This window comes from Nycticebus coucang, chromosome 16 (genome assembly GCF_027406575.1).
Source record: "Nycticebus coucang isolate mNycCou1 chromosome 16, mNycCou1.pri, whole genome shotgun sequence".
Lineage (NCBI taxonomy): Eukaryota > Metazoa > Chordata > Mammalia > Primates > Lorisidae > Nycticebus > Nycticebus coucang.
Window position 1 is genome coordinate 13,558,954 of NC_069795.1, and position 144,179 is coordinate 13,703,132.

At 40.3% G+C, this 144,179-nt stretch overlaps 2 protein-coding genes, 1 non-coding gene and 1 pseudogene across 7 annotated transcripts; 2 read left to right on the forward strand and 2 right to left on the reverse strand.

Annotated features, from left to right (window-relative positions):
• Positions 1-38,764: 38,764 nt before the first annotated feature.
• Positions 38,765-104,391, forward strand: SCAF4 (SR-related CTD associated factor 4). 4 transcript variants are annotated; one of them, XM_053564411.1, is made up of 20 exons: positions 38,765-39,197; positions 60,930-61,013; positions 61,948-61,992; positions 64,296-64,457; positions 66,068-66,203; positions 66,519-66,658; positions 67,263-67,439; positions 72,152-72,345; positions 72,674-72,782; positions 76,249-76,413; positions 76,923-77,011; positions 77,907-78,097; positions 79,037-79,137; positions 79,486-79,599; positions 80,464-80,620; positions 83,401-83,558; positions 85,849-86,014; positions 86,104-86,190; positions 86,348-86,539; positions 103,078-104,391. In XM_053564411.1, exons 1-20 carry the CDS (start codon positions 39,168-39,170, stop codon positions 104,028-104,030), a joined length of 3,450 nt encoding a protein of 1,149 aa, XP_053420386.1. In that variant the 5' UTR covers positions 38,765-39,167; the 3' UTR covers positions 104,031-104,391. The 4 variants fall into 4 exon arrangements, with proteins under 4 accessions (XP_053420386.1, XP_053420390.1, XP_053420387.1 ...); XM_053564415.1 differs by having other exon boundaries at positions 38,777-39,197; positions 86,414-86,539; XM_053564412.1 differs by having other exon boundaries at positions 38,777-39,197; positions 67,269-67,439.
• Positions 75,934-76,040, reverse strand: LOC128568191 (U6 spliceosomal RNA). The gene has a single exon (XR_008375016.1). It is a non-coding gene; the product is annotated as a U6 spliceosomal RNA (small nuclear RNA).
• LOC128567279 (cyclin-C-like) lies at positions 95,505-97,593 on the forward strand (annotated as a pseudogene). Its single transcript, XR_008374841.1, has one exon. The product of XR_008374841.1 is annotated as a cyclin-C-like (transcript).
• A 2,242-nt stretch (positions 104,392-106,633) lies between the features above and the next one.
• Positions 106,634-114,520, reverse strand: SOD1 (superoxide dismutase 1). Its single transcript, XM_053564416.1, has 5 exons — positions 114,360-114,520; positions 110,351-110,444; positions 108,832-108,901; positions 107,897-108,014; positions 106,634-106,833 (listed from the first exon to the last, which is right to left on the reverse strand). Exons 1-5 carry the CDS (start codon positions 114,429-114,431, stop codon positions 106,726-106,728), a joined length of 462 nt encoding a protein of 153 aa, XP_053420391.1. The 5' UTR covers positions 114,432-114,520; the 3' UTR covers positions 106,634-106,725.
• Between the last annotated feature and the right edge of the window lie 29,659 nt (positions 114,521-144,179).

Genomic DNA, 144,179 nt, shown 5'->3' on the forward strand with positions numbered 1-144,179 from the left:
ATAGAAAACCAAGAGATGAACCCAGCTACTTACCGTTATTTGATCTTTGACAAGCCAATTAAAAATATTCAGTGGGGAAAAGATTCCCTATTTAACAAATGGTGCTGGGTGAACTGGCTGGTGACCTGTAGAAGACTGAAAGTGGACCCACACCTTTCACCATTAACTAAGATAGACTCTCACTGGATTAAAGATTTAAACTTAAGACATGAAAATATAAAAATACTAGAAGAGAGTGCAGGGAAAACTCTTAAGGAAATCAGCCTGGGCAAATATTTTATGAGGAGGACCCCTGGGCAATTGAAGCAGCATCAAAAATACACTACTGGGACCAGATCAAACTAAAAAGCTTCTGCACAGCCAAGAACACAGTAAGTAAACCAAGCAGACAGCCTTCAGAATGGGAGAAGATATTTGCAGGTTATGTCTCCGACAAAGGTTTAATAACCAGAATCCACAGAGAACTCAAACGTATTAGCAAGAAAATAACAAGTGATCCCATCTCAGGCTGGGCAAGGGACTTGAAGAGAAACTTCTCTGAAGAAGACAGGTGCATGGCCTACAGACATGAAAAAATGCTCATCATCCTTAATCATCAGAGAAATGCAAATCAAAACTATTTTGAGATATCATCTAACTCCAGTAAGATTAGCCCATATCACAAAGTCCCAAGACCAGAGATGTTGGCATGGATGTGGAGAAAAGGGCACACTTCTATACTGCTGGTGGGAATGCAAACTAATACATTCCTTTTGAAAAGATGTTTGGAGAACACTGAGAGATCTAAAAATAGAGCTGCCATTCGATCCTACAATTCCTCTACTAGGTATATACCCAGAAGACCAAAAATTACATTATAACAAAGATATTTGTACCAGAATGTTTATTGCAGCCCAATTCATAATTGCTAAGTCAGGGAAGAAACCCAAGCGCCTATCGATCCACGAATGGATTAATAAATTGTGGTACATGCCATGGAATATTATGCAGCCTTAAAGAAAGATGGAGACTTTACCTCTTTCATGCTTACATGGATGGAGCTGGATATATTCTTCTTAGTAAAGTATCTCAAGAATGGAACAAAAATATCCAATGTACTCAACCCTACTATGAAACTAATTTATAGCTTTCATATGAAAGTTATAACCCAACTATAACCTAAGAAAATGGGGAAAGGGGAAAGGAGGGGAGGAGGGAGAATGGGCAGAGGGAGGGTAATTGGTGGGACCACACCTACGGTGCATCTTACAAGGGTACATGTGAAACTTACTAAATGTAGAATATAAATGTCTTAACACAATAAAAAAAAAGAAAGGAAGGAAGGAAGAGAGAAAGAAAGAAAAGAGAGAGAGACAGGCTGTAGAAAGAAGAGCTCTCTGAATCCAGAGGCTAAAGTTAAAGGCCATCTTCTACTAAGGTGATGCATGTTGGCTTTAAGGGATACAGGTTATTACAGGGTTTAGGAATGGGGAGGGAGGATATCTCTTTCTGATGCAGGTGGGTGTTCTGAATCTCTCTCCTTCAAGTGGGTAGAAAACAACATTTCCTACAAAGTTGGATGTGTCTAGAAAACCCAAAACACAAGACTTTGAATGGCCAAGTCCTTGCACTAAAACACTTCATACTCTTTCTTAGCTCAAGTCACTCTCTCCTTCTTTCATGTTTTAAGAACTTACTAAGTGCCCAGGACTGTAATCACACCTGCTGACGAAGATAGGCAGAGAAGGAGCCCAAAGGCTAGTCTCCACCCGCAGAAATTTAACTCCATCGAGGAATAAAAGGCTGCCCTACCAGAGAAATACTTAAACCAAATCAGACAGTATACCCGTATCAATTATTGAGCCAAGTTGCTTAATATAAACTCGAAGGACTCCAGGATTTCAGAGAAAATGGGAATGAATGAGGACTGGAAAAGAGGAGGGATGCCTAGATAAAAAGGGAGTAGGGAGGATATGGTTGGCCGAGCTTCCCAAAATGAGTTCTTGGAGCACTGGTTCAACAGGATAGTCAATACTGCTGGCAGGGGGCGGTCAGCAGTTCTATGTTCAGATAAGTCTGTCAATTTCTAGGCTAGGCAGACTTAATCACGTTTCTTTATTCTAGGACATCTTGGACTGTCTAATAGCTGATAACCATTGTAATTCTCTGAGGGCAGATTTTACCATTGAGTGTTTGCTCCATCAATTTGTCTATGGCTCTCCCTTTTATAAAACAGAGGCTGTCATGGTCCTGGGATTCTGCAGCATATACTTGGGAAAGGTCATCCCAAGCAAAGAGAACAGGCTGGAAAGGCGGGAATGCTCCTGGAATGGTGAGGAGGTGGATACAACCAGAAAGGTTGCTTTTATCAAACCAAATAGGTTCAAGTACTACCTCTGCTGTCTCCGAGGCCTGTGAACTGGGGCTGCTTATTCACCTCTCCGAGCCTCAGTTTCCTCCGTGATAATAATGGTAGGTGTCTTAGAGAATTGTTGTTGGGGTTAAATGTGGTCATGCAATATAGAGCACCTCAGACAGATCATGGCACAAGGTAATCCTCGTGTAGGTTGAGGTGACAAGGCTTGGGGGCCAGACTGTGAAGGGCTTTTCAGCCAGACAAAGAAGTATAGGCACTAAGGAAAGAGGTAGAGTCTCACAAAGATGATGTGTGTTTTTTTCATTGCTAAATATTTATTCATACAAAATAAAGAATATGTATGGGTGTTAGGGGGTGTATGTAGTCAGATGCAAGATTTAAAGAAGAAGAATAAAACAAACCCTCGTGGACCAACTACCCAGCTTAAGCAACCTAAGGTCACGGATGCAGCTCCCTCCCTCTCTTCATCCCAAGGCAACTGACCTGGTCCTACCTGGGTGCTTATCAATCCCTCATCTATTTTGTTAGTTTAACTGTATTTGTATGTTTCTCCTATAGATCTGGTTAGTTTGCCTGTTTCTGGACATTATGTAAATTGGACTGTACTGTACTTGTCCTTCTGTAACTTTCTTTTCTCATCCAACTTTGTGTCCGGGAGATCGGCCCATGGTGAAGTGGTGACTCTGGTTCATTCATCTTCTTGGCTTTTTAGTGTCACTGTCTGAACATATCCCACACTTTTCCATCCATTTTCTGGTCAGTGAACCTTTGGATGGATTTCATATTTCTGCTCTAATAAAAATGTCACCAAGGCATTTTTACATGTGTTGCCTATTGTGTGAGTGCAAGGACTTCAGAAATGATTTGTTTCAGGAAAAAAATGTTTTCTGAAATGATCAAATGGAATCCCTGTACCCTCAATTATACATACACCTTCCCTTTATTCATATTTCTTACCCCAGAAACTTTCAAGCAAAGGACTGACCAGACAAAAGCTGGGTTTATGGAAGAACCGTCTGGCAGTGGCAGAAATGGATGGGGAGAGAAGCCCTTTGTGAAGCAGGGTGGACAAGAGACCAGAACACGTGAACAGGTGCACCCTCCAGAGGCCTGGGACTCTAGCAAGGCACAAGGTCCAAGGCACAGAGAACCTCTACAGTTTCTCTTTTGTGTATGAGTTGGGATCCACCAACAGAGTTCACAGTCCTTGAAATGCACCTAACAGTATTCCTGGCTTGTGCAAAAGCAAACAGCAATAGACTTGGTAATTCTAATATATTTCCCTGTGTCTGTTAAAAGAATCTGACCTCAGGAAGGGACTGTGCATTTTCAAATCTAATCCTCCCTATCTGCAAATTAGGCATCATTATCTGTCCCCCTAGAATTGTTATGTGGCATAGCAGATAATTAATTGTAATGGGCCCTCGACCCATTACCTATAAAACCAGATGTAAATGTCAAGTGCTGCTTATAAGTAAGAACAGATTATGAGGGCTGGGCATGGTGGCTCACACCTGTAATCCTAGCACTCTGGGAGGCCAAGGCTGGTGGATCACCTGAGCTCAGGAGTTTGAGCCCAACTTGAGTGAGAGCAAGACCCCATCTCTAAAAAACAGTCAAGTGTTGTGGCAAGCGCCTGTTATCCCAGCTACTTGGGAGGCTGAGACAAGGGATCACTTCAGTCCAAGAGTTTGAAGTTCTGTGAGCTATGATGCCACTGCCCTCTACTGAGGGTGACAAAGTGAGACTCCGTCTCAATTAATAAAAAACAAAAAACAAAAACAGGTTATGCATATTCTAGGGTGAAAGTGGGATTTGAACGTGACTAGTCCAAAATGGTGCTTCCTGGTGATAGCTTTAACCTCACTAGATTTTAGATAGGTTAGTTTTGTATTAAAAGAATGTTTCCCAAATCCTTAGTTTTCTTTGCCTCCTCTACCACCTAAGAGGAAGCTCCAGGAAAGGAAGACAGAAAGTGCAAGTGGGCTTTCTGAGAGGCCACCTCTCCCTGGGCAGGCCTGTTTGGCCCCCAGCGCAAAGGGACATGGCCTCATATTCATCAGCCATCATATCCTGGGTCTCCCAGGGGTGTTCAAGAAATGGATAGACCAAATCTCAGCTATTTTATAATAATTTGGGGGTGTTTAGACCGTCTTGTTTGAAGGCAACAACCTATTGGCAGCTGCTGCACCAGGCTTTCACCTTTCTAAGTTCTACTAGTAATAAGTGAAGACCATGCTCCAGCCTGGTCAGGTCTGGGCCTGTGTACTTTCTGCTGGACCTAGGTACCTCTCTGGCCATGCACCAGGCCCCAACCCAGTCCTGGGGCAGTTGGCTTGTTGAAAAGCCCATCCGTTGTTAACACTCAGCCTTTTCCAGCCATTTGCCCCCGTTTTTCTCATGTGTTGACTTAACACTTCCTGCCCCCAAAGCCTGTCAGGTCTAAGACACACTTCTACTACCGTTCTGTCACTATCTGTCAAGTGGCCCCAGGAGACACAGCAAAACTCTCAAAAGGTACATTTGCATCTCACCCGCATCAGTAGAGAGAGCCAAAAGGGAGAACAGGTGTAATTAAAAAAAATAATTGGAGGTAGGAAGCTGTAAAGCCAAAAGAGAAGGGAAATTTATCCAAACACAACTAAATACAGATCCTACTGCAGGCCGTGTTGCTGAGGTGCAGACTTCATAGCAGGTGTTTGGTTTGCTTAACACAACACGCAAGACTCTGAGCAATCATTCTTTCCTTAGGGAAACGGTGTTCCTCATCGCTTCACAGATGTGGGGGCCTGAGAAGTAAGGGGTGAAGTAGCTCACCCAAGGTCCCACAGCCTCTAAGTGCCAGGGCTGGGACTCCAGCCTATGGCTCATGACAATCCACCAAGACCTCCTTTGAAAACGTCATGTCTCTCAGCAAAGGTGTTATAAAGCTGGACAATAATCAAATAAGTTTAAGCAACACTTGCACCTAATGCAAATTAAAAAACTGATTTGAGGAACAGAAACTTGGCTAAGTTTTGCCCACCTACAAATAACACCGAGGAGAAAGCTGAATACTTAAAATAGAAGACACTTGGTCTCTTGTGGGTGACTGAAAGCATTATTTCTACCCTGAAAAACAGAGAGGTTGACAGTCAAAAGTCTTTTAGTCCAGTTTAGAAATTCTGAAGTCTAATATAAGCTTCTCCAAGACACCCTAAAATGGCTGATATTTGCAGAATTTAATTGCTTACAAAACACTGCCATCACAGACATCCTCTCCCTCAGCCTTCACAATAATTCTGGGAGTAACTAAGACTCAATCAGTGTCATTCTTATCCCCATTTCACAAACAAGGAGATGAGGGCTCAGAGGAATTAAATGACATCCTAAAAATCATGCAGCTGACCTTTGAGAACCCCAGACTTCCGAATTCTTTTATAAGGTACAGTAGAAGGAGACTCAAGCTTAAAGTCAGGAAGACTTGGATTTGAATTCTGACCTTGCCAGCTGTTTCTCTCTGTCATTGGACAGCTCATTTACTGCACAAATCCTCCGTCTGCTCATCTGTAAAATACAGAGAATAACACCTCCTCGGTAGTTGTTGGGAGGATTCAATGAAGGACGATGAAAAGCACCCAGCTCAGTGCCTGATACAAATCAGGTGCTCACACAAGTGGTCTTTATTATTACTGAGATACACAGCTTCTTTTTGTTATTTTCATTTTTCCTTTTTCTAGCTCCTCATTGCGTAACCCATGACTTTAACGACACAGAGAGAAGGCTTCCTTTCCTCTGGTCTCACTCTCTGATTCCATGCCCTGGTTTCCTACACAGAAAGATCTTGGCCTAGTCAAAGCAGAGATTCACTTACCAAAAGAATCACTTAATGGGGTCACTAGAAAGTAAACATCAAGGAGAAAGTAAAGGTGAAGTACTTCACTCATTCGTACAATAAATATTAACGAAGGGTCTGCTAAAGCCAAACTTTAGGGAGGCCATGAGATACTTGGTAGGCACAGTCCTGGACCTGAGCAAGCTTATAGTGGTGGAGGAATCAAACATCGAGCAAGTTATTGGCACCACCAACGTGGCTCAGACACATCTGGTTCCCTGGCTCTTTGATCAGAATCAATGATTAAATAGAAGCAACTTACTTTTCCCTCTGCTTCCTCCATTTCTCTGCAAAGTCATCTGCAGTTAAGTCATCTGTGCATCCAATCTGAGCAGAGAAAATACTTGAGTCCTTGGTGATTCCCATCACTGCTAACTCAGACCCCATTACTGAGAATTTACCACGTTACCTGCTGTGAGGAGGGTTGGAAAAATGGTTCCTTAATGGGGCACTTTCTGCATTAGGGAGAGTTACACAAACTTTTATTGCTCAAATGGTCACCTCTGCCACAGTCTGAAAGAAGCCCATACATATCGGTGATCCTAACACCAGCAAAGATAGCACAGGAGAGGTGAAAATAAAGAGATGGAAAAGAGATCGAAAAAGGCTTGCTAGGTATGTACACATACTAATAGTTACTTGGTGCAAAGTAAAATTCAAATGAAAATATATTCTTTAAAAGGAGTATATCATAATTATAAAATTACAATTCACCAAATATAAGACATAAGCCTTTATGTACCTAACACCCTGGCCTTGAAACATGTAAGGCAAACCCTGATAGAAGTGCAAGGAGACTCTGGCAAGTTCTCATAATGGGCGGCCTTAGACACATCTCTCAGAAACTGGCTGATCAAATACTACAAAAATGTATAAGATTCAAGAAGTCCTGGCTGATAAAATTAAAGTTTGTAATCTTCTAAATATATAAAAAGAAACAAGTTTTTGCCTAACAGAGATTACATTTTTTCCCAAACTCTCAAGAGACATTCTCCAAATGTATTAAGTCATAAGAAAAAACACAAAAAATCCCGAAAGTACAACTCTGGCAGTGCACATTTATGAACATAATAAAACAAAATCAGAAAATAATTTTAAAAAAGGATAACCAACAAAAATCTATACTCTTAGATATTTTAAAGCACTTCCACTAAAACAAATCTTAGGTTTGACAGGAAATAAAACCAGAAATGATAAGCTTTTTAGAACTGAATCACAGTAAGAGCCGTACATACGTATCAAAGCCCATGAGACCGGCTAAGGCAGCACACAGAGGGGAAATACACATCCTCACATGCATATGGTAGAAAATGAGACAGGTTGAAAACAAATGGATCAACCAAGCTTTCAGCTTGAGAAGCTGGCTAAGGGGGTGGCAGGGAGACAAAATAACTCTGAAGGAAGTTGAAGGAACGAAGGAAGGAAAATAAAAGTAGAAATTAATAATGAATTAAACTAGTTCTCTCCCTTCCTTCCTTCCTTCCTTTCTTGACAGAGTCTCATTCTGTTTCCCTAGAGTGCTGTGGCATCATCATCATAGCTCACAGCAATCTCAAACCCCTGGGTTCAGGTGATCCTCCTGGCTCAGCCTCCACAGTAGCTGGGACTACAGGTACCCACTAAAACTCCTAGCTAATTTTTTTCTATTTTTATCACAGATGGCAGGTTTTGATCTTGGTCAGGCTGGCCTCAAACTCCTGAGCTCAAGCAATCCTCCTGCCTCAGCCTCCCAGAGTGCTGGGATTACAGACGTGAGGCTCAGCACTCTGCCAAATAAACTGGTTATTTGAAAGATCCGATAGAAAGATAACCCTTTGGCATACCTTTCAAAAAAGACAAAATTGCAAGCCAAAAACTAAGAATGTTCATCTCTCTGAGAAGCATTTTGAAAATCACTAGATAAAGGGATTAATTGCCTAGAAAACTATTAATTATACAGATTCATTTGCAGAAAAGTAGGAAAGTTGTATAGAATCATAACCACAATAGAAATGGAAGAGATACTCAAAGATCTAGCCCTAAAATACACATGCAATCCAGACGGCTTCTCAGGTGGATTGTGCCAGAGCTTTAGAAAAGAGATTGGTCTAAGGCTAGGCGCAGTGGCTCATGCCTGTAATACTAGCACTCTGGAGGCCCAGGTGGGTGGATTGCCTGAGCTCAGGAGTTCGAGACCTTGTCTCTAAAAATAGCCGGGTGTTATGGCAGGTGCCTATAGTTCCAGCTGCTCTGGAGGCTGAGGCAAGGGGATCACTTGAGCCCAAGAGTTTGAGGTTGCCGTGAGCTGTGACGCCATAGCACTCTACCGAGGGCAACAAAGTAAGACTCTGTCTCCAAAAACAAAAAAAAAAATGAGAGAGAGAGAGATAGGTCTAGATAAACTGCCTCAGAGCATAAGAAAAAATGAGAAGTCTACCTAATTTTTTCATTTTCTAGGTTCAGTATAACATTGATACTTTATGTATATTTATATCTGTTTATCTGTATACACACACATAATGCAATGTACTGAGGGTACCAAAAAATGTATATACATATTATAATTGTTATAATATATATCAATAACAAAAGATGAATACAAGTCACATTTGATTTCTGCTGTCACAAGAGGTGTTCAAAGTGGTTACCATCAGCATACAGACATTTCTGATTGTGGAGAATTCCTGCTTGAGCAACGTTGACCGAAGTGTCTGCTAGTATCACTGTACATGCTATTTCAATTTCTTCCCAAAGTCCACCAGTGTAGGCGGTTTTCTATACTACACCACATCCTTTAAGGTCCCAACAGGTAAATGTCAGGGGTGTGAAGTCGGAAAAACATGGGGGAACTCATCAGCACCTCTTCGTCCTATCCACTGTCCTGGGAGATTCTCATCGAGGTAAACTCTCTGGCCTCAGTGCACGTAATCATCTTGGGATGAAAACTTTCCATGTTGCTGTTTTAAGAATGCATCGTATGCCTGTTCTGCTAACCCTTGTCTCCCCAGCACACTATTCGGTAGATGTCTGTGGTGAGTGTGTGAACTAATCCAGAACCACAGCAGAAGAAGCAAGACTTGTTGAACAAGGCCTCCAGGATCTTCCTGTGTGCCCGTCCTACATGGTACCGCGCCTCTCAGGCTGCCCCCGAGTGCGTGCAACTGTTAGGCGTGTTGGAGGGTCTGTTGCACACTCATGCCTCCATCATCATTGTACCTCCACAATGTTCTTGAGTGTCAAATACCACCTCAAAATGGTCTTGCACTCCTCAAACAACAACTGTGTTCCCACCATTTTCTTTGACTGTCCTGCCTGTCACATGGTGACACTAGCATTCAATTGATTATAGCCATCTTCTGAGCCAATATCATACTACACATTGCTACCATAGTTCCATTTAACTTCAAAAAGTCATACTTAGGTAATATTGCTTAACATATGTATACATTTTTGCACCCCAGTATATGTAGCACAGATAAATATAGCCGTTTAAAACAAAAATGTAAAACGTCATAGCTAGGCATATATTAAAGTAATGATAGAAAAGGGTCATGCTAGCAATGTACAGATGTTTCTTTTTTCTTTCTTTCTTTTTGAGAAAGAGTTTCACTATGTTGCCCTCGGTAGAGTGCTGTGACGTCATAGCTCACAGCAACCTTAAACTCTTGCTTAAACGATTCTTTTGCCTCAGCCTCCCAAGTAGCTGGGACTACAGGCGCCAGCCACAACACCTGGCTAGTTTGTTGTTGTTGTCACTGTTGTTTTAGCAGGCTCAGGCTGGGTTCAAACCCACCAGCCCTGCTGCATGTGGCTGGTGCCCTAACCACTGAGCACAGGCACCAAGCCCAGATGTTTCAATATTAAGAATCTATTTTAAAAACAAAAACAAAAAAACCCATGTGATTGTATTAACAGTTGTTCTAGAGGCATTTGGTAAAATACAACATCCATTCATGATAGCAAGCCAGGAAAAGAAATGTCTTAAACCTGACATGCACATTAGTAATCTAAGAAAACATCATTTTATAGATCAAATTTTACAAATCCCTCCCATAAAAATTAGGAACAAGGCAAGATTCCTACTTGACATTACACTGCAGTGACTAGGTAATACATTAGACCAGGAAAAGCTAATACTACTCATTGGAATGTGTTTGAGTTAAGGAAAACAATCCTTTATATCTGTCTGCCCTTGATGGTTTACAAAAGATTTCCATAGGGCTTGGCACCTGTGGCTCAAGTGGCTAAGGCACCAGCCACATACACCTGAGCTGGTGGGTTCGAATTCAGCCCAGGCCCACCAAACAACAATGACGGCTGCAACCAAAAAATAGCCGGGCGTTGTGGCAGGCGCCTGTAGTCCCAGCTACTTGCAAGGCAGAGTCAGGAGAATTGCTTGAGCCCAGGAGCTGGAGGTTGCTGTGAGCTGTGATGCCACAGCACTCTACCCAGGGCGACAGCTTGAGGCTCTGTCTCAAAAAAAAAAAAAAAAAAAAGATTTCCATAAACTGTATCTCCCGTGACCCTTACAATGACCAGGAGAGATGAGGATAATAACTATTATCATCCCAGCTTTAAGGGTGAGGAGCCATTTACTGAGTCATAGATTTTTCAGATTTCCCTAAAAACATGGACCTGATAAGCAGTGATAGAGAAATAAACTCGAGATTACTTCCTTGATGTCAGGTATCATCACTTAACACACAATTAATCTCATTGCTACCAGCGACATTTTCCCTCTGAACAAATCAAGTCAGAGCTCCAGGAACCAACAGGGGCAAGGATGGGGGGGAAATACGGACCAGTGAACAAGGGCGTAAACAAAGAAAGAAGAGAGAAGGCTGCTGAATGTCAATGTGCTTAGTGGTCTGGGTATATATTCCTAGATGCTGCTTGATAGATAAGGCTAGCCAATGTTTAAGTCAGGCCTAATGGATGCCGGGTACCCTTCCCAGCACCTATGTGTCTGTTTAATCTTCCCAGGAGCTCTTATGAAGTTGACACTGTTATTATTATGCCCATTTTACATGAGGAAGCTGAGACGTAGTCATGTCCAGTAACTCACCCCAGCGTATAGAGTTAGTAAATGGCAGTGCCTGAATTCAAATCATCGCCTAGTTCCCGACTCTTTGTTCATAACCAGTACATTAGGGTGTGTTTAAGTTAGTACCTTGGTTCTGGGGGTGAGAGCAAAGACCAAGGTGCCGTGGATGCATGTTCAAAAGTTTTTAAAAAATCACTAAGGAAGCAAGCATTGAATTGCTCACTCTATTTTTTTTTACATTTCATGAGGCCAGGAAAAGGGAAAAGCTTTAAAACATACACATACGCAAAATCTGCTTAGAAACATCCGTTTTTATTAAGCATCTGTTGTGCTGCTTCCTAAAATTAGACTTAACCCAGAAAGAAAGGAAGCTTCGCTCTCCGTGGCTTATTTCCTTCAGTCTGTAGGCCTGTACACTAAGGTCTTACTCAATAGAACCAGAAAGGAAAATTAGAGAAAATTCTGATTCCCCAGTGAAAAACCTACAGAGGAAACATATGGAAGGGTTATTTAAAAGATTTACCTACCTAATTATAATTCATTGCTCCAAATTTCTTTATTTGAAGCTATATTTATTTCTTACATCAAAGGGCCCAGCTCCCTTCCACACTAACCTGCTTCTAGACTGCATTGCCCAGAGAAAGCCTGTCCTGTAATTCCCGACGCACATACAGTTTTGAGTGTAGAGTTAGACAATCTCGGCTATATCTTCAACTGGACCTGTCAGAGATTACTCAAGCAGAGAATGACTTTACTTGGCACAACCTATTCCTGCCTCCTGGAATATCTTTCTCAAGCTGGTGACAACTCTCACCCTTTCTCTAAGACCTAGCTTACCTCTTCCAGGAAGCCCTCACATGTACTCCAGTAAAGCCCATAGAAGTGACCCAGAACAGAGCCCCCTTAGCACTGCCCATATTATAATGTTTTCTTTTTTTTTAAAATTTGTCAGACTCTCGCATGAAATCAAATTTTGTGAGGGTAGGAACCTTATCCCATTCTGATCTGTATCTCCACTGCCTTTAGATTAAGAAATGTATTAATATTTTGAGCTTAACAATTTATTGTGAAAATTGAAGACCAATGCTTTTGAGGCTATTCAAAATATAGTGCTTATAAAAATAGGGTTTCAAATTTTTGATTTCCATCAATATGAACCTTTAAATAAAGGTACTTTAGAAACAATTTATAATATTTCTAAGAGGGACATTATAAATAATTTTTATAAGGAATTAATAAAACAATGGTCTTTATCATTAGCAAAATTTTGGATATTTTCTTAAAAGTTTGGCTTTAAAAGCTTATAAATTATCTCAATGAAACAGGAAGCAGACAGAGGTTGGGATAACTAACTAAGGTAATACTATCTCTTCAACAAAGTGATTACTAGGGTGGCGCCTGTGGCTCGGTGGGTAGGGCGCAGGCCCCATATACCGAGGGTGGCGGGTTTGAACCCAGCCTTGACCAAACTGCAACAAAAAAATAGCTTGGCATTCTGGTGGGCGACTGTAGTCCCAGCTACTTGGGAGGCTGAGGCAAGAGAATCGCCTAAGCCCAGGAAGGAGTTGGAGGTTGCTGTGAGCTGTGATGCCACCGCACTCTACCGAGGGCGATATAGTGAGACTTTGTCTCTAAATAAGAAAAAAAAAGTGATTACTAGAGAAAAAATATCCAAGGAAATCAGTTTGAAAGAAAAATCATTGAATTTATACTTTGCATAGTGCGAGGAGAAAAAAAGGAAGTCTGAATGATTCTGATAAATGGATAGAGAGAAAATCAGATATTAAATCTTACCCAGGCTGGGATGGCAATAATGTCACTTTACAAAAGAAGTCAATGAAAATGCCATAGATAATAAGCATAAAATCTATCAATGTGAATAGTAACAATCATTAAAGATTTATGAAGCGATGTCATTGCATTATAAAATGATAGGAATTATGTCTAGGGAAATCAGAGTCTTAGAATGGCAAGAATTACAGGAGAAGATTAGGACAATTTCAAGAAGCTTTAAAGACAAATTGCCTAAAGTGATCTATGTGGACAGGGACCTTTGAGAAAAGCAATTCCACTATAAGAACTAGATGTGAGATAACTCAGAAGCAGCCACTGTCTAATAGATCACTTTAACACATAAAACATCAGCACAGTAAAAATACACAAAGACGCATGCCAGGCACTTGAATTGGTCCTGTTTAAACAGCAGTTTTCCCAGAGAAGAAATCATAGTGGATTTGACCTGATCTATCTCAATTCTCCTTGAATTCCTCATGAGCACAGATTTAGGACATGAATATCCAAGATTAAGGGGGTGATATGCATTCATGAAAGAGTGGAAAGCTGCTTGGTAGAAGCCAGGATCAAACTTGGAACATCTCTCCTCCAGGAAATATCTGTGAGTTGGGGGGTGGGACAGCACAAGACCTAGGCCCCCAAGTCAGCTGTGATCTGATCTCAGGGAGAGATGAATCATTCTCTTCATCTCCAGGGAGAGCCTCTGATTTTAAGTCTTTTTTGAGGAGGTCAGATACAAAAGATGCAAATCCACAAGCTTCTTGGCAGACTTTGGGTAAGAACAAACTACAACTGACCTATGTAGTAATAATAACTGATGAATAAAAATAATAATAATATTTGCCCCGATCAGTAATATATATGTGCTGAGTGAACAATTTTTAAGAATTGTTTATACTTATCCTTTATTATCCAGTAGGAACAAGAAAGGAAATAGTTTTCTTATTTGAATTTTAAAATATGTACAATTTCCTTTCTCTCGAAGACTTTAAAACTCTAAGTATGTCTTTAAGAAAAATACTTGTCTTACACAGGGATCAGCAAACTATTTGTGGGGGGTTAGATAATAAATGTTTTAGTCTTCGTAGGCCATCTGTCTTCGCCGTAACTATACAACTCTGCCATCTTAGCATATGAAAATAGGTAAATGTTGGGGGTGGCTGTGTTCCAATAAAACTTTATTTATAAAAGTATGCAATGGGTTGGATTTGGCGATAACTTTGCCAACCCCCACGCTAAAAGCCTGTTTGAAAAGTAACAAATAATATGCTCTGAGATACAACATTCTCTCATGCATATTAGGCAAAGACCAACCAGATCAAGATGATGCAAGTATATGAGAAGAAATACTTAAAAGTGAGAATTAAGTATGGTGATGGTGATGGTAGCAAGGGGAAAAAAAGAACATACTATATTTATTATTTAAAAACACAGAGTGCTTACTTGGTCCCAGGTTCTAGTCCAAGCACTTTATAAATATTAGCTCATTTAATTCTTAAAACAACTCTGTGCTGTTATTATCTCTATTATACAGATAAAGAAACTAAGGCATGAAGAAGTTAAGTCCCTTGTCCAAGCTAACAAAGCTGTTAGTCGAAGGAAAATAAAATGTCAAATTAGACTCTCCTAGAAATATCACACTCTGGGAGGCCAAGACAGGGAATTGCTTGAGGCCAGAAATTCAAGACCTGCCTGGGCAACAGAGTGAGATCCTGTCTCTACCAAATAATTTTTAAAAAATTAGCCAGATGTGGTGGCATGCACCTATAGTCCCAGTTACTCAGGAGACTAAGGCAAGAGGATTGTTCAAGCCTTCAAGTTTGAGGCTGAGGCTTCAGTGAGCTATGATAGTGACACTGCACTCCAGCCTGGGTGACAGAGAAACCCTGTCTCTAAAAAATAAAAAAATTAGGAGACCACTAACTAGTCTTACAAATTGGTACACAAAATCTTAATCATAACACTGCCCTCCCTCCCAATTGCAGAGTTGGTACATAACTCAAATGTGATTATGCATTTGAAAGTGCTTTTTTTACTTCTGTTCACTCACATAAAATGTTAGTTATCATTAATACTCAGTTATGGGGGGCGCCTGTGGCTCAGTAGGTAGGGCGCCGGCCCCATATACCAAGGGTGGCGGGTTCAAACGCGGCCCCGGCTGAACTGCAACCAAAAAATAGCCGGGCGTTGTGGCGGGCGCCTGTAGTCCCAGCTACTCGGGAGGCTGAGGCAAGAGAATTGCTTAAGCCTGGGAGTTGGAGGTTGTTGTGAGCTGTGTGATGCCATGGCACTCTACCGAGGGCTATAAAGTGAGACTCTGTCTCTACAAAAAAAAAAAAAAATACTCAGTTATATGCCAAATATATATAGAATACCAATTATGATGCAGTAAGATATGAAGATACATACCAATTGATTTGTTATTTTTTAATATGAAAATCAGCAAGCAAAACAGGGAACAAAGTATGTACACTAGAACTAAAATTCATAAATGATCAGTGTGACCATCTCATCCCTCCAGAATTCAGATAAATATAAAACTTGCCACCTCACTGGCCTGGGCTTTATGATGATTTTTCACATGTATGAATTAATTTGATGCTATCAAAAATTGTTGTGCAGACCAGCAGCCCAAGATTCAGAAAAGCAAATTCACCTGCCTATAGTCATATTATAAACCAGTTCTCTTAACTCCTTACAAAGGCTCATAACCGTGAAGCCGCCCAATGGGAGAAGAAGGGAAAGAAGAGTCCCTTGTATAAGTATTTATAAGTATACGAGTATTGTTACTTGTATAAGTATTTTCTAAATGGTTTATGGTGCTTCATTTATTTGCATTCTGTGGGATGAATGGTCAGTATACTTGACATTTGGGGTAGATAAAGCTAATCTCTTTCATTATAAAAACCAGACATTTTCATCATTCATTCAATCAATATTTACATCCTTTCGTATCAATGTTTACATTTGTTATATTGCAATCTTAGTCCAGATTCAAGTCACTCCCATCTCTCAGGGCAGCAATGACAAGTCACTCCCATCTCTCAGGGCAGCAATGACTATTATAAAAGAATACCACTTCTGGAGATGCCATTAGGACCCATAAAAACAAAAGATTCTTTAGCAGCCTCCAACTCCTGGGCTTAGGCGATTCTCTTGCCTCAGACTCCCGAGTAGCAGGACTACAAGCGCCTGCCACAACACCCAGCTATTTTTTTTAGTTGCAATTTGGTCAGGGCTGGGTTCGAACCCACCACCCTTGGAATATGGGGCCGGCGCCCTACCCACTGAGCCACAGGTCCCGCCCAACACAGAAGGTTCTATACTGAATCAATTAGGATACTTCTAATTACAAATACCAGAAAATCCATTCAAGTTGGCTTAACCAATAAAGAAATGTATAGGCTCTCACAACTGAAAGTCCAGAAATTAAATCAGGCTTCAGGGCTGGTTCAAACCAGCAGATTCAGCTCAGTTTCTCTAAATCTCTTGGCTCTGCCCCCACCCCCGTCCTGTGGCAGCTTCAACTTCATGCTGGTATCAAGATGGTGGCAAGTACCACATACAGAAGATACTATTGTCTTTCTCTAGTACTCTGAAACATGAGAAACTTGTTCCCAGAATCCTCCAGAACATGTCATCTCACATTTTATTGGACCAAAGTGTATCAGAAGTCTATTCCCGAACCAATCCCTGAGGGGAGAGCAATGCCATGTGCATAAGTGGCTTTGGTCTGATATTCTGAACAAATCACTAGCAAGGTGGATTGCATTATTAAATTCAGCTTGAATAAGGCATAGGCTATCTTTGAGATTGGATTGATCTTCTAAACCTACAGTCGTCAAACAACAGAAAGTGATATGGATCAGGGGAAAGCATTTGTCATTGTGTTCAGATGAGTAATCTCTGAAGCTCCTTCTTATGTTTGGAATAAAAATCTGGACTTTATTTCCCCAGATTATAAATCCTGGCAAAAGGATTTATAATAATGTATAAATAGAGTCATTTTCTCATGACTGAAACTGAAAATGCCAGATTTATCACTCCTTGGGCTCTTCTGCAGCTAGAGTGTGGGCAAGTGACCAAGACGTAGCTAAGTGGAAAACACTCTCCCTCAACCTCCTGCCCCCCCAAGATAGAGGATCAGGAGTGAGTGATCTAAGAAAGCAGAGCAAGAATAGAATCAGGATGGCCTTCCCACAGGGGTCTTTTCCCAGAGCTAATTGACCATAGACTTTCTAAGACAAAGCATGGAGGAGCACACTCAGGCCTGAAAAACAGAGGCATGGACTGAGCCACTGGAATAGAAATGCCCAATCTGAAAACATGAATTAATCACAGACTCAGACTCTCTTGAAGAGAAGCCAGGTGTTCTTGAAGACCACCACAATAGGGTCACAAATATATGTTGTAAATCCTCATCCTGATCTTCCCCCCAAATCACTACTACCATTAATCAAGGTGAAGGTGTATGAGGGAAAATGAAATACCTAGATCTTGTAAGGATTATTGAAAACTGGGCTTGTTATTAGTGCTAATTACTGTGGACCTAGAATGCTAGTCAGAGAGAGGATTTATGGCAAGGAAGTTTTAAGTTTGTCAATAGCCTCAAAAATTCCCCAAATTTGTATTTATTTCCTCAGCTCTGAAGGGTGTAAGTGGAACACATACACAGGACAAACAGGAAATCCCCATCCTGGCCCCACGGCGTTGGGGCCTTCACAAGAGAAATGGCCAACTGTAAACTCCGGGAATTCTTTGAATAGAAAATGGCACATCACAAGTGATACCATGTTCCTAGTAGACCTTCAGAGATTACTAGACCTGAAAGACCCAGAAGTGGTGATTAGCATATTCCCATTTAACTCTCTAGCTTGCAAAGCGAAGAGTGTTGGGCAACGATGGTTTATTATCATAAACCTAATCCAATCAATTACATCTGCCGTTCCAGGTGTCTTCACTGGACAAGACCAAATATACAGAGACTTCGGCCCTTGATCTGCATGTATGGCTTTGGCAAAAGAACATCGGAAGCAGGTTGTTCACTCGTTTTGTTTATTCATTTTACTTGACAAGGACAACAGTACACCTTTCTCTCACCTCAGTCCTAGGTTACCTCTCTGATGTTATGCTATAGTTTGATCTGTAGGAGCCTTGGGCATCTCACAGGACACCAACCTGATGGACACCGGGGGCTAAAGTAGCAGACAGCCACAGTGCCTTTACACCCAGGGTGGAAGATAGATCTCACAACACTACAGCAGATTTGGGGCAGAGGTGGGGAAAAGTGTTTAATGCTCTCTCTCTACAGGGCTCTCTCTCTAAAATGAAGAGCAAGTTGCCTGTACCTTGCATTCCTTATCTCTAGGAATTGGGTGCAATGTTTGTGTGGCTTTAAGGATTTTAGACCTTTACAATATTAATACATTTAGGTGTTCCATCTGACTCAGTGGATGACTCAATTGACTCTTGGCTTTGACAACGAGACGGTCCAGAGCTGGTCCATACTGAAGTGCAAGCTACTCTGCCACTCAGTGTTGTGATGCAGCTGATCCAGTGAAACCCAAAGGCTCTCTGGCCAAACAGGACACAATAAGGAGTCTGTGGCAGGACCTTATGGGAGAACTAAGGTACATAACCCAAGGGCTCTAGGGGAAATCAAGACCTCTCAGCAAAGAACAAACCTTTACAGAATCAGCTCTTGGGTTGCTATGCTTCAAGCCAGCATGACATATGCGTTGTGACTGAGGACTTAGGCTGGTGCCAGGGGCTGCCTGGGTTTGAATCTCGTCTCCACCACCTAATCTCTGTGAGGCCCTATTTTTCTTTCCTCTGTTCCTCTTTTGAGGAGATTGTTGAGATTTGTTGGGAGGTTTGTTGAGTGCACTGGTGCATGGAAAGTGCTGGGCATGGTGTCTGGCACATGTGAGTGCTTAATAAATATGGGCTGAATATCTCTTATCTGTAATGTTCAGAACTAGAAATGTTTCAGATTTTTTTTTTTCTTACTTTGGGATATTTGCACACTATAATGATGGGACCCAAATTTAGATACAAAATTCATTTATTTCACATGCACCTTACACAATAGCTTGAAGGAAATTTTATATAAAGAATTTTGTGCATGAAACAAAGTTTTGACTGTGTTTTGACTGATATCCACCACATGACATCAGATGTGGAATTTTTTTTTTTTTTTTTTGAGACAGAGTCTCACTATGTTGCCCTCGGTAGAGTGCTGTGGCATCACGGCTCACAGCAACCTCAAACTCTTGGGCTTAAGTGATTCTCTTGCGTCAGCCTCCCAAGTAGCTCCCACTACAGGTACCCACCACAATGCTCGGCTATTCTTTGTTGCAGTTGTCACTGTTGTTTAGCTGGCCCGGGCTGGGCTTGAACTCGCCAGCCTAGGTGCACATGGCTGGCGCCGTAACCACTATGCTACAGGTGCTGAGCCAAGATGTGGAATTTTTTTGATGTGGTGTCATTGGTACTCAAAAAGTTTTGGATTTTGGAGCATTTTGGAATTTTGCTTTTGGGTTAGGGATGCCCCACCTGTTAGTTATTAGATCCAGTGTGTTAGAACAAGCATGAATCATGCCAAAAGCAAAACCTTAGTTCTGTGTGTTTCCACTCAGCCCTTTCACCCTTCTAAGCTCTCTTTAGTGGAGACAGACTTCTCATGAGCCAGCCTGAAATTTTAGCAGGTCCCAAACCTCTTCTGCTCATTCCTAAGGGCAGATTTGCCATATTACATCAATTCAACATGTTAGGATGTTGGAATGCTGAACTTGACATTTGACAACAGTAAATCTTCTTCCTTCCCCAGCTTTTAGTGGGGAAGAACGCCATGGGCCTCTAGTCCTCTTCTCTCCCTGCTCACATGTCTCCTGGTTGGTGGTGCAGTCCCACCAGGTGAAGCAGAGGGAGCAGGGAATAGAGAGAGGCTGGAGTCTACCCCAGCTCTAACTTGGCAGGTGGCTTCATGTTCTCATGCATACTTTGTTGAGTTCTTCAGACCTTCTTTTCTGCATTCTTTCCTGCTACATTTCCTTTGACTACAAAGGATGCATCTCTTCTGTGTGGTCTCTCGTGAGTTCTTCTTTAATCCCTGAGTATGCATTGATCTGCTCCAGCCTCTGTCTGCAGGTGTCCTATTCGGTAAGACCCTAGATCAGTGGTTCTCAACCTGTGGTTTGCGACCTCTTTGTAACATGAAAATACATCCTGCATATCAGATATTTACTTTACGATTCATAACAGTAGCAAAATTATAGTTACTGTGGCCCCAGATGAACCACATTACTGCTTTCTCTCTTCCACTCAGTCCTGAGTGGTCCTTGGGGAACACTCATCATCACTTCCATCACCCAGAGTCACAGCACTGGTTCTGCTACCAAAGCAGGTATTCACCCTTCTCTTACCCTCTGCATTTCCTGGGAAGGAGTCAGACAGCAGACAGTGGCTGCCTTAATCATCCTAGATATAGTTTAGGCACCAGGCCTCTATATTTCCTACCCACCTAGGAACACATTTCAAAACTCTCCCAGTGCCCACTCTAGTCTTTTTCATGAGGTATAAGGTTAGAATAGAGGTCCACAGACTTTTTCTGAAAAGAGCCAGGTAGTAAATACTTTAGGCTTTGAGGGCTCTAGGTCTCTGTGAGTATTCAGTTTTGCCTTCTACAGCTTGAAAGTAGCCAGAGACAACCCATAAACAAATTAGCATGATAGTGTTCCAATAAAAAATTATGGGCCCAGCACAGTGGCTCATGCCCATAATCCTAGCACTGTCAGGGGCTGATGTGGGTAAATTGCTTGAGGTCAGAAGACCAGCCTTAGTAAGAGTGAGACCCTGTCTTTACTAAAAAGAAAACAGAAAAGCCAGCTGGGTGTGGCGGCGCACGCACCTGCAGTCTCAGCTATTTGGGAGGCTGAAGCAAGAGGATCATTTGAGCCCAAGAGTTCAAGAATTTGAGGTTACTGTGAGCTATGAGGATGCTATGGCTCTCTACCCAGACCAAGGGAGTGAGACTCTGCCTCAAAAAAACAAAAAAACTTTTATTTATGAAAACAGGCTGGGACCAGATTGCTTTGCTGGCTCCTCACTTTCCTGCCCAAATAGTAGAAAATCAGAGGCACGTGGCAGGCAGCTGCTTTCTCCAACCTCTCTCCCTGCCAATCTCCTTACACCAAACCCTCTTTGTCCTCCGACCACTTTTATTATCTCAGCATGGGGAAGGGTGGGAAAGGGTTGTGAAATACTTTCTCAGACATTTCCCTTGGAAATGTATATGGCTGGACACAGTGGCTCATACCTGTAATCCCAACACTTTGGGAGGCTGAGGTGGGAGCATCACTTGCGGCCAGTTCAAGAACAGCCTCAGCAGTATAGCAACACCTTCTCTCTACAAAAATTTTTAAAATTAGCCAAGATGGTGGTGCATGCCTGTAGTTCTAGCTACTCAGGAGGCTCCTACTCGACTCCTACTTGAGCCTAGGAGTTTGAGGTTCCAGTAAACTATGATACTGCTGCACTCTAGCCTGGGTGACAGAACGAGACCCTGTCTCAAAAAGAGGGAAAGAAGAGCAAGACCCTATCTCAAAAAGGAGAGGAGAGAGGAAGGAAGGGGCGGGGAAAGGAGAGAAAAAGAAAATCTCGATACACAGATTTGCTTCATAATCACTTCTGCAGCCAATGTCAACTTGGCACCTCAATTGAAAACCAGGCAGGAAGAGTTTAAAATGTATTGAGCTCAAGAAGGTATGCAGAGCCCAGATGGAGCAGACAGCCAAGAGCCGAAAGATACGCCTTGAAAGTCACCGGGATGAAGGAAACAAAAAGGCACTGGCATCATCCTCCATTCCCTCGTGCACCATCTTGCTCCTTGTTTCCTGACGGGAAACAGCAGCCTTGTTGTGACTCGCTGTAAAACCAATGCCACCTGAAGTTATGGATGTGTCTGGAACCAGTTTCCCTTAAACAGAATGTCCTGACAACTTGCCATCGTGTGTTCTCTTGTCCACCTGCTGTAGATTTCTATCTTCTCCTTCGCCATCAGCATGTCAGCTGTCAGTTTGCCTATCTCCAGCAGTCTCCTTCCCTATCTTTCTACTTTGCATGTGCTTAGATTAAAAAAAACAAAACAAAACAAACGAACACCTAAAAACAAAAACCTGAAGGTGCTTGAAGTGTCAGATAATCCCACTAGGAGTAAGTGCTGAGCGGCCGTCATCTAAGGGGTGGCATGTACGATCTTACTGTGCAGACAACGGGATATCTGTTTTGGCTGCTTACATATTTATTCATTCACAGTGGAAACTCCATAGCTGACCATCTCAAGTTGACCTAATTTTCACATTTTACATATACCTATCTGTACAGTAGACCTGGTTCCTTATGTTGACCAGTTTGTTACAGTTCCTTGGGTGGTCAAGAACAGATCCTTATTTTAATCTTCTAATTTATTTAGGATTCACATAAATAAAGAATTCTATATAAATGCATAAACACGATCTTCATATTCTTAGGGCACCTTTTCAGTTGTGCCTGCCCTCACCTGCGTCATGGCCTTCTCCAGTGTGATGTAACACATGCTAACAACTTCCTGCATGCTTACACATTCATATGGCCCACGCTGCACTCACAGGTGTCCTTGTCTGTGGGGCCATTAGTCCTTGTTCTTGCTATCAGTCATACCTCACCTCCCTTTCTCCTCTTTCTTCCTGGATAACAGAATTTATTTGTTCAGATAGTAGGCAAAGATCCCTTGGTCTGGAAGAAAGTCATCTATATTCTAAACTTAGCGGATGAATCCTGATTGGTATTCATCCAATCCCTTTCTTTTCATTGCTTTAGGAATGAGCACATGACTTAGTTCAGGTCATTAAGATGTAAGGAGACCTAGGTAGAGAAGTTTCTGGAATGGCTTCCTTTCTTATATAAGGAACAGACCCAGCAGGAGTCACCTTACCTCCTACATGCTTTGAAATAGATGCAATGCCTAGAACTACAGAAAGCTTAGAGTAACCATGAAGTGATAAAGTAAAAAGGCCGACATGGTAAGAATAGCCAAGCAGAGAGAAAGAGCCTTGGCCCTTAGCTGCATGTTTGGAACCAATGCTGGAAACCACTTACTGCAGACTTTTTATTTAGTGAGAAAAATAAACCCCTTTTTAAGCCACTACCAGTCAGTTCTCTTTATTTGCAGCTGTAAGCACTCTTGATACAGAATCCGATGTTTTGAAGTGGGTTGCTATAAGGAACAGACCCTAAAATATTAAATGGCTGAGTAGAAGGGGCAGGGCATTAGACAGTGAGAATAAAATCTCCAGGTTAGTAATTTGGCAATGGCCAAATATTTAACCAAGATGTGGCTGGGTCTACATGCTGTGCTACTAGGAGAAATGGTATAAAATTGGAGAACGTTGGTATTCTGATTGTTTTAGCTCTTAGCAAAGTCCAAAAGAGAACTATTGCAAATAATAAGGCCCATGTCCATGCAGCCCTTCTTCCCATTAAGAACAGAAGTTTGCTAAGTGTCAGCAGGATACATGGCCATCCAATTTGACAATACATTTCCTAGCCTCCCCCATAGTGGCCATTTGACTGAGCACTGACCTATAGGATGTGAGTGAGTATTAAATATGCAACATCTAGTCATACCCTAAAAAGAACCCTGTATGCCTTCCACTTCCTCTTTTCCCATCCTACTGGCTAGGAAATCATGGCAAGTGGCACAGTTGCCCTGGAGTTCACATCTGAGGATAGCAGACCCATCTACCAGCACTTCCAGACTGCTCACTTCTGGAGCTGAAAGAGAAATAAACTTTTGAAAACACTGAATTTGTTTTGGGGGAGAGGGAGTTCTCCTTGTTAGAACTTAGCCTATTCTCTAACTTGTCCAGAGAGGAGACCTTAACTTAGAGACAGTTAAGTGGGGGAGGGGGATCAGCTTTACTAAATGTGGAATTTTCCAACTTAACAGAGAGTCCCATAATTTTAAGCCTGGCCAGGTTAATGAATGCAATTTCCTCCCTACTTAAATTGAAGCTAATACAAGGGGAACTGTGCCTTGAGGTTGGGCACTTGGGCCCCAAGAAAGATGAAGGGTAGCATCTCCCCATGTAAATCTTTTCTATGAAACTGTCCTTTGCAGTGGCCACTGGGCTAAGGGAAAGGATACTGGATAGTACACAAGGGACAGCAGCTCAGAGGCCAGGAATCTTGGGCTTAGAGCCCAGTTCTCCAAAAGTCTTTGGATGTGGGTAACGACACATGAAATTGTTCAGAAGGAAATAGACTAGATACATACTGTTTTGAGGAATATGTGTTGAAAACACAAAGCAAGCGTTAGCAGGACTTCTCAACCCCTAAGGCAGTAGTAATTCTCCGTGTTGGCTTCACACTGGAATTACCTGGAAAGCTTTAAAAATTATTACCACCGGGGGCTTTGATATTTGGATTTAATTAGATCTGAGTTATGACTGGATGGCAAGATGTTTAATTCTTATGTACAGCCAAGCTTGAGAACCAACAACTCAAAGTGGTTCTTAGGCCTCAAAATTGCATTAACAGAAAGAGGAGTATAAAATCTGTGAGTTCCAGTTAAGTGTGTCCTCCTTAATGAGTGCAGGAAGGAGAATGGAGCAGGGAAGGCCTCTCAAGAGCAGAACTAGGGCCTTCCACATCTACCAAGCATGGACATAACACCATACCAGGCCAGGGAGTAATTAGCGTTCCTGCCCAGCAGGTTTGAGGTGTGTTATGGACCAGTGACTACTGGGTTTTCCCCAATCGTCCTTTCCCAAATAGGAGTTTGTAATACACCTACTGAATCCTTTTAGCATCACCATATTGGGAAGTTTTGGAGACAGATAACTTATCTTTTAGCTAAACGTCACAAGATCACAAGGAAGCATATGTAAACTTCACGGAAAAGATGCACACAGGGCTTCAAGCAGACACATCTGGATCCAGGTTTGTATCTGTGCCGTCTGGGTAAAGAGCTATGTTCCCATGAGCACAGGAATGGGGACGTGGACAGGATATAGAGAGGTCTTTTCAGAAGGGAGAAATAAGAGCTTTGCATAACATACACATGATCTGGCAGAGAGAAAAAAAATGGATGATATAATGGAGAAAGGAGAGATGCTAAGTAGGAAAGGAAGTCTGGGATTTAGTGCACAATTAGAGGGACAAACCCTCAGAAAGGAGCACAGATAGTTCACTTTTAGTAACAGGAGAGAAAGCAGAGTCTCTACGTTCAGGGGCTGGTCTGTAGTTGGATGTGGTGGAGTGAGTCTCTGAGTTCTTCTATTTTCTCAGTGAAAAGAAAGCAAAATCATCATTTGAAAGTGAGAGTAGAAGAGGTGCTGAAGAGGAGAGAGGAAAAGGTGTAACATAGTTGTCTAAATGAAAGACAAACTGAATGAATGGAGGAAGTGTAGTATGATTGCTGAATTTCATGATGGGCCCATTTGAGACTCACAGTCAAGAATATTAAGAATCAGAAATGTGAATCAAAACATCAATTGAGTTTGGTTGTTCTCCAGAATTGACAAGCTAAAATATAAAAGGAAATGAAAAGGAACTAGAATAGCCAAAATAATCTTGAAGAAGAGCAAAACTGGAGGACTTAACACCTCCTAATTTCAAAACTTCCTATTAAGTCACAGCAATAAAGGTAGTCACAGCAATGAAGGGAGCAAAATAAATGAGTTCAGAAATATGCCCACACATATCTGCAGCCACTTAAGTTTGGACAAGGGTGCCAATGCCATTCAATGAAGGGGAAGAAAGTTTTTCAACAAAGGGGAATAGAACAACTTTTGAAAAAATGAACCTTCAACTTTGTTTCATACGCATACAAAAATTTACTGGAGTAAATACAATCACAAAAGCTTCTAGAAGAAATCATAGAAGATATTTTCATGATCTTAAGACAGGCAAAGATTTCTCAGAATACAATAAAGGCCCTATTAAATTAGTAAATTTTACTTTGTAAAAATTTAAAACTTATGGGCGGCACCTGTGGCTCAGTCTGTAAGGCGCCGGCCCCATATACCAAGGGTGACAGGTTCAAACCCGGCCCCGGCCAAACTGCAACCAAAAAATAGCCGGGTGTTGTGGCGGGCGCCTGTAGTCCCAGCTACTCGGGAGGCTGAGGCAAGAGAATCGCTTAAGCCCAGGAGTTGGAGGTTGTTGTGAGCTGTGTGAGGCCACGGCACTCTACCAAGGGCCATAAAGTGAGACTCTGTCTCTATAAAAAAAAAAAAAAAAAAAAAAAAATTTAAATCTTATGGTAACTTCTGCATCTTGGTGTGAGATAGAAAGTGGTCCAAAATTACCTTTCTACTACGAAAAAACAAAAAGAAAAACACTGGCTAACATATAGGAAACAATATTTTTCAGATACTGCAGAAAATTATTGGCAAATATAAAAATTATCAAAGACTTCTCCTGAGAATCTATGCAAGCCAGAAAACAATGGAATAACATTGAAAATACTGATCGGATTCAAACTCTGTAAAATGTAGAATTCTATGCCCACAGAAATTATCTTTTAGAAATAAAAATAAATACAGACTTTTCAGTTAAACAAGAGCAGAGAAGTTTCACTGATAGCAGACACACACTTAAAAAAATATTTTAAAAACTTCTCCATATAGAAAGAAATTGCTAACAGATGGAAACTGGGATTTATACAAAGAAATGACCAGAAATGTTAAATACATGGGAAAATAGATAAAGTATTTTCTTGTTTTTAAAATGTCTTCCAAAAATGACTACAGTAAAAAACCTACAAAAAATGTATTGTAACCTCACAAAACACTTGTGGAGAAGTAAAATACAAGACAACAATAAGCAGAAGAATTGGAGAGGAAATAGAGGCATATCATAAGGGTCACAAATGATATGTTAAATGGTACACGTATTTGAAAGTAGACAGTACTAACTTAAAGATGTATATTGTAAACCTTAGATAGATAGACACACAGTAAGTTAAATAACAGAGATCAAAAGAAACACTAAAAAAATACTCAACTATGCCAAAAGCAGACAAACAAGAAGATGAAAATAGTAGACAGCAGATGGGACAAATAGAAAACAGACAGCAAAATGGTAGGTTTAAACTCAACCATATCAATAACTACATTAAATGAGAATGGTCTGAACAATGCAGTTAAAAGTCAGAGTTGTCAGACTGCACTAAAATTCAAGACCCAGGGCAGTGCCTGTGGCTCAAGGAGTAGGGTGCTGGTCCCATATGCCACAGGTGGTGGGTTCAAACCGAGCCCCAGCCAAAAACAAAAACAAACAAAAAAAAAAAAAATGCAAGACCCAAGTATATGCTATCTATAAAACATCCACTTAAGGCCTGGCACCCGTAGCACAGTGGTTACTGCACCAGCCACATGCACTAAGGCTGGTGGGTTCGAGCCTAGCCCAGGCCAGCTAAACAACAATGACAACAGCAACAAGAAAATAGCTAGGTGTTGTGGCGGGCGCCTATAGTCCCAGCTACTTGGGAGGCTGAGGCAATAGGATCGCTTAAGCCGGAGAGTTGAAGGTTGTTGTGAGCTGTGACATCATGGTACTCTACCGAGGGTGACACAGTAAGACTCTGTCTCAGAAAAAAAATAAAATAATAAAATAAATACACTTAAAAACACAGGTTAAAAGTAAAAGGAAGGAAAAATATATACCATGCAAATACCGTAAGAAACCCAGAGAGGCTGTATCAGTATCACATGAAATAGATTTTAGGATAAGAAATATTACCAGAGATAAAAATAAAATTTTTTCTAATGATAAAAGGGTCTATTCATCAAGGAGAAATAATAATTCTAAATTTTTATGTACCCAGTAACAAAGCTTCAAAATACCTGAAGCAACAGAACTGAAAGGAGAAATAAATGCCCAATCACAGCAGGAGATGTCAAATCTCATCTGTGAGTAATTGACATAATAAAGAGGCAGAAAAGGAGAAACTTTAAATGATACTGTTAACCAACCTGATCCAAGAGACATTAATAGAACATTCTACCTAATGGTAGCAGAATATATATTATCTTCAGGTGCACATGGAACAATCATCTAGATCAGTTCTCAGCCTGTGGGTTGCGACTCCTTTGGGGGGGGGGGTCTCCTGAATATCAGATATTTACCTTAAGATTCATAAAAAAGGTCCCAAATTGAATCACGCTACCAGACCTCAGACTATACCATAAATCGATAATGATCAAAACAGCATGGTACTGGCACAAAAACAGAGAGGTAGATGTATGGAACAGAATAGAGAACCAAGAGATGAACCCAGCTACTTACCGTTATTTGATCTTTGACAAGCCAATTAAAAACATGCAGTGGGGAAAAAAGATTCCCTATTTAACAAATGGTGCTGGGGGAACTGGCTGGCAACCTGCAGAAGACTGAAACTGGGCCTACACCTTTAACCATTAACTAAGATAGACTCTCACTGGATTAAAGATTTAAACTTAAGTCATGAAACTAAAAATACTAGAAGAGAGTACAGGGAAAACTCTTGAAGAAATCGGTCTGGGCGAATATTTTATGAGGAGGACCCCCTGGGCAATTGAAGCAGCTTCAAAAATACACTACTGGGACCTAATCAAACTAAAAAGCTTCTGCACAACCAAGAACACAGTAAGTAAAGCAAGCAGACAGCCCTCAGAATGGGAGAAGATATTTGCAGGTTATGTCTCTGACAAAGGTTTAATAACCAGAATCCACACAGAACTCAAACGTACAAGCAAGGAAAGAACAATTGATCCCATCGCAGGCTGGGCAAGGGACTTGAAGAGAAACTTCTCTGAAGAACACAGGTGCACGGCCTACAGACATATGAAAAAATGCTCATCATCCTTAATCATCAGAGAAATGCAAATCAAAACTACTTTGAGATATCATCTAACTCCAGTAAGATTAACCCATATCACAAAATCCCAAGACCAGAGATGTTGGCATGCATGTGGAGAAAAGGGAACACTTCTACATTGCTGGTGGGAATGCAAATTAATACATTCTTTTTGGAAAGATGTTTGGAGAATACTTACAGATCTAAAAATAGATCTGCAATTAAATCCTATAATTCCTCTACTAGGTATATACCCAGAAGACCAAAAATCACATTATTACAAAGATATTTATACCAGAATGTTTATTGCAGCCCAATTCATAATTGCTAATTCATGGAAAAAGCCCAAGTGCCCATCAATCCACGAATGGATTAATAAATTGTGGTATATGTACACCATGGAATATCATGCAGCCTTAAAGAAAGATGGAGACTTTACCTCTTTCATGTTTACCTGGATGGAGCTGGAACATATTCTTCTTAGTCAAGTATCTTAAGAATGGAAGAAAAAGTATCCAATGTACTCAGCCCTACTATGAAACTAATTTATGGCTTTCACATGAAAGCTATAACCCAGTTATAACCTAAGAATATGGGGAAGGGGGAAAGGGAGAGGAGGGAGGGGGAAGGATGAGCGGAGGGAGGGTGATTGGTGGAATTACACCTGTGGTGCATCTTACAAGGGTACATGTAAAACTTACTAAATGTAGAATATAAATGTCTTAACACAATAACTAAGAAAATCCCAGGAAGGCTATGTTAACCAGTGTGATGAAATTATGTCAAATGGTCTATAAAACCAGTGTATGGTGCCCCATGATTGCATTAATGTACACAGCTATGATTTAATAAAAAAAAAAAGGTCCCTAATCAATGACCTACACTTCTACTTTAAGAAACTGGAAAAGAACAAATTAAATTCAAAACAGAAAGAAGAAAGGAAATAATAGAGTCAAAATCAATGACTTACAAAGACAATAAACAAGAGAGATAATTAATAAAGCCAAAAGCTGTTCTGTTGAAAAAAAGCAACAAAATAGATGAATCTCTATTGATACTGAACAAGAAAATTTAAAAAATAGGGTGGTGCCTGGTAGCTTAAGGAGTAGGGCGCCAGCCCCAGATACCAGAGGTGGCGGGTTCAAGCCTGGCCCTGGCCAAAAACTATAAAAAAATAATAATAATAAATAAATAAATAAATAATAAAATAATATAAAATAGATATTACCAATTTCAGGGATGAAAGAGGAAATATCACTACAAACATTAAAAAGATAGTAAGAGGACCAGGGCAAGAGGTCACACCTATAACCCCAGCACTTTGGGAGGCTCGGGTGGGAGGATGGCTTGAGATCAGGAGTTTGAGACCAGCCTGAGCAACAAAGAGAGACCTCTTCTTTACAAAAAATTTAAAAATCTGCCAAGTGGGGCAGTACCTGTACTGTGGCTCAGTGAGTAGGGTACCGGCCCCATATACCAAGGGTGGTGGGTTCAAACTCAGTCCCGGCCAAACTGCAACAAAAAAATAGGTGGGCTTTGTGGCAGGTGCCTGTAGTTCCAGCTACTCCTCCTCCTAAACCCAGGAGTTGGAGGTTGCTGTGAGCTGTGATGCCACAGCACTCTATCGAGGGTAATAAAATGAGACTCTTGTCTCTAAAAAAAAAAAAAAAACAGAAAAGAAAATCTCCCAAGTGTAGTGGTGCACCCTTGTAGTCCCAGCTACTGGGGAGACTAAGGCAGCAAGATTGCTTGACCCCACCAGCTCAAGGGTACAGTGAGCTATGACCATACCCCTGTACTCCAGCCTGGGTAACAGAGTGAGACCCTGTCTCTAACAACAACAAAAAAGGATAATAAGAAACCTAAAAAAAAGAGAGAGAACATAATGAAAAAGTTTGTGCCAATAAGTTGGCAACCTTTAAATGGATCAATGTCTGAAAAGATACAAATTATCAAAACTGACTCAAGAAATAGAACACCTGAAGAGCCTTATATCAATTTTAAAAATTAAGTTATTAATAATATAAAGCCTTCTCATAAAGGAATTTTCAGGCCCAGGTAGATTCGTTAATTCTAATGAATCTTAATAAAGAAATAATATCAACTCTCCACAAACTACTTCAGAAAATAAGGAAGGAAGCACTTCTCAAACAATTTGATGAGGATAAACTACCCTAAAACCAAAATCATTACAAAAAAAGGAAACTATAGACCAGCATTACTGACGAACATGGAGGGAAATATTCCTAAAAGAATATTACAAATGGAATTCCCTCAGTATATGTATTGAAAAAACAATACTGTATGATCTAGTGGAGTTTATTCCAGGAATGCCAAGTTTCACATTCAAAAACCAATCACTGTGATTCATACAAACAGAAAAAAAAAATTAGAAAAACTGTTATGATCATTTCAATCAATATGGCAACAGCAGCTGATAAAATTCAACACCTGTTCATGATTTAAAAGAATAATTCCCTCTCAGGAAACTAATAGAAGGGAACATCCTCAATCTATTACAGAGCATCTATGGAAATCCCTCAGCTAACAACATAAGTAAAGGTGAAGGAGTGTTTGCCTCTGAAGTCAGACACAAAATAAGGATGTCCATACTTTTATGGAACATTGCAATGAAGGACTAGTCAGTACAGACAAGAAAAATAAAGATATACATGGTAGGTAGAAAAAAATAAAACTGCCTTCATTCTCAGAAGACATGATCAGGTATATCGAAAATCTTAAGAAATTTACCACCACCCCCACACACACTCCGGTCAAGGTCAAATGCTACTAGACTAATAAATGGAACACAAGATAAATCTACAAAATCAACTGCAGGCCAGGCACAGAGGTTCACACTACTCCTAGCACTCTGAGAGGCTGTGGTAGGAGGATAGTTTGAGTCTAGGCATTGGAAACTAACTAGAGAAACAGAGCAAGATCCCCTATCTACAAAAACTAAAGGGCGGTGCCTGTGGCTCAAGGAGTGGGGTGCCGGTCCCATATGCCGGAGGTTCAAGCCCAGCCCCAGCCAAAAATCACACACACACACACAAAAAAACTAAAATAATAAGCCAGGCAGTGGCATGCACATGTAGTCCTAGCTAGTTGGGAGGCTACTCAATTGAGCCCTAGAGCTCAAAGCTGCAGTAAGCTATGATTATGCCAGTGTACTCCAGCAACAGAGTGAGACCCTTTCTCAAAAATAATAAAATAAAATAAAAGGACTTGTATTTCTCTATATTAGAAATGAACAATTAGGAAAAAATTAAATATCATTTATAATAGCATGCAAAAACATGAATTGAATGGGATAACTTTAACAAAATATGTAAAAGACACATTACAAGTTTCGGCAAACATTGCTAAGAAAAATTTCAGAAGACCTAAATGTGAAAGATACATCATAAAAAATATTTAAGAAAAGAAAGATAGGGCAGCGCCTGTGGCTCAAGGAGTAGGGTGCTGGTCCCACATGCCAGGGGTGGCGGGTTCAAACCCAGCCCCGGCCAAAAACCACAAAAAAAAAAAAAAACCAAAAAAAAATGGAAAAGGAAAGAAAGATATATCATGTTTATAAATGGAAAGATGTATCATGTTTATGGATCAAAAAACTCAACATAGTTAAGGTGTAAATATTTTCCAAATTTATCTATAGGTTCAGTGCAAACCCTATCGAAATCACAGCCATCTTCTTGTATTTGTTTGTTTTTACTTTTTTTCAAAATTAACCAGTTGAGTCTAAAATTTATATAGAATTGCCGGGCGCGGTGGCTCACGCCTGTAATCCCAGCACTGTGGGAGGCTGAGGAGGGAGAATCGCTTGAGCTCAGGAGTTCGAGACTCGCCTGAGCGACAGTGAGACCCCGACTCGTGAAAAAAATGGAAAAACCCAGCCGGGCGCCGCGGCGAGCGCCTGTAATCCCAGCGGCTTCCGGAGGCTGAGGCAGCGGGGTGCCCGCAGCCCGAGTCTGAGGTTGTGGTGAGCTACCACGCCCACTGCACTCTGCTCAGGGGCATAGGGTGGGACCCTGTCTCAACAAAAAAAAAAAAAAAAAAAAAAAAAAGTGAAGAAATAAAAAATAAGCAACGAAATAAAATAAAAAAAAAAGCCAAAAAAAAAAATAAAAAAAAATAAAATTTATATAGAATTGCAAAGATCACAAAGTAATGAAAACAAGTTTTAAAAGAAGAACGATGTTGGAGACTTAACACTGATTTACTTTAATTACTAGATAAGTAAGAGTGTGTGGTTTTTACACATAAGATACATAGATGAACAGAACAGAGAATAGAAATAGAGACCCACACATACATGGTCAACTGATTTTCAACCAAGGAGCCCAAGTAATTCAATGGGTAAATTATTGTCTTTTTTTTTTTTGTTTTTTGTTTTTTGGCCGGGGCTGGGTTTGAACCCACCACCTCCAGCATATGGGACCGGCGCCCTACCCCTTGAGCCACAGGCGCCACCCCTAAATTATTGTCTTTTTTCAACAAACAGTGCTAGAACAACTAGATACTGTATTTTCTTAAAAAAATGAAACTTGACCAGGAATGGTGGCTCATGCCTATAATCCTAGCCCTCTGGGAGGCTGAGGCAGGTGGATCGCCTGTGCTCAGGAGTTCAAGACCAGGCTGAGCAAGATTGAGACCCTGTCTCTACTAAAAATAGAAAAAACTAGCTAGGCATTGTGGTGGGTGTCTGTAGCCCTAAATACTTGGAAGGTTGAGGCAAGAGGATCACTTGAGCCCAAGAGTTAGAAGTTGCTGTGAGCTATAATGCCATGGCACTCTACTAGGGGTGACAAAGTATCCAAAAAAATGTGACACTTGACTTTTACATCATAGCTGAACTCCACAGCCTAAACATAAATCCTAAACTTACAAATATTCAAGAAGAAAATATGGGAGAATATTTTCACATCCTGAAGGTAGGCAAAAATTCTTCAGCATGACAGAAAAGCACCAGCCATAAAAGGAAAATAAGTGATAAATTATATTTTTCAAAATTTAAAACTTCTGCTTTTCAAAAGAAAATGGAGAAGCAAACCACAGACTGGGAAGAAATACTTACAATATACATATCTGAAAAAGGACTTGAATCAAGATTATATAAAGCACTCAGGCAATTCACTAAGACAAATCGTCCATTTTTTTTTAAAGGACAAATAATTTGAACACTTTATAAAAGAAGTATAGAAATGGCTGATAGACACATCAAAAAATCTTCACCATCAGGGAAACGTTTGCACTCTGGAGAGGTAGTTCCATGAGGAAACTGTTTTTGCTACTGTGTTATCCTAAACACTATAGGACATGTGTATACTTATTCTATGAATCAATGAAAGGGCAAATGTCAGATGAGTATGATCCAGTCCTGAAAAGTGACTTTTCACTGCAGATGAGACTTGATTTTAATACTTTCAACTTTGGAAAACCTTGGATTCCTATTCTTAAATAACAAGAAATGGCCAAGACGAAAAAAAAAACCTCTTTTCCTTTATTAGTTACTCATATGCTCATTGTTACAATCACATTAGATTATAAATCTGGAACATTTTAGGTTTTCTGCGTACTTACCCGTATGATTTTCTTTTTAAAGACGCTTACTCTTTTGGATTACAAAAGTAACACATGCTTCCTATAGGGGAGGCTAGAAAATGCTGAAAAATTAAATGCTGAAAACAAAAATTCCCTAAAATCCCATCATCCAACAGCCACTGAGTGCTTCCTTCTTGGAGTTCCTGTTTTCCTTAGTCTTTTCCACTGTTTTGGCACCAATAGCATAAAGGGCATGAAGACAGAGGTTGGCATGAAAAGGAGTCAGGTGGGTCCCTTGGGGATGGAGGGGATGTTCATATGGAATTTTTCAGTGGGCATTTGGAAATGCAGTTCTAAACCAGGAAAGTTCAGTCAGATCCCTAAACGAAGAGAGAAAGGAATCACAGAGGTAGCACGAAAGGCCTCAGATGAAATTTGTCCAGAAAAGAAAAGCAAACCAAGGAGAAAAAAGTTTCATCCAACAGAATCAGTTTATACTTACTCCAGTAAGTATAGGGATAAGGCAGGGGACGCAACCCATTTTCTCTTGTTTCTTGGGTTCTTCAGGAGCTTAGAACATGCTTTCTCTCTGTATTCTCCGTTCCTGTGGATTGTGGCCAGTATTCCTTTCAAGAAAAGGAGTTGACATGTAAAATACCCAAAATTAACCAGAATATTAATCCCCAAATGTCACTTTTTCCTTCCTCTGAATACTGATTTCCTTTATTAGTTTTAAAAACATGAGTTTGTTGCGTTTGTGTAGAATGGCTTTTCAGAACTATTTTCATACCCATATTGTGAATAAATGAATCTGCTTATACTGTGTTCTTTGAAAAAAGGCAAGTTTGTAAGTGGATAAAATGTCTTGCTGACTTTTGTCAGTCACATTTATTTATGATCCTCTGGCTATCTTTTCAATAGGTTGCATTTCTACTGCTTCAAGTTCTGCTCACAAAGGACAACTCTCGTGAGTTTTTGTCATTTGCCAAAAAAATTCCTATTGGAAGATTTGACTCGTCTGACTGGAGACACAGAGGTGGAAGTCCAGCAGTAGCTGTGCAAATGGATGCCAAATGTCCCAGAGCAGATAGAAGTGCTGCTGTCTTCAGAATGGAAAAATGCTAGAAAATGCTGCCAAGGTACCCAAAACCTAGCTAATGACACTTATGCACCAACAACTTGTTAAAAGATCTTCAAACACCATCAGCATAAAAACCAAACAACCCTACCCAGAAAAGAAGCTTCTGTTATCTACCTCAAACACATGGATCTTAAAAGCCAAAGTTATTTAAGCATTCAAATCTACACAGGATGTGGGTGGTGACTGTGGCTCAAAGGAGTAGGGCGCTGGCCTCATATGCCGGAGATGGCGGGTTCAAACCTAGCCCCGGCTGAAACTGCAAAAACAAAATCTACATAGGATGTTACACAGAAAATATCCCCTATTAGACTGTCTTTCCCTCATTCAACCACTGTTATACCAGAGCCCAACAGCTACAGTGCATAAGTCTCAAAGGCAACACATCCCAGGCTGAACTCATTACCCCCTTCCCAAGCTCTTTCCAACCCCAGCTCAAGATTTCACCCGTCCTTAGCTAAATCCATTTATTCCCAATTCACAACAGGAAAGATAATTGGGGGAGGGAGATCCCAATCAGCTTTATGGGCACATACAGGCAGGGGCACATTATTTCAGAGTAATAATGTGGACCTTTTCTTGTGTATCAGCAATACAAGATAAGAAGGGCTATAGTGGCCTCATGAAACCACATAGGGGGGCGGGGAGGAGATATTGAGATTGGCTGGGATGAGAGTGAGAAGCTTTCAGCACAATGCCTGGCACAAAGTACATATTGAAAACATAATTAATGAATTAAAGGAAGCAACCTTCAAACATCAATGAGATGCTAAATGGACCCACCTACTTGGAGAAGCAAAGGGTTTTCCATAAGAACAAAGGCCCAGGCCTGTCAATTCTCAGATGTGTAAAAGAAATGACAAAACTTGGATTGTATAGTGGCAGTAGGCTGGAAACATGATGTGAAGATCTTGGGTAATATTTGGTAGACAATGGATATCTGGAAAGGCCAAAATGTCTACTCACTGAACTTTCTAATGTAATCTTGGTGGTCTTGTGGATAGCAGCTCTCATAGAAGAAAACGGGATTTGGAAAATATAATGGTAGTTCAGCTAAGAGCCGGAAAGGTAGTAAGGTGAAGTGACGATGAAGTAGATCATTTAATTTTGATCCCAAAATTAAAATGTGAAATCTTGTTTGTTCCTTCAACAAATAATTAAAAGTGCATTTCTCTCATCGTAAATGAAACAAGCAAACACTCTCCCTTTCTCCTGCACGTTTTTCCTGGCATCCTCACAACTTGGTTTCATGGACAAGGTTCTGTAAAATTTCTCCTGCCTGTCTCTCCCTCTCCCATGCACATCAGTCTGCCTTCTGCCCTCTCCATTCCAGCCACTGATGCTAAATCCATCAGGCACTTTCCAATTCTTATCTTGTTGGACTTCTAGTTTTATTCAGCAATAGATAGGACTGGCCACTTCTCTGGAGCTTTTTCCTTCACCTTTTCTTTTCCTCAACATACCTGCATTCCTGGTCTCCTTCCTTGGCTATTTCAGTTCCTTCCACCGCTAGCTGTGTACTAATGACTCCCAGATCTCTAGCTCCTCTCTGCCACCTCTCCTGACTCCACATGTGTTTACCCAACTGCCTCCTAGACATCTTCACTTATTTGTCCCAGGGGCAGCTGAAACTCCACAGGCCCCAGAAGGAAATCATTCAGCCGTGTGACCTTGGGCACATTAGTTAGCTCACTCTTTTAACTGTAAAGCAATGGCATTATTAATAGCACCCTCACACAGAAGCCTGTTATTAAATGAAATGGCACAGACTAATAACATGTCAGGTAGACCCTGCCACATGGTAGGTACACTATCCACAAGTGTTAACTATTATTCTGTCTCCCTTCAAACCCACTCCTTCCCCATAAACCCACCACCCATGCTATGCATCAAGCCAGACTCTGAGCACCCTTCATGAAGCTGCCTTTCTCAAACTCAGTCATTCTGTTGCTGCCCATCTATTCCACTTCCTAACTATCCACCTGTGTCTCTCCTCCATTGCCATTACCTTCAGCTCTCATCATCCCTAGGGCCTAAGGCCATTCTTTCTGTGATCCTCCTCTTACTAGGGGCACATTGCATGACTCCACCATCTTCTTGCAATCTTTCCATGGCTTCCCACTGTCTTGGGGACAAAATTCCAAATTCTTTGAAAGGAGAAAGGCTCTTCAGGACCTAGACTCAGTGTCTCTCTCATTCCACTTTACTCCTGGCTGGTCCTCCTTAGGAGGGAAGGTGATGAAGTACTTATCAGGGTCAGTAGGCCTCTCCTCCCCTAGTACTTCTCCAAGATGTAGCACTGGTGCCACTTCCCCTAGGAAGCCTTCCTGGACTTCTACTCCGATGAGTTTCTTTGTTTCCTTGGACCTCTACCCTAACACTTAGCATACTTTGATAATCATCTGCTTACTTGCCCTCCTCCTCACCAAATCGAGGTGTCTGCAAGCAGAACAACTTTTTTATTTATATGTGCCCAACACCAGGCAGACAGTAAGTTCCCCAAGAAAGTGATCAGGAAAGGTGTTTCCAGCAGAAAAGAAACAACTCTGTTTGGGCAATCAACGTAAAAGTTTGGCGAATCCCCTCCTCCCAAGGCACAAGGCTGCAAGTAGATATCCAGCGCCTACACGTCCTCCTAATTGTTTTAACTCGAGCAGAATTAACCTGCACAATTGGAGCAGACACACGGTTGCATTGGCAGAGGCTTTTTTCAAATGCACGCCTAGAGGGCTGAGGTTAAGTCCTGCGGCCTTTGTTCCAGGCAGCCGAGAACCAGGGCTCAGTGCCTGACCGCTGGCCCTGGCCAGCTGCGGGGCCTACTCGGGCAGAACCGAACACAGAAACGCACCCGAGGAGCGTCGCGTCGGGCGAGGGAGCACACGACTCCGGGCCACCCTGGCGGCCTTGGAAACCCGCGCTCCGCGACATTCTTCACCCGGGCCCGGCCTCCGCGCCGGACAGTTTCCCGAACCTGCGGCCGCCGCCACCGGCGGGAAGCCGCCAGACCTCCGGTCATCACGCGCCGGCAGCAGGGCGCGCAGCGCACGGGGCGGGGCGGGGCGGGGCCAGCGCGGGCGGGGCGGGGCGGGAGCCGGGCACAGGAAGCGCCGGGAGGCCCGAGCTGTCCCAGGGTGCCCCGCGCGGCGTGGAGTCGGGCCGCTGCCGCCATCCCGCTGGCGAGAGGGAGAGAGAGGCCCGCCTGCTTGCCGGCCGGGCCAGTGTAGGCTAGTGCGTGAGGGCGCTGGGGGCTGTGTCAGCGAGACTCAGAGCGCAGCCGCCACCACCAAACGGACATGTTGGAGCCTAGCGCCGCCGCCGCCTCTTTTTCCTCACCCTGCAAACGGGACTGAGAAGGGGCCCGCCACCCCTCCGCCTCTGCCTCTGCCGCCCGCCTCGCCTCGTCGGCCGTAGCCTCTTCCTGTCCGGCCTCAGGCTTCGCTCCTCGTCGCCTCCCCCCGCTGCCAGGCCCAGTCGGTTCCCCGGCCCCGCTCCGCCGCGGCGCGAGGTCTATGTGACCAGCGGGCCCGGTGCCGCCGCCGCCGCCGCCGCAGCGCGAACATGGACGCCGTCAACGCCTTCAACCAGGAGGTGAGGGGTGCACGGGGTAAGGGGGTGCCGGGCCTACTCCGAGAGCCGGCTCCCATTTCTCCCGCCGCCGGAGGTTTAAAGCTTTGGTCGGGGTGGGGACGCTTCCTGCCCCGGTTCCGGGGCGGCGGGGCCTGTGCGGAGCGGCCTGTGGCCCGGGAGAGGTCGCAGCGACCACGGAACTGACCCACACCCCTCCCCCACCGCCCACCCCTGGGTGACGACCTTAGGCTGCCCCCCTCGCCCCCTCGTGGCCTCCCCCAGCCCGGGTTGGCGCAGGTCCTTGTAACTTCGCCCCTTTTGGAGTCCGAGCGCTCTCGCTCTCCGCTTTTCGCCCCGTTATCATTTTCGCAGTGCCGGGAGCCCGCAGTGGGCTAAGAAAGAAGCGCGGGCGGGCGTGTGGGGTTGGGGGCGGGGGAGCCGGAGCATCTGCCGGCCGTGAGGCCGGCGGAGCGGTGGCTTCGGTTCTCCTGTTGCTCAGGCCTCGGTGGGTGGACGTCTGGACTCTGATCCCGAGTCGGGGAGGAGTTGAGAGGGTGTTTATCCCCTCCTCCGGGTATCACGCACTTGAGAAATGGGGTTATGACTCCTTACCATTTCGAGTCGTGAACATAAAACCCCCTTATCCGTTCTGTGCCCCCAGCGTGACACCTAAAACGTTGAATGGGAGAGAAGAATATCTGCTCTGCATTGGTCCGCTAGAAAGCCGTGTGTCCTCCACTTCCCTACCCTCACACCCCCTCCCCAGGTAGTTAATCCTCGACTCCCTACTTCTAAAACATTTACATGTGAAAACCTTCCCAAACTGGGAACAAAGCTGCTCCCTAAAGCTCTCTGGTTTTATCTCTGCTCATTCCAGGTGCTGCTTTTGCAGTGTGGTGTACATGCTATTAGATTTGTAAGGAGGGATCTTTACCAATTGAGGTTTTAAAATGCAGTTACAGAATGGGAAGTGTGGTCGTGGGTTGAGTTGTATTATCTTCTTTTCCAAATACTAGAGATGGATCAACATGGAAAAAATCAGTTGTAGTTTGAGAGGTGTTGATGTGGCGTTAAAAACTTGCTTCATCTCAAAATGAGATTTGTAGTTTTACTTGTAACAGAATTACGGTGCAGTAACTTTTGATTCGCAGTGCCATAAATAAAGGAGCCTCCAACACTGCAGTTGAGACCATTTATTGCTGTACAGATTATCCTAAAAATGATTTTTCTTTAACTGATGGAGACATAAAATGTCTTAACTGCCTTACTTGCACGTGGTATTGGACAATGTCTTGTAACAAGTACGTAGTGATTACTTTCAAAATAACAGTATTTCCTAATTTTTGTTCACCAGAGAATTTGCGATACTTCCAGTAATTCAGAGTTAGGAGTTGACTTTGTTTTCTGAGAAAGGTAAAATGCACTGGGATATTGGCTCCGTCAGGGTAGAGAGTTTCTGTTCTTCCCTCCACCAAAGCAGAACCCTAGCAAATACGTGTTGAATGAATGAGAACTTACACAAATGGTACAATTGTTAAAAGATTTCAAGTATATTTTCCTCCCAAGAGAAAAACTAATGTTTTCAATGAAAGTGTATTTTTAGCGTGTTTGTAAGATCAGAAATATTTAATTCTGATTTAGGCATTATGGAAGTTGACATCAAGAACATTATTAAGCAAAGTGTCTTCTATTAATTCTGAAAAGTGCCATCAGTAGTTCTTACTTTGAAAACAAAATTAGGAAAGATACTCTTTGAAAGGCGGGGGAGGGGAGGTGTTTTGACCCTTTAAAATGTGCAAAATGAGCATTATCTTAACTATTGTTCATTTTCCTCTTTAAATAAATTTCAATTCTATTACTAGTCTTTATGGACTGCGGATTGCATTTATACTGTGTGTATGTTGCTAATACCAACTTTTCTTCTGCAAAATTTTTCTTTTGGGGAAATTAATCTGACTTTAAAATTCATCAAGTGCCTACTTGTAGTGCTTCTCAACTATTTCTCCCCTTTCATGAAATGTTATTGATTAGTTCTCTTGTAATCTTCGATTCTTCCATATCTAACCTTCATTTAACAAACTTTTGAGTGCCTGCACAGCTGTGTGCTAAATGCTGTAGCACTAAGGGTCTCTGTCACCTAGGAGTCTAGTCTAATAGATGATATAAGACTTAAGACTATTACATAATAGTATAATAGAGGACATAAGACTATTACTAATAGCCTTAATATATGTTAGAACAGCTTCCTGTGGGAACCTTATATTGTAGTGTAGGATGGCCAGGAAGAATCAGTGAAGACATGGAAAGAGAAGTTATCCGTTTTAGGATTTCAAGTATAGGAAACAGTATCAAAAGGCAATAGTACTTAGAGAATAGGACAGTAACTTGTCTCCAGAGACTACTGGAAAGTAGTTGGGGGTCTGAAAAGTTTTGTGTCTGTCTCTTGTGTTTGCATTTTATTTTCAGGTTGCCAGTAAACATTAAAGGTTTTAAGTAGTGGAAGTATAAGAAAAACTGTCCGATTTGTAGTGTGTGTTACAGGATGCAGAGACTTGGTAGGAAAGGTTGAGTAAAACCTGAACTTAGCAAGTCTGTAGTGGGAATGGAAAGGAGGGATAAGATGTGGGCTAAAGGAATCCATGGACCTTGGCATCTGATAGGTTTGTAAGTGCCTTGTGTTTCTGCATTCTAAGTGCTGAGAGAGTGTTGGTACCATCACCACAATCATCCAAAGCATATTTAGCAGAGAAGAAAATGTGTTTGATTTTTGAACAGGTTGAGTTTGAGTGAAGTGTGGAATAGTCAGGGGGAAATTTTTGGCAGGTAGTGGGGTATGTGGGACTCCAAGAAGCAACCAAGAGATAAAGGGAGACGTCTAAGAGTCACTTTCAGATGAGGAAACTGATTTTCTAAGAAATTAAAAATAATTTGCCCGAGGACATATTATTACTAGCTAATGGCAGAGCTAAGATTTGAATGCAGATTGCTCCAGTTTAATTGCTGCCTAAAGATGTTTTGTGTACTACCAGGGGAGTGATCATAGGTTAAACATTTGGACACTGAAATTTTTGAGGGTAATAACCTTTGAAGTTTAGGGTTGAATGGTGATGGGAGATGAGGAAATAAGAGGTAGCAAATGTATAGTCCTTAGAAATTTGGTTTTGAGGGATAAGAAGGAAAACTTGCTTCAAGGGTGAAGACATGGAAGAGCAATTTAACAATGAAGTAGGCATTGGTGCTGGGCTATTCCTACGTGTGTATAGTATGTATGAGGTTTTCCCCTTGGTATTCGGTCCTTGCTCTCTGTCTGGCAAGAGTAGAAGCCTGAGAGTTTTTGAGAAAGGGAGTGTAGAAAACACACTGAAAGCGGCAAGACAGGATGGTTAACTTGGAGCAAAATTGTGGTAACAGGAAAGGGACAAGTAAAAAACACAGGTAAAGAAAGTACCTTTGATATATAGCATGTCCCAAAAGTTACCGTACATAGAGAAAGTAAGAAATTGTAGCTAAATACACTTCTATTTCCAAAATACTCCTTACAAAATAATTCTTCACATGTTTTGGCCACCTCTTTGTAAAATCTTGCAAGAAACATTTTGGAATTAGAAGCACAATTTCCCATTTTCCCTTTGCATCGCAACTTTTGGGATACCCAGTAGTGGGAAAGGAAGATAAGAAAGGTGGTATTATTGGAGACCATTCTTTTAACCAGCGTAGTTGGAGAACTTTTATGGCAAGATTCTTTTTTTAATTGTTTTTATTAAATCATAACTGTGTACAATTATGGGGTACAATGTACTGATTTGATATACAATGTGGAATGCTTAATTCAGACTTAACATAACCATCATCTCACTTATTTGTTGTGGTAAGACATTTATACTATAGTAGTTTTGAAATGTACCATTGCATTATGCACAATAGGTGAGGTCCCTTCCTCTTCCCATCTCTCCCCTCCCCTTCTTTCTGGACTATAGTTGTGTTTTATCATTCATATGGATGTGTAGGTGATGATATATTGGTTTCATAATAGTATGGAGTACACTGGATACTCCCCGTCCTCCCCCCCCATTTTTGAGATATTTCACTAAAAAGAATATGTTTCAGCTCCAGCCAGGTAAACATAAAAGCTGTACAGTCTCCATCCTTTTATGGCTGCATAGTATTCCACGGTATACATACACCACAATCTATTAATCCATTCATGGTTTAATGGGCATTTGGGCTGCTTCCATGACTTGGCAATTATGATTTGGTCTGCAATAAACATTCTGGTGCAAATATCTTTGTTGTAAAATGATTTTTGATCATCTGCGTAGATACCTAGTACAGAAATTGCAGGAACTTTTAGTTCCTTGAGAATTCTTCAAATTTCTTTCCAAAAAGGTATAGCAAGATTCTTTTTAATTTTTTTTTTTTTTTTAAGAGACAGAGTCTCATTTTATCGCCCTCGGTAGAGTGCTGTGATGTCACAGCTCACAGCAACCTCCAACTCCTGGGCTTAGGCGATTCTCTTGCCCCAGCCTTCCAAGTAGCTGGGACTACAGGTGCCCACCACAACGCCCTTGGTATATGGGGCTGGCAGCCTATCCACTGAGCCACAGGTGCCACCCCATATAACAAGATTCTTAAGTTGTGAAAGATGAAAAGATGAATGAAAAAGACTCTGATCGGTTATGGACAATACTTAATTGTGCTCTGCTGCATTGTTTATACACTTCTTAATATGAAGAATTTGGTGTTTGGTTAAGTTTGTGGAATGAATAAAGATTACAGAGTATATTTGTTCAACCCATCTTCCCTGAATTCAAAAGATTATCTTGCTTGCCCCTCCCCCATTTTGCAGCATCTACAATTTTAAGACATTTAATTGAAGTACAGAATAGTGCAGAGGAAATAAAGTTCTCCTTTCGTCCCTACTCCAATCTCACCTCCCAGCAGAGGCAATCATAATTTGGTATAAGTTTCTGTGGCTCCAAAACGTGATACTCTGTGTGTGATATGTGTGGGTGGTATATTTTTCATATTCCTTGGGTATTTTCCTTTTTTTCTCAAACATTAATACCGTATATAGTAAGATTTAATTTTTGCTGACAAGACGGCAAGGAACTTTCTCAAACATGTCTTCTTGTATACTGTTTTCAAACTTTTTGATTTTTGACCTTTTAAAATTCTTAAATGTTAAGGAACACAGAGAGCTTTTGTATCCATGTTATATCTATTGATATTTACCATCTTAGAATTAAACTAAGAAATGTAAGTATTAAAAATCACAAACATCATTACATGTTAACAAAATTTTAACGAAATTTTTCTAAAACAAAAAAATAGCAGGAAGAGTGACATTGTTTTATATTTTTGCAAATCTCATTTAAACTTTGGTTTAATAAAACCTGGATCCTCTTATCTACTTTTTCATTCACTTTTTTGCAACAACACACATGAGATAGCCTCTGGAAAACACTGCTGCACACCTGTGAGAAAATAAATGAAAAGGTAAGAAACGTCTTCGTATTAATGTGGAAACAATTGTGATCTCAGAGACAACCCCTGCCCAGGATCCTTGGATTACCTTTTGAGAACTGCAGTGCTGAGGTGGGGTATGCATGTATTATTTTGCGGTGCAGGAAGAAAATAGGAGTAGTTAAATATTCATTGTTATCTTTAAAGTTGGATATAAATTAAACTTTGTGAATACTTAACTGTACAAATTGATGTTTTCACACTTATCTAGTTGGGCCGTCAGTCTTGACCCACCATGTTATCCTGAAGGAAGAGTTGAGTTCCACATCTCAGTGGGGAGCTTGCTGCTGCTTCCTATTTTCACTTTTAACTGTTTGTGTGTAACTCTTGTATATTTTACCTGTGCATTATTAGGCATGATTGCCATCTAGAATTTAGCTCATCTCATAAGGATGCTTTGTTAATTATTTTTTAACTATTTAATAATAAGCTTGAGTTTTTGATCATTTCTTTCTTCTGTGAGAGGCCTGTCTAAAGAAATAGAAGGTTCAAACAGAGTTCTTTACTGTGTGGAAGAGATAGAGAAGACCAGCTCGGTGATTGAGGTAAAATTGGAGGTTTCCTTTGCCAAATTTGACCATGTTGTACTGTTATCCCAAGAGTTTTCAAATGTTGAAAGTTACATGCAGTTTTCTTTCTTTTTACTGGTTGGGTAACCTGAGACCAAAGGTGGGTAAATGATAAACTGAAATCTTAATCTCCAGCAACAGAGGAGATCTGCCTTAAATAGTGAACCAACTAAAGTTGTTTTGGGTTTTTTTTTTTTTTTTGAGGCAGAGTCTAAAGCTGTCACCCTGGGTAGAAAGCCATGGTGTCATAGCTCTAGCAACCTCTAACTCTTGGGTTCAAGAGATCCTCTTGCCTCAGTTTTTCTGTTTTTAGTAAAGGTGGGGTCTTGCTTTTGCTCAAGCTGGTCTCGAACTCATGAGCTCAAGCAATCCACCCACCTCGGCTTCCCAGAGTGCTAGAGGCGTGAGCCACAGCGTGGGGCCCTGAAGTTGGTTCTTCAGAGCTTTCTGCAGCAGGATTTATCACTGATGTTCCAGTTGAAAATATTCCCTACCCTAGCTTATAGTTTTGTCTTCTATGTGGTTGCAGAAGAGAAAAATGACATGAACACATGGTAAGGAATTGATTTAGAGAAAAAGTAAAATAATAGAAAAGTTGGTTTATAAATCTTGTGAAACAGTTCAGTTTAAAACTGTACCTAATTATAGAAATTTTACAAAATGGTAATCCTTTTTTGTTTTACTAGATAGTAGGTTATTAAGTATGAAATGTCTGATTTCCTTAAGAACTAAGTTTGGCAATTGATGTCTCTGACATTTCACTTTGATGCTGCTTGTTTATTTTTATTGTGAAGGTACTTCCTCAGTCTTTCAAACACATGTTTTGGCTTGTGATTGTCTTTCAAATTTTTTTTAGAGCAATTTTTATGAAATCCTGGAAAAGTAAAAAATTAGTGTTATTTTCGAATATGAGTTCCGTCACCGAACCAATAGCACAGATAGCCCAAAAAACCAACAAAGTGTTTGGAAGGATGTGGCTAATGAATGCACAGCACATCTGTGGCTTGGGAAGTTAAGTACTGGTGATTTTATTCTTGACAGTGAGCCATTTGGGCCACTTGAGACCAAGGTGGGTAATGATAAACTGAAAGCTGTAGTGGAAGCAAAACCTTCTCAACCTATTCCTGAATTAGCGGCAAGGTTTGATGTTACTATTACAACAACATTGGACCATTTGAACCAAATCAGCAAGGTAAAGAAGCTGGATAGATGGGTTCTGTGTGAATTAAATGAGCATCAGAAGAGAAATCATGTCAAAGAGTTATCTCTTTGCTGTCACAACCTAAAGGCAAACTATTTACACTATATTGTTATAATGAAAAATGAAGGGTTTTTTTGACAATTGCAAGTGTTTGGCATAGTGGTTGGATAAGGATGAAGTGGTGAATGCATCAGTTAAGCTAATTGTGTCCATTTGTTGGTCTAGCGCTGGTATTATCCACTATAGATGAAACTTGGTCAGTCTGTGGATGTCTACTGCAACTAATTGGATAAAATGATGAGGATAGATAAAGCAGCCAAGACCGGGCAATAGAAACAGGCCAGTCCTCTTGAGAGACAGCACTCTACTACATGTTGCAGAGTGCTCAAGCTACAGAAGCTAGACTTGGAAACTCTCATCTACCATATTCACTAGACCTTGTGCCAACTGACTATCACTTCTAAGAAGTAAAAATACTCAGTTCTCAACAAGCCATGGAGAACGCTTTTCCCAGTTTCATTGCCACTCACTCTCCAGGCTTCTTTACTGCTGACATAAACAAGCTACTATTAAGGTGTTAAAACTGTGTTGTTAGTTAAGGTGCATACTTTAATTGTACTGCTTTTTTTTTGAGACAGCATCTCACTGTGTCACCCTTGGTAGAGTACTGTGGCGTCACAGCTCACAACAACCTCAAACTCTTGGGCTTAAGTGATTATCTTGCCTCAGCCCCCCAAATAGCTGGGACTGCAGGCATCTGCCACACTGCTCGGCTATTTTTTTTTTTTTATTGCAGTTGTCATTGTTATTTAGCTGGCCTGGGCTGTGTTCGAACCCACCAGCCTAGGTGTATGTGGCTGGCACCATAACTACTGTGCCTACGGGCGCTGAGCCTGTTCTGCTTCTTGTGTGAAATATAATAGACCAAACTTTTAATTCAAAATCAGACATTTCATATTTCATGACCTAATACGGATTGTAGGTTCTTTGCTATCAAGCATAAGGGAATATAATTTACTTCAGCATTCTTGATTCTTGGTAACTTCTGTGGATATCCACATGCATTAAAATGTCATAACATTTGTTGAGACAGTATGCCAAGTCCTTTTTTTTTTTTTTTTTTAAGAGACAGAGCCTCGCTTTATCGTCCTCGGTAGAGTGCTGTGGCGTCACAGCTCATAGCAACCTCCAACTCCTGGACTTAGATGATTCTCTTGCCTCAGCCTCTCGAGTAGCTGGGACTACAGGCGCCCGCCAGAACGCCCAGCTATTTTTATTGCAGTTTTGCTAGGGCCAGGTTTGAACCTCCCACCCTCGGTATATGGGGCCGGCGCCCTACCTGCTGAGCCACAGGCGCCTCCCGTACTAAGTCCTTTTTTTTTTTTTTTTTTTTTTTTTTTGTTTTGTTTTAGCACACTGAAGATTAACCATACACAATATTACATGTACAAAACTACCATCATTATCTGGTATATAGAATAAGTAGCTTGCCTACTAACAGTTCAAATTTTTTGTAATGTTGGTCAATTAAGGTTATATTTCTGTCAAATTACACAAATGATAAGAGATAGGTAATAGTTGAATTTGTATTGGGATAGGCTTTATTGAGATCTGTTGAGAACTTAGACTAGGAGAGACATGGCTAAATTTCTGGTTAATATTAAGTATAATTAACAAGGGTACTGTTGTGATTTTGAAAACTACAAGAGATTTCATGAACGGTATTATAATTTATTATACCCTGATCACCTTTATCCTGTTCAATATTTGCATGTTCTTTTGATTACATTTCCTTGCTGTATAGTTAGAGCTTTTTACTGATGCTTTTGAAGACATAGATAAATATATGGGCGCCTGTTTCCAATGAAGTACACTGTACCAGATTAATAGTAAAGTTAGCAAGAAAACCAGTGTAACCCAGGAGTGGAGTTAAGAATAAGAAGGTAAAGTTATGAGCAGCTAATCTTTGTGTTTTGGACTGTTCATGGGGAGAGAAGACTCAGTGAACAATGTTTGTACATTTGAAGCATGGTAGCAAGCCCTCAGTAGAGTACCATGGTGTCATAGTTCACAGCAACCTCAAACTCATGGGCTCGGCTGATTCTTTTGCCTCAGCCTCCCTAGTAGCTGAGACTGCAGGTTCCCACCACAACACCTGGCCATTTTTAGAGATGGGATCTCGCTCTTGCTCAGGCTGGTCTTGAACTCGTGAGCTCAAGCAGTCCATCTGCTTTAGCCTCCCAGAGTGCTGGGATTACAGGCGTGAGCCACTCTGCCCGGCCAAGGATGTGAAATTTGGAAATTTGGTTAAGTTTTTAATGCAGTAGATACAGTCAACATTTAAAACCTGACGTGTATTTATGTGTTGTTTTTTTTTTTTACTAATTTACAACCAATTAAAATATTTAATTTATTAAGGATTTTATAAATGTTAACATTTTTATTTTTTTTTTCCAAATTACATCCTGGAACCGTTTATTTCTTTTACTGACGTATAGGAGGAAATATTTAATTCACAAATACATTTTATAGCCAATGTTGAGGGGACACAAAGTTCACTAATGAGGCATGGTGAAAATGATCTTAAAAATGGTACCTGTAGTACCTGTTCTAGTAAAATAGAACAATGACAGGGATAAAATGTGCTTTGCTTTTCTAAAATCATCTTCTGGCCTATTTCTTGAGGAAGTGAAAAGGAAGGAGTCATGGATTGTTTGCAGTTTAGTGAACCAAAATGGAAGTAAGGAATGGAAAATGACCTGTTGTGATAAGCTGGAACTAACTGAATGGATTGGTTAAAAACTCTAGTGAAGGAAACCCACGTTGATTATGAAAGTGAAAAGTTTGGAAATTGTAGGGGAATTAGTCTAAAATGAATAAATTAAGGGTAAGCCATCAGAAATTAACTACTTAGAAAATTGGTTCCATCAGCCATAAATGGAAACAGAATTAGAGTTTGATGATACAATTAAAGAGAGAGAAACAAGATGAAGTTTAAGCTGCTATTTGCTACATTACTATATTTTATTTCCATAATGCATGGAGAAATGTAAATAGTTAACCTAAACACTGTTTCATTTTATTAAATGTGATTTTTGCACTTAACATGTATTTATTTTGTAGAACATTTCTTTAAATTCTGCAACAGGGAGTTGACAAGTTTGTGGGAGAATGTGGTAAAGTAATTTAGGAAAAAGTCTGCGACTCTTTTTTATCCCTTTGAATTACTGTTTTGTGCAACTTTGTTTCTTAGAAAAGTCGCTGGCGGGTGGCGCCTGTGGCTCAGTGAGCAGGGCGCTGGCCCCATATACAGAGGGTGGCGGGTTCAAACCCAGCCCCGGCCAAAACTGCAACAACAACAAAAAAAAATAGCCGGGTGTTGTGGCGGGCACCTGTAGTCCCAGCTACTCGGGAGGTTGAGGCAGGAGAATCGCCTAAGCCCAGGAGTTGGAGGTTGCTGTGAGCTGTGTGAGGCCACGGCACTCTACCGAGGGCAATAAAGTGAAACTCTGGTGAAACTCTGTCTCTACAAAAGAAAAAAAAAAAAAAAAGAAAAGTCGCTGGCCCATATACTGAGGGTGGTGGGTTCAAACCCGGCCCCGGCCAAACTGCAACAACAACAACAAAAATAGCTGGGTGTTGTGGCGGGCACAGCTACTCGGAGGCTGAGGAAAGAGAATTGCCTAAGCCCAAGAGCTGGAGGTTGCTGTGAGCTGTGTGACGCCACGGCACTCTACCAAGGGCGGCAAAGTGAAACTCTGTCTCTAAAAAAAAAAAGTAGTGTCTGGTTTGGAATTTTTAAATTTGAAGCATAAATTATATGCAGAAATACTTATAAGATGGAGCTCTTTTACGTCAAAATAAAGACCTTGTTCAGAAGGAGCAGGGAAACTACCATCTCTTTTCCTGGCTCTGTTATTAAAAAGCTTTGTAAATTTGCTCTACCTTAGGAATATTTCATATCAATGCCAGACCTGTCTTTGTCTTCATATCTTCCCCCAAGAAAGTACAGAAGTAGTTAAACATTTAGGTTTTAAAGAGTTTGTGAAAATGAATAGAATTTATATGGCAGTAATTACACTTGCATATCAGTATTTAAAGGGTTGCTTATTTAATGCACAGATGTCAACAAAAATCAGAGTCATCTCCCAGATTTAGATTTTACATCACAAGAGTTTCAGTTACCATAAGCATTTAAGAGGGAAATTTTAACATATCTTTTTAAAAATTAAAAGTCAATAATTTTGAAAAGTTGTTTTAAATTTATGAATTTTAATTTTTTGTTTGAAAATTAATGCAAGTTAGGCAATTTAGAAAATGAAGAAAAGAAATAAAATAATCCTATCAAACACTATTAACATTTTAGAGTATTTTCTTTCTATCTTTTTTGCCCATCCACTTGTGTTTGGCTAGCAGATCTTCTTAATAACATTCTATCTTCTGAACAGTTAATCGTGGAAATTTTTGAGAACATCTAATTGCCTTAGATAAATTTCTCAAAGTAAAAATGACTGGTGCTGGCTCGGCGCCTGTGGCTCAAGCAGCTAAGGCGCCAGCCTCATACACCTGAGCTGTGAGGGGTTTGAATCCAGCCCAGGCCCGCCAAACAACAATGATGGCTGCAACCAACAAAATAACCGGGCATTGTGACAGGCACCTGTAGTCCCAGCTACTTGGGAGACAGAGGCAGGAGAATCGCTTGAGCCCAGGAGTTGGAGGTTGCTGTGAGCTGTGATGTCACGGCACTCTACCCAGGGTGACAGCTTGAGGCTCTGTCTCAAAAAAAAAAAAAAAGACTGGTGCAAAAGGTATGAACATTTTTTAGTTATTTTATAGTTTTAAATTTCTTTGTGGAATTAAAGCTCATGCCTTAGTTTTCACTAGGAGGATACCCTTGTTGCATTATGCTAATCCATGCTCATGCTAGTTAGATAATTAAAGAATTGTATCTCCCTTGTTTTAATTTGTACTTCTTTGACCATGTTTCGTAAGGTTGAACATTCTTTCTCTAGTTTATTAATTAGCTGTTGGGATTTCCTTTGTTAATTGAGTTGCTCTCTGTACATTTTTTAGTTTCATTATCTATAAATGCTACTGATTAACTCATAGAAAGTACTCTGCTTTCAGGTAGAATGACATAAAGGTACTTGTTTAACATGTGATTGGCCTTCTTTCCTTTCCTCATTAAATTACATTACCTGATAGTAAGATTATTAACCCAAGTACACCTTTAATAAATTAACATAGTAAAAGGCATACAATGAAATTCTGGCTAAGAGTGGCTGTAAACTGTCCCTTACCTATGGGGTTGTCTGCAGGCTGTTACTAGATAAAAGCATCTTTGCAGAAAAGACGATTTTCTAATTATCTCTTGTTAAGAAAAGTAGTTGGTACTTTTATAAAGTATTTGTATGTTACTAATATGCATTAAAGTCGCATTGGATTTAACTCTCGATTTAAGCCAGTGTGACTGATATATTAAATCAAATGAAAGAAGAGAAAAGATTGTACAATTAAATGCTGTGGTATTTGCATCTCACAGCAGGGAAATTTGAGTACCAGCTTGTCACTGTGAGTTTGTGTTTCTTTTTGGAAGCATTCCTATTTTTGTCTTTAAACTTTGTAATTAAATATTAATAACAGGAGCTTAAGGGAAAATTGCTTTGTCATTCTGGAGTTCATAATATCAGAAGAGGGAATACTGGAAAAAATTGTCACAGCCATCACACAGTAGATTTAAGAAAACAAAATGTTTAAAGGTTTTGGGAAAAGGAAGGGTAAGTTTCTCGTTGAGAAAGATTCAGAAAGGAAAGAACACTTTTGAAAATTAAGGTTAAAAAATGACCTGAGAATCCACATGTAGCCTTCTAATTCTTCTGTTGCCTTGACAACAACAACAAAAAAAATAGGAAAAATACGTATTTTAGAAGTGTAGACTGTATGCTAGTTTACTTTTATTTTTGCTAGTTCTGTTAGTTTTAAGTATTTCTAGGGTTTGGTAGTAAGAGCCAGAAAAGTATTTCTGGGGTTTGGTAGGAAGAACCAGAAAAGGTTTAACAATTTATAACAGATCAAACTAAACAGTTTTCTTTCGTAAAGTGGTATTATGTCTAGTGAAGACATACTGCATTACTAACAGGTTAGAAAAATACAGGCATGGTGAGAGTATTGCTACGTTGATATTAGCTAACCAGTAGTAAATACCCAAGGAGTATTATGGTTATGGGTATTCTACAAATAGATCCTATTCTTTTGATTAAAAAAAAAACAAAAACAAAAAAAACATTGATTTGGGAAGAAGATACACAAGCTGATTGGAATAGCTACTACATCAAATAGCAGAAAATGATTTTCAGACTACGTAGAGAGAGAAAAAGAAACCAATTGTCAGAAACCAATATAAAGTCACCATGACAAGTTAGGTTTGAGTTCCCTGTGAAAACAGTCTGAGGGTTTCACTTGATTGCAGATGTGAGTTAATGAAATAAGTACTATATATTTTTAGAAAGTAATAATGCTCCCTACCCCACAATTGTCCATGATCTTTTCCTAAAATCTCTGAATATGTTCCTTTACCATGGCAGAAGAGACTAGGGATATGTTAAGGATCTTGAGGTGGGCCGATTATTCTGAATTAACCTGGGTGGGCCCAGTGTAATCACACAAGTCCTTAAAGTGGGAGGTCAGGTCAAAGAAGGAAATAAAACAGTGGAAATGGAGGTCAGAGAGGGGAGAAGATGTTATGCTGCTAGCTTTGAAGATAGAACAAGAGAAGATGAGCAAAAGGATTATAGATATCCTCTAGAACAGTGATTCTCAACCTTCCTAATGCTGCAGCCCTTTAATATAGTTCCTGTGAGTCTCAAACCACAGGTTGAGAACTGCTGCTCTGGAAGATGGAAAGGGCAAGAAATAGATTGTCCCCTAGAGCCTGCAGAAAGAATGCAACCCTGCTGATACCTTGATTTTTGATCAGTGAGATTCTCCTCTCAAAACTGTAAGGTAATAAATTTATATTGGTTTAAGCCATTAAGTTTGTGATAATTTTTTACTTCAGAAATAGGAAACTAATAAAAAAGCCAATTCATTCTTTTAGATCCCATCAATTTAGGACTATGGACCCCTCCATTTTGGGATATTTTACTTGGAATTAACCACGGTAGTCAGATCTAGAAACTTCATTTTTTGGCTCATAGTTAAAGATAAGGGAGAGGAAAACAAGATAGTTATCTTTGAAGACTAAATTAGGGGTCACCTCTGTTCTTAGCTCCTGGGGCAGGAAAGGCATCAGTAGGGAGATTTGGGGTCACACTGCTATAACCCTTGCAGCTGATTAGTTGGAGTTATTAAGCCTATATTGCTAGATGGAATCTGCCAGATATCTGAATTTGATGTGAATGCTAGATTAGGTATTAAGTTCTCATACAGCTCTCTGTTAAAGTCTTTGATACATTCACAAACATACTACTGTATTTTCACCATAGAGAATATTTCTTTAAGTGCAACATTTGAACAAGGGTTGCAAGACAAAAAAGATATTGGTAAGTTACAATAAGAAAACTAAACTAAACTCAGGTGTGTAAAGATTCCCAGGACATTGTATTGCCCCATTTACTGAGTACTTACTTACATGTGTTAGATACCAGGCTAAGAGATTTATTTACATTATTTTATTTAATCCTAACAACTTCATGAGGTGAGATGAGTACTATTAATCCCTGTTTTTCAGATTTTAAAAATCCTTGACATTTAGAAGGTTAAGTAAACTTGCCAAGGTTTATGAGGTTTAGTAAATAGGAGAGTACCATGTTACTTTGACTAATCTTCAAACACTGAATTCTACAGGGGTCACAGGGCCCAATGTCCTCCTTCCTTAATCTTTTTTGATTTTCATTACTGGTATAAAGGGTCTGGATGAATGGTTCTTTATAATTGTTAGAGTACTTTTCTTGCCCGTCTGCTGGGTAATAATACTGGTCATTGCATTTACAAAATGTCATTTAGTTCTCAATGAAACTGAATATCTGTCAAGTAGGTGTTAGTATTTTCTTTTTACAAATGAGGATACTACTGTTTAGAGAGGTTAATTTGCTGAGAGCCATCTTCATGGCAGACCCAGTTTTAAAACCAGATCTTTTTGAGGCTCTCTAGAAAACTCCAATGTCTGGATTTTTTCATTAGTAGGTTTTATTGGAATTATACTAAATTTTATGGTTTTCAGACTTCATAATACACACATAAAGCCGAGAAGTTTATTTTCTTGAGATATATTTACTGAGATGGGATGCTGGTCAGAAATAACTAGTGCCTGAATTATCTTTTTTTTTTTTTTTTTTTTTTTTTTTTTTTTTTTTTTTGTCGAGACAGAGTCTCACTTTATGGCCCTCGGTAGAGTGCCGTGGCCTCACACAGCTCACAGCAACCTCCAACTCCTGGGCTTAAGCGATTCTCTCGCCTCAGCCTCCCGAGTAGCTGGGACTACAGGCGCCCGCCACAACGCCCAGCTATTTTTTGCTTGCAGTTTGGCCGGGGCCGGGTTTGAACCCACCACCCTCGGTATATGGGGCCGGCGCCTTACCGACTGAGCCACAGGCGCCGCCCAATTATCTTTACATCTCTTACCTACTCTGTGTATACTTCTGTTTTCTAAATTTGATTGGAAAATAGGACATTTTTTCCTGACATGGCAATGCTTTTTTCTTGCAGTTTGTCCATGAGAATTTATTAATGGTTTGAAGGAATCTACATGGCAGTCAATTTTGCCTTATTTTCCTCATTTCTAAAAAGAATTTTTCTCTGGGTTATTAGCTTTCATACGTTTTTGAGCATGATCCACATGGTAAGAACTACATTTCTCAATGAAAGTCAGGTGCTTATGCATATGTAACCCACACAAAAAAACGGAGAAGTTTATGGAACAATGTTTACCATGCTGTGCACAGTACTGTTTCTGTTTTTTACTGTCATTCACTAAAAAAAGTTGTTGTTTTTTTCACCTGTTAAGTTCATTTTTACAATTTATTCATGGATCTCAACCCATAGTATGTAAAACACTGCTCTGGCTTATATCTAGGATTATACCTTTTTTCAACAAAACTGTATAGTGACAATAATTAACATCTGTTTTATATTTATTCTGTGCTAGGTGCTGCACTAAGTGCTTTTATATGTGTTGTTCTATATTTAATTCTTAGACTTCCCCTAATAAGTAGGAATTATTATTATCTCCGTTTTACAGATGGTGAAATAAATTTCTCATAGCTAGCTAGTGGGAGAGCCAAGATTTCATTGACAAGGTGATTATTGAACCTGTGTTCTGACCATTACTCAAACAAATTTTTATGAAAAGTCAATAACTATAATAAAAATCTTAGACTGCAGCAAAGTTATTTACTTCTAAGAGATTATTCAGGCAATATTGGTGACTGACAATTCATTTTAAGATTATTAATTTATGCCTTTGCTGTAGACACAGGTAAGGTTAAGGACTCAGTAAGTTATTCACAGCTAACAAGTTTATTTTGTTTTAAAATGAGAAAAACTGTACATAAATAGAAAACAAAACAAATACAACAGTATTTTTGAACAGTACAATTGATTTTTTAATTAAGGAAAATAAAAGTCAGGGGTTGGTATATTGGGGATGGGGGGAGCAGAGACCAAGAAAAGAGAGGCTCATTAAGCTATCATTTATTAAGCATTGATTATTTTAGAATTTAGATACTTCATTTGGTAACCTGTTTAACTGTTTGATGAAGAAAGCAGTCCAGTATTTGTTTTAAAGATGAGAGAAATCAAACTCAGAACTAGGTACAGTAGAAAGCAGGACTTCGCTATACAACATGCTGCCTATTGAAAGCTCTCTGTTATGCCCTCAGATAAAAGTGGGTTCTAAAAGCATAAATACAGTACACATAGTATTGGTCTTAAGTCCTGTGACATTGAAACTGGTTCATTATTCTGATCATTAAAGGATGCAGTTTTTCCTCCATAAGTAAGCACATTTAGTATAAAATTGTAGGGCCATTCAAGTATCAAAAAATTGACAATTAAATATTTTAGTAATTGTCCCCAACTTGTTACTTACTTGGGCGCATCACTTTATATCTCTGTGCCACTTATTTTTTATTTTAAAAAAAAAAATCATTGAGGGGCTCAGTGCCTGTGGCTCAAGCGGCTAAGGCGCCAGCTACATACGCCTGAGCTGGCGGTACGAATCCAGCCTGGGACCTGCCAAACAACAATGACGGCTGTAACCAAAAAAAAAAAAATAGCCGGGCGTTGTGGCGGGCGCCTGTAGTCCCAGCTACTTGGGAGGCTGAGACAAGAGAATCGCTTAAGCCCAGGAGTTGGAGGTTTCTGTGAGCTAAGATGCCATGGCACTCTGTCTCAGGGTGACAGCTTGAGGCTCTGTCTCAAAAAAAAAAAAAAAAAAAAAAAATCATTGGGGGTTGGCACCTGTAGCACAGTGGTAACGGCTCCAGCCACATGCACCGAAGCTGACGACTTGGAACCCAGCCCAAGCCAGCTAAACAAGAATTACAACAACAACCACAACAAAATAGCTAGGCACTGTGGTGGGTGCCTGTAGTCCCAGCTACTTGGGTAGCTGAGGCAAGAGAATTGCTTAAGCCCAAGAGTTTGAGATTGCTGTGAGCTATGACACCATGGCACTCTACCAAAGACAACTTAGTGAGACTCTGTCTCAAAAAGAAAATTACTGGGTCCAACCCCTCGTAACAACTATGTTAGTATATTACCTTCTAATTTGAGTCTAACATTGCAAATTTTTTTTGCTTAACATAGTTGTGTTATCCTTATTGTCATCTTTAATGTCTGTACCCTATGGTTCTGTGCTAATACATTTTAAATAATTTATTATTATATACTTACTGAAAAAAATTTAAGTTTTGGGAAACTAGATTACAGATCTGATTGAATTCTAACAATTTGTTTTAATGGCTTTGGGCGGATTGTTGAGCCTCAGTGCGGTCGTCTATAAATTGAACTTACAATATCTGGCTTTCTACAAAGGAAGTTAGTGTTGTATTTCTGTCCAAATGGGCAGTATTAGTGTACATGGTTACCGGAAAGCGTATATAGTATATCAGCATAATTTCTGGGTCTCTGTTTACCCAGTGAAGTCACTGATGCAGATATCAGGGAAACTTTTTTGCCTTGTGAAAGGTCGAGACCATTTGATGGATTTGTGCTTTGAAGAAGTCAGTAAAATATTACTAACATTCAGTGATCCTTAAAAGGTAATTTTTTTAAACCTCCAAATTTGAAATGTCTGTATTTGCCTTACAGTGTTTTTCTTCATAAATTGTATCAAATACAAACTCACAGCTGTAAGATTTTGTAAAATCATTGGTAATAGAGTAAAAGGAATCTGAAAAGAAACTTAGGCAGGCATGATGACAGTTGCCTGTAGTTCCAGCTGCTCAGGAGTGTAACAAAAAAAAAAAAAAGAGAGAGAGAGACTTTAAATGTAAGATACCAGGGTGGTCATCAATAAAGCTAACCATCTCCTCTCTGGGCACTGAACTTGCCACGTACCAAGCTCTGGTATTTGTAGAATGAATGAAAAATGAGCCAAAAAAATGCATTTTTGCTTCCTCACCTGCCACTCATTCTTCCTTAAAACCATTGGAATTTGTAATCTCTTTAAAAAACTGATGTTCCTTGCATCTACCTAATTGCCAAACAAAATGAGTAAGATTGGGTTTGCATCCTTATTAACCTCTTGTAGCATTTGTGCTAACTGGCTCTAATTTTCTGGGATTCCATTTTGTCCTGCTCTTTTCTTTGCTGCATTGGAATTTTTCGTATACTCTACCTTGGTATATATTCTTAGTTCCCTTCTTAAACAAGCTCTTTGTCACCCATTCTCAAAGCTTTGATCTATATAACCTTTTAGTTTGTAGTTGACAACTCTCTTCTGTATCCAAGATTCATATTTCTGTCTCTGCCTGGATATTTAGTGGGCATCCCAAGTTAAATTCATTATGTTTCATTGTTATCCCTGAATCAATAAAATACACAGGCACAGATGCCTGCCTGATTTTTTTTTTTTTTTTCCTGTATTCCCCTTCATGGTTAGTGGTCTCTGCACAAGTTTAGTCGGTAAGCAGCATTCTCTAAGCATGCTATTAGGGAATGTGAGCTCTAGAATCAACACGTTAGTTCAGATCTATTTTCTAGGCATCATCATTAAAACAGATGTAAACCCTTTGAGGGCATCTCAAATCTACCTTAGTTAGCAATTGTCTCTCTCTCTCTCTCTTTTTTTTAGGCAGTGTCTCACTTTGTTGCCCTCCGTAGAGTGCTGTTACGTCAGAGCTCACAGCAACTTCCAGCTCTTGGGCTTAGGCCATTCTCTAAGTAGCTGGGACTACAGGCGCCCACCACAACGTCCAGCTATTTGTTGTTGTTGTTGTTGTTGTTGCATTTTGGCTGGGGCCGGCTTTGAACCCACCACCCTCGGTATATGGGGCCAGTGCCCTACTCACTGAGCCATAGGCACTGCCCACAATTGCCTCTTAGATTATAGCATCTGAAGGTTCTTTCTGATCTTATGCCTGAGTGGTGGTTTTGCTGCTATATGGTATTGGGATAGTCTGTACTTTAATTTTTAAAATAAATTCTGATAATTTAAATATAGACTATGGAGTCTTCAGAAGCTACACTAGTCCATCTGTTGTGCTTATTTGGCTGTTTTTATAGTTCATTGAGTTGCTTACTTGTGAAGTGATAAGTGCTGTTTGGGGCATTGGGTGAATATTAGCTCTCGCTTAGGCATCGTTAAAATTTACTTCAAGCTTTCTTTTATTTAGACAGGCTCTCTCTCTGTCACCTAGGCTAGAGTGCAGTGGTGAGATCATAAGCTCCTAAGATCACACACTCCTAGGCTCAAGGGATCATCTGTCTTCAGCCTGCCAAAGTGTTGAGGTTATAGAGGTGCGCCTGCCTAGCTAGAATATATCTTTTACAAATGTATGCAATATGTTTATGAATCATGCAGTGTTGATCTTCTTTAGTATTTAAGTTGAAATATTACAAATTGTTCCTTAGTTTCTTATTGATTTATATTACTACTTTTTTTTTTTTGAGACAGAGTCTCAAGCTGTGGCCCTGGGTAGAGTGCTGTAGCGTCACAGGTCACAGCAACCTCAGACTCTTGGGCTTAAGCGATTCTCTTGCCTCAGACTCCCAAGTAGCTGGGACTACAGGTCCCCGCCGCAACGCCCAGTTATTTTTTGGTTGTAGTTGTCATTGTTGTTTGGCAGGCCCGGGCTAGATTCAAACTCACCAACTCCAGTGTATGTGGCTGGCATCCTAGCTACTGAGGTACAGGCACCAAGCTGATTTATATTACTTCAGAGATTCCTATTTTCTAATTGTTTTTCAGTTAACACTTATTTTCAAGGAGAATTTATGTTAATAAGTCAAACAGTAAAGAATCAGGACCTTATTTATTTTAAAAACCTTTATTAAAATGAATTCCTGGGTTAGTATCTTAGTGTTTTTCCTATTTTCTGTATCTTGATATTATTTGTAGGAAAAGAAATCTATGTTTTCTACTTAGAATGTCTTATGTTGGTTTTATCTGACACTGTGCCTTTTTAAAAATTATTGTTACTGGGATCTACCCTGTTTTCCCGAAAATAAGACATCCTCCGAAAATAAGACCTACTTACAGGAAAGATAAGACGTCCCCTGAAAATAAGACCTAGCGCATCTTTGGGAGCACACCTTAAAATAAGACACTGTCTTATTTTCGGGGAAAGAGGGTATATTCCTGTTGGATCTGTAGTATTGAAAAGCCTGAAAATTGTAAAAGTCCCAGGTGGGTGTGTGTCTTTGAGTAAACAAAACAAAGATAAGAACTTAAGAAGCTAGATAGTAACATATTAATGTCAGAATTTCATCTTTTTAATCCTCTGTGGACTCTGGTTATGTTTTGTTTCGATTCAGAACTTTGGGAGGAGTATAAAAATGTGGTTAAGTCTCACGGAGCGTCTGATTGCTCTGGATTTATTGTTGTGAGATTGATTTTTTAAATATCTTGCCCAATTTTCATACGTGTGTTGCTCCAAATGAACCTTAGAATTATTTGAAGTTCTTCAAAATCTCAGTGAGTTTTGGATTGAAATTGCATTAAATACTGATGGGAGTTACAGTATTGCCACATTCAGTTTAGGAATATAGCGTGTTTGTTTCCATTCAAATCATTTTTGAGTTCTTGGGTAAAGTTTTACATATTTTTTTGTTCTAGGTTTTGAAGATTTCTTGATGTTTTCACCTCTTAGGTTTATGATTTTTTTTCTTTACTTACTAGCCAGACTGTAAAGTTCTATTCCCCAAAGTTTCTTGTTCTCTTAATTGATTGCAGAGATCTTTGTAGAACACGGGGTGTTTTACCTTTATGTTTTATGTTTTTTTCTTTTTTTTTAAAAGCTTTTTTCACTTATGGATATGAAACCTCCCATCTCTAGAGCCAAGATGATTCTCATCACTAAAGCTGCTATTAAAGCTATTAAGGTAAGAACAAAATAAATACATTCAATTTGAGAGATGTTTTTGAAATTTTGAAAATGTAACTGTTAAACATACGAGAATTCAGTTAATTCAGGCCTGAATCAAAGAGGACTAATCAGTTTTTGATGTAAGTTTCTGATAATACTATACTTTAGTATTGTAAAATACTGTTTCAAAGCAGTTTTTTATTTCACTCAGTCATTGTAATAGACTGGCTAAGTATTTAGCTTCATTTTTATTTAATAAAACAAGACAAAACTCAAGTTCTATGAAATTAAATGTCTTACTAAGATCACATTTGATTTTTTTATATTTTTTGAGGCAGAATCTTAACTCTGTTTCCCTGGGTAGAGCGTGGTGGCATCATAGCTCTCACAGCAACCTCAAAGTCCTGAGTTTGAGTGATACTCTTGCCTCAGCCTCTAGATTAGCCACAATGCCCAGCTAGTTTTTCTATTTTTAGTAGAGACAGGGTCTCCCTTTAGATCAGGCTGGTCTCAAACTCCTGAGCTCAAACAATCCAGCCACCTCGGCCGTCCAGAATGCTAGGATTACAGTTGTGAGCCACTGTGCCTAGCCCAAGATCACACTTTTAATAAATGGCTTATTTTAGAAACTGTGTTGTTAGTTCTGACTCCATTTGGTTTTATCCTTCTCGTAAGGTTGCCTAATATCCTGCTTTGTGAAGCTTTATTGGCTTAAAGCCTTAAGCAAAGGGCCTTCTGTTTGGGGGGATTATTATAGTTTTCTGTTTTAGTTTATTCCTTTCTGGTTATGAAGACTTTTTCAATTATGGATTATAGGTTATTTCTCATGGTTTGGTCAGTATTATCTTGATAATTATTTGAACTTTACAGATTTCAAGGTTTTAAGTATTTTCTAGTTATAAGAAATTAGAAATATAGATTGGACAGTAATTTTCTTTTATTCTTTTCAGCTTTATAAGCATGTGGTTCAAATAGTAGAAAAGTTCATCAAAAAGGTAACTTTTATTATTACCTCATTTTAGTTATGATGCTAATTTTAATTTACTTTGTAAATTATAATTTGGATGTTTGCTTCTAAAGCCACTCTATAAAAAAGTAATGGTTCTTTTTAATCACTAGAAATTTAAAAACACATTTATAGCAATACCGTGGATTGAGACTTACTGAGTGCTTAGCACTCAATTCACATCAGTGTTTTTTTTTTGTTTTGTTTTTTTTCTGTTGGACAGGATCCTTTTCTAAGCCTGAAGTACTTGCTTTACTCCTTGACTGGCCTACTCTGCATATTGAGTATTTCACATGAAATTAGTTCCTAAAGTTTCAAACTTTTTCCTGCTGAATCATAATTAAACCACTTTTTTCAGTTCTGTAGTTGTCTTTTGTTTTATATCTGTTTGACTAGCACGCATCTGTCTCAGTACAAGACTAAGAACGTACTTAAGGTCTCCTAACTCTTGACTTGGAGCTATGACATGTAGTACATACTAACAGATGTTTATGGAAATGTCTCTAAAACAGCCCTTTGTGCATACAAAGGGATAAAGTTAGAAGTCAAGCAGGTCAGAAGTCCAGCAGGTCAAAAAAATAGTAAAAGTTTTTCATAGTAGTTAATTAAGTACAAATTTAAATAAAGCAAAAAACTAAAATTACCTATATGCTACTGCCTCCAGATTACTGCAATATTTATATTTGGATCTATGTATCATTTATGTACATGTACATTTACAAAAGGAAAAAAAGATAATACTGATTGTTAACCTGCATTTCATGTTGAGTTTATCATGCACATTTGCAAAGTATTCCTTTGTATCATTGTTACCATGATGCCCGTGTGGTTAGATATTTCTTTTCTCTTTTTTTTTTTTTTTTTTTTTTGTGGTTTTTGGCCGGGGCTAGGTTTGAACCCACCACCTCTGGCATATGGGACCGGCACCCTACTCCTTGAGCCACAGGCGCCGCCCATTTCTTTTCTCTTTTTTTTTTTTTTTGCAGTTTTTGGCCGGGTCTGGGTTTGAACCTACCACCTCCAGCATATGGGGCCAGCACCCTAGTCCTTTGAGCAACAGGCACTGCCCTAGATATTTCTTTTCTTTTCTTTTTTTTTTTTTTTGAGACGGAGCCTCAAGCTGTCACCCTGGGTAGAGTGCTGTGGCATCACAACTCACAGCAACCTCAAACTTTGGGATGTAAACGATTCTCTTGCCTCAGCCTCCCAAGTAGCTGGGACTACTTGGCGCCCGCCACAACACCCAGCTATTTTATGGTTGCAGCTGTCGTTGTTGCTTAGCAGGCCCAGGCCAGGTTCAAACCCGCCACCCTAGATGTATGTGGCCAGCGCCCTGCTGACTGAGCTACAGGCACCGCCAAGTTAGATTTTTCTTAGTTTTTACTTTTTATAGACAATGCTTTTAACATAAATTCCTAAATACAGAATTGGTTGATCTAATGCGAACTTGCTTTATTGCAAAATTGACTTCCATAGTGGATTGTGCCTGCTTCCATTACCACCATAAATTCATGTAGGTGCCTGTTACTACTGTGCTATTCTTTTTATCTTTGTTGATTAATAATCGGTGGAAAATGACTTGTTAAATTTATTTATTTTTTAATTTAATTTGTTGATTTAGTTTATTTCTTTGGTACTATACCTTAATAGAATTGAAATTGGTGTGTTAAAAGTTTTATAATTTTAAAAGGTAAAAATTATCTTTTTGAGCCAAGTGAATTGGAGTAAAGACTATCATAATGAATTCACATGTAAATAGCTTAGGGATTGGTAAAGTAATGTCAATTCTGAGACGTTGTGTGTGGGAAGGTAGAGCGATCAGAAGAGTAAAAAAAATAGGGATTTGCTTCCCAAGAGAATGTTTTGTATAGATGTGGGAAATTTGACAGGTTAGCCAATTAGCTAAAGTATTCGAGTAATTTTTAAACAGATATAGTGGATATAGTTCAACTATTTTAAATTGCACATAAACTTTCTGGACACCCTGTATAAAGTTTTATAAATGTAAAATTAATGGGTGTCAAGTTGTGACTTTATTTTTGAGACAGAGTCTTGCTCTATTGCCCAAGCTAGACAACAACCTCACTGACCTCCTGCCTCAGACTCCAGAGTAGCTAGGATTATAAGCACCTGCTACAATGCCTGACTAATTTTTCTTTTTTTAGTAGAGACAGGGTCTTCCTTTGTTCAGGCTTGTGTCATACTCCCAACCTCAAGCGATGCTTCCACCTTGGTCTCCCAGAGTGCTAGGATTACATTTGTTACACTGACTTTACAACTTTATTCTTCTAGTGTAAACCAGAATACAAGGTTCCGGGATTATATGTAATTGACTCAATTGTGCGACAGTCTCGTCATCAGTTTGGAACTGATAAAGATGTTTTTGGGCCAAGATTCTCTAAAAACATAACTGCCACATTCCAGTACTTATATCTTTGTCCATCTGAAGATAAGGTATAGTTAATTATTAAATTAAAACTTGTATTCTCATTGATTTTTTTTATTTTTCTAATCATTTAAATGTGTATTAAATGTTTGAATCCTACTGTATTGCTAAATAAGATCTTCATTTAGTGATCTCTGTGAGCTTGAAATAAAACGCAAGTTTTTCTTCAGTTGTCATTTTATATCTGTTAATATTTTCTGTAAGTTTGAAATAAAACGCAAGTTTTTCTTCAGTTGTCATTTTATATCTGTTAATATTTTCTTGTGAAGTCCTTCAGGAATGTTGTTGCAATATAAAAAGAACTACATTTATAGAATCAAAGAGGGAAGTGGGTGGTTACCAGGAATTAAGAGAAGGGGAAAATGGGGAATTGCTTATCAACTGGTACAAAGTTTCAGGTAAGCAAGATGAGTGAGTGCAAGAGGTCTGCTGAATAACATACTTATAGTTAACAGATGTCATACACTTAAAGATCTGTCAGGAGAGCAGGTCTCAGATTAAGTGTTCTCACCACAATAAAATAAAAAAAATTTAAAATACAGAGTGGCCAGAAAGTTCACGTGCAATTTTAAAGGAAGTTTATGGCCACCCTGTATATGAAAGGAGCTTCATCTTGCTTTAAGGAAAGATGTACTTGTATAGTTACTGATGAAGAAATTCTGCAGTAGGGAAAGGCAGTGCCCATCTCAGATTCTTGCTTATTCCAGCTGGCTTTGGGGTATACTATACAAGGGTAGAAAAACACTACAGATGCAGTAACTGAACTGTAAATAGGTGGGGAAATTACACTGGTAAACATACCTAGAAAAATGAAGAATGGAGATACTTAGAATACATGGTATATAAAGTTGAGTGTTAACAAATTTTTGTTTACATTCTGGGAAATGTGTTCCTGTGGGGAAAATGTACCAAAAAGCCAAGGTGATCCTTAAGTGGGAGATAAAAGTTTCATACATGAATAACATATCATCTCTGGATCTCCTTCATATTTACATGACATAAAACAACTTACGATTACAGAGCATTTAGTTAAACATTTTAGCTGTTAGAAATATTCTGAAGAAATTCTCTTTTACTTGTTTACTTCTCTAAGATAACTTTTTTGTCAGTGATGGAGTTTATTTGTAACCGTAAGTAAAATATGTATAATGAAAACATCAGATAATATATTTCTTTTTATTCTTTAGGACTATATTTCATCTCTTTTTCTCACTCTAGATCAGGCGTCCTCAAACTTTTTAAACAGGGGGCCGATTCACTGCCCCTCAGACCGTTGGAGGGCCGGACTATAGTTTAAAAAAAAAAACTATGAACAAATTCCTATGCACACTGCACATATCTTATTTTGAAGTAAAAAAACAAAACGGGAACAAATACAATCACACCGCCTCATGTGGCCTGTGGGCCGCAGTTTGAGGACCCCTGCTCTAGATTATACCATGGAAGACAGGCTAGAGTAGTTTAACCAGGTTGTAATTCTGATGGATTTTTTCTTTTCGAGAAACAGACTTAATATGGAAATGTCAGCCTTGGGGCAGAGGGTCTTTCTTTTTGAGAGGTATAATGTGTGATTTGTGCAAATACTCATTGTATATTCATATTTTCTCACACATTACAGAGTAAAATAGTTCGTGTTTTGAACCTTTGGCAAAAAAATGGAGTATTCAAAATTGAAATTATTCAACCTCTTTTGGATATGGCAGCAGGAACCAGTAATGCTGCCCCAGTAGCCGAAAATGTTACCAACAATGAAGGTATAGTCAACTATATCTGTGAGCTTAGATAATGGTGTAACTTTATGTACATGAGAGGTTTAGAGTCTGTCATATTGGAGGAATGTTTCTATCAGAAAGAAACTTGAACTCCCATCTTAGAAGGTATGTTTTTTTCCCAATAATTCCTATTCCAGTAAAAGTATGCTTTTCTGATACTTGTTAGGAACTATAGACTATATATTTTACTGTAAAACTAGATGGAATTTTATTTGTAGCGAAGAAGCTTGATGGAGTTAAAAAGATAAACTTGTAGGTGGGTATTTTCTTAGGCTTTAATGACCTTTTCTTTTTTAGGTTCACCACCACCTCCAGTAAAAGTATCTTCTGAACTCCCACAAGCCACTCCAAACTCTGTATCAACTGTACCACAGTTGCCCAGCTCTGATGCTTTTGCTGCTGTGGCTCAACTGTTTCAGACAACTCAAGGCCAACAGGTAAACTGTTTGTTCTAAGATTAAATCGTTTGCTGGGTTAGGTACTACTGTCGATTCTTTTTTTCCATTCCTCATTAATGAACACATTCGGAGGGGGGGGAAACGTCTACTTTTCAACCAGAAAAGCCTCCATGAAAGAGATAATGACATGGGAGTAATAGGGAAAATGCAAAAGTGAAAAAAACAAGGGAATAGTACACTTAGAAATAGCAGTAACTCTTTAAAGAGAACTTCTAAGTGGCTGATGTTGCTAACAATTCTAGCATTTTTGATTGATTCCAAAATTATTTGGATTGGAGAGAATTTTTCCATTTTTCTAGAAAACTTAATTTACCTTCTTCACAATTTAGTGTATTTTCTCTTCTCATTGACCATTATTTTATATCATTTAATTTGTTACCATACATACAGCATACATTTTTAACCTTACGTGACATATATTCATAACAACAAACTTAACCGTGAATTACAGGAAGGGTTTTTTTCCTGTTTACTCTGCCTATACTATTTTGAGTCACTTTGAGATTTATTTTTTAACTGAATTAATTTTTGATGCTATGATTACACTTTGTTGTGTGGTTTATCAGTCTTCCCTTTCTCTAAGCTTCAGCAGATCCTTCAGACTTTTCAGCAGCCTCCAAAACCACAGTCTCCTGTCCTTGACAATGCTGTGATGGCTCAGGTTCAGGCTATCACAGCTCAGTTAAAGACAACTCCTACACAACCACCTGAGCAAAAAACTGCTTTCCCTCCACCTGAACAAAAGACTACATTTGACAAGGTATGCTTCTGCTTCTCTTACATTTAACTTGCCTCACCGTTTTTATTGCTCAGCATGTTTTGTGGAAGTTATCCCTTCTATATTTTTTAAATGAATTGTTTGGTTGTTTTGTGATTTGAAGTATTTTATCCTTCAACGTCAACATACTGATTATTTTTCTTGGTTTTAAATGTAATACATACTCAATTTTCAGGGAGTAAAAGAAAGTAAAAAGAAGAAAATTCATTAGCTCCATACTTGGAGATTACTGTAATAACTTTGCTGTATATCTTTTCAGAATTAATTTCCTATGTTAATGTGCTTTTCTATACCTGCTTGTTTTGGTCTGAATGTTCTTGTCTCTTTTTTACTATTGTTAAAGTTTAGTGAATTTAGATCTACATTTACACTGAATGCATATAATCTGCAGTATTCCAATGAATGTACTACATTTTAGCCATTCCACTACTGATAGTCTTTTTTTTTTCCTTTTTTTTTGAGACAGAGCCTTACTATGTTGCCCTAAATAGAGTGCTGTGGTGTCACAGCTCACAGCAACCTCAAACTCTTGGGCTTAAGCAATTCTCTTGCCTCAGCCTCCCAAGTAGCTGGAACTACAGGCGCCCACTATAACACCTGACTTTTGTTGTTGTTGTTGTTGTCATTGTTGTTAGCTGGCCCTGGCTGGATTCAAACCCACCATCCTCTGTGTACGTGGCTGGCACTGTAACCACTGTGCTACAGGCGCCTAGCCTACTAATAGTCTTTTATGTTACTTTTAATTTTTTTTGCTGTTAAAATCTTAATTAACATATCTATAACGTGAGAGTTTGGGTTGTTTCAGTGTCTTTCAGCTGCTCTGTTACACCTTTTGGTTCCTTAGGCATGTTAAGGAAGCTACCAACAAGGATGTGGGTCTGCTGAACACGCACAGCTCAGGGCTTTCTGTTGAAGTTTTAACTCAAACACCTCCACTCTTGCCTGTTTTATAAAATAGAGGAACTTTATTGTTCGTAGTACAAATTAAAAATCCATGCGGTAAATGTTGGCTTTCATTACATCTTAGTGATTTATTGGTGGCTGCTGATTAACAGACGGTTAAGTGAATTTTTTGAGCAAAAAGGAACATATGCTTACAGGGAGAGAAAACACATAATACAGAAACTTTAAAAGGGAAGCAATTTCACACTATAGTTTGAACAGATTTGTGTGTATTCTTTCAAACTAATTTCTGTGTACATGTGAACGTAAATTCTTATACTTATGGTTTTTGGGGTTTTTTTGTTTTTTGTAGCGACAGAGTCTCCTCCTATCACCCTCAGTAGAGTGCTTGACGTCACACAGTTCACAGCAACCTCCAATTCCTGGGTTTAGGCAATTCTCTTGTCTCAGCCTCCCAAGTAGCTGGGACTACAGGCACCCACCACAACGCCCAGCTATTTTTTTTGTTGCAGTTTGGCCAGGGCTGGGCTTGAACCTGCTACCCTCAGTACCTACCCACTGAGCCACAGGAGCTGCCTATACTTGTGGTTTTGTTAGGTTTTTTGTTCAATGTTGTGATTAGGAAGACTCTCCCTATCTATATTAACAAAATAATTCTAAGACCTGGGCACAGTGGCTCACGCCTGTAATCCTAGCACTTTGGGAGGCCAACGCGGGTGGATTGTCTGAGTTCATGAGTTGGAGATCAGCCTGAGCAAGAGTAAGACCCCATTTCTAAAAATAGCCAGGCATTGGGTAGGGACCAGCAGTCCCATTTACTCGGGAAGCTGAGGCAAGATGAGGCAAGATGATCACTTGAGCCCAAGAATTTGAGGTTGCTGTAAACTGTGACGCCACAGTACTCTACAAAGGGCGACAGAGTGAAACTCTGTCTCAAAAAAAAAAAGAGAGAGAGAAATGAAATAAAAAATAATTCTATATTTTCTTCTAGTACTTTTATGTTTTTGTTTATGTTTTTTCTCTTTAGTGCCTCTGGAATCTATTTTAGATTATGGTTTGACATAGTTAAATCTTCACATTTTTGAAAATAATTCTCCCTCACTGCTTTTTATCCACAAATTCCTGTGTTTCTTATTCTATCTCTCTGGACACTCTTCTATCCCACTAATATATTTCTACATCGTAATAGTTGAAATACTTGTAACATATATACCATATTTCATTTCTAGGTTTCCTACCTCCCTATGCTCCCTTCACTTCCACATACATTCTGTTACTCTTTTTCAAACTTTCTTTGGTTATTCTTGGTGATTTGTATTGGTCAGGGGTCTCCAGAAAAACAGAACCAATAATTGTATCTGTTTAGATAGATCTATCTTAAGGAATTTGTTCTTAAAATTGTAAACAAGTGAGTAGACTGTACATTCAGACTGGAGTCTGATTCCCACAGGGCAGCAGACTAAAAACTCTGTCAAGGGGTGGCGCCTGTGGCTCAGTGGGCAGGCGCTGGCCCCATATACCGAGGGTGGCAGGTTCAAACCCGATCCCTGCCAAACCACAACAAAAAAATAGCTGGGCATTGTGGCAGGCGCCATAATCCCAGCTACTCGGGAGGCTGAGGCAAGAGAATCGCTTAAGCCCAGGAGTTGGAGATTGCTGTGAGCTGTGCGACGCCAGGGCCCTCTACTCAGGGCGATAAAGTGAGACTCTGTCTCTACAAAAAAAAAAAAAAAAACTGTCAGGGTTTCTATATTATAGTCTTGAGGAGAATTCTTTATTTAAGAAACCTTAGTTCTTATTCTTAAGGCCTCCAACTGATTAAGGCTCACTCGTTATGGAGGGCAATCTGCTTTACTCACATTTGGCTGATTTAAATGTTAGTTTCGTCTAAAGTAAGCTTTCATAACAACATCTAAATTGGTAATTGACCAAATAACTGGGCAGTGTATTACCTAGGCAGGTTGACATATAAAATTAACCATCACAGCATGTTTTTCCAGATGTTAGAATTCCTTTGAATTTATCTATTAATTTAGGAAGCACTGATAGCCTCTCATACAGAATCTCCATTTCCTTAAATCTCTCATAATGTTCTTGTTAGAAGTCTTAATGTTTTTCTTTCATTTTTAATGTTTAATGTTTAAAATGGTTAATGATAATGCCATATATAAAAACAATGTTTTATAAATGGGCATGGTGACTGGGCACAATGGCTCACACATATAATTCTAGCACTTTGGGAGGCTGAGAGGATAGAATTGCTTGAGGCCAGGAACTCAAGACTAGTTAGATGCTGTCATGCCCCTACACTGCAGTCTGGAGAACAGAGTAAAAACGTGTCTCTAAAAGAAAAATGGTTCATGGCATTAATACTTTGTTTTTTAGTTGGTGCTTTTAAATTGTCTAGGTATATATAATTTCTCTTCAATATCTGTCTGTACCTGTTTCTTTTTCTTTTGTTATTGTATGATAGCAAGGGCTTTGAGAAAAATACTGAGTCAAAGCCATGATAGTGAGCATCTTTATCTTGTTAACTTGAATTATAATTTGTCTAATGTTTTACCTTAAGTGAGTTGGCCAATGTTTATTTGTTTCAGCAAGTTTAGAAAGAGGAATTCTATAAAAACTTTGAATTTCTTGACCTAGAATTACAAAGAAAAAACCTCAAGTTAGCTCTGTCCTAAAACACTCTGAACACTGGTTTAGTCCTATATACTGTGTTATCCAAGGAAGAGATTTCCCTTCCTAATTTAGAAATCTGTTGTTCAGTAAAGTAGAACCAGAATTTGTGGACATAACTGTTCTAGAACTACACAAGTTGTTGATACATTAGAGGTTGAAATCCATGAGCAGAATGGGCACAGTTTGAAAGAAAAGATGGCTTGTTGGTGGCCAGGGACTGAGGGCTTTGAAGTTAAAAAGACCATGCTCCACATCCTGATTCCACCATTCACTGACTGTCATCTTGATGTTTCTTTATGATCTGAGCCTTAGTTTGTGAAGAGACTCTTATCTACCTTGCAGGGTTCTTGTGATGATGAAGTCTGTAATCTACTGAAAACCATTAGTATGTGTCTAATATGTTTCTTTCCAGTAAGAATAAGTCTTGTTTTTAAATTGCTGTTCTTCTGGACATGTGATCTCATGAAGTGTCATGATTTTTTTTTTTTTTTTAATGAAAGTCGTGAAGTTTTAAGAAAGAAGCTAATGAACAAGTGGTGAGACAGCTTTGTGCCCCTGTCCTATACCATTCTCTTTTGTTTTTCTGTTTCACATATTCCTATAATCTTGAGCAAAGAGGATATGGACATTTTTTCTGTATGCATTTTTAGTGATTGGGTAAGATAGTCTTTTTTTACATTTTATAGCTGACTGAAATGTAGATCCATTTTCATGTGCACAAAGTTCTAAAAGTTTTTAGTCTAGGTAAATGAATATTTTAGAAAGTTATATATGCTGCAAAAGTAATTAGGAAATAATTTTAGATATTTTAGAAAGTTATATATGCTGCAAAAGTAATTAGGAAATAAGCAGATACAAAATAGAGAAACAGTCAAAAAGAAAATACTGTAGTTATAATTTGGGAAGGAAGGCAAAATTAAAATTTGTATTTTTTCCAAAATGGCATTCGTGTAAAAATTGGTTATGTCTGTGAACCATAGTCCCCAGGGGCCTATGGGAAAATGAGATCGAACTTGACAATGTGGTGGGGTTATAGATAGTGGTAAATACATTTTTGTGAAGTGAATCTGTCTCAGTTTTAAAATGGAATATTGATATACTTTCTTCAGAAGCTGCTTGATAGATTTGATTATGATGATGAGCCCGAAGCTGTGGAAGAATCAAAGAAAGAGGATGCTGCTGCTGTCACCACGACAGCACCTGCTGCTGCTGTGCCTCCCACACCCGCCACCACTGTGCCTGCTGCTGCTGCTGCTGCTGCTGCCCCCACTGCTGCCTCTCCTCCTCCTCCACAGGCATCATTGTGAGTTTCTTTCTTTTTTTTAAATCCTTGGTAAATACAGAATTGTAAAGCATGTTCTAAATAACATTTAGCAATCAAAACAATTTTCAGTGGAGTCATTGTTCTGTAAAATTTGTGGTAGCACGGATTTTCCCCTGCTAAAAAAGTGGCTTTCATGTTGGGAATAATAGTGTATAGATTAGTAAACGGATAAATATACTACATACGATTTTTTAAAATGTTGATTACTAATGATTCTTCACCATTATCCTGTGCTTCTGTAGTATGAATGTGGCTGAGAGTCTTGTGCTTTTGAATGGGTAAAAAAGATTACTTGCCTTATTTTTAGTGGATTTCCTGGAGATGGCATGCAGCAACCAGCATACACACAGCATCAAAATATGGATCAGTTTCAACCTCGAATGATGGGAATACAACAGGATCCAATGCACCATCAGGTACAAGCATTTTTCTTGCAGTTTTAATAATTCAAGATGTGTTAATTACATTGTATGGTTTGCACTTCACAGAACACAGTATAGCTATGTGATTGGTTAAGTAATACTCCATCTTCCGTAAAAGCTGTTGAATGTATAACTGTTCTGAGTTGCTTTTTGCTTTAATTAAAACAAGTATGCTAAGTACTACATGCTCATATTTTAGGAATAGGTATTTTAGTTAAAATGTTTAACTTTTTAAAGAGAGAGAGATGATGGTTCTATAGTCTGACAAACTTAGTTACACAGCTGTTTCCCTGTCAGGGGCCTTTTCTATAAGTTGTGTGATTAGATACTTTAGAGGGCTTTCAGTTCTCAACATTCAGGGATATAGTTTAAAAGCTGCAATGAAAGAAGCATACATAGTACACTGAAGAGTTGTGGGAAGTTAGAGTTGTTCATTGGATGTGTTCCAGTAAATTCTCTGATTCAGAGTTTTTTAAACTTGGCTATGCATCTAAATTACGGGGACAAGGAGAGGGATATTTTTAAAAATACACATCCTGGCCCTCCAGTGCTACCATCATTCTAGGAAATCTTTTTTAAATTCTGCAGTGATTCTATTGTACAACTAGCCTTGGGAAATACTACCTTATGGCTGAAGTTTAGAAACTATTCTGAGAAATCTCTTCACAGTATGTTATTTTCTTACCTGTATTGTGTTCGATCCATTCTGTCTATATGATAATATGAAAATGATATGATTTTAATGACTTATCAATGAATCAAGTTCACAAAGTGTTTTATAACCCTATGTATGTATGTATTTATTTATTTATTTATTGAGACAGAGTCTCAAGCTGTCGCCCTGGGTAGAGTACTGTGACGTCACAGCTCACAGTAATCTCAAACTCTTGAGCTTAAGCAATTCTCTTGCCTCAGCCTCCCGAGTAGCTGGGACTACAGGCGCCCATTACAAAGCCCGGCTTCTTTTAGGTTGCAGTTGTCCGTGTTTCAGCAGGCCCGGGACAGGTTGAACCCACCAGTTTCACTCACTGAGCTACAGGCTCCTAGCCTTATCAGCTTTATTTAAAAATGAAGACCAGTTGCGGTGGCTCACATCTGTAATCCTACCACTCTGGGAGACTGAAACAGAAGGATCCCTTGAGCTCAGGAATTTGAGACCAGCCTAAGCAAGAGCAAGCACTCATCTTGAGTAGTCCAGCTACTCAAGAGGCTGAGGCAAGAGGATTGCTAGAACCTGGGTGTTTGAGGTTGCTGTGAGTTAGACTGATGCCACAGCACTGTAGCTTGGGCAACAGAGTTAGACTCCATCTCAAAAAAACAAAAAAAGATAAACTTACCTATTTCCCCTCTAAATCTAATTTCACACCCATATCCTGTGCACCTCCCAGAGGCCCCTGGCCCAAATCCTGGCTGTTATGCTGAAGTCCCTCCCCCCCTCCCCACTCCCATATTCCTCCAGCCTCTGGCCTGGCTCTGTTCCATGCCCCCCTGAAGCTGCCCCTCAAAAGCCATTACACAGGTCTTTGTCATCTCCAGTCAGGCCTATTGCAGCTGCCATCTGATGGGTCCCCTGAAATCGTCTATCCAAATGGGCACTGCTTTTGCTCCAACCCCATCCCTCCCCTGCTCACTGGCTTCATAATCGACATCAGCTGACGTCCTCACTCCTTAGCAAGAATGCTGGGCCCTGTGCAACCTGGCCCTGCCCATCATCGCAGTCAATTTCCATCATTTCTTGTTTCCAGCTCTGGGCCGTAGCCACACTTAGTGCCCTTTGCACACATACTTGCTGTCTTTCTGCTGGACCCCTCTTACCTACGCCTCCTGCTGCAGTGTGAGACTCTTCCAGGAGTACCCACATGCAGAAGCTTCCATTGACATTGGGTTGTTTTATACCTGTATTAGTTCTTGTTGGTGCTGAAACAAGTTACCACAAACTTAGTGGCTTAAGACAGCACAAGCTTATTCTCTTACATTTCTGGAGGTCAGAAGTCCAGAGTGAGTCTTAAGGGAGCTAAAATCAGTGCCTTGTCGGGACTGGTTTCTTTTGGAGACCTTGCCCTTTCCATTGTCTCATGGCTGCCTATATTCCTTGGCTTGTGGGCCCATCAGAGAGCAGCACTCTCTCTCTGCTTTCTCTGTTGTACTGTTTTTCTTTTTTTTTGAGACAGAGTCTCACTTTGTCACCCTGGGTAGAGTGGCATAGCATCATAGCTCACAGCAACCTTCAACTCTTGGACTCGAGGAACCTCTTGCCTCAGCCTCCCAAGTAGCTATGACTACCGGCACCTGCCACAATGCCCAGCCATTTTTTTTTTCTTTTTTAGCGACTGGGGTCTCTGCTTTTGCTCAGGCTGGTCTCGAACCTGTGAACTCAGACAATCCACCTGCCTCAGCCTTCCAGAGTGCTGGGATTATAGGCATGAGCACCTGGCCCTTTTTTCTTAACCCTGGCCCTCCTTCGTCCTTCCTTCTTGGTAAGGATGTTGTGGGCAGATTTGGCCCACCCAGATAATTGAGGATAATTTGCCCATTATAAGTTCCTTACTGATCACATCTGCAAAGTCCTTTTTGCTGTGTAAGGTAACAAATTCACAGGTTCCAGGAATTAAAATCTAGATATCTTTTGGGGGCCATTATTCAACACCGCCCCTCTCTGTTACACCTACCTGTGTGTGTAAAAAAAGAAAACCTGTGAGGTATGTTCAGATGTTTTAACACTTACTGAAAATTTATAAATAATTTAGAAAGAATATTTTGTGATTTTCTTTTTCAGTCTATCACGTTGCTTGCTTATGTAAATGAAGGTATTTCTTTGAATATTTAAAACCAAACCTATGTATGTATGTATGTATTTATTGAGAGAGTCTCATTATGTTGCCCTCAGTAGAGTGCTGTGGTGTCACAGCTCACAACAACCTCAAACTCTTGGGCTTAAGCGATTCTGTTGCCTCAGCCTCCCAAGTAGCTGGGACTATAGGAGCATGCCACAAATGCCCTGCTATTTTTTTTTTGTTGCAGTTGTCGTCATTTAGCGGGCCCAGGCTGGGTTTGAACCCACCAGCTCTGATGCATGTGGCTGGTGCCATAACTACTGTGCTATGGGCACTGAGCAGGATTTTTTTTTTTAGGTATATAAACGTTTAAAAATATGGAACGCTTCACAAATTTGTGTGTCATCCTTGCGCAGGGGCCATGCTAATCTTCTCCGTATCGTTCCAATTTTAGTGTATGTGCTGCTGAAGCAAGCACGAGTTACAGGATTTTTAATGTGTATATGCTTGATATCTTTGGATAAAGATTGTTTCTCTGAAAATTGTTAAACAGTATCAAGTGTCATTGTAGCGTTTCTTTTACACAGCTTGTTAAAGATATTTTAGTTTTATTTAAAGTTAGAGGTTTTCAAATTATTTTTGTTCGCTGTTACTTAATTCTCATACACTTTCTTTAAAAATGGAAGGTTCCACTTCCTCCTAATGGACAAATGCCAGGATTTGGATTTCTTCCTACACCGCCATTTCCCCCCATGGCTCAGCCTGTAATTCCTCCAACTCCACCAGTTCAACCTTTCCAAGCCTCTTTTCAGGCACAAAATGAACCACTCACACAGAAGCCACATCAACAGGTAAACTTCATTCTCAAATTATATTTTGGTTTCCTTGACTTACACATGTAGATTTCTGCTTATTTGCCTGCTGTCTTTATTTCTTTATTTATCAGGAAAGACCTTGGGCACATATTAAATCCTCTCTGTGCCTGGAAAGTGGATGTAATAATACTACAAACTTACATAGGGTTCTGTGGGGATTGAGTGTAGAAGCCTTAACCAGTGCCTTCTTCACACCTTAGATGATGGCTTATTAAAATGGCATTGTAATTTAGGCCAATTACAATTTAGGTAATTGTGACTTCCGGAAGTAGAGAAATGCTTCTTGTGATCTTGTAAACCATATACAAGTTTTTTATTTTGGTGATGGATGGTCAGTATTGAATTAGTAATTTGGTCCCAAGTAACCAAAAGAGGATTGCTTCCAGGCAAGAGATTTTTGATTTAGCATTCCTTGGATTTTATCCTCTTGCCTTTGCAGTTTTCATTTTTCTCATTTTATGATGGTTTTTGTTTCGGGTTTTAAGGAAATGGAAGTAGAACAACAACCTTGTATTCAAGAGGTTAAACGGCATATGTCTGATAACAGAAAATCAAGATCGAGGTCAGCATCCAGGTAAATTATAGAAAATGTTTCTCCAGCCTTATATGTCTTAGGAGACAGATTAAAATCAAATTAGATTACATTCAGTGTTAATAAACTTAACAATTAGTGTAACTATTGATAATTTGTGTAGAAAAGAAAATAGAAGTATTGATTGAAAAAAAATCTAAGATTATCTTATATACCTTTTTGCTCTTTGGGTTGCTCTGATGCCAAAGTGTAGGCATACAGTATATGGTATTAGAAGACTTATATATTGAAAGTTCTTTTACAACTTTATCAGCCTACAAAGTGCAAAGGTCATGGTAATGCCATAATTGGATACAGAAAAGTCTTTTCTATTACTAAGCAGGTAGATAGTCCTATGTCTCCCATCCAAGTACTAACCAGGCCCAACCCTGCTTAGCGTCTGAGATCCGACAAGATTGGGTGCGTTGGGGTGGGGAAAGGAAGAACAGAGAGAGGGAAGTGGGGGGTGGGGCTTTGGTGTGTGCCACACCTTTTGCGGGAAAGACACGATTGTAAGAGGGACTTTAGCTAACAAATGCAGTCAGTGCAACCTAGTTTCTTGTACCCTCAATGAATCCCCAACAATAAAAAAATTAAATAAAAAAAAAATAGTACTGCATCTCAACCATTAGCTTCTTACAGAAATAATTTAGTATACTGTCAGGTACTGTGAAGGTGAGGGAGACTTTTATAAGCTGACAACCTTATTTATTTTGTTTAAATTGTGTATGTTTTCTAACTTGAGACATTAAAATCGTCAAAATGAATTTCATACTCTTACATTCCTATATATGCAGGTATTAAATTACCTAGTTGTATTTTTTTTAATTAATATGTACTTATGTTTTCTGTTTTTTTCCTATGTGCTGTTCATTCTCTGACTTCATGAAAACATAAGGTCACCAAAAAGGAGACGATCTAGATCTGGTTCTAGATCTCGAAGGTCTCGTCATCGACGTTCTAGATCTCGGTCCAGGGATAGACGCCGACATTCTCCCAGATCTCGATCCCAAGAAAGACGGGATCGAGAAAAAGAACGGGAACGTCGGCAAAAAGGCCTTCCTCAAGTCAAACCAGAAACTGCAAGTGGTAAGTAAGCCTTTATATTCAAAATTCCTGCCTTGTTTTTTCGTGTCATGGGTTTAAAATGTCTTCTTGTTAGCAAGGCCATAATTGAAATGTTTAATTGTGTTGGGTTTTATTCTGAATATTGCTTTGTCATGTTTTATTTGTTTATGCATTGATTTATACTCTTTATTTGCTTTTTACTATAAAGTAGCAGTAAGGAGTGAACTAGACTGACAGTGATAAGTGATAGCATGTCTTTGTACTATACTTTTGTACTGTAAGACCATTAATTAGCTCTCCTGTACACAATGTAAAGGGTTTTTTGTAGAATAATTACTACCCTTTAACTTACATGAAGATGTATAATTTAGAGAATATATTAGCTTGCATTATCTCTTGAATTTTATCAAATGTCTTTAGAATATGTTTAATAAGGTATGCTGGACATATTATTAAGATTTTAATTTATAATTTCACTAAAGCATATGTAAAATTCTGGACTCTGTAAGGCTTATTATCCAGGACACAGCATAAAAGAAAAATCATAAAAAAAGAAAAACCATAAACTCTCAAGAGCTGGAAAAGGACAACTACGTATAAGCAACAGAGTGCTAAATTGATTGGTAATCAAGAGACTTGAGCTCAAGTCCTAGTTTTGCTGTTCATTGGCAGGGTAATTCTAGGCAAGTTATTGCTTTTCTGACTTTAGTTATTATGGATAAAATCTTTAGATTGGCCTGCAACTGAGCTAGGTCTCCCCTCCCCACTCTTATGTATACTTTTCACTGTACTCTTTCTAGAAGTACTAATGTAATTTTGTAAAGTTTTTAAAATATATATAGGATTTACTATTTAAACTTATCATAATGTAACACAGATTTTGAATAATTTTTTTAGGTAAGGCTTAGTGCTGCTCGTTATCTAACGTGGCCGTTTTTTTTTTCTTTATTATAATTTAAGTTTGCAGTACTACACTCTGGGTAGGACAGCTGGATAAAAGGACTACTCAGCAGGATGTTGCCAGTCTCTTGGAAGAGTTTGGTCCTATTGAATCAATTAATGTGAGTGTTTATTCAGTTATTTAATGACACTGGACAGATGTGATTAATATCATTTCATAAGATTAAGGACTTGAGAACTAAGTTATCATTTGCCCAGATTTATAGATGTGGCTAGAGTTTCAATGTTTTGTTCCATGTTGAAACTCTCTGCATTTAACATTTCTTAGATAATCAAATCTTTATATTACAAAGTTCAGAGGACTCAGTTGTCAGTTGAGACCAAATTTAAATTAACACCTCTTTAACTTTTGTAGGTGGGGAGGGGGTTCTTGGAACTGGTTACTTAGTGTTACATCTTGTTGCTCTTCCATTTTATTATCTTTTGTAATATTAAAATGTTTGGAGCAGATGATTCCTCCCAGGGGTTGTGCCTACATCATTATGGTTCATAGACAAGATGCTTATCGCGCCCTGCAGAAACTGAGCCGAGGAAATTATAAAGTAAACCAGAAATCCATAAAGGTATATATAGTTTTATATTTTATAATTCATTTTTAAAAATACATGATTATTAGGTGGCTTTTTAAAAACAGCAATTTAGGGCTTAGAAGTGACTTTGATACTGGGTTATTTTCATATGTATCTTTTATTTTTAAGAGATTATCCCCTAAAAGAACTATAGTATTTAATTGACATAAAATTTAGAAGTTACATGCGAGATAGATTTTTTTTCAAATGTAGGTGACATTAGCGAAAGTCAGTTAAGTTAGTGCTGTAAATACGATATTTAGTACTATGTTTTGTTAAAAAGAAATTGGATATTAAATGTTTTATTGTTAAATTGGCCATCTTGTCCCAGAATTAACTATGAAACAATATTCACCAAAGAGAGAAGAAAAGATACAGGTACACGGGCATTCTTCCCCTAAGGAGCCAAAGTCAGTGTTGCCTCAGTATCCTAACACCCTGTTTTACCCTTGGATTCCACTGCCAAAGGATTTTATCTAATGTTGCGAAATTACAAGGCTCCCATAGACTTTAAAAAGTATCCCCAGTATGCTGGACTGTTAAGGGAACTTCAGCCTTTTCCTGATAAATATCTTTGTTTTCTCCAAGTTTTATGCTGACTGGGTTGGGTGAGAGTTAGTAAGGAGCAGGTGTCAAATTTTCATCCTGGGATAAAGTGAGAACAAAGTAATTAGTTCCACAGTAAGAATAAGGATGTTAATGACATACAGGATAGCTAGTCCAGATTGCTCCCTTGCTCTTGCTGCCCAAGCGAGAATGAAATGAATGATAGAGGATAGTGAATTCTCAAAACTTGTTGTCTACGTCTTACTGCCTTCTTCTTTGTTCCTTTTTATATTTTCACTAATGACAAAATAGATTGCCTGGGCCTTAAACAAAGGAATAAAGGCAGATTATAAGCAGTATTGGGATGTAGAACTTGGTGTAACTTATATTCCATGGGACAAAGTCAAGCCTGAGGAACTGGAGAGTTTTTGTGAAGGAGGAATGTTGGACAGTGACACACTCAACCCAGGTAAAGAAGTATTTAATTTCTTTCACAGTTCACTTGTTTGCTTGGTAGTGCGTATGACAAATCAAATGTCCTATTCTTTGCATTAGGAAGTGATTTTGGGGTTGCTTTTTTATTGTTGTTCACCCAGGCTGGTATGTTCATAGCTCATTGCAGATCCTCCCACCTCAGCCTCCCAAGTAGCTGGGACTACAGGCATGTACCACCACACCTGGCTAATTTTTCTATTCCGGGTAGAAGATGGGATCTTTCTGTATTGTCCAACCAGTCTCACTCATGGCCTCGAGGAGTCCTGCCTTTGCCTCCCAAAGTGTTGGTTTGCAGGAATGAGCTACTGCACCTGGCCTTATTTTCAAGATGTATTTTTTTCATTCTTTTTAAATTTCAGATTAACATGAGGCTGCAAAACCATTAAGTTATGTAATTTACACATGGCAGGTAAAAATCAGTTATGTCCTGCACCCAGGGAGTGTGCCACGTATCTATGCATTATACCCATTGGATGGGAAGCTACTGACCCCATCCTCTCCTCTTTTTTTTTTTGAGATAGAATCTTACTTTGTTGCCCTGGGTAGAGTGTCATGGCATCATAGCTCATAGCAGCCTCCAACTCCTGGGCTCAAGTGATTGTCTTGTCTTAGCTACTCAAGTAGCTGAGACTACAGATGCCCAACACAGTGGCCAGCTATTTTTAGAGACAGACGAGGTCTTGCAAACTTGTGAGCTCAGGCAGTTCACCCGCCTCAGCCCCACAGAGTGCTAGGATTATAGAAGTGAGCCACCTTGCCGGCCTTCCCTTCAGTTTGAGATTTTTTTCTGCTATGGGTCTGTAATTGTTGATTGCCTAGTTTCAAATTGGTATTTAGTACATGTGATGTTTGTTTTTCTAATCTTGCAGTACTTCACTTAGGAGAATATTCTCCAGATACATTCAGGTTGTTACAAAGGAAGCAAAATTTCCATCTTTTTCGGGGGATGGATAATATCCCATGGTCTACGTATGCCACAGTTTTATTAATCCACATGTTTGTTGATGGGCACTTGGGTTATTTCCACATCATTGCAATTGTGAACCTAATAGCCATGAACTGTCTAGTGCAAATGTCCTTGTGGTAAAATTTCTTCTTTCATTTAGGTAAATGCCTAGTGGTGGAATTCCAGGGTCAAATGGTAGATCTACTTTTAGTTCTTTGATTTCTTTCCATGAGGCTGTACTACTTCACAGTCCCATGAACAGTGGATGAGTGTTCCCTTCTCTGTTCACCCATGTAAGGAGCTGTTGCTTTGGGACCTTGTGGGCCATTCTCTCTGTTTTTAGGGGTATCTCAAAATGGTTTTGATTTGCATTTCTTTGATAATTAGAGTGGATGAGCATTGTTTGTTTTTTTAATAGACAGTCTCACTTTATCGCCCTTGGTAGAGTGCTGTGGCATCACAGCTCACAGCAACTTCCAACTCCTGGGCTTAGGTGATTCTCTTGCCTCAGCCTCCCGAGTAGCTGGGACTACAGGCTCCCACCACACACCTGGCTACTTTTTTGTTGCAAGTTAGCCAGGGCTGGGTTCGAACCCACCACCCTCAGTATATGAGGCTGGCACCCTACTCACTGAGCCTCAGGCACCACTCAGATGAGCATTCTTTTATGTGTTTATTTGCCATTCTGATTTTTAAAATTTTTAAAATTCCCCTTATGTGCCAAATTCTTTATTATAAACTGAGGATTAAATAAGGGGTGAGACAAATGTGATCTTTGCCCTTAGGTAGCTTATATTTAGTGGAAGAGATGCAAAGAGGTTGAAATAATTACTGATTATAAGGTTAATTATTAATTACAGAATTCAATAGCTCTTAAGAAGAATATTTCTTTTCCTCCCCTTTTCTCTTCCCTCTCCTTCCTTCCCTTCCCTTCCACTCTCCTTCCCTCCCCTCTTTCCCCTTTCTGTTTCTCCTTTCCCTTCCTTTTCTTTTTTCAAGAACCAAGAGATAAAAATCAAGATTAAGTAAAATTTTGCACAGTGAAACTTACAGATCAAATAGATCTTAACTTGAGCATCTTTGGTATTGTATTTTAATCCAATGCTTCATTATAATTTCTTTGGGAATGTTTAACTGTCCAGAGAAGCACTCTACTTTGTAATATAAGAGGTTATAGTTATTTGTGGGCATAAATGTTAAAATGCCAGCTTGGCTGGGAAAGATTCATTGATAAGGTAGAGAAAACAAAGAGAATTTCTGGAGTATGGCCCCAGAGGACAGAGCAGAAAGATGGTTTTCTGTTTTTTACTTGATTGGAAGGTATGTGGAAATAGATGGGAGGTTATCTAAGTTATTTAATATTAGGGAAAGTTTGTTCAGGAAATGTTGGGTATTTCATTATCTTTTTGCAAAAATACTTTAATCCAAACAATACATTTGTGTAGTAAACAACATAGACTCTAGAATTAGATGCGTCTGGATTGAATCCATCCCTACCACTTACTAGGGATGTGACTTGGACAAATTATGTTTGCTTTCCTCATTTGTTCAATGAGAATACTTATAGACAATTATGACAATTAAAGTAGGTGTAATAAAGTGCTTAGGACAGTGGCCAGGCACATAGCAAAAAATACTCTTTCACATGTTTTCTCCCATTCATTAATTTAAATAATTATTATTTGTAAAATTAGCATAGAAATATCTTTAATCAGGCTTCTAGTGTTTTTATAATCAACATTTTATTGATTTATGTTATAAACTGAAAGCGGTACCCTCTTATTGTTACATTTCTTTAACTCTTACAGATTGGAAAGGAATTCCCAAGAAGCCTGAAAATGAAGTTGCTCAAAATGGAGGTGCAGAAACTTCACACACAGAACCAGTATCACCCATACCTAAACCTCTACCTGTACCTGTCCCTCCTATTCCTGTTCCTGCACCTATAACTGTGCCACCTCCACAGGTGAGAATATTTGGGACGCTATTTAAACTTTCACGTGTCTAAATCTCACTATAAAGATGTATGTCTAGATTCATAATCAAAAACATGAGTACATGTGTGGCCGTATTCATTTTTCATATTCTGTAATATCAGATCTATTATTCATAAACTCTTTACCCTGTTGTTTTCCTGAACATTAATAAAATCAGAATAAATTTTATGTTGCCCTTCATCTGTCTAGTTTATTCATTATCTTACCTTCTAACTTCATAGACGTGAAATGACAACCTATTTAGAGTTTCATGTATTTTGCTTTCCCTTTTTTTCTTACTGCATATTCATTCCTTAGAGACTTTATGTTCCAAAGGAACTTAGGATATATACCTAAAAAGCAGCTGTTTTGAGAGGAAGGGAGTTTCTTAATGTTTACTTTGAGTGCTGCCGTTATGAAATGTTATTAATGGATGATTCCCATCTATTTAATAGGTGAATTCAAATTGAATGCCATTTAACAAAGTTTTTTCTGCCTAGTCAACAACTTGTTACTTCAAAAGAAAGAATTCAGATTTTTATAGAATAGGGATTGATTTCCACCTCCATTATTTATACTCAGCAATGTGGCTTTGGCAAGTAATCTAACATCCAAGCTTCATTTTCCTATCTATAAGTTTGTAAATTCCTAAGATTGGGTAGGGGATGAAAAATTACCTGTTGGGTATAGTGTACAGTATTCTGGTGACAGATGCACTAAAAGCCCAGATTTCACCACTATACAATTCATCCGTGTACCCACAAACCACCTGTACCCCTAAACCTCTTGAAATAAAAACAGAAGAATGCTCAAACTGTTCAGTGATTTTAAAAATCTAAGTTTAAAAAAAAAAATGCAGGAATTTATGTTACTGCATAAACATAATTTATGTTACTGCAGGCCCTTTCACGGGCCTGGTGTTCCTGTGCCAGACTTGTTTATGTTAAGTGCTCAGGATATTTTCTGCTACATAATAAGGGCTAAATAATGGAAAACCTTTTAGTGAAAATTATAAGTACTTGGCCCATAATTACATGTGATCAACTATATTTTTTTGTCTTTCAATTCTTTCTTTCCTTAGTTTCTCAGATTAAATTTGAATCAGATAAATTTGAGCTATCACAAAAATGGATGTGTGATCTCTTGATTTTCTCAATGTAATAAAATTATATGCTTTGGTACATTTGGTATATTATATGTTATCATATCTTTTAAATGGACACCCCATGTTAGCAGACAACTTTAGTTGACCTGGATATGCCCTTCTGGCACAGGTTCCAAAGAAAATTCAGTGTATATCAACATTTATTCTCAAACCTGCCTAATCTGTTAAAATTGATTTGTTTAAGAGGAAGAAAAGCCAGTATTTATTGGGTGTTCATTAATTGCCAGGTACTTAATACGTATTAACCCCCCCCCTTTTTTTTTTTAGCTTACACATCCAAATCTAGTTTTTTCTCCCCCCACCCCCCCTTTTTTTGAGATAAGAGTTTTGGTTTGGCGCCCTCAGTAGAGTGTTGTGGTGTTATAGCTCACGGCAACCTCAAACTCAAGTGATCCTCTTGCCTCAGCCTCCCAGGTAACTGAAACTAGTCGTGGTCCACTGCGCCAGGCCCTGTATTAACCCATTTAATCCCCATACTTAGGTGAGGTGGGCATTTGGTCATTTTAAAGTTTGAGTAACTCAGGGTCACACTGCTGGGGGTTGGGAGAGCCCCATTTGGCCCAGGACGTGTGATCTTCACCACTATTTAAATTGCCAAACAGCCTTTCTTAGAGCTGTGTTTCCCAAAGTTACTTGGTCATGGGACATTTTTAAATGTATCATGTGATCTCAGAACACCAGTAGATGCTGCTAAAATACAATGTGAATTTGCTTTTATAAAGTAAAACTGTGAACCAGATCCTGTCTCTAAAAAATAGCCCGGCCTTGTGGCAAGCTGTAGTCCTAGCTACTGGGGAGGCTGAGGCAAGAAGATCTCTTGAACCCAAGAGTTTGAGGTTGCCATGAGCTATGATACCATGGCACTCTAACAGAGGCAAGAAAGTGAGATACTTTGTCTTAAAAAATAATAATAAAGTAAAACTTTGATTTCTGTCAACTGTATTAAGTACAGATTAAATATTACCTGTAATTTAATAAATTTATTGATAAATAAGCACAAATTTAGAAGCACCTGATTTTTCAACAATAAGATATTTTCTTTGTCTGTACTCACTATGTGAATAGGAAAGTAGTGAGATGTGTGATTTCATCTTTTTTTCTTTCTTTCTTTCTAGGTCCCACCACATCAACCAGGTCCTCCTGTAGTTGGTGCTCTCCAGCCACCCACTTTCACCCCTCCTTTGGGAATTCCCCCTCCAGGCTTTGGTCCTGGTGTCCCTCCACCCCCTCCTCCTCCGCCATTTTTGCGCCCAGGATTCAACCCGATGCATTTACCTCCAGGTACACTAAGTTGTTGGAGAAGATGCCCTTTAAGTAGAGACTTTACTGAAGTGCTACAGCATAAGTTGACATTATTTTTCTTATCCTAGGTTTTCTTCCTCCTGGACCCCCACCTCCTATAACTCCACCAGTATCCATTCCTCCTCCTCATACTCCACCAATCAGCATCCCAAACTGTAAGCATGTTTTTCCTTTGCATTCACTTGTCCTCTTGGAGCTAGGGGTAGGAGGGAGAGTGAACCAGTAATAGGGTCTATAGTATGGCAGAAAAATGTTGACCGGGGAGATGATTAATTATTCAGCTTCACATGTTGATATAATTATATTCCTTAGCTACTATCGCTGGTATAAATGAAGACACTACAAAAGACTTATCTATTGGAAATCCCATTCCAACAGTGGTGTCTGGGGCTAGAGGAAACGCCGACTCTGGTGACAGTGTGAAAATGTATGGCTCTGCTGTGCCACCTGCTGCACCCACGAATCTGCCCACCCCTCCTGTAACCCAGCCTGTATCACTTCTTGGTAAGTTCGTTTTTTTATCATTAGTTTTTCCCCCCCCTCAAGCTAGATTTTTAAAAACAAAGCAAATTTTGGTAAAATGTTCTCCAAGACTGATTTTTTTTTTTTTTTTGGAGGCATTGTTTCCTCCTAAATATGTGTACTTTGTTTTTACCAAGAGATAACCTCAGAGATGAAATCATGTTTATTTGTCTTGAAGAAAAGCTTGGATTCACATATCTTAATTTGGTATAGAAAAATGATTAAAGTGGTCTCTATGCAATGGAATTGGTACAGGGTCCATGATTGCCATAACCCCAGCCTCTTACCAACTTTTGAAGAGATTCTTTTTCTCTGAGCCAGTTTTAATCCATTTTGAAACACTTGGACTTTGGTAGCATTCTTTGCATAGTGTCAAAGTAATCATCTTTGATACATTGCAATAAAACAGCTTTGTTTTCTGAGTAGCAGTTGCACAGCCTGAGTTACCACTTTCCCACCCACACCACCACCCCAGTTTTTTCTCCTGCTGGAGTTTATCTGTGCTACTCTTTATCCACAACTTCACTGGTGCAGTCAAGGGAGGTGTAATTTAGATTGTTTATATATTTAAGGAGGCTTATCCTTCAAATAAGTTGTAAATTTATCACATACTTGTTATTGTAGTTCATCTTTTAAATTAATAAATTGTTATATTTGATGTGGTATTGCCAAGTATAATTAACATTGATTCTCCAAATGGGGAGTTAATACTTCCTGAGTGTTACAATGTTCCAGTCCTGTGGGCCCGTTGTATTTTTCAGAGGTATACATGTATGCACATTTGCTGTCATAACCTGAGACACTTTTGGGAAATAACCTATGAGATGTAGTCCTGTGGGACATTGGTTTGTGATGGAGGACTTTTACTTTTCACCTCTACCATTCAGTATTGGCATTTTTTTATTTTGCGTGTACCACATTTATAATAAAAATCAGTTTGCTTTTAAGTGGCACATTGTTTTTTGCCTTTCCCAAGACTAAGCTTAGGCTGTTAATAAACTTGATTTTATTTCCCTTAGTACACAGATTGGGTAATGGTAAAAGAGGATTTGGGATTAAAATTTATCACAAATAATACAGCAGTGTCATTGCCATAAATGATGGAAAATGATTTGTTTAAATGAAGAAGTTGCTTAAGAGGTCCACATTCTAATGAAAATCATATAGTAGAGGGAACATTGGACTAGGAACCAGGGAGCCATAATAACATCTTTGGATCTGCTTTGTTATGCTTTTTTTGTTCATATTTATATTAAGATGTTTGAATAAGAATCATAGAACATGAACTGGATAGAAATCTCTGATCAATCCTTTTCCTTCACATTCCTCCCTCCCCACACACATACGCCTGATTATGAGTTCACTTTGAAATGAAGTTCCTAGTATGGAGTTATGGAGTCTGTGGATATTAGGCCACCCAAGACTGTTTACACAATTGTGTAAAAATTGCATTCATTTGTGCTTTTCTTTTCTGGGGTTAGTAAATTTATTGAATGATGAAAAAATTCCATGTTCTTTAAGAGTTTAATAACGGCTACTTGCAAACAACTCTGAAGAGTAGTAAGTAGCTTGCTGCTGATTTAACATGTAGGTCTGGAAGACCTTGCTTTTTATTTTTTACCACTACTGAACATACAAGTTATCCCCTTTGTTCAATATGTGAAACAATAAAATACATCAGAAGTTAATAACCTTCGAAAAATAAACTTAGTAAGCTAAACATTGCTAGAAAAATAATTAAATCCTAAATCTGACATATCTGAGCATCCATCTCCCTCTCCACTAGATGGACGACAGACCCATGAGAGAGGGACATTTGTTGCATGAGTAAGATGATAGATGGATGAGTGGTTTTCAATGCACGGCTGTTCATATTTCACCTCTAATGACTATCTTCGTCTATAACTTTTACAAACAAAATTTAAAAATTGACATTCCCAATTTAGAAAGGTTTAAAATTTAACATAAGATAAAATGAAAAGTTTTATTAAAATAAGCACTTTTAACTAAAATGCAGTAGTTAGTTCTAGTCATGAGAAATAAAGCCTTCCCTGTGCCTTCAGTCAGTAGTCTTAAAAAGAATATCACATGAATTTTGACCTTTTAGAGAAAGGAGATTGTGTGTACAAATAAAAGTGGATTCATCCAAAAGACTATTTTATCTTGATAAAAAGAACATAGTAATCATATTGCAGTAAGTTGCAGAACTAAAGGATCAGTAATAAGGTTGGGATAATCAAGTGATAGAACACTAGATAGAGCTTAGATGCTTTCAGATTTCCTCTTGATGCTTAAAGTTTTCTTTTAAGATAATAAAAGGAGATGTTATACTGACCAGAAAACTTTTAACCAGAGAAGTTGATACTAAATTTCAATGTCCTCATCTATTAAGGGGGTAAAAATTGTAATATACCAGGTCATCATAGTGAGCCAGTAGGCTAACATATAAAACACTTGGCACAGAGTGGTGCTTATTACAGGTAAAAATGTCATAGGATACATTTAGAATACTTAGAACACCTAGAAAAGACTATTTTACTTTGAGATTCTAAGATTACATTCCTTTAGCCAGGTACAGTGGAACATGTCTGTAGTGCCAGTTACTCAGTAGACTGAGGCAGGAGGATCAAGATTTTGAGCCCAGCCTGGGCAAAATGGCAAGACCTTGTTTATAAAAGAGGCTGCCCCCCAAAAATGTATACACATTTTAAAAAAGGAAAAAACTGAGGCCAGGCATGGTGGCTCACACCTGTAATCCCATCAATCTGGGAGGCTGAGATGGATAGATCATTTGAGCTCACTAGATCAAGACCAGCCTAAGCAAGAGCAAGACCCCATCTCTAAAAAGAGCTGGGCGTTTTGGCAGGTATCTCTAGTCCCAGCTATTTGGGAGGCTGAGGCAAGAGGATCACTTGAGCCTAAGCATTGGAGGTTTGAGGTTGCTGTGAGCTATGACGCTATAGCACTCCTCTGAGGGTGACAAAATAAAGCTCTGTCTTTAAAAAAAATACAGAAAAAATTGTATTAAAATTGTAATACTCAATATATACTGTAATCTGATAATGTTTGTTATCTTGTGTGCTATTCTTGTATCTCTTGTGATTGCAGGAGTCAAATGTGACTTGAGTATTACATTTTTTTCTTTTGGTATATAAAAGTGTAAGTTTATTTATATTAGAGGGAAGGCAGTGGAAAGAAGAGATGAGAAAGAGAAGGGAGCAGAGAGTAGGGAGTAAGTTGAGTATTAGAACTTTAATACAAATTTTTCCTTTTTAAAAATGTGTGTACATTTTTTTGGCACCCTCTGTATATATATAATTATTGGGGTTTCATTTTAAACTGTTGTGTTTGTTGGCAGAGGAAGCAAACTTTTTAGGGAAAAATTGATCTTGACTTAATTCAGATATTTTCAAGGTGCATGAGACAAGATGATAAGTTCACACATATTAAAGCTTCATTAGTTGGCTTACTGAGAAAATGTTTGTTAGTCTTAGTGCTATTTTATTTAAATAGCACAACTTCCCATTGAGTGAGACTTAACTGAGTTCTTGGATCTTTCTTGATTTGTGAAATGTGGCAACATTTTTAAAGGAGTAAGGTCTAAACAAATGTTCAACAGATCTTCAAAAATTCCATACTAAGGCTTGATTATACTGGGAAGAAGCAGTGCTGTACCTTACGGAAGGTTTGGTTTAAAGAGTTTCTGTATTGTCAGACTTAAATGTGGACATTAGTTTGGGAGTAATGAGCTAGGCAGAGGTAGCCCACAGTTCTGAATTGAGAGAGAACTTTTAGAGATTTTGATTCTTTTGGCAATACTGACCATCCAAAAATATAAAATTACTTGGTGCACTATAATAGTTCATTATTTGAATTTAAAGGACTCTTACACACCAAAATAGTTAGAATAATGGTAGTTTTATAAAAGATAAACATAACATTTTACAGTTGTTCACTCAGGAGAGAAGGAATATTACAGATGGTAGCAAATTCAGTTCATTCTCTTTACTGTATAAGTATGTTTACTTTTCAGAAATTTGTGTATAATATGTATCTCTAATATGATGTACAGCTTATTTTTATTAAAAGTTCATTGTAAATGTGAAGTTTGGGTTCCTTTGGTGTTCCGAACAATAAAAAAATACACAAAAACAAGTTTGTTTGTGTTACCTATCTCTACTGTGTTACCAGTATATCTAAAATATCTTTTCAAGCAAAAACTGTTGTAGGTTGAATTCATTTCTTTCATGGAAAATTAAATTCTTTTCTTGACAAATTTATTTGTTGATTACCAAGATGAAGATATTCTGCTAGTTTTGTCACACTACTATAGATGATGGTGAAGTTGATAGTAAGAATTGGGTATTTTAAGATCTCTGCCTACTTGTAACTTCTGTTACCAAAGTTTAAAGGTAGAGTCGGAGGTGGTTGTCTCTAGGCTGAATTGCTAGACAATGGTGTAAGGCACCTCAGCCCTAACACATCTTCAACAGACATTTGAGTTGATGGATGATCCCAGATTTGGACACCTCAATAAGTTGTGTGGACACAATTGGCTTGTGGGTTATATTTAAACATGTGTTTTTGTTTTTATGCAGTAGTTGTGATTCCTAAAACTGCCTAGAAGATGAATAATTTTACCAACAATTTCAATAATTGTTTTAAGATTAGTATTTTATTTGGGGTGATTTCACTTAGCTTTTGATTTCTTTGCCCAGTCTGTCTAGAATTCTATGATTTTTTTTTTTGTAGCTCATAATTGTTAATAACATTGAAATTAGAACATTAGCACACCAATCTATTGGTAATGTCCTAATAAGCCACTAACACTTAAAGGAAACCTGAAGAAGATTCTAGAAAGTAGTGTTTTAAAATATTACTACACCCAGCTAAAAATTTTTTTTTTACATTTTATTGCTTTTTCTTATTTTAAACTTTATGTTTGGTTACATTATGAACTAGAAGAGTATGCCATGTGTTTGATTCTGTACCCAAAAGACCTGTTGACTACCCCCTGTAAAAGTGTGTTTGAAAGCTTTCAGATGCTTAAAAAGGTACCCTAAGTATTGCATGATATTATTCCACTAGTGTTACATAGTGGAAGTGGTTCTTAAGGATACATTACAGTGCCTTTGACTTAGTGTATAACATTTTTCAATAGATATAGGGGGATAATTCAAAATAGCAATTAATCCACATAAATATTTGCCTTGGATATGAATTTATGCATGAATACACTATTTTCTCAGAAGGCAAGGACTTCAAACAAACATGGGCAAAGCGAAGCCTTTTGTAAAAACTTGAAAGCATTTATCACATTGTCTCCATGTCCCACTGGGCTGTCACTTCTAGGCTGCTGTAGAATGCCAGCCTGAAGAATGTCTTTAAGTTTAAATCCCTCTGAGGGACATCTTGAGAAAGGTGGAAGGGGCAGAAACTTTGGGTTCTCAGTTGATTATGATAGACAAAGCTTGCTGTGAAGAATTTCAGGTAAGATTTTTTCCAGCTAACATTGCAAGTAAAATTGCCTACAGATAATCTCATTCAGTGATAGAAATTTATTAAATCTCATAATGAAATTTTTTATTTAGTAGTTTATGCTTTGTTAGGGTAGAATATTTAGGTGTTATTATACAGACAAATTCTAAAACAAATATAAATGAATTTCAGGTAAGATTTTTTCCAGCTAACGTTGAAGGTAAAATTGCCTACAGATAATCTCATTCAGTGACAGAAATTTATTAACTCTCATAATGAAATTTTTACTTAGTAGCTTATGCTTCATTATGGTAAAATATTTAGGTGTTATGCAGACATTCTAAAATATAAATGAGCTATAGGGAAATCAATTATACAGAGCTTGTTACACCTTAGGTTGCAAAAAAACAGCGAGTCATTTTTGAAATATAATAATCCATCTCTGATTTTGTTTAAATTGTTTTTCCTATATTAGATGTTATCAAAACATAATGTACCTTTATGCTAAAAAATAGATGAGATAAATCTCAGTATACCTTCATTATGTTATCAAAAACTCAAATTTCTCTCATATCTATTGCTAAGCATTATTTTTAATATAATCTTAAATGTATAATACAATCTGAAATGTGCTTTTTCTTATTCTTTGAAACCTAGCTCCTTATTTTTTTATTCTCCAGCTTTCAAAATACAGTGCCTACTATAAGAATCACCTGGGAATGTTTTCAAAATAAATATGCCTGAATGTTATTAATCGGTGACTCTAGGCAAAGGAAATGTATGTCTTGGTGGTTCAGTTATTTCAGTTTTCTGTACATGTCTGAAATCTAAAAAGGAAAACACCTAGGAATGTATGCTTAGGGATCCCAGGGGCATTGGTGGAAACGATAAGAATGGATAGATACATCTTTTTCCGCACGTGGGAAATTTTCATTTTAAATTCATCCATAATGTCACAGTTGCACTCATTCTGTTGGGATCAAAACAAAAAAATGGTACTGCAACTAAGAACAGAAAAGGAGAGGGAAAGAAAAATGCAGTCTTCTCAAAGATTCAAATCCTAGGTTTATGCCGGAAAGATTCTCAACATTCTCTGAGGAGACCTGGACCTCATTGCCTCTGTTCTCATCCCCTGAGAGGTACCTTCTCCTTGACAAAGGTCATCATCACCTTGCAGGCACTGTTCACTCCTACCTTCAGCATAGATCTGTTCAGTATGATGGTGTATGCCAAGCATCATTTTAAGTGCTGGAGATGCTAGGATGAACAAAATAAAACCTGTCTTCCTGAGCTTATAATCTAATAGGGACTTGGATAATAAGTAAATTACTACTTTCACATGGAGATATTACTATGAAGAGAATAAAACAGGGTAGTTAGAAGATTTGCGAGTGTAATGTGGGATGTGCTGTTTTAAATAGAATGGCCAGAGGGCATCTGAGGACGTGTACTGGAGAGAAGAAACCTGAATAGACAGTATACCATGGAAATACTGGGGAAGGATGGTTGAGGTAAAGGGATCTGCACTGACAGGGAACTTGGCTTGTTGAGGGACCACAGAGGGCTAGTGTGGCTATAGCAGGGAGAGCAAAGGACAAAGAGTGGTGGGAGGTGAGTTAGAGGGTCAGAGAGGGTGCAGTGTGATGGGAAGTGGTATAGGGTTTTGTACCTTGTGGCCATCTGATTTGCAATTTCTCAAGGTTTACTATGGCTCTTAGAAAACAGACCATAGGAGTTGGCAAGAGTGGAAAGGGAGGTGGCTTGGGATGCTGTTGAAGCAGAGGAGATGCAAGCTGGCTTGTATTGGGCTGGTGCAAGAGGGGTGATGTGTTTGGAGTCGGAATATTTAAAGATAAATTCTTCTGTATTGCCTTACTAAAATAAGGAATGTGAAAGAAAGGCAGTTAAGAATGACCTAAAGTTTTTTTACTTGAGCAACTAGAATATAATTACCATTCCTGAGATATCAGGTTTAGAGGGAGGATATCAAATTAAATTGGTGGATATTTTAGCTTTGATACACAGGTGCAGATGTCAAGTAAACAAGGAATTCTGAAAAGATATTATTTAAAGCCATAGAGTTTGTGAGATTACCTAAAGAGAGAGTGTAAATAGGGTAGTAAGAGGGCCAACCCTAAAAAATCCTCCAGCATTTAGCAATTGAGAATACTGAGAGCTAAGATGGACATAGTTCTACATGCCAGAAACTCTTTTAAGCAGTTTGTATATATTAATTATTTAAGCTATGTAGCCGTATGAGGTTATTCCCATTTTATAGATGAAGGAATCTGAAGCATATGGAGATGAAGTAACCTTCCCAAGGTCACATTGTTAACAAGTAGCAGAGCTAGAATTCAAGATAGCCTAACTCCAGTGGGAGCCTGTTACCTCTAGCAAAGTGAGAAGTGCACCTAGTGGGCCAGGGTGCCAGAATGGGGGGAGGTATTCTAGAAAACCAATTAAAGAGTTCCTAGGAGAGGGAGGGAGAGAAGAACCATCAGAGGACACCAGTGAATCAAGAAGGTGCTGGCACTTGTCAACTGTATTTAAAAGGAAGACTCTTAGAGACCTTGAGAAAAGTGGTTTCACTAGAATGATGGGTTCAAAAGCCCAATTACTATGACAGGTCAGGAAACAGTGGGAGAGGAAGAAATGGATACAATTACGATTTTGAACATCTCTGAGGAGCCTTGGTTTACAGGGGTATAAAATGGGATGATATCTGATTAAGGGTAAAGAAGCTTTTTATTTTTTATCTAAATATAGACAAAACCACATGATATTTATTATTGGAGAATCCAGTAGAAGAGAGAACTTTGGTGCAAGAAATAAGGTGTATATGTTAGGCTGACATGTAGGTGAGATGGGATGGATCCGGGATACAAATAAAGGCCTGGCTTAGCCTTTGGAACACGTGGTCACAGAAGGAGTAATACGGATACAGGTCCAGTAAATAGGTAGGTTTGATGGTAGGTGGATAAAAAAGTTTTTTTATAAAGGCCTCTTTTTAATGATAAACCAACTAGGATAAATATGATATGGTCTACTCTTCTGATTTCCTGATGATAAAAATGCATCAACACATGCTACAACATGGATGAACCTTGGAAAGATAAGGGCAAGTAAAGGAAGCCAGTCACGAAGGACCACATACGATTTTATTTATGTGAAATATTGACAGTAGGCAAGTCCACAAACAGAAAATAGATTATGTGGGTTGGTGTGGGTAAAGGGGGGAAGGTGGGAAGAGAATAGGGAGTGATGGCTACTAAGTGCAGTTTTCTTTTGGGGATAACGAAAATGTTCTGAAGTTGATCATGATGGCTGCCCAGTTCTCTGAATATACTATGGTAAACCATTTATTGCGCACTTCACAAGGGTGAATTGTAAGCTGTGTGAATTTTATCTTACTAAAGTAGTTACAAAGCAAACCAGCGAAGACTGGAGAGGATTAAGAAAAAACTTGAAGGTTACCGGACGGGCTGTGTCTATGGTGGCTCTGCGGGCCGCTCCGCCGGCTGGTGCTTTTTTATCAGGGCAAGCTGTGTTCCATGGCGGGGAACTTTTGGCAGAGCTCCCACTATTTGCAATGGATTTTGGATAAACAGGATCTGTTGAAGGAGCGCCAAAAGGACTTAAAGTTTCTCTCAGAAGAAGAATATTGGAAATTACAAATATTTTTTACAAATGTTATCCAAGCATTAGGTGAACATCTTAAATTAAGACAACAGGTTATCGCCACTGCTACAGTCTATTTCAAGAGATTCTATGCCAGGTATTCTCTGAAAAGTATAGATCCTGTATTAATGGCTCCTACATGTGTGTTTTTGGCATCCAAAGTAGAGGAATTTGGAGTAGTCTCAAATACAAGATTGATTTCTGCTGCTACTTGTGTATTAAAAACTAGATTTTCATATGCCTTTCCAAAGGAATTTCCTTATAGGATGAACCATATATTAGAATGTGAATTCTATCTTTTAGAACTAATGGATTGTTGCTTGATAGTGTATCATCCTTATAGACCTTTGCTCCAGTATGTGCAGGACATGGCCAAGAAGACATGTTGTTTCCCCTCGCATGGAGGGTAGTGAATGATACCTACAGAACGGATCTTTGCCTACTGTATCCTCCTTTCATGATAGCTTTAGCTTGTCTACATGTAGCCTGTGTTGAACAGCAGAAAGATGCCAGACAGTGGTTTGCTGAGCTTTCTGTGGATATGGAAAAGATTTTGGAAATAATCAGGGTTATTTTAAAACTATATGAGCAGTGGAAGAATTTTGATGAGAGAAAAGAGATGGCAACTATTCTTAGTAAGATGCCGAAACCAAAACCACCTTCAAACAGTGAAGGAGAGCAGGGTCCAAATGGAAGTCAGAACTCTAGCTACAGCCAATCTTAAAACATTCCGAAGAATTCCGTAGTGGACTACTTGGAAATAAACCATTGGACAGATTTCAGTAATGTCTTCAATGGAACACAAATGAAAATGAATAGCTTGTTTCTGTCAAGCATATTGGGAAGTGATTTTATTTTTGCAAAATAAGTTTGATTTGATTCTAATACATAACTGATTAAAAATCTCTTGACTATAGAAGTTTGGAAAGGTTCTAAGGGGACCTACAGATAGACATTCATAGACATTTCAAAATTAATAGCTTTTGATTAGCATAATATTACTTAGTTTGGATAATAGAAATTGTAGCTTTTTATTAAGCCAGGAAACATGGAACATAATTTGTTTAAAATGTTCTTTGGTCATGGAAGGACCAAAAAAGGACATAAAAAGTCAGTATATGAGGGTTTTCTCCCCCTCAATAGGTTTAACTTTAAAATATTTAAGGAATCAAGTCTTACAAAATCCTGGAAGATTTTGGTAATGATGTTGATAATTTCAGGGAAATTAATCAAGTACCTATTGATTTTAAAGTATGTATTATTCAGTAGTTTTGGTATCTTGCCATGGAAGATACTGGCCCCAGCCTAGCAGAAAAGTGCAATATGTATAGCATACTTTTACATTTTAAAAGTAATACTCCATAACCATTTTGACATGCTGGGCAAACTTGAAAAAACTACATGAAGTTATCTGTAATTATTTCACAGTTAATCAGGCATTTTGAAAGATTAATTAACACTAAAGTTGAAATTTGGTAAAATTTTAATGTTAATTTTTACTGTGAAAATTTTTTAACAAGATATACACACCCTATTTTAATTTTGTGTTTTAGTGTGGATTTAAAAATTTACTATAGGTATCCTGAACCAGGAACTCAATCAGGTTTCAGGCCAGTTTGATACTGGCTGTTCTCAGTTCTCATGTGAGCGTAGGACTTCATACTAATTGTTACTTCAGTGGGTCTGTGCTGTCTGTGGAACTTAATAAATTAATCATTTTCTTCAGACTTGAAGGAGAGTGATAAAAAAAAAATTGGAGTCATAGGATATTTATGTACAATTTCAGGATTAAAATTTTTGTAATAAATCAGTTGTGGACAATGGGTTATTAAATGTTGACTTCCTAGTATAAAACTGCAAAAATAAAAGTAAGTTCTCCAGCTAAAAAAAAAAAAAAAGAAAAAACTTGAACATGTAAAATAGAACACGAGACTAAATTAACTAGGAAAAGGTAAGATTGGTGGCCAGAATTAAGGGTGCCCTTGTGGTTGTAGTTAGAAAAATGTAAAATGAAACCAGTTAGCATGAGTGAGGTGTGGGGTAACCCCCAGGCAGGTTCAGGTACAGATTAGGTAGAAAAGTTGCATTTTAAACCAATGTTGGGGTTTGTCCAAGGCAACTATGGTGAGGGTTTATGGGCTCTGAGGCAGGTAAGCGGGGGACATAGAGACGTAAAGGACATTGGGAGCATTAGCCTGGTGGAATTGAAGATTGTTTTGGAAAGGATTCCTAAGAAGAATGATCTGGAAAAAAAGGAGAAGGAGGGTTGGGGAGTAGAGTACATGAAGTTAATGGTGAACGTCCTGGACCCCTATAGGTAGTGGCTAGGATAGAAAGGGAGACAAAGTTATTGGTGGAGAAGTAGAGGAACTGACTGCTTGCCTTTTCCCAATTTCTCCCTGCGCTCCTCTCACCTTTTCACATAGCAAATCCCTGCTTTAAAGATCCTACTTAAATTTCACATTCCCTATGAATGAAATTGAATGGCTGTTGCAAAAATTGATCACTTCTATAGTAAAAATCAGACCTTTTACATCTTATGTTTTGTATCTGTCTTGGTGACATGTACCATATTTCTTGGCAGAAAGCTGTCGTGTTTACATATTCACTGTATCCCTTATTTAAATTCTTCTGAGATTTCAAGGTGAACATTAGATTCCCAACTATGAGAGCAACCCTCACCTTTCCCTCATCTCCCACGGAGCCATTTAATATACTTGCTCTTTATTGTACATAACTCTATATCTTTGATGTAGATGGCAGTGCCATCTCCTTTTCACCTTTTAATTGTAAAACAACTTGTTTTTTGTATCATAATAGGAAACCCTCATTTTAGTCTTGCTCTTTTTGAGTTAAGCTCCTATTTTCTGTATTTCCTCAAAATTTAATACAGAACTTGAGGCTATCACATTTTTGGTCTACCTCCAAACCTTACTGTATTAGAAATGTGTGTTTTCCCAGGTCTGAGTTCATTTTTGTTTTGCCTGTATTCTGAGCAAGTTAACACCATGACTTGTCTCCTCTGAGCTCTAGGTATGTAAATAATCAACTTCTTAAGCCCATTTCCACAGAGGTTGCCCAGGGGGTTCTGACTCTTCAGTACTGCTATGTAGAGTTTATCATCTGTCTCCAAATAGTTTCTCTTCCTGCACTGATACCTCTATCGACTCTTTCAGAGCAGAGAATTGTGCCCCTTCATCTTAGGTTATCAGTCCTGCTCACTAAACATCTTTGGTGTGTCCTTCATCTGTAGCACCTCTCAAGAGGCCTTTTCCTCCTTGCTTTCCTGTGTACTACTAGTCAAAGGATCTCTGTAAAACAATCATAGGATCGTTCATTCCTGCTAAAAATTCCTTGGTGGTTTCCTGAATCACTACAGGTCAGAATCCAGCTTCCTTCCCAGCCAGCATAAGATTTCTGAACTGCCTTGACTCACTTGTTCAGCCTTGTAGACCTCATCTGTCTGTATTTTGTCCTCTCAATTTTCATCCAAAATTGTTATAGGGCAGTTCTGTGCTTTGCTACTTTACCTTGCTCTCAGCTTTTTCAAAAGGTGCCACTGTTTTTTTTTTTTTTTTAAATAGAGTCTTACTATGTGGCCCTCGGTAGAGTGCTATGGCGTCCTGGCTCACAGTAACCTCAAACTCCTGGGCTTAAGCATTTCTCTTGCCTCAGCCTCCCAAGTACCTGGGACTACAGGCACCCACCACAATTCATTGCTACTTTTTTCTTGAAGTTGTCATTGTTGTTTAGCTGGTCTGTGCTGGGTTTGAACCCACCACCCTCGGCGCATGTGGCTGTCGCTATAACCACTGTGCTATAGGCGCCCACCCAAAAGCTGCTACTCTTAACAGTAATGCCTGCCTGTCTTACCTGTTCTTCCTTTCCTTTGAGATTCAAGTTGGACATCCCTGTGACTCCCACTCAGATTTATACACCATCTTTATCGGGTCCACCTTGGAATCACTTGGTGCTAACTTCTGCCACCTTATATAGCAATTGAAAATTGTGTATTTATCTACTGAATTTTGTACTCCATGAAAGAAAGAATTATATTCTTAACCCATTAAATGAGTCAGTGTAAAAGGTCTATACTCAATACATTTGTAAATGTTTTGAGTTTCTTTTTTTTTTTTTTTTTAATATTGCCCTTGCTAGAGTGCCATGGCATCACAGCTCGCCGCAATCTCAAACTCCTGGGCTTAAGCGATTCTCTTGCCTCCGCCTCCCAAGTAGCTGGGACTGCAGGCACCCACCAAAAATAGCCCGGCTGTTTTTTTTGTTGCAGTTGTCATTGTTTAGGTAGCCCAGGCCAGGTTCAAACCTGCCAGCCTTGGTGTATGTGGCCAGTGCCCTACCCACTGAGCTACAGGCACCACCCTGTATTGAGTTTCTTTAAAATTTGTAACTCTGGAAAACTTGGCAATTATGTTGTACATCATACTTCAAAAAAAGAGAACTGCTTTGAATGCCTGTTTGACCTGGAGAACTCGTTATATGTTCCATTGACACATGCATAATGCCAGCTTTCTTAATAAAGCCTTCCTAGTAAAAATTAAAAGTTCAGCTAGATAACCTACCAAAGACTTCAGCCACGGAATATATTTTTATTTAAATGTAATTTTTATTATAAAGGCAATATATGGTCACTGCAAAGGGGGGTAGGTGAATGGTAACTATTAAAAGAGGCTACCTAAGTATGTACATTTTCTGTCATTTGTTTTGAATTAAAGTCCATAGATGTTGGGATTATACTATTGCTTTAAAAAAATGAGAGCAAAAGGATATGTGCTTTTTTGCCCCAGTGTGTTGTTACTAAGTGATGTGAAGAACTTTTCAGTGTACCACTGAGCTTTATTTTCATCAGGGCTACGGTATAGGTACGGTCCTATGTATGTTTGTTGTCTGAGATTTTCCCAAAGAAAGTCTGAAGACACAAAGTTATCACTTCATTTGTCCATTTCACAGTTTCTGGCTCTTGCTGAGTAGTTAGCATTTCCCAACTTTAGACCTGGCATGTGGAAGCTCAATGTATTACATTTTTCCCAACTACTAAAGTGTTTGGTTTTAAACTATTGGTAAGTATTGGGGAAGGGGAGGGATTAAGAGCTTCATTATCAGAATTGACAAATGTTTTTGCAAAATTAAATATTTAGTGTTAGGTTGTCACTTTTCTAAATAGATGTGTGAAATAATTTTAGCAGTTAACTGAGCCAGGCATTGAGCCAAGCATTGAGTTCACTCTCCTGTATTTTATCCTGTTTGATTTCAACAAGTGGCAGGTGTTTATTACTGTGCCCATTTTAGAAGCCGGAATACTGAGGCACATGTCCAACATGCTTATAAGATTATATTTCACCATAATGTATTTTTCTTTTCTTTTTTTTTTTTTTTTTTCAGTAGAGACAGAGTCTCACTTTATAGTCCTCGGTGGAGTGCCGTGGCATCACACTGCTCACAGCAACCTCCAACTCCTGGGCTTTGGCAATTCTCTTGCCTCAGCCTCCCGAGTAGCTGGGACTACAGGCGCCCGCCACAATGCACGGCTATGTTTTTGTTCCAGTTCGGCCAGGGCTGGGTTTGAACCCGCCACCCTCGGTATATGGGGCCAGTGCCCTACCCACTGAGCTATGGGTGCCGCCCAATAACATATTTTTCTTTAAGCATTCAGAAGATAATTATTTTATTTAAATGCCATAGCTGATGAGTCTTTGTGTTAAGAGTTATAAAGTGGTTTATGTACACTTTCAGATCCACTTCAGTGGTTAGCTCTGAGAATATTAGACCACATGTTTCGAGTAGCAAAAACTGAGTAAGGCCGGGCACGATGGTTTCGTGCCTGTAATCCCAGCACTCTGGGAGGCTGAGGCGGGTGGTTTGCCTGAGCTCACAGGTTTATGACCAGTCTGAGCCTGAGCGAGACCTCGTCTCTAAAAATAGCTGGGCCTTGTAGCGGGTACCTGTAGTCCCAGCTACTCGGGAGGCTGAGGCAGGAATGATCACCTAAGCCCAAGAGTTGGAGGTTGCTGTGAGCTGTGATGCCACAGCACTCTACTGAGGGCGATAAAGTAAGACTGTCTCAAAAAAAAAGAAAATTTAAGAACATTCCAGAACCTGTTTGCTAAAAGTGGGTGAAAAGAGAGGTTGATTCAGGTTGTAAACCTAAATTAACATGATACGGAGAAAGAAAAGGGTATGAAAATACTTACTAGTACTGAAGCATTGGGTTGTTTTCCTGTCAGTGTCACAGCATTTCTCTTGCCATTGCCAAATGATATGTCCTAATAACTAGCTCAGGGGCCTCGTTGCAGCACACAAGTAAATAGCATATTCTATAATATATCTGAACATTTTCCATTATTAGAGTAACAACTTTTGGTCAGAGTATTTGCCTTGTAATATTTTATATTTTTAAAGAAATAAATTGTGAGATGCTAGTGCTTTTATGTTACTTAAGTGATGAACCAAAACAAATCCTTAATTCTTTCCCATATGATTTAAATGATGGGGTGTTGAACTTGTGTGACTGTCAGATTACAATGAGCAAACCCTTCTGTAAATGTGAAAATAAAGCCAACAAATCAGTTACTTTCAGCATCACGAGCTTATCGCATTTGCCACCTTTGGAAGAATGGATGGAAGGTGAATGGCTGAACATTCAGCATTCGTGAATAGTAATGTTGGCCTAACAAGTTACACATTGTGCTATGTTTTGAAGAAGGAACTGTAAAAATAAACTTTACATTTGTGTCTGGGTCTTTGCTTTATGAACATTAAAGTGGTGCATATTGCATAGCAACTACATGAGGTGATTTAATGTGGACTGAGTGTAGCCTGGAATCAAAGAGACCTTCCTCTAGGTTTTTCTAGGTTAGTGACCTTGTTTTTTTCTAGTAGTAAGTCCAGTTAAGACCTAGAACAGGAATGTAAAGTTTTGCAAGATTGTGTGTATTGCAGAACGGTTCACTCGGCTTGAATAGTTGTTAATCATGAATGTTGGTCGTCAGGACTGAACCTGTGTGCTCCTCTTGAGTATTTGCAGTGGTGAAACAGTTTCTAAGGGTACAGAAGGAGATTTTGACAACTATTTTCAGAAATTGCCCTCACCTTTAAAATTTTCTTTTCCAGCTTATTTTGGTCTCTGCTTCTATTAGATACTTAAAAAAATTAGTCTTTAATTAATTGCCTGCCTTATTAGTGGGCCCTCACATTGAGTTGTTGGCAAGTAGCCTGGCAAAAAGCATGACATTTGAAGATGCTGGACTTGATTTTCATTTTGCTTTATGCTTTATTTTCAGCTAAACCAGCTGACAATGGATTGCTGTTTTCTGTAGTATTTACATTTTGCTTTTGTTGTCTTTTAGGCACTCAAGGGGTTGCCCCTGGTCCTGTAATTGGGCTCCAGGCACCATCTACTGGTCTTCTTGGTGCCCGACCTGGCCTCATCCCACTTCAGCGCCCTCCAGGAATGCCTCCACCTCACCTACAGCGATTCCCTCTGATGCCACCTCGCCCCATGCCACCTCACATGATGCACAGAGGTCCGCCACCAGGACCAGGGGGCTTTGCAATGCCTCCACCTCATGGAATGAAAGGTCCCTTTCCACCCCACAGCCCCTTTGTTCGGCCTGGTGGAATGCCAGGGCTCGGGGGCCCGGGGCCAGGCCCAGGGGTTCCTGAAGACAGAGAGGGGAGACAGCAACAACCACAGCAGCCGCAGCCACCACCACAGCAGCCACCCCCACCACAGCCACAGCCACAGCAGCAGCAGCAGCCGCCATCGCAGCAGCCTCCACCAAGCCAGCAGCAGCCACAGCAGTTTAGAAATGATAACAGGCAGCAGTTCAATTCAGGTAGAGACCAAGAGAGGTTTGGAAGAAGATCTTTCGGAAATAGGGTGGAAAATGACCGGGAACGGTATGGGAGCCGTAATGATGATAGAGATAATAGTAATCGTGAAAGGAGAGAGTGGGGAAGGAGGAGCCCTGACCGGGACAGGCACAGAGACTTGGAAGAGAGAAATAGACGCTCTAGTGGGCATCGAGACAGAGAGAGAGATTCTAGAGATAGAGAGTCTCGTAGAGAGAAGGAAGAAAACCGAGGAAAGGAAAAGCCTGAGGGGACAGACAGGGCAGGTGGTAACAAAACCGTTGAACCTCCTGTTAGCCAAGTGGGAAACGTAGATACTGTTTCAGAACTTGGTAAGGGGGAGTCTGAGACCACAGTTGTAAAACCTTCTGAAGAGTTACCTGCTGAGGCTACCTCATCCGTTGAACCTGAAAAGGATTCTGGCTCAGCAGCAGAGGCTCCTCGCTAAGTGACTGGAATTTGTCAAAATGTGACAGTGACACTTCCTGGAGTTAGAGCGTGAGGTGTACAGATGCTGTATTATATTTGCTCCTGCTATATCACAGCCCCACGGTAGTTGGTGGGGCATTGTAAGCAATTTGATTGCTTCCCTTCTATTTAAAAATAGCCACAAAATAACAAAAAATACTGAAGATATGAATAAATATTACCCCTTTTGCTGTAACTTTTTAAAAGTTTTGACTTTAAAAAGTTTACAAATCAAAATTAGAAGTGCTCTCTATTTTTTTTTTTTAATTTAAAACAAGGTAACGGTGAAAGCTCCTCAACACAATAGGGATGTTTTTAATAAACTCTATTTTCGTAACAAACTTTAATGTGTGCTATTCTTCCTACACTGCATTGAGGTGGAAAAGGATTGTTCACCATCAAAGTTTGAGCTGTTGATACTGTATTGGAGTCTAAATTAGACTTGTTTATGAAATAGACATTTCTATGTAGTTATTCTCTTTCATATGTAATACTGTGAGTTTTAGAATTTCGGTCATAAGGTAAAAGTTTTAATGTTAATTGGAAAGCTTGTATCTGCAGTTCAATCAAGGTTTTTTTCCATTGGCTTTATGATAAATGTTGCCCTCATTAACTTGTAAAGAGATTTTGTTGGGGGGGGATTAGCCCCCAGTGTTACAGGTTGTACTATAAATTACATGGTTGCCTGAGTATTATTTAGAAGGTTGCATGTTTTGTTTAACCAGCCATTAAGTTTTTCAGAGGGGTAAAAGAAATCAAGGTTAACATTTGCAACCTAGAAGCTTTTGGTCTTGTTTTATGTTTAAGGACTTCAATGCAACCTATTGTTTCCTATAAATCTTGCTTTACCAGTTTTTTAAAACTTCCCTGCTGGGCAGAGGTAGTCTCTGAGATTTTTGCCATACATGAAGTACTACTTTTATGCTTAAAATTGTTAGGTTAACTAGGAAAAACATTTGGTTTTCCAGAACTACCATATGAAGACATCCAAAGCGGAATCAAGCCTGCATCTCAAATAGTACAGAAAAGCCAAAACTGCTTATGCAGTGCCAAGACGTTACACTAACCAAGTTTTTGTGGCCTTGCTGAAGCTTTTTTCTTAAATAACATTCTTAAACTGTCCTAGTTTCAGTGTGCTCTGCACTTAATTTTTTTCTTGCCCTTTATCCTCAGGCGAAGCCACTTTATAACTTTATTTAAATAATACTCTGCAACAAGACCTTTGTTTTTGAAGGGGAGTATTTACTACCTAGGGCAATGTTCTTGTATTCCTGCCTTTAGAAAATGAGAGAAAATCAGTTTTGTATCTGTGGACTTGAATTATATAGAACTTCTCCTTAAAATAGTAAGGGTAACTTTCTGAAAAGAAACACATCTGATTATTCAGCATCTGGATTTTAAGGATTTACAGCCTGTATTTCCAGTTGAAAATACAGAGACCACCCTATTTATACATACAGGTAGTGTAAGGTTTAAGGCTTTGAAAGGTCACCAGTGAGTCCCTACACTTATCACACATACGCACCACTGTACATCAGTGAAAAAGCTGTTTTTAAGTTCTCTACTTGAATGCTCATTTAGCCACTTACTATGAACATACTGATCTTTATCACAGTTTTATGGTTTCATCTCCTAAATGAATTACATTTGAGAACATTTATCAGAAATATTCTACAATTTTTTTGTTGTTGCAATTTGGCTGAGGCCAGGTTCCATCCTGCCACCGTCGGTATATGGGGCCAGCGCCACCCATACAATTTTCAATTAAACTGTTACCCAGTCAAACCTGAGTTTTTTCAGTTAGAAGTATTCTCACAGGTATATATATATTCACATTAATTAGGTGTATAAAGCTTCATCTTCGTACTTTTTTTGTATGGCCAGAACCCACAATTAAACATTTACTTGGTTTCATCTTCCAATTCTACAGATTTCTTTACAGGGCTAATATGAACACAGACTGTGTCAACCTATACTTTCCAAAGTAGAGTATATGCCATTCTGGCTGGTAGATACAGTAATCTTACTCTTAGCTGAGGTTGTAACTTGCCAGGGCTCTCTTAAACTAGAATATCTACTTTTTAAAATAAGCAGGTACTTCCGTGAATCAGAATGACTAAGGGAATTCAACCTAAAGCTGGCAAACAACAGACAGCCTATTAGTCTAAATTCAAAATTGGGGTTAGTTTTAGCAAGAAGCTGTTAAACTTTTATACATTTTGACGGTCCCACTTGAAACACTTTTAAAATACAATGCTATGAAAGAGTTAATATTACTAAATTACTCCATTCAAGCTCTATACAAATGAGTATCAGCTAATTTACAATTTGCATGCTAAATTTAATAGGCTCAAAATAAGTGCCACACAGGGTGTTTAGTCAGGCTTGAATGAGAATGGAAAAAATTCACACAATTAAGCCTAGTACCCATCTGTGATTAAGTGGCAAAATACAGAAATTGAAACAGACATTTTAATTGATAATGAACTTTACAAAACTATACAAATCTTCCAAGTGATCATAAATCAGTTCTCTTTACAGGTACTCAAAGCAATTTAAAAAAAGTCACACAATTACACTCTTAGATTACAGTGTTTAATGTTTATCAAGTTACATTTCTACAGCTAGCAGGATAACATGAGTTACTAGGACTCAGACCACATCCTTGGTAATCTCTACTGGGCGATCCCAATTACACCACATGCCAATCGACTTCCAGCATTGCCCGTCTTTGTACTTTCTTCATTTCCACCTTTGCCCAAGTCATCGGGTTTTTCATGGACCTTTAAAAAATTTTAAGAACACAGAACTTTGAGTAATTACCACTTCTTCTAATACCCAAATGATTTTTAAGAACCTCATAATATTACAAAAATAACATTAATCCCACTACTACAGAGAAATACTAGTACATTTAAACTAGTAGTTTGAAAGTAGAAACTACTATTTTTTCTTGAGGGTATAAAGACATTAATTTTATACATTAGGTAAGTATTGCCATCTCTAAATGAAATACTAAAAACCCAAAAACTGTTTTAGGCTACCACATGCTACTTTAATCCTCCATGATAAATTACGGCAACCTTAGTTACAGCAGTCATCCTTGTGTTTACTCCTGGCGCTTTAATTGCTTTGGAAAGAAAGGAGTGAAAGGGAACCAAAAAACTATAAAAATGTCATGCCTATAAGTAAGAAGTAATCATAAAATTATCTTAAATGCTTTAGCAATAATATTTTAAATTTTGTCCATTAAAATTTATGAACTCATTTGATTTTCCTGCTTCACAATTATAGCTAAAGACAATTGTAAGGATAAAGTGTTAACTGAAAGGAAGTGACTACTGAGTATTAACTGTCCCCCAAGAGTAGGCAGAGGAAGAGCCTATATTACTTTGCATGAACCAGATGTACCTCAGCAGGGTAACTGGGGCAACCAATTCTCTTAATTATAACAAGTAATGATTACCTGAAGAATGGAATGGACATTAATACTCAAGTCCATTCAAAATTGTATACATAACAAAATGTTCCGTTTTAGGTACAAGAAGGAAAGTGAATTGTGGCAAGAAAATCTGGCTATTTTAAAATTTAAGACTACTGCTTTCCCAATTGGGATCTATAATGACCAAATGTAACCTGCTTTTTACTGCTGATCTTAGCAAAACAATGATCTTAACTGGCCTCAATAAAAACAGTTCATTTTCACATGAACTGCTTTTCCTAATCTGAACTACAATTTGTCTGGATCTTTAGAAAACAGTACAGAAATATTCATAAAGGCCTAAAAAGATACATGACTAAATCAGGAGAAATGTTACACATATCCTTTATACTATGAACACTTACCACCATTGTGCGGCCAATGATGGAATGTTCTCCTGAGAGTGAGATCATAGGATCTTCAATAGACACAATGGCCTCACCATTTTTGCCGGCAGTCACATTGCCCAGATCTCCAACATGCCTAATGTTGAAAAAGCATCAGATTGATTAGGAGAGATTCCACTTAACATCAGTAGAGTTCATGAACTAAATTAAAAATTGACTAAGTACATAAGGATGGGCTAAAAGGTATAATTTTTACTAGTATATATCAAATAAGACCCGCTTTTACAGAGTTGACAAAATCTTGGAAACAAATAGCTAGACATTCTAGACACAACTCTTCAAACAAGGATTCATGTTTATAAAGTAATGCATGCTCTGGGGAAATGTTATGGGATGGGAGTATACCTCTAATTTCAGAAGTAAAGTACCAAAGTGTGAACTCTTTGAGTTACTGAGTTATGCCTGTTAATTACTGGCATAGCTAAGAGAGTCATGCCCTCAAGGCCTGTTATGTAAAAAACTAATCTCTGTCCTTAAATCTAATATTTCCCTGAAAGGCTTTCAGAAAACCACAAAAGGAGTCTTGACTAGGGTCTATGTCATATTTTTATCTGCAGAAGGTTCCCATGTTCACAAGGATGATTTATTTGGTAGTGGTTGACAGTACTGTTACTCATGACATTTCTTGTATTAGTTCCCTTTGGCACTTGTATTAGTTCTATATTCAATAAATGCTACAAAACCAAATCGTTTTAAGTGTCCCCATTTGTCAACTCAATAGCCCAGAAAGTAAATCCCAGCACTTTTGGATAAAGGGTTCTATGGGAGTCAACAAATTCAAAACCAATTGGTGGAGAACACTCAATTATCTTAACACACAGTTTACAAGCAGTATACATACAGACTCCATAAAGCCACTGCTTTTGTTACAACAAGAGCAGCTTATTGCTCACCTCTCTTCATCCTTTGGCCCACCATGTTTTTTGGATTGAGGATTAAAGTGAGGACCTGCACTGGTACAGCCTATTTACCAAAAAAAAAAAAAAAAAAAAAAAAAAAATTATGAATCAAAACTCCAAATACGTTCTAAAAAAAAACATTATTGCTAAAACCTGCACTTGGAGAAAGCACTGGGCTAAGCATCTTGGTATAAAAACACTGTGGGCAGGCAGTAGAGACAAGTTCTAACTACAGTCTGACACTAACAAAGTCAGCTTTGGCTTCTTTGCTCTAAAATTAAGGAACCAGACTGCTATTTTTAAAATCCTATGATTATGATCCCAGTATTCAAGAAGGTACAATGCCTTAAATACAAAAAACTTACCTCTCCAGCAACAAAGTACCAAGCAGCTCTCTGGTCTGTGGCCTTTACTTGGTGTGGGCAGAACATTAACACAGCACCTTATGTCCAAGGGCCAAGGCTGCTGCCTCACATAACTCCAGGGGGTGGCACTCCAACTGCACCCCATACAAACAGCACTCCCGTGTGCCAGAGGATGCCATTCACACAGAACACAACCTCCACAGTGCGGAAGTCCATGACATGAGCTTCTCCATTCAGCAGCCCTACTCTCCCCAGGAGTCCCACGCAGGGAGAAAGACAGGTTACAGAAAGTAGCTCAGCTAGTCAAAGCTACAGGACAAGCATCTCCCAAACCAAGAAGCAACTGGCTGCTTGGGAATGTTACTATTATTAATTACTGAAATGGATCAAATCCGGTCATTAAATCACTATTTGGAACTAAATTATAGAACATTAAAAACAAGTTCTAGTAAAATGAATAAAGTTCTCATCATAAGAAATCCATAAACACAAAGTCCAGATTGTGGTTCAAATAAGACAAAAGATCACTAAATGCAATTTAACCCATAAACTTTTAACTTGCTTCTAATCCCAAAGGTTGAAAATGAAACTTATTCCAGGGTGGCACCTGTGGCTCAAAGGAGTATGGCACCAGCCCCATATGCCGGAGGTGGAGGGTTCAAACCCAGCCCTGGCCAGAAACTGAAAAAAAAAAAAAAAGAAAAAAATGAAACTTATTCCAATGCACCAAGAGTTTGCTACCTGCCTTTTGCATGGCACTTCTTCCCTAAGGATCCTGTGTTGGAGTGTGGAGCTATCTGTCTTTATACAACACAATGCAAATAAAAACAGACCCTGTGAAATCCCCTTAAACCCTAGGTAACAAACACCTGGGATCATTATCACAGGTAAGAAACGAGCTTTACTTTTTCATTCTTAACAACTTTCTTTTTTTTTTTCTTAACTTCTTACAGTCGACCATAATCATAACAAAAAAAAAAATCAACTTCTCCTTTTTGTGGTTATCCTCAGGTTCATCTTAGTAGTCATTTTAACATGACCTTTAAAAAAAATTGTGGGTTTTTAATGTATAAGGGGTTACTCTACTCAGTCTTATTTGCTGTACTTGGTTAAACAGGCATGGGTCCCTAGAGCAGCAAGACACCCACCTTGTGTATTATCTCCAAACTGATGGACATGGAATCCGTGATCACCTTCAGCCAGTCCTGTAATGCTTCCCTTTACCATAACTGGTCCATTTCCCTTCATTCAAAGAGAAGTACAACAGGTTTGAGAGAGCATATGCCTCTGAATAACGTAAACAGTTGATTTACCTTCACCACACACAATAAAAGGAAAAGAACATGGAATTGGGAATCAGAATCCTAGGCCCACTGCTTTCCTGCCAGTGAGCCTCTAGCAAACATTCAACTGTGCTCGGGCAGTGGGATTAAGGACTATTAAAAGCACCTGAGGCCAAGCCAGGAGGCTCTCTTTAGCTCAGGAGTTCCTGACCAACCTGAGCTAGAGCGAGACCCTGTCTCTACTGAAAATAGAAAAACTAGCCTGGCCTGTGGTGAGTGCCTGTCGTCCCAGCTACTCAGGAGGTTGAAGCAGAAAGACGGCTGAACCCATGAATTTGAGGTTGCTATGAGCCAGGCTGACGTGTGTCTCCAAAGAAAGAAAGAAAAAAAAAAAAAAACAGTAAGTACCAAATTGTCTGATTCATGTACTTTGTAGGTCTTGACTTTTTTACAAAAAATATGTAATATAAATCAGTACTTGTTTGTTAGTAAATACTTCTGACTAGGTTGTATTTGTATATGTTGAGCATGTGTGTCCTTTTTAACCCAAAAGGTGTATTACTATTACCTCGTTAGCCCCTTGCTTTTGCTTCAAGCAGCCGCTCTACTACAGGGCAAACATACAAACTTGCCTTAAAGAAGAAAAAGGCACCCTGGAAGTATCCAACCGGCTATCCTAGGACCGCTATCCTCCACTGTTCCCTCAGTGAATGGTTTTAAGTTCCCTTCATAAATATTTTTAATTAGTAGCCCAAAAATATCCTATCCAACTCAGCCCGGGAGGACCAATTCTAATCTAACCAGAGGTACTGTTTTCTAAAATCTTTTTTGGCACTGAAACCTAGATAACCTTTCCACTCTAACAAAACAAGAAGAAAGACAATAAAAATCCTGAACAGAATCTCCAGGCAGGAAAGGGTGATGGGTGACGGTGCTGTGCAGCTACACGCAGAAATCAAAGGAGTTCCTAAGAAACCATTAAATACAAAGAGACCTAAGGACTGAAAGAAGGCACACATCCCTAAGCACCACACAGTAATGCACATTCTAGTGTCTTTGTTTTTAGTCTGGTTTGTTATTTTATTTATTTTTTTTTTGGAAACAAACTCTCACTCTGTTGTCCTGGGTAGAGTCCCGGGGTCATCATAGCCTACAGCAACCTCAGTTTTTTGGGCTCAAGAGATTCTGTTGTGTCAGCCTCCCAGGTAGCTGGGACAACAGGTGCCGCCACAACACCAGACTAGTTTTTCTATTTTTAGTAGAGATGGGGGTCTTACTCTTGCTCAGGCTGGTCTCCAACTCCTAAGATCAAGCAATCCACCCGCCTTCACCTCCCAGAGTGCTAGGATAGCAGGTATAAACCACTCTGTCCAGCCGCTTGGTTTTTTTTCAAATAGACAAAGCCAATACTACCAAGAGGTATTAGCCTTTCAGATTTGCCCTCCCACTGCAAAATACCACTGGCTCCAAAGGAAGTATCTTCATAACTGCTGTCTTTTTTTTTTTTCTTTTTGGTAAGAGATATTAAACTATGATTCTTCTAAATACTTAATTTTGGAAAAACTCAAGTAGTTGTCCCTCAAAATGTGTTATACAGGCTCAGCGCCGTAGCACCGTGGTTACAGTGCCAGCCACATAACATTGAGGGTGGCAGGATGGAACCTGGCTCAGGCCAGCTAAACAACTGCAACAACAACAAAAAATAGCCAGGCGTTGTGGTGGCTGCCTTGTAGTCCCAGCTATTTGGGAGGCTGAGGCAAAAGAATCGCTTAAGCCCAAGAGTTTGAGTTTGCTGTGAGCTGTGATGCCATATCACTCTACAGAAGGCAACATAGGGAGACTCTGTCACAAAAAAAAAAAAAAAAAAAGTGTTATACAGAGCACGAAAACACAAAAAGACCAGGTTCTTTCCAACCTCCATTTAAGGGGCAATGCATACTGCAAATAGTTGTTCAAAAGCAAGCTGGTTGAAACCCTACGGGGACCAAGTTGTTACCATAAAGGAGTAAACAGGCCTGAGAAGCAAAAAGGAATGTAAAATGCTCCAGCACAAAGTGCTGTCCTGGGCTTATGAAAGTTCAGTATCAGCAGATCTCTCAATTTTTTAAGACAAGCCAGGAAAATTAGAAATTTAAAAAATTTTTTATTTTTAAAAGTTGGCAACTAATCTAAAATTTTTCAACCCTAAATAGGTCAAACCAAGCATAGTTTATGTAGTCAATTGATTATATTTGTGTATCTGGAAAGCTATAGTACTTAACTACCCAAGTGTCTGTCTGAGGTATGAAGGACATCACCAGGATAAAGTCTAGAGTTTAAAAGAAGGAACCACCAGCTGCTGGGAGAAGGTGGAAAGACCAAGGGTGCCCACGTGGCCTATCAAAAGCCAGAGGGAGGGGATCCACGCTCAATACAGGACTGGTGAATTATGTGGGAGAAGAGGCAGCAAAATGTGTCTGACAAGACAACCAAAATGCAGTCAAATGCCTAAGAGCCTTCTCCAGAAAATGTGGACACCAATGAAATAAAACCTAAAATCAAACCTAAGTAGTTCTTCACATAAATTTCACACTTACAAACTACTGCTTCTGTCCTCTCACAAGTCTGTACACCATTTGAAAGACAATCTCGTTCATATTATTATATATTCTCTCATGATTAAGCTAAATAAACCATTTTCCACCAGTTTGGTGACCACCTTAAGGTTCTCAGGACAGTCCTACAAGTACCTTCCCTCCAACTCATCTGTTTTGCAGTATTATTGCATTTCTATGTACTTTATTTTACGAGATTTGTTCAGAAATTTTGTCTCTGATCACCTCACCATCTTGTCTATTGGCAGAACAATCTTAAAGCCACTTCATAGAGAATCTGGTTGAACAAATGCTCCAATAACAGAGTTAAGTGCCAATTCGACGTAATGGAAATCCCAAGTCTCCTAACTTCAAAATCCAAACCCCACCCACGTCCTCAAACAACAGTTGCCAATCCTGGGTCCACATTAAAATCACTAGTGAAACTTAAAAAAAAAATAGCAATCCTCAGACTGCACTGCGACAGATTTTGATGTTATTGGTCTAGGGGATGGGCCCTGATATCTGAATTTTTTTCAAAGCTCCCCCAAATAAGTGTATTGTCACCCAGAGTTGAGAATCATTGCCCGGGAAAGTCTCCAACAAAACAGATCGCTGGCTTTTGGAACTACAAAAGAGGAAAAAGATCTCTGTCCAAGGCCGTCATCTCTGCCCTTATAGCCTGACCATGACCTAAAACAAGGGCCAACTTGCCTGTGAAGTGCCACATATGGTCCCTGTTGCGTACAGTTTTCCACAGCCCCTTTAAACCTTAAAAAACACTTTTAGTGAAGAGATCTGCACAAAAACGGTGACCTGAGACTAAGTTGGGGAAAAGCAGCCCCAGAAGGATAAGGGATGCAACAGTGCATAGGCGGACAGCCACCCCGTATCTAAAGGACCCGACAGGCCTCGGACACGTAACTCGGTGAATGCGGGATTCTCGGGAGCAAGAACAGACAAGGACTACGGCCGCTTCAAACACGCCAAGCTTCCGGGCCGGCCGGACGACCCCTAAGCGACAGCCCGCCCACAACCTTCCAAGGCCGCCACAGTGTGCATCAGCCCAGCAGGCCCTGGCGTTTTCCTCCCGCACTCTCGCCCACGCCCAGGCCCTGCCCCGCCGCGCCCCGCCCGCAGGGTGACTCAGCATTTAGCGGGGGCCGCACAGCCAGGGGGGACCAGGCGGCGCGGGCGCGCTGGGGGCGTGACGAGGGCGGCTCTAGGCAGGGCCGGCTGCCAGCTACCGGCACAGGTGCGCCGCTGGCGGCCCCGCCACGGGCCTCCGCCCCAGCCCTTGCCTGCTGCTCGAAGTGGATGGTGCCCTGCACTGCGCCGTCGCCCTTCAACACGCACACCGCCTTCATCGTCATGTCTCACGGGGCACAAGCGCCGCTCTGGGCTTCGAGAAACTAGAGAAGAAAGAACCTCCGCAATAGATGGCGGCGCAAACCCGCGCAGTTGCGTCGCGGTAGCTTATAAACCTCGGTCCTCCAACCACGCCCACCCTGGCCCGGAACCAATCGCCGCCCGCGTACTCAGCCGGCCCCCTACGGCAGCCTCAGGGCGCGAGTGGCCGAGACAGCCCAGAGGTGGGGCCAAGGGTCCGCGTGCGCCGCAGCCTCCCTCCGCCCCGCGGCGGCGAAAAGTCTAGAAACCCGAAACGCAAGGAAAAAAAATGACTTCCTTTTCCGAAGGGGCTAGTGCCCCGATTGTAGTGCTCGAAATTGGGTGAATGAGTTATACGTGATACGCCTTGAAGATCTGAAGTCACTTTGTCTAGAACGTCATTATTTACGATTGACTTTAGCCCTAGAGTATCATTTGTTATTTAGAAATCGGGACGCACCAAGATGGATGCTTTTTGTAGTTTTCATTTTTTGTTGTGTTGCTTTGAGGTTTTCTTTGAGGTGTGTAAAGCCAGTACCTCTCCATTCCTGGCCCCACCATTTCCCCGTTGCAATTTTAGGAGACCTTGGCATAGTATAACTTACCTGGTTAGCAGAATTCGGTATTCTTTTTGTATGTTTCCTGTTTGGCAAAGCCGCAATTGTGCAGATACCAAAATGGCAACTGATTGGCTTCTACGCGTTTTCTGTGTTTTCGTGTGACTGAGAGGCCACAACACTCAAGGAGAAGGGTATAATGGTTAATTTACAGTACCTTCATACAACTGGAGAAAGAAATAGCAATTATCTTACAAGGAAAATATTTCAAAAACATTATGCATGGCCGGGCCGGGCTGTGAGGCTCACGCCTGTAATCCTAGTACTCTGGGAGGCCGAGGCTGGTGGATTTCCTGAGCTCACTAGTTGGAAACCAGCCTGAGCCAGAGTGAGAACTCAACTCTAAACCGGGCGTTGTGGCAGGCATCTGTAGTCCCGGCTACTTGGGAGGCTGAGGCAAGAGAATTGCTTAATCCCAAGAGTTTGAGGTTGCTGTGAGCTATGACACCATAGCACTCTATCAAGGGCCACAAGTGAGACTGCTCAAAAAAAAGAAAAATTATGCAATGAGCAAACAGTGCAGACTAGTGTTTTTTTAAAAAATGTGTCAACATATATTTACTTGTGTGCTCAGAAATGTCTAGAAAAATATGTAGGAGACTAGTTACCTTTCAGGAGTGCGTATGATTAAACATTTTACAGTGAACATGTATCTGTCTCCAACAGTATAGCTTAAGTTTTCTTTGAATAAGATCTCCTAACCATCCATCCCCATAAGGCACAATTTTGTTGGGAGAATAGTTTGGTAAACCACAAGGGCTGGGAATAGAAGAATAGTGTTCATCCTCCATCCTCACAGTGGTACCTGAAAAACAACAGAAGTGGCCAAACTGTTGCCAGAAGAAAAAAAGGTGAGGTTCACTTAACCTCCAAGCTACATTAGACTCACCTAAAGGGCTTGGTAGACCTCTGATTTCTGCATTTCTGCCTCTAGGTCTGGGGTGGGAATCCAGAGCTTGCATTCCTGACTTGTTCCCAAGTGGCTGTCCCTGATGCTGCTCATCTGGGACCTCACTTTCAGGCCTCTGACTTGCTGGGGTCTCTAGTGAAAGAGGGTCCCGAGGCCTGTCACTGCCAGCCAATATGCAGAGACCTGGATAGATCCACCAGACTGTCAGAAGGTGGGGGATTCTGAAGAACAGTGAGAGTAGCCTCTCCAAGACTGTTCTGTTCTTCCATTTCCAGCTTTACAGTTTTATACATTTAAAGTTCAAAGTGAAGACCATGTTAATCCTTATCTTAAACAATAATCAGCCGAAGCCATGACCCATAGTAAATAATAATCAGTATAGGGCGGCGCCTGTGGCTCAGTCAGTAAGGCGCCAGCCCCATATACCCAGGGTGGTGGGTTCAAACCCGGCCCCGGCCAAACTGCAACCAAAAAATAGCCAGGCGTTGTGGCGGGCGCCTGTAGTCCCAGCTGCTCGGGAGGCTGAGGCAAGAGAATCGCTTAAGCCCAGGAGTTGGAGGTTGCTGTGAGCCGTGTGAGGCCACGGCACTCTACTGAGGGGAATAAAGTGAGACTCTGTCTCTACAAAAAAAAAAAAATAAATAATAATAATCAGTGTAAATCATGACCCAAAACAACATTTCAATTGAAAAGTTAACCTCCTGGGCGGCGCCTGTGGCTCAGTGAGTAGGGCGCTGGCCCCATATGCCGAGGGTGGCGGGTTCAAACCCAGCCCCGGCCAAACTGCAACAAAAAAATAGCCGGGCGCTGTGGCGGGCGCCTGTAGTCCCAGCTGCTCGGGAGGCTGAGGCAAGAGAATCGCGTAAGCCCAAGAGTTAGAGGTTGCTGTGAGCCGTGTGATGCCACGGCACTCTACCCGAGGGCGGTACAGTGAGACTCTGTCTCTACAAAAAAAAAAAAGAAAAGTTAACCTCCTAAATCAATCCACCTAAACTACTCAAAATAGTCACCTTTAGGGTGGGGGCTAAATTTACAAAACTGTAAGAACAGGAGACAGGGGGTGAAGCTAAGGCAGGACCTAAATCAACCAGACCAGCTGTGTCATGTCCTCCCTAGCAAGAAAGACTCCATCTTATTCTCACTACATGTGCTTTCACCGGCATCTTTTTTTTTTCTAGGCCTAGTAAAGTACAGAAACTATAGGCAAGGGCTAGAACTACTTTGACTCAAAAGAGGAAGGTGTCCTAAAGGGAAACATCAAGACACAAGGAGACTCAGGGGCCAAGAATGGACAGACCAAAGGGAATTAAGGTAGGTCTCCTGGAGATTTCTGTTTTGTTTGCTGTGTGGGATTTAAATGCTCCTCATCACCCTACAAGCTCTTAGTAGAATCTGCATTTCCCTGCTGCTACTCAATAGGCAGGATTTAGCTTTGAGGATGGCAAAATATCGAGGCTTAATTCAAGCCTAATGTGAAACAAGAACAGGAGCTGATCTTTAGCTGATGGTGGCATGGTCTCATAGTCCTAGCTACTTCGGAGGCTGAGGCATGAGGATCGCTTGAGTCTTGGAGTTTGAGGTTGCTGTGAGCTAGGATACACCACTGGGCTCCAGCCTGAGCAACAAGCAAGATCCTGTCTAAAAAGAAGAAGAAGAGGCAGCAGCCACAGAAGCTGCTCCAGCCACATACCTTTGGGGTACACATTAATTTATTTAGACCCTTGAACTCTAATGCAGCCTCTATCAAAGAAACACCATTCACATTTTTATCATCCTTTCTACCATACATAGAAAGTGTATGTATGTATCAGCAGTTTTGCTTTTTGTATTTACTAGTATTCTCCATGTAATTGGTACATGCTAGATGTTTACATAAACAGTACAAATGCTGGAACAAGGGCCTTTGACCAAGGCCAAAGTTTCTTTGGATCCCAGGAAGTTAAGTGGATTTCAGTTCAGTGTAAACTTGACAAGGAAGCAGTCCTCAGATAAAAAGAGCTGTCTTGGAACAGTGAGTCACTCCTTTTTTGAGATATTCAGGCAAACACCGGCCAGCCTCTTTATTGGGAACATGGAGGGCCTTCGTGTCCTGCAGGATTAGATGAGTTCCGAGGTCCCTGGCCCCAGGCCCCATCCTTGAGAGGGGCCCTCTTCTGTCCCTCTTCAGGCGGGATCTCCTATGGGGAAAAGGATCTGTTGAAGCCAGAAATGTGCTCCCACCCGGCACTTCATCTCTCCTTCTAGAACAGGGTCCAGGAATTTAACTCTGCAGTATTTAACAGTTATTTGTGTCTGCCTAATGCCCGGTTTCCAACCTTGACACTACTGACATTGGGGGATAGTTGTGGTTGTGGATGTTGTCATGTACATTATAGAATACCAACTAGTATCCCTGGCCTCTTCCCACTAGGTGCCCCCAGGCCTTGACAACCAAAAATGTCTCCAGACATTGCCAAATCTTCCCCCACTTGAGTCCCACAGTTCTAGGACACTGAGTACCCAGAACCCTTGAATTCCTTGCCCAAATAGTGCTGATCCTGTTTTGGGGATCCTGAACAGGCCAAGGAGAGTCTGTGCCACCCTGGGCACACAGCTGGGCTTAAGATAGGCCCCTCCCCTTTGTCTAGGAGACAGGGGTGGGGAAAGGAAGAAAGGCCTGGGCAGGCAGCCCAGCTTCAACTGCCACCTCCCCACACAGAACCCAAAGAAGTCCCAGAATTCCAAATTAGAACCTACATTCCAGGTGTGTATGAAGGTAAGTTTGTTAGGGTGGGAAGATAGGCTAGAGTTTATTTAGCTGTGTTATCATGACTTATTACATCTAAATATTCAGTATAGGGTGATGAGGGCCTCTATTCGTGTTCTTGTCCCAGCCCTGCAAATGTTAGGATAGGCCTATTCATTCCCATCTGGACATTGTGTCTTTGGGGAGCTCCTCTTAATCTAGTGACAAGGCCCATGTGTTTCAAACTGGGGTGTGACCATTGGACTCAGACATGTAATTTTGGAAAAGTTCACTCTTATACCAGGCCAATTCCTTTGAGAGTCTCCAAGAAGTCAACAGAATTGTGCTCCCTCCGGGGGGGGGCGGGGGGGGAAGGGGGGTGAGCAGGAAGGAGAGGGAAGGAGATCCACAGAATCCTAGAAGAACTTGGTTTGTCTTCAAACCCAGGATGTGACTGAATGCTGACAGTTGGAATGTGGCATGTGTAGCCCGGAGAGACTGTCTGATTTTATCAGGAATGATGAGGTGCAGCAGACCCCTCAAATCAGATGGCAGCAGGTGCAGATGACTAAGCAGCTCATAATGAGTCATTCCAGCATTCCTGAGAATGAAATCTGTGATTAGGGACCTCTGTGGTTAAAGAGTGAGCAAAAAGGTTGAACAGAAATCCAGTCTTGAATTTCCATGCTTTCCCCTTCCTCCTCTTCCTTTCTTAGGGCTCTCTCTTCTATTTTCCCCCTTTAGCTCAACTTTGTCTCTAAATTATTTTTATTCTCTGACCCAAGGCGATTTCTTTTTGTAGTCAGTAAATAGATCGTTTGCTTTTAATCTCCCTCATGTCACATGTCACAAGGGATTATCACCAAGGCCTTTGTGCCAAGGTCCTCCCCAAACATCATATTTTTCATATGAATTATAGAAAAATGCCAGAGCTAGGTGAAATACAGCAGAAGCAAAGTACAAAGAGGGTTGTTTTTAATTCAAAGAAAACAAATTTACTAATAACTAGGAAGCAAATTAGAAAAAGTGGAGTAGCTAGACCTACCTGCATACATGTAATGTAAGTAAATAACAAAAATTGAAAGCTGTTGCCAAGAAAGAAACACTGTAAGTGAATAGAATCGTGAAGTATCTGAGAATTTTTTAAAGTGAGAGAGGAAAAAACATAAAAATTGTTAGTAAGCAGGAGTAACAGCCTGGCATTGGAAATTGCCAACTATAATTGAAAGTTCACTGCATGTTTAATCATCTTGGCAACGACGAGTGTCATACAGTATCTAATTTATTTAGCAGTTCCAGCCTGGCTTCTGATGCACCTCAAGAATCATCTTGGATTTTCTCTGTAAACTTCAGCAGCAAATCAAAGGCTCATGGCCTGGGTGCAGTGTTTGTCAAACTTAGCTGCAAACCATAGTTACCTGGAGAGGGTGTTTTTTTCTTAGAACACTATGCTTAGGTCCAATTACATCAGAATCTTGAAATTGTATAACTTTATGCTGTAACTGCACATGGCATTGCAGTAAGATTCATAAGAACTCATTAATGGGCCAGGCACAGTGACTCACACCTGTACTCCCACCATTCAGGGAGGCCGAGGCAGGTGGCTTGCCTGAGCTTAAGAGTTCAAGACCAGGGCAGCGCCTGGAGTAGGCTCAAGGAGTAGGGCGCCGGTCCCATATGCCAGAGGTGGCGGGTTCAAACCTAGCCCCGGCCAAAAACCACAAAAAAAAAAACAAAAAAAAAAAAAAAGAGTTCGAGACCAGCCTGAGCAAAGCAAGACCCCATCTCTACTAAAAATAGAAAAACCAGTCAGGCGTTTTGGTGGCCATCTATAGTCCCAGCTACTTGAGAGGCTTTGGCAGGAGGATCGCTTGAGCCCAAGAGTTTAAGGTTGCTGTGAGCTATGAGGCCAGGGCACTCAACTCCAGGGCACCTTGAGTGAGACTCTGTCTCAAGAAACAAAACAAGTAAACAAACAAGCAAAAGAAATCCCTAATGGTTATCGTGGCTAGTATGCTGCTTATCCGGGCACCTTTCATCACACAACAAGAATACATGATTTAATTAAACCATGTAACCAGATTTCTACTACCTGTTATCAAAAGCAATTTTCTAGGAGTTTTCAGCAGGAAGGGAGAACAGGCACTGGCATATCTGAGTGGGTGGATGCAAGGGGTTTGGGGTAAAAAACTGAAGGCAAAGAGGCCGTTGGGGAGACATGATAAGGCCGTTACTGGAAGAAAGTGGAGAGATAATGGGACTGGAACCCCAAGCTTCAGTGACTCCTTAGAGGTGCAGGGTGAGTAAGGAGGAGGGCAGGGACAGCTCCCAGCTCCCGAGGACAGCACCTTCTGGTTTAGGTGACTGAGTAGCTAGATGGTGGTGCTATTGATCAAGGAAAGCAGGATTAGGGACAAAGAGCTTAATTCAGAGCCTGGTACCTCTGGGTAGCCTGAGGGACCTAGAAGTGTCCATCTGGAAGTGTCCCCTTGTGCACAGGTGTGAACATGGGGGTGATTCATAAGGCTGGGGTCTGTCTCAGGCCTAACACGCATGCCATTCAGATTTGTAAAGAAAATGTAGCTCTCCATTCTCTCTAGGGGACATAATTTTCTTCATGACCCTCTACTGGCTGGGGAAGAGTTGGGTAAGACTTAGACTTGCCAGCGATGTTGCTTCAAGTTTGTGTCTCTTCAGTGAGTCACAGACTGTAGTGGACATTAGAATCTAGCCAGAGGTGGGTGCAGTGGCTCACATCTGTAATCCCAGCACTCTGGGAGGCTGAGGTGGGAGGATCACTTGAGGTCAGAGTCAGGAGACCAGCCTGAACAAGTGCAAGACCCTGTCTCTACAAAAATAGAAAAACCAGCCAGGCATGGTAGCCCCAGCTACTCAGGAGGCTGAAGCAGGAGGATGGCTCAAGCCCAGGAAGTTGTGGTTTCTGTGAGCTATGACGATGCCACTGCACTCCAGCCCAGGTGACAGAGTAAGACTTTGTCTCAAAAAAAGGGGGGATTTGGCCTCCTTTGTTAATGGGATTAAGGCCCTAAGAAAGAGGGTTCACACAACATTTGGCTAGTTTGCCCTTCTGCCACCCGAGGACGCAGCAAGTGGACGCTCAGGGACCAACTGCTGCCCCTTTGTTTGTGTCTCCCACCCTCCGGAATTCTGCGAAGTTCAGTTCTGCTTTTGATGTACTACCCAGTCTCAGGTGTTCTGTTAGAACAGAACTGAACAGCACAAAACAGGCTAAGACACTCTCCTGTAAGTGTTTTCCTTCACCCACCAGTGCAAGAGTGCCACCAGCACTCCTGACTGAGGTGCTCAGAGCCTGCCACAGCCACCTGTGCGTTCAGGTGGAGTGGGAAAGCGGGGGCTTCCTCTGTAGCTCTCCCCTGTCCCTTCTCCTCACACAGCCCTGAAGAAGAGGTGTTTCACTTCTTCTGCCTCAGAGGAACGCAAACTCTGGCTGCATCAGAACGCACCAAGCGCTCCTGGAAGCGCAGATGACTTACCAGTTTGTAGTGCAGTAGGTCTGGGGATGAGGGTCTGATACTGCACATTTCTAGCAAGTTCCCAGCAGCTACTGCTGCTGCAGGTGTGAGAACCGCACTGTAAGAGTCATTGTTCAACCCTAGTCCCTGATTTCTTGCTACTCTTGATTTATAGTAAACTTCTATTATTTTTTATGAGACCTGACCCTTGATTTGTTAATAGATGCTAAAGGAACATGGAAAATATTTTTTGCTCAATGAAAGGTTTTTGAAACCGTTGTCTTCTAAGGTAGGGTGACTCTATAATTTATGGTCCAGACTGAGACACTTTGGATAGTAAAATGGACCGGTATTAATAATAATAATGCCAAGTATGACGAGACTGTCCTCGGCAACCCAGGAGGCCTAGTCACCCTCATGCTAAGGCCTCAAGAAAATCATCTTTGGAACCCAAAGCAATGCTTTGCACTGAGGGTGAATAACCTCTCCTTTCCTGGGATGAAAGGCCCATGGCTCAAATGTGGAGGTGAGAGGTGTCAAGGAATGAGATTTAAGAGAGAAAAAAGCCAATAGTTTAATATTTTCAAATTATATACTAGTGTACAAAAAATGTATACTTATTTTAAGAGATGTTATCTATGTATTAATTTTTGAAGTTGAATTATAATAGTCATAGATAGTATGACATTTGCTCAAAAGATGGGGTTAATCAGTTGAATGCGAGTGTCCACACATGATGGGCAGAACAAAGAAAATGGCAGGAGCACAGTGTCATTCAAAGAGCCCAAGACCTGGGCAGCACCTGTAGCTCAGTGGGCTGGGCGCCGGCCCCATATACTAAGGGTGGCAGGTTCGAACCCGGCCCAGCAAAACTGCAACAAAAAAATAGGTGTGTGTTGTGGCGGGTGCCGTAGTCCCAGCTACTCAGGAGGCTGAGGCAAGAGAATCGCCTAAGCCCAAGAGCTGGAGGTTGCTGTGAGCCCAAGAGCTGGAGGTTGCTGTGAGCTGTGATGTTACAGCACTCTTTAACAGCCGCGCGCACCCGGGTCAGCCCGAGCCGTCCCCTGCCGTGTGGGACGCGCACGCGGAGGAGCCGGGAGCCTCGATCCGCAAGTCCGCGGCCCCCGCGGCGGTGCTGAACAGTTCACAGGCTCGCCGCAGAAGTGTACCAAACAGTGGTACATTAAGATGGTGCTCGGGAGACGAGGGTTAGCAGAACAGGCACGCGATGCATTCTTAGAACAGCAACATGGAAAGTTTTCATCTCAAGATTTTTACATGCACGGGGACCAGAGAGCTTACCTCAATGAGAATCTCCCAGGACAGAGGATAGGACGAAGAGGTGCCAGTGAGTTCCCCACGCTCTCCTGACTTAGCACCCCTTGACTTCTATTATGGGGGACCTCAAAGGAGGTCTGTGCCGCAGAAAACCAGCTACACTGGCGGTGCTTCGGGAAGAAATTGAAACAGCTGTGCTTTGTGGATGTTCACAAGCAGGAGCTCAGTGTGATCAGAACGGTCTGACGCAATAGCCGGGCCTTGTGGCGGGCGCCTGTAGTCCCAGCTGCTCGGGAGGCTGAGGCAAGAGAATCGCTTAAGCCCAAGAGTTAGAGGTTGCTGTGAGCTGTGTGAGGCCACAGCACTCTACCGAGGGCCATAAAGTGAGACTCTGTCTCTACAAAAAAAGAAAAAGAAGGGTCTGATGCTGATGGTAACAGCTTTGAGCACCTCTTGTAATTGCAGAAGTCAAACGTGACTTGTATCCATCTTTTGTTATGAGTATATATTGAATATTATATGTTTAATAAGGTTTTTCCTTTCTTAAAATGTGTATACATTTTTAGCACCCTCTGTACATTTGGGGTTCTCTACTTTTAACCCCAAAGACCTTGACTAGCCAGTACCTACAAAATAAAGGCAGTTTGCATTTTCTTCCTGGTTCCAGCCCGCAACAGCTCTAATGGAAATTAGCCTTTTCTCCCATCCCCAAGTTCTTTAGTTATTTCTGGGCACACTCCAAGTAGCACCTTGCATGCGCCCACAAACCAAAAGGTCAGCTGTAGCTTCACGTGATTTCTCTCTTGTTCTTCCTCTTCTGCTCTGGTTTCTTGTCACCATCCATCATCCCAGAGTCACACGAAGTTTCACCAGTGCCACTGCTCATCTGAGGACACCCAATTCCAGACAAAGGGTGCTACCTCAAGATGCCCCTTAGCTCTCTGGTTCCAGAGCGTGGCTGGGTTTTATGCCCAGGCAGGAAGCATAGCCTTCTTCCCAGCTCCCTGCCACACAGTTTCCTGGCCCAGGTTGGGCATGCTGTATTTCCAAGGCCATGCCAATAGGATTTACTGATGGTTAGAACATTGCATAGGAAATGACTCCAGGGTGTTGGCTCCAAAGATGGGATCGTTATGAATTAAGATGGTCAGGAAGGCTGCGAGTGAGGCAGGTTTGAGGGGAAAGATCAGTAGTTTCATTTTGGACACTGTTAAGTGTGAGAGAGTGAGGGGAAGCTTTCCCTTCACCTCAGAAGGTTCACGGAAAGATCAACTCACAATAAGCAAGGGAAGTTAATTTTAAAAAGAGATTTATTTACCATATGCACAGGGAGAATCACAGAGTGATCACCCAATAACCCAGAAGTTTATATACCCTCCTTGAAGAGGAGGAGATGAGGAGTACAGATAATTCTGTTTGGGGACCATAAGTGGTTACTAGGAAGGATGAATAGGTACTTGGGAGAATGAAGCAGTGAAGAGGAACAGATTGACTTGTAAATAATTCTCTTTCCAAATTAAATTAACCTGGGAGACAGTATTATATTTGAAATGATTTGGGCTAGGCCTGCTTGCATCCTTGACCTTCATTCCCATAAGGGAATAGTTAGTGAGATAACAGGGAAGGGAAGTCCTCTGTTCATTTCATCAGGTCTGTCTGGTTTATGCAGGTGTTACCAGATGAAGAGGTCCAGCGGCCCATCACTATCCAGCCAATATCCAGAGACAGGCGATGGGTCCACCAAGCTTTATTATCAGAGGGCCAGCAATTCTGGAGAACAGTGAAAGTAGCCTCTCCAGAGTTTTCTGCCTCGTTTATAATTCTAATAATTTTTATAATGGGATATAAGGGAACAAGCCTAGAAAAAAAGAATCATCAAAGAAAATAACGTAAAAATAGCCTTTACTCTAACAAGGTAATAGTACTTATGGTCTAAGTGTTATGCCTCCTCCAAAGTATTGTGAGATAATCATCCTCACAAGCATAGTGAAACCTTAACGCAATAATCATGGAAGGTATGTAAGGAAAGACTGGGCTGAGCAAACCAGGTCAGCTGTACTGCTTCAGCTCAGCGTCTCAGACCCCATCTGGTAAGCCGCTTTTCTGGGTTCACACATAGGGAGAAAGCCCCTTCCAAGGCCCACATGATGTCTTAGGGCCTTCAATTCAAAGCACTCTTTATACCAAGGAGAGGAGTGATATTTTGGGGTGAAATTTCTTGAGCTCCTTTAATGTCTCTTAGCTGTGTAAGGTAAGATAATAAGAGACCTTCCCCTTCAACTTACACTCAGTTACCACAGAGAAAGAGTATTTTCCAGTCCCAGGGGCACTACTGATTGCCTGCCCAGCGGCCTTTTTCCCTCTCTTCCACATCAGCAGAACCCAGATTTTGTCCTAGGGTCTGTTCTTCCTGTGTGACCTGAGGAAATCCTGATCATCTAAATCAGCCACAGGCCTCCCATTCTGCTCATTGGTAATGAATTTAGGACTGATTCTGAGACCTACCCAATTCTAGTCATTGACACAGAGGGAAAGCCATTCAGAAACTTCTGAGAATGTTCCTCTTTTTTCATTATATTAAAACGATATACAAAAATAAGGATTGGTCTGGCTTCTTCTCCTGGGTGTCTTAGGGCAACCATCTTGCTTAAAGATATAATGAGAGTTGGGCAGTACCTGTGGCTCAAAGGAGTAGGGTGCTGGTCCCATATGCCAGAGGTGGCGGGTTCAAACCCAGCCCCAGCCAAAAACTACAAAAAAAAAAAAAAAAAGATATAATGAGAGTTTAACTGAGTAAAAAAAGCCAAAGATGGTAGAGATGACAGATACCATCTTCCAGCCGATTTAATAACTAACACAAAGCCATCATTTCCCTGGGTTTCTTCTTCTATGAGATAATACATTGGTTAAGCTATTTGAGGTGGCACTTCTTCACTTGCTTGTTAAAGCATCCTGGCTGGCGTGCAAAGTCAATGGGGGTGGGGGAAATAATCTTTATCTGTTCCTGAATACTTTTCCTATATAAACTGAAGAGGAAACTACAAAAAGTTCAGGGAGGTAGATTGAGATACCCATCTTACTACTGGCTAATTCAGGGCAGTGCCAGCACCAGGAAAGTTTCTAATGCAAAGGACTGACTTGGTATATGAACTTGAATAAGAAACTGCTTGTTTTGGCATGGGCCTATCCTTTCTCTTTGCCAGAGAGAGCAGGAATTCCACACTGTGCTGGTAACTGCACCCATGGCTCTTAGCACCTCATTATCTTTTCCTTGTGCATGAACACAAGACTTTCCTTTGGGACTTGTGAGTCAAAGTGCATGAATTGCTTTCACACTCACTTAATTTTTTACTCACCAGCACCTGTTATCCGGTCAGGTAGGTATGATTATTCACATTTATTAACTGAGAATTTTAAATGAAAGACTCAAGGAGGTAAAACCACTAGAAATAGCAAAACACAGACTTGGATCCAGGTTTTCTAAATTCAAGACCACCCTATTTCAACTACAGCAAGGAGTTTGTTTTAGACGCTAACATCTAATCATTGTTCTTACTTGATTCTTTTGATTAAGCACAGCAGGAGTAAAGAACTATCATAAGACTCCCAAGTGCCTAAATTCAATGAAATACATGGTAAATACCTAGGCTCTCTATAGGTATGTTCGGTTTTCTTATGTTAATAAAAATAAGAACTTTTCTTCCTATGCCACTTCATCAGGGCTCTCTTTCCTCCTTCCAGTTTTTGGATAACATGTGCTCTGCATTAACCTTTTAGTACCTTATAGAATGAGGTTCAGAATCACATTAGTCCTGGAAGTGATTTTATTATTACTCTTGGCAATAAGCAGGTTTTTAAATCTATAGTGCTCCTGTGACAGCTGCATTAGTTTTATGTGGAATGGAATTATATATTTGTTTTCTTGTTAAGCTCTTTGTTTGCATGAGAATTAAAAACTCAGAATTGGGGCGGCGCCTGTGGCTCAGTCGGTAAGGCGCCGGCCCCATATACCGAGGGTGATGGGTTCAAACCCAGCCCTGGCCAAACTGCAACCCAAAAAAAAAAAATTAGCCGGGCGTTGTGGGGCGCCTGTAGTCCCAGCTACTCGAGAGGCTGAGGCAAGAGAATCGCTTAAGCCCAGGAGTTGGAGGTTGCTATGAGCTGTGTGAGGCCACGGCACTCTACCGAGGGTGACATGGTGAGACTCTGTCTCAAAGAAAAAAAAAATTAAACCTAAGGAAATACAAACTGTCTATTTTAATAATTTTCATTGTTAACCACTTGATCTATACTCACATACCAATATCTAAGAAAACAGAATATTCTGAACAAAATTTAATTTTCTTTTTTTTTTTTTTTTTGTAGAGACGGAGTCTCACTGTACCGCCCTCGGGTAGAGTGCCGTGGCCTCACACAGCTCACAGCAACCTCTAACTCTTGGGCTTACGCGATTCTCCTGCCTCAGCCTCCTGAGCAGCTGGGACTACAGGTGCCCGCCACAACGCCCGGCTATTTTTTTTTTTTTTTTGTAGAGACAGAGTCTCACTTTATGGCCCTCGGTAGAGTGTCGTGGCCTCGCACAGCTCACAGCAACCTCCAACTCCTGGGCTTACGCGATTTTCTTGCCTCAGCCTCCCGAGTAGCTGGGACTACAGGCGCCCGCCACAACGCCTGGCTATTTTTTGGTTGCAGTTTGGCCGGGGCGGGGTTTGAAACCGCCACCCTCAGTATATGGGGCCGGCGTCTTACCGACTGAGCCACAGGCACCACCCACGCCTGGCTATTTTTTAGTTGCAGTTTGGCCGGGGCTGGGTTTGAACCCCCCACCCTTGGCGCCCTACTCACTGAGCCACAGGCGCCGCTCTGTTGACACATTTTATAGTGAAAAGAGAACACCCCTAATAAGCAGAAGACCTGGGGTCAAGTGTTGATTCTTCTGCTCTCTGATGTTCTTAGATCTCAGTATCTTCCTTTGTAAGATGAGAGGTTGAGAAGAGTTTCTTATTGCTCTTATTGCTATAAGAGTTTCTTTTTCTTACAAATTATCACAAACTTAGAAAGCTAATATTTTAGGTGCAAATTTATTCTCTTACATTTCTGGAAGTCAGAAATCTGTTGGGCTAAAATCAGGGTATTGGGACAGCTGTTCTCCTTTCTGGAGTTCTCTTGGGGAGAATCTATTTCCTTATCTTTTCCAGCAGTTAGAGGCCTTATGCGTTCTTTGGCCCCTTTCTTCATCTTCAAAGCCAAAGCCAGCAATGCCAGATGAGTCGTCTTCTTTTTTTTTTTTTTTTTTTGAGGCAGAGCCTCAAGCTGTCGCCCTGGGTAGAGTGCCTGTGGCATCACAGCTCACAGCAACCTCCAATTCCTGGGCTCAAGCGATTCTCCTGCCTCTACCTCCCAAGTAGCTGGAACTACAGGCACCCGCCACAACGCCTGGCCATTTTTTGGTTGTAGCCGTCATTGTTGTTTAGCGGCCTGGGCTGGATTCGAACCCACCAGCTCAGGTGTATGTGGCTGGCGCCTTAGCTACTTGAGCCACCGGCACGGAGCTTTTATTTTTATTTTTATTTTCTTTGAGACGGAGTCATAGCTCACAGCAGCTTCAAGCTCTTGGGCTCAAAAGTGATCCAGACCAGGCATTTTTTTTGGTTGGGAGTTTTTTAATTGTTTCCTTGATCTCGGTGGTTGAAATTGGTCTGTTCAGGAGCTCTATTTCTTCCTGGCTAAGTCTAGGGAGAGGGTGTGATTCCAAATATTTCATCCTTTTCTAATCCATTTCCTTCACATTGTCAAATTTCTGGGCATAGAGTTGCTGGTAGTGTTCAGAGATAATCTCTTGTATCTCTGTAGCATCGGTTGTTTTTTCCCCTTTATCATTTCTGATTGAGATTAATGTGTATTTTCTTATGGACTTGTGTATATATTGTTGTGGATTTGTGTACCTATTCTTATCACTTATGAAAGGCTTCTAAAATATAAATTGCTAACCATGCAAATACTGATTCATAGGGTTTTTCTTTTTTGATTAACATAAGGGTACAGATGAGTAGGTTATATTGTCTGCATTTGTTAGTGTCTGAGCTGTAGTTGAGCCCTCACCTAGGAGGTATGCTGTATACCCCTACATTGTGCCATTAGGTGGGAGATTCATAGGTTTCTGCCAAATTGTGCTTCAAAACAAATAGTTATGCTTATTCCCGTTCCTGCCCTTAGTGATCATTTCCCTATAGCCACACCAAAACATCATTATACTCATCTCTTTAGCAACCAGAGAGGTGAAAAAGAAATTCTCATTTTTTATTTCCAGTTCTTTGATTATTCATTCAAATGGGTACATTTTCATGTGTTTATCGATTGTGTGTTAAGTCTGTAAGTTGCTAGTTGTTTTTGATTCCCCATTGGTCTATTTCTCATTGAATCCATTTTATACACTTGACATGTGAAATATTTGAGAATAGTGAGGGGGTAATTACACTTGTGGGCATATACCCACAAGGACTGAAAGCAGGGTGTGCGTAGATATCTGTACACTCACATTCACAGCAGCATTATTCGTAATAGCCAAAAGATGAAAGCAACCCTAGTGTCCACCGTCAGACAACTGGATAAATAAAAGGTGGTCTGTCCATCTGCTGTAATATTATTCGGCCTTTAAAAGCAAGGACATTCTGACATGTTATGACACAGATAAACTTTGAGGACGTTATGCTAAAGCAAAATATGCCAGATAGAAAAGGACAAATATTGTATGCTTTCACTTATATGAAGGAACCAGAATAGTTAAGTCCATAGAGACAGAGAGTGACACAGTGACTGTCAGGGCCTGGAGAAAGGGAGGGACAAGGAGTCATTGTTTAATGGATACAGAATTTTAAATTTATAAGAGGAAAAGAAGTCTGAGTATTGGTTCGGCAACAACTGGTAATGTACAAAAATGTACAAGAGAATCCCTGTAAGACTATGAGTTGATTTTTCAGCAGAAGAAACCTTGTAGTCCAGAAAGAAATAGGAAGATATAGTCAAAATGCTACAAGACAAAGTCATCAAATAAGAATATTATTCCTGGCAAAATCATTCTTCAAAAATGAAGGAAAAATAATGTTTTTTCATGAAAAACAAAAGCGGAAGGAGTATATCACCACTCAAAATGCTAAAAGGAGCTATTCAAGTTGAAACAAAAGGATGCTAAAAAGTAACATAGGAAAGTAGAAAATTGTTGGTTAAAAATAAAAACATAGGCAAATACAGACTACTGCAATGTTGGAATGGTGCTGGGTATATCACTTTTAATTCTAGTGTAAAAGTTAAAAGACAAAAGTAGCACGCAATCCTCATGTCCTAAACACCTTCCATAGGCCCCACATCCTGGCACTGTTCCCTATGTCATGAAATTTTCAACATGTGAGTTTTTGAGAGGACATATATTCAAACCATGGCAGTTACAAAACAAACCTTAACAAATTTGATAAGATTGAAATCATACTTTGTTTTTTTAAGACAGAGTCTCAGGCGGTGCCTGTGGCTCAGTGAGTAGGGCGCCGACCCCATATACCAAGGGTGGCAGGTTCGGCCCCTGCCAAACTCCAACAAAAAAATAGCCGGGCATTGTGGCAGGCGCCTGTACTCCCAGCTACTTGGGAGGCTGAGGCAAGAGGATCGCCTATGCCTAGGAGTTAGAAGTTGCTGTGAGCTGTGATGCCACAGCACTCTACCGAGGATGATAAAGTGAGACTCTGTCTCCAAAAATAAAAAATTTAAAAAATAATAAAAAGAAGAGTCTCACTTTGTCACCCTCAGTAGAGTGCTATGGCGTCACAGCTCACAGCAATCTATGTGATTCTCTTGCCTCAGCCTCCCGAGCAGCTGGGACTACAGGCGCCCACCACAATGCCTGCCTATTTTTTTTGTTGTTGTTGCAATTTGGCCGGGGCCGGGTTCAATCCTGCCATCCTCCGTACTTGGGGCTGGCGCCTACTCACTGAGCCACAACACGCCCGAAATCATACTATTCTTTCTGACTACAATGAAATAAAACTAGAAGTTAATAGCAGGGGGAGTAAAACTCTGGAAAATCCACAAACACATGAAAATTAAACACACTCTTGAACAATCAATGGGTCAAAGAAAAAAATCAAAGAGGAAATAAAATCTTGAGATGAATGAAAATGAAAATACTACATACCAAAACTTATAGGATGAATCAAAAGCAGTATTAATTAAGGGAATTTTATAGCAACAGCTGCCCATATTAAAAAAGAAAAGAGATTTCAAATAAACAGCCAAACTTTACATCTGAAGGGATCAGAGAAAGAACAAACTGAGCCCAAAGTTAGCAGAAGGAAGGAAATAACAAATGGTAAAGCAGAAATTAAAAAAAAGGAGAATTTAAAAAATTAAAATTGATAAAACTAAGAGTCGTTTTTTAGAAGATAAACAAAATTAAAGAATCTTTAGCTAGACTTACTAGGCAAAAAACAGAGGAGTGCCGGGCATGGTGGCTTATACTTGTAATCCTAGCACTCTGGGAGGCCAAGGTGTGTGGATTGCTTAAGCTCAGGAGTTGGAGACCACCTGAGCAAGAGTCTGACCCATCTCTAAAAATGATAGCCAGGTGGTATAGTGGGCACCTTATAGTCTCAGCCACTCGGGAGGCTGAAGCAAGAGGATCACTTGAGCCCAAGAGTTTGAGGTTGCTGTGAGCCATGACTTCACGGGACTCACCCCCAGGGCAAATAAGTGAGACTTGTTTCCAAAAAAAAAAGAAAGGAAAGGAAAGAAAAAAAAAAGAGTCTAAATAAATTCAGAAATAAAAGAGACATTACAAATGATGCCACAGAAATAAAAATGATCCTACGAGAGTACTATGAGCAATTATATCCCAACACATTGGGTAACTTAGAAAAATTTCTAGAAACAAAACAACTTACCAAGACTGGCATGAAGAAAAAGAAAATCTGAACAGACCTAAACTAATATGAAGGTTGGATTAGTAACCAAAACCTCCCTATAAAGAAAAGTTCAAACCAGATGGCTTCACTAGTAAATTCTATCAAACATTTAAAGAATAATTTTTTATTATTTAAAAATTATTCTCTTTATTCTTTAAATTCTTTTCAAACTCTTCCCAAAAAAATTAAGAGGAGGGAACACTTTCAAACTCATCTTCTGAGGTCAAAATTGCCCTGAACTAAGATTAGACAAAGACATCACAAGAAAAAAAAAACAAAACTGGGGGGCAATTCTCCTGATGAAAAAATCCTTAGCAAAAAATACTGGCAAATTGAATTCAATAGTACAAAAGTATCACATACCATGACCAAATGGGATTTATCCCTAGGATGCAAGGATGGCTCAACATATAAAAATCAATTAGCGTGGGCGGCGCCCATAGCTTAGTGCGTAGGGTGCCGGCCACATACATCAAGGCTGGCAGGTTCAAACTTGGCCGAGAATCTCTTAAGCCCAAGAGTTTGAGGTTGCTGTGAGCTGTGATGCCACAGCACTCTACTGAGGGTGACATACTGAAACTCCGTCTCAAAAAATAAATAAATAAAAATAAAAATAAATTAGTGTGATATGTCACAATAACAGAATAAAAGATAAAAATCACATGATTATCTCAATAGATGCAGAACAAGTGTTTGACAAAATCCAACACCTTTTCATGATAAAAACTATCAACATACTAGTAATAAAAGGAAAATACTTCAGCATAATAAAGGCCATATATGAAAAGTTCACAGCTAATATCTTACTCAAAGGTGAAAAGCTAAAAACTTTCTTCTAAGAAAGAAGGCAAGAAGGATGCCCACTCCAGGCACTCCTATTCAACATTGAACAGGAAGTCCTAACCAGTTCGAGGCAGCAAGAAAAAGAAATAAAAGGCACTCAAATCAGAAGGATGAAGTAAAATTGTCCCTGTTTGCAGATGACATAATCCTATGCATAGAAAACCTTTAAGACTCCATTAAAAAACTGTTAGAACTAAGAAATGAATTCGGTAAAGTTGCAAGGTACAAAATCATTGTACAATAGTCAGTTCTGTGCCAGGTGTGGTGACTCATGCCTGTAATCCTAATACTTTGGGAGGGCGTGGCAGAATGATTGCTTGAGGCCAGGAATTTGAAATCAGGGCGCCAGCTTTCTATGCCAGAGGTGGAGGGTTCAAACCCAGCCCTGGCCAAAACTGCAAAAAAAATAAATAAATAAAATAAATAAAAATAAAGAGAGAGAGAAATAGCCAGTAATGGTGGCATTGATCTGTAGTCCCAACTACTTGGAGGCTGAGGCAGGAGGATCACTTGAGCCCAGAAGTTGGAGGTTGCAGTGAACTATGATAGTGCCACTGTACTCTAGCCCACATAACACAGTAAAACTCCGTCTTCAAAAAAAAAAAAAGAGAGAGAGAGAGAAAGGCTTATCCCCTGTAGCTCAGTTGCTAGGGCGCCAGCCACATACACCAAAGCTGGTGGGTTCAATTCCAGCCTGGGCCTGCCAAACAACAATGACAACTACAACCAAAAAATAGCTGGGCTTTGTGGTGGTTACCTATAGTACCAGCTACTTGGGAGGCTGAGGCAAGAGACTCACTTAAACCCAAGAGTTTGAGGTTGCTGTGAGCTGTGACACCAATACACTCTACCCAGGGCAACAGCTTGAGACTCTGTCTCAAAAACAAAAACAAAAACAAAAAGAATTAGTTGTGTTTCTATATATTAATGAAATATCTGGGAAGGAAAGTAGGAAAATGGGCTTGGTACCTGTAGCACAGTGGTTACGGCTCCAGCCACATATACGGAAGCTGGCGAGTTTGAACCTGGCTGGAGCCAACTGCAACCAAAAAATAGCTGGGTGTTGTGGCGGACGCCTGCAGTCCCAGCTACTGGGAGGCTGAGGCAAGAGAATCACCTAAGCCCAGGAGTTTGAGGTTGCTGTGAGATGTGACACCACGGCACTCTACTGAGGGTTACAGAGCGAACTCTGTCTCAAAAAAATTAATAAATAAGAAAACAATACTATTGACAGTATTACCAAAAAGGATAAAATACTAAGGAATAAATTTAAGCAGATCAAAAACTCATAGACAAAAAACTACAAAACACTGAAGAAAGAAATTACAAAAGGCTTGGCACCTGTGGCTCAAGCAGCTAAGATGCCAGCCACATACACCTGAGTGGCAGGTTCGAATCCAGCCTGGGCCTGCCAAACAACTATGATGGCTGCAACTAAAAGAGCCAGGCATTGTGGCAGGCACCTGTAGTCCCAGCTACTTGGGAGGCGGGAGGCAGGAGAATCACTTGAGCCCAGAAGTTGGAGGTTGCTATGAGCTGTGATGCCACAGCACTCTACCCAGGGCGACAGCTTGAGGCTCTGTCTCAAAAAAAAAAAAAAGGAAATTACAAAAGACACAAACAGATGGAAAGACATTCCATGTTCATGGATTTGAAGACTTCATATCGTTCAAATGTTCCTGTCATCCAAAATTATCTATAGATTCAATGCAATCCCTATTTAAATTCTAATCACATTTTTTTCTGTTTTTTTGAGACAAGAGTCTCAAGCTGTGGCCCTGGGTAGAGTACCATGGTGTCACAGCTCACAGCAACCTCAAACTCTGGCTTAAGCAATTCTCTTGCCTCAGCCTCCCAAGTAGCTGAGATGACAAATGCCCACTACACAACTCCCCTCGGCTATTTTTTGGTTTTAGTCATCATTGTTTGGCAGGCCTAGGCTGGATTTGAATACACCAGCTTCAGTGTATGTGGCTGGCACCCTAGCCACTGAGCTACAGGTGCCGAGCCTCTAATCACATTTTTTACAGAACAAAAAAACAGTTTTTTATATGGAGCAAAAGAAGACCCTGAATAGCGAAAATAATCTCAAAAAATAAAGAATAAAGCTAAATACATTACATTTCTGATTTCAAAATATATTACAAAGCATGAAAACAGGTGTATAGACCAATGGAACAGAGGAGAGAGCCTAGAATAAAATCCACAAATATACGGTCGACTGATCTTTGACAAGGGTGCCTAGAATACACACTGGGGAAAGGCAACAAAGGATGCTGGGAAAACTGGAAATGTACATGCAAAAGAATTAAAAAGAACCCTGATCTTACACCATACACAAAAATGATCTCAAAATGGATTAAAGACTTAAATATAAGACCCGAAACTGAAACCCCCTAGAAGAAAACCTAAGGGAATAGCTTGGTGACATTAGTCATGGTAATGGTTTCATAAATATGACACCAAAAAGTACAAGCAATAAACACCAAAATAAACAAACAAATGGTACTATATCAAACTAAAAGGCTTCTGCAAAGCAAAGAAAACAACATATAAAGTGAAAAGGCAACCTATAGTGGGAAAAGATTGGCAAACCATATACCCAGTAAGGTGCTAATTTCTGAAATATATAGGGAACTCTTACAACTCAATAGAAAAAAAAAAAAAAATATATATATATATATGACCAAATTTTAATACAGGCTAGAGACTTGCCTGGTGCTGTGGCTTACATCTGTAATCCCAGTAACTCAGGAGGCTAAGGCAGGAGGATCACTTCAGTCCAGAAATTTAGAACCAATCTGGGCAATATAGTGAGATCTCTTAAAAAACGAGAAGAAAAATTAGCTGAGCATGGCAGCATATGCCCATATTCCCAGCTACTCAGGAGTCTGAAGTACTTGAGCCCAAGAGTTTCAGTTGCAGTGAGCTATAATCATGTCACTGCACTTCAGCCTGGGCAAGAGAGCAAGGACCCTGTCTCTAAAAAATGGTATTAATGATAATAAAATAAAATGGGTTAAAGACTTCAGTAGATATTTCTCCAAAGAAGACATACAAATGTCCAAAAGTATATGAAAAGATGCTCTGTGTCACTAATCATCAGTGTCAAAAATCAAAACCATGATGAGATATCACCTGAACACCTGCCAGAACAGCTATTATCAAATAAGCAAACAAAAGGCAAGTGTTAGTGAGGATAGGAGGAAATTTCTCTTTTTGTTTCTATACTGTTGATGGAAATGCAAAATGGTGCAGCCACTATGGAAAATAGCAGTTTCCTCAAAAATTTTATTTTATTTATTTTTTTTGAGATAGAGTCTCAAGCTGTTGCCCTGGGTAGAGAGCCATGGCGTCTCACAACAACCTCAAACGCTTGGGTTTAAGTGATCCTCTTGCCTCAGCCTCCCAAGTAGCTGGGACTACAGGCGCCCACCACAGCGCCCGGCTATTTTTTGGTTGTAGTTGTCACTGTTGTTTGGCGGGCCTGGGCTGGATTCAAACCCGCCAGCTCGGGTGTATGTGCTGGTGCCTTAGCTGCTTGAGCTACAGGTGCTGAGCCTCAAAAATTTAAAAATAGAACTACCACATGATTCAGAAATCCCACTTCTGGGGTATTTATCTAAAAATAATTGAAATCAGGCAGGGCGAAGTGGCTCATGTCTGTAATCCTAGCACTCTGGGCGGCCAAGGAAGGTAGATAGCTTCAGCTCACAAGTTCGAGACCAGCCTGAGCAAAAAGTGAGACCCCTGTCTCTACTAAAAATAGAAAAAAAAAAAACCTGAGGCAAGAGGATTGTTGACGGATTTGAAGGTTGCTGTGAGCTATGACACCACAGCACTCTACCCAGAGTGACAGGTTGAGACTCTGCCTTAAAAAAAAAAATTGAGGGCAGCGCCTATGGCTCAAAGGAGTGGGGCGCCAGCCCCATATGCCGGAGGTGGTGAGTTCAAACCTGGCCCTGGCCCCAGCCAAAAACTGCAAAAGAAAAAAAAATTGAAATCAGGAAATCTTCCTTATTCATCCTTAAACCTCCAGCACCAGTATAGCGCCAGCATATAGTCAACCCTAATAAATATTTGATGAATAAATCAATTGTTATCAAAACAAGGGCAGTCAGAGTGGCTCGTGCCTGTAATCCTAGCACTCTGGGACACTGAGGCAGGAGGATCATTTGCGTTCAGGAATCTGAGACCAGCCTGAACGAGAGCAAGACCCCATCTCTACAAAAAATAGAAAATTTAGACTGGGAACAGTGGCTCATGCCTATAACCCTAGCATTCTGGGAGGCCAAGGCTGGTGGATCATCTGAGTCAGGAGCTTGAGACCAGCCTGAGCAAAGTGACATCCCATCTCTACTAAAAATTAAAAAACTAGCCAGGAATTGTGGTGGGTGCTTATAGTCCCAGCTACTTGGGAGGCTGAGACAAGAGGATCCCTTGAGCCTAAGAGTTTGAGGTATGAGCTTATGATGCCATGGCTCCCTACCCAAAGTGACAGAGTGAGTGTCTCAAAAAAAAAACAAAAAAAAAATAGAAAATTTAGCCAGGTGTGATAGTTCCTGCCCATAGACCCATCTCCTTGGGAGGCTGAGGCAGGAGGGTCACTTGAGCCCAGGAATTTGAGGTTGCTGTGAGCTATGATGACACCACTGCACTCAAGCCTAGGCAATACAGTGAGACCTTGTCTCAAGAAAACAAAACAAAATGCAAACTGGTTCCATTCCTCAATTTTGCATTTTGCTAAAGAAACAATATTTGAGTCATGGAAATCAGCACAATATGTAATATTTATTGTTTATTCATGGAGCTAATAGGTGAGAACCTTAGATGTTAGACTTGGCCAAGATGCCCAGCTCTTAAAACTGGAGATAAATGGGACGTTTCTAATTGGGTAGCCATGGAAAATGACATGTTGAAGGTCCTGTAGAGCAGCTAGTATGACCTTTGTGAAGAGTAGTCACATTCATACTAGAGAGAGAAAAAAGCCAACCATGAAATGATCATTGAGATCTGCTCTTGGGTCAATCAGTAGACTCTCAAATTTGGAAGACTGTAACGGATTCTTTCCTGGGAATGTCAGCTGAAGCTCAAACCAAGAACTTAAGTGGTTTGTGGCAAGCAAGTGACAAGCCCCTGACATCACAAAGAGAAGTGGGAGAGCATCCCTACATAATTTGTTCAAAGATGTCTGAACTCATTTGCTGACCCTCCCCTGCAGGCTGTCCAGGGGCAAGGGAGGGTCTCAGCCAGATTAGAGGGAGCCTTTCTTTCACTAGTGTAGTGGGCTTGAGGGGAAGTGGCGATTTTCCATCCCACCCCTCCAACTCAAGGCAAGTAACTGTGTCTTTGACAGAAGCCCATCTGGGCATTGCTTACAAGGAAGGGAGAAAGCCTGGGGCCAGGGCCAGCAGGAGCCAGGTCCACAGGTGGCTATAGAAGGCAGGACTGGGGAGCAGAGTTGTGGGGTAGACTTTTCCATTTCACTTTTGCTCCCTGTTCTGCTCCATTTTTTCCTTAACTATGAATATGTATTACTTTTGTAGTTTGTAAGAGGCTTATTATGTTCAATTTGTTTAAAAGCCACTTTGGTCCCTCATTTAGGAAAGAAAGACTCAGAGACGTTAAATCAACACGTCTCACACTTCAACTTGTATAAAAGCACCTGGGGACCTTGTTAACAGCACGGCTCTGACTCAGCAAATCTGGGTGGCTGGAAATCCTGCATTTCCAACAAGTTCCCAGGTGATGTGGGTGGTGCTCACCCTCACACCACATGTTGAGGATGGGAATGTGACTTGCCCAAAGCTGTCCAGCCACATCAGAATTCTAATCTCCTGCCTCCCAAAGCAAGAGGGACTTCCTCTTGTTTTTTTCTCTCAGTTTCTCTCCCATCCACTAGAAGTCAGAATCTCACGGATGGTGACATGACATCTGCATTGTCTGGTATTATTTGTTGCATGTAGATGCAGAGAAATGATTTATTTTAAAAACAATCACAGACGATCCGAAGTCTTAGCCCTCGGTAGAGTCATACTTATCCTTAAGCAGTTATGTAACCTGTTATGCAACAGCAGCAGGAGAAAATGCTGATTGTCCTTTGCAAAAAAGAGTTTGCTGGAAAAGAGCCCTCTAGATAGTAAAGCTTCTCTTTCTCTCTGTTTCTTCCTTTTTTAAGATAGATTCACTGTCACCCTCAGTAGAGTGCTATGGTGTCATAGCTCACAGAAACCTCAAACTCTAGGGATCAAGGGATCTTCTTGCCTCAGCCTCCTGAGTGGCTGGGACTATAGGTACCCACCACAGCACCTGGCTAGTTTTTTGTAGAGACGGAGATCTTGCTCCTGCTCAGGCTGGTCTCCAACTCCTGAGCTCAGGCGATCCACGCTCCTTGGCTTCCCAGAGTGCTAGGATTACAAGTGTGGGCCACTGCACCCAGCAAGTAAACCATTTCTTCCTTCCCTCTGAGATCTGGGGCCACTGTTGTAAGCCCTGCAGACAGAAAGCATGTCCTCCTTTCACTGAACAGTCCTCCCGACTGCACACAGCCTTCAGGGGTCCTTCCTGAAGGAAGGACCATTCCTGTGGCAATGCCTTTAACCCTCACTGCCTCCCTGAATGGGAGAGCTCTTATTCCCCCTTTACAGATGAGGAAACCGAGGCTCCAATTCATTACGTATCTGCCTGGGGTCATACACCTTGAATTCAGTGCTTTGTTTTCATAATGCCACAGTCTCCACTTATCACCACCCTACTATACTAAAAATAATGTGGGTCACCAAGTTATGGTCAAGTCTTGGAGGAAGTTTCTGGAGTCTTTCTGCTAGGTTTCAGTAGCTCAGCCCAAGACCCAGTTCTTTTTACACCCTTTTCCTTGATGGTGAGGATTATAGTTTCTTAATTTTCCTGTGACTGAAATTCACATCTCTTCCAAACACTCCTTCCACTGGCTGTGGAAGCCACCTGTCAGCCAGTTCAGTTAGTCTTAGTTGATTCCACATTGGCTGGGGCAAGTCAGGGCTTCCTTAGTCATTTCAAGATTTTTTTCCCTTTTCTTTCCCCACAGAAGCTCTGAAAAAAGCCTGGCTTGTTCTTGTCTTTCAGGTCTTTATTTAAATGCCATCTTCTTAAAAAAACAGTCCTGACCCAACTAAAAATGCCCATCCACTCATTGGCTCTCCTGAAATTTCACTTCTCTGTAAGCAGGGGTTGCCAGGGCGTATTTCATTGTCGTGTCTCCAGTTATTATGAAGTAATGCTACACTTCCCTTGTGCCCACCGAGACTCTTCAAGGGTTTGGTAATTCAAATTTTGGGTTTGGGGCTTATTTAGCTTTTGTCCATGGTATAAAGAAATAAAACAGGCTGAGCGCGGTAGCCTATCTCTGTAATTCCAAGGCTTTGGGAGGCCAAGGCAGGGAGATCCTTGAGGCCAGGAGTTTGAGAGCAGCTTGGGTAACATAGCCAGACCCCATCTATATACAAAAATAAGAAAAATTAGCTGAACGTGATGCCACGTGCCTATAGTCTTAGCTTCCCTGGAGGCTGAGGCAGGAGGATCTCTTGAGCCTAGGACTCTGAGGTTGCAGTGAACTATGATCTTGCTCCTACACTACTGCCTAGGTGACACAGGAAGACCCTGTCTCTAAAAAATAAATAAATAAAAAGAACTAAAACAGCTGTTTGTAGCCCTGGCTTTGTATCTCAGAAAGCTGGAGCAGGATGAAAGTCGGAGGACAGCTGGGGTAGGTGAGGGAAACCAGAGAGAAGAGAAGCTTCTCCACTCCACCTTGTGCACAGAAGGCGCAGTGGGTTAAAGTGAAAACACTTCCCCCTGGCTCCCAGCTCCCCTACCACCTCCCAGCTCTCCTGCCACCTCTCCCACCCCAATCTCCCTGCCTGCCCCAGGGGTCTCCCTCAGGTGCCTTCCCACTAGACTCAGTGGTTGGTTCTGCCAGGAGCCCTGGCCCTTCGGTGACAAGGCTGTGTTTGTTCTGTGCTTCTCTCCCCCGGAATTTGTCTTCCTCTCCCCTCCCGCCTCCCCGCGCGGTAGCCTTGGCCTCTGCCCTGCAGCACTTTGTCCCGTGGTGGGTGGAGTCTCTTTCCAACGGCCAACAAGCCCTGTGGCTAAGATTTAAAAATCGAATGAAGAGGTGAACTTACACCTATTGCACACGCTGCGAGCCAATTTTCATTGTAACTTTACCTCACTGGGAAAGGTAATTTGATAGAAGAGGTTTGCTGAGTTTTCAGATTTTTTTTTTTATTTGCCGCCCAAATTGGAAAACAGCGCCACCTAGGGGTCATCCGCGCGGTCAACCAGACCATGACTCCGAGGCCAGAGGGGCCTGGTCCAGCGACAAGTGGGCCCTGGGAAACACTTCCCTTGCACAAGCAATGAGCAAAGAAAAAAAAACTGGATTTTTTTTGGTTACTCTCAGTAACCAGAATCTCCTGTACTTTGTTTTGCCGACTAGCCATCAGTAAACGCACCTGCGCGCTCTTCCTTCTGGCGTCCTTCAGTCTATGTTCAGCCCTGGTTTTCAGTCAGCTGGGATTGCCCTCCATCCCGGGTCATGTGGCTGCAGAGACTGAGCTGCTCCACGCGGGCCAGCAGGGCACCCCCACTTACTACAAGGAATGGGCGTTGTACAGTAAAGAAGGCTAAGGTTGCCCTCCGCTCCTGGAGGTAATCTCCAAGCTATCATATGGTCCTGCCAATAAAAGTCTTTTTGTTTACTTGGTGGCCTTGGGGTCATGCCAGATAAACACCATGCGCCAGACACATGTGATTTAGAGTGGAGATCTGATCACAGTATCAGCTTGACCCTTCAGGGACAAGAGACTGGGGTCAGCCATGTGGGTGGCCAGGTATGTCCACAAGACCAAGCCCCACTAAAAACTCTGGACACCAGTGCTCTGGTGAGCTTCCTGGGTTGACAGTACACCGTGCTCGATTGTCCCACATCGTTTCCGGAAGAAGCTGACGCTGTTTGTGACTCTGCTGGGAGAGGACCGCTGGAAGCTCTGTGTAGGGGGCTCTCCTGGACTCCACTGTGTGTGTTTCTTGCCTGGGCTGACCTTATTTAGTCCGTGTCCTACCGCTGTGATTAAACTGCAACCATGAGTACAGCAGCTTTCGGCAAGTTCCATAAGTTCTCCTAGTGAATTGTTGAACATGAAGGTAGTTGTGGGGACTCCTGGACTTGCAGTTGGTATCAGAAGGGAGAGTGGGCCAGGTGCTGTGGCTCATGCCTGAAATCCCAGTACTTTGGGAGGCTGAGGTGGGAGTATTAGTTGAGGCCAGGAGTTTAAGATGAGCCTGAGCAAGAAGGAAACCCTATCTCTACAAAAAATTTTAAATATTAGCCAGGTTGGGGTGGGATGGGGCGCACCTGTAGACCCAGCTACTTGGAAGGCTGAGGCAGGAGGACACTCAGTTGGAGAGGTTGGGGTTGCAAGGTTGCAGTGAGCTATGATGACACCATAGCCCTCTAGCCCAGGTTATAGAGTGAGCCCTGTCAAAAAAAAGGAAAGGAAAGAAAGGCGAGGGGAGGGGAGGGAAGGGAAGGGAGGGGAGAGGAGGAAGGAGAGGAAGAAAGGAAAAGAAAGAAGTAAGAATTGTTTTGGGGGCTATTCTTGACTTTAGTTTAGGAATCTGAACACGTGTCCTGGATTCTCTGCTTGTTGGCTGGATGAGCCATGTCATCTCTTTGGCCGCCTTTCCTCTTCACTCAGTGGAGACAGTGTTTGCCCACATAGCGTGTGCCTGCTAGAGGAGGTGGCTGCAGAGATGAAGATGGAAGTGAAAGAGTCGTGTAATTGTCCAGCTCTATGCAAGTGCCATCATTTGGCCCAAGTGTACTAAGTGTCCCCTCACTTCTAGGCATGTTTGATGATGGCAATGACAATGAAGATCCCATTTCTACATCTTTGTCTAGAGAAAGGAAAGAGGGATTAGGGCTGAAGAATAAGTACCTGGAGGCTGCATGGAAGGAGAAGCCATTTCTCTAAATTGAGATCTTAGGAAACATTCTCATAGTGGATGAATTTAACTATTCACCTAATAAAATAAACACAAATGTAAATTATAATACACTTGTCAACATGACAAAACTCAAAATCTTGACAACCACTCTGTGGTGAAGCCAAGGGAATGCAAAATGGTACCATCCTGTTGAGGAGAATTGAACAATATCTTACAAAATTACATAAGAGTTACCCTTTGATGCAGTCACTTCTGAGGGTGGGCACCACGGCTCATACCTGTAATGCTATCACTCCAAGAGACAAAGGCAGGAGGATCACTTGAGTTCAGGATTTCAGAACCAGTAGTTCTGAGCAAGAGCGAGACCTCCTCTCTGTTAAAAATAGAAAAATTAGCCAGTCATTGTTGCAGGCACCTGTAGTCCCAGCTACTTGGGAGGCTGAGGCAGGAGGATTGCCTGAACCCAGAAGTTTGAGGTCACTAAGAGCTGAGCTGATACCACAGCACTGTAGTATGGACAACAGAATGACAGTCTCAAAACAAAAATGAAATATCACTTCTGGGTACTCACCCTAAATTACTCCTAACCATTAAGAAAGCATATATGGGCTCAACTCCTGTAGCACAGTGGTTATGGCACCAGCCACATACACTGAGGTTGGCCTGTTGGAACCAGCCTGGGTCAGCTAAAAGAACAATGACAACTATAACAAAAAATAGCTGGGCATTGTGGTGGGCACCTGTAGTCCCAGTTACTTGGGAGGCTGAGGCAAGACAATTGCTTAAGCCCAAGAGTTTGAGGTTTCCGTGAGCTGTGACACCACAGTACTCTACTGAGGGTGACATAGTGAGACTCTGTCTCAAAAAAAAAAAAAAAAAATTAGCATCTGCTTGGTAGAGTTAAGTACATTCACACTGTTGTACAAC

Excerpts from the sequence above, each read along its gene's own strand:
- SOD1 (XM_053564416.1), bottom strand. The coding sequence starts at position 114,431 with ATGACGATGAAGGCGGTGTGCGTGTTGAAGGGCGACGGCGCAGTGCAG. Across the intron at positions 108,015-108,831 it reads GGGCCAAAGGATGAAGAGAG|GCATGTTGGAGATCTGGGCA; the intron begins GTGAGCAATAAG and ends TTTCAACATTAG. Across the intron at positions 106,834-107,896 it reads TCATTGGCCGCACAATGGTG|GTCCATGAAAAACCCGATGA; the intron begins GTAAGTGTTCAT and ends AATTTTTTAAAG.
- SCAF4 (XM_053564411.1), top strand. The coding sequence starts at position 39,168 with ATGGACGCCGTCAACGCCTTCAACCAGGAG. Across the intron at positions 64,458-66,067 it reads TTTGTCCATCTGAAGATAAG|AGTAAAATAGTTCGTGTTTT; the intron begins GTATAGTTAATT and ends CACACATTACAG. Across the intron at positions 86,015-86,103 it reads CCCGATGCATTTACCTCCAG|GTTTTCTTCCTCCTGGACCC; the intron begins GTACACTAAGTT and ends TTCTTATCCTAG.